This window comes from Pezoporus flaviventris, unplaced genomic scaffold (assembly GCF_033815535.1).
Source record: "Pezoporus flaviventris isolate CSIRO_AGI_PZ_B2104156 unplaced genomic scaffold, CSIRO_AGI_Pfla_v1 ptg000001l, whole genome shotgun sequence".
NCBI classification, from domain to species: Eukaryota; Metazoa; Chordata; class Aves; order Psittaciformes; family Psittacidae; genus Pezoporus; species Pezoporus flaviventris.
The window spans coordinates 28,032,928-28,153,771 of record NW_026892549.1 but is presented as its reverse complement, the minus strand read 5'-3'; the positions used below and the strand labels follow the sequence as shown (position 1 = coordinate 28,153,771).

General features: G+C 39.3%; 4 protein-coding genes and 1 long non-coding RNA gene across 21 annotated transcripts; 2 read left to right on the top strand and 3 right to left on the bottom strand.

Moving 5' to 3' along the window:
- Positions 1 to 402: 402 nt before the first annotated feature.
- Positions 403 to 31,503, bottom strand: LOC133267419 (GRIN2-like protein). Of its 4 annotated transcripts, XM_061449712.1 has the most exons (4): positions 31,398 to 31,503; positions 29,665 to 29,787; positions 28,167 to 28,314; positions 403 to 2,263 (listed from the first exon to the last, which is right to left on the bottom strand). In XM_061449712.1, exons 3-4 carry the CDS (start codon positions 28,271 to 28,273, stop codon positions 451 to 453), a joined length of 1,920 nt encoding a protein of 639 aa, XP_061305696.1. In that variant the 5' UTR covers positions 28,274 to 28,314; positions 29,665 to 29,787; positions 31,398 to 31,503; the 3' UTR covers positions 403 to 450. The 4 variants fall into 4 exon arrangements, with proteins under 4 accessions (XP_061305696.1, XP_061305697.1, XP_061305699.1 ...); XM_061449713.1 differs by lacking the exons at positions 28,167 to 28,314; positions 29,665 to 29,787; positions 31,398 to 31,503 and adding an exon at positions 25,346 to 25,480; XM_061449715.1 differs by lacking the exons at positions 28,167 to 28,314; positions 29,665 to 29,787; positions 31,398 to 31,503 and adding an exon at positions 14,243 to 14,674.
- Positions 28,063 to 38,939, top strand: LOC133267456 (synaptotagmin-15-like). Of its 3 annotated transcripts, none has more exons than XM_061449743.1 (9): positions 28,063 to 28,147; positions 28,562 to 28,688; positions 31,324 to 31,516; positions 32,179 to 32,321; positions 32,875 to 33,173; positions 33,989 to 34,159; positions 34,677 to 34,797; positions 36,192 to 36,371; positions 37,631 to 38,939. In XM_061449743.1, the coding sequence occupies exons 2-9, from the start codon at positions 28,682 to 28,684 to the stop codon at positions 37,765 to 37,767; spliced, it is 1,251 nt and encodes a 416-aa protein (XP_061305727.1). In that variant the 5' UTR covers positions 28,063 to 28,147; positions 28,562 to 28,681; the 3' UTR covers positions 37,768 to 38,939. The 3 variants fall into 3 exon arrangements, with proteins under 3 accessions (XP_061305727.1, XP_061305715.1, XP_061305719.1); XM_061449731.1 differs by having other exon boundaries at positions 32,134 to 32,321; XM_061449735.1 differs by having other exon boundaries at positions 28,126 to 28,252; positions 32,134 to 32,321.
- A 1,229-nt stretch (positions 38,940 to 40,168) lies between these two features.
- Positions 40,169 to 73,351, bottom strand: SHLD2 (shieldin complex subunit 2). 12 transcript variants are annotated; one of them, XM_061449669.1, is made up of 12 exons: positions 73,012 to 73,153; positions 59,598 to 59,663; positions 58,618 to 58,678; positions 58,004 to 58,137; positions 53,054 to 55,539; positions 51,878 to 51,985; positions 50,788 to 50,982; positions 48,767 to 48,901; positions 45,820 to 46,026; positions 44,595 to 44,829; positions 41,187 to 41,302; positions 40,169 to 40,588 (listed from the first exon to the last, which is right to left on the bottom strand). In XM_061449669.1, exons 5-12 carry the CDS (start codon positions 54,561 to 54,563, stop codon positions 40,416 to 40,418), a joined length of 2,679 nt encoding a protein of 892 aa, XP_061305653.1. In that variant the 5' UTR covers positions 54,564 to 55,539; positions 58,004 to 58,137; positions 58,618 to 58,678; positions 59,598 to 59,663; positions 73,012 to 73,153; the 3' UTR covers positions 40,169 to 40,415. The 12 variants fall into 12 exon arrangements, 11 of the variants coding, with proteins under 11 accessions (XP_061305653.1, XP_061305672.1, XP_061305643.1 ...); XM_061449688.1 differs by lacking the exon at positions 73,012 to 73,153 and adding an exon at positions 59,746 to 60,262; XM_061449659.1 differs by lacking the exons at positions 58,618 to 58,678; positions 73,012 to 73,153 and adding an exon at positions 73,327 to 73,351.
- Positions 46,402 to 48,682, bottom strand: LOC133267479 (uncharacterized). The gene is made up of 3 exons (XR_009742774.1): positions 48,073 to 48,682; positions 47,700 to 48,027; positions 46,402 to 47,013 (listed from the first exon to the last, which is right to left on the bottom strand). It is a non-coding gene; the product is annotated as an uncharacterized LOC133267479 (long non-coding RNA).
- A 339-nt stretch (positions 73,352 to 73,690) lies between the features above and the next one.
- Positions 73,691 to 105,595, top strand: GLUD1 (glutamate dehydrogenase 1). The gene is made up of 13 exons (XM_061449619.1): positions 73,691 to 74,165; positions 85,908 to 85,988; positions 86,818 to 86,873; positions 87,735 to 87,798; positions 89,499 to 89,593; positions 95,813 to 95,992; positions 97,600 to 97,737; positions 98,858 to 98,995; positions 99,108 to 99,188; positions 100,050 to 100,173; positions 101,436 to 101,527; positions 103,447 to 103,509; positions 104,158 to 105,595. The coding sequence occupies exons 1-13, from the start codon at positions 73,739 to 73,741 to the stop codon at positions 104,275 to 104,277; spliced, it is 1,659 nt and encodes a 552-aa protein (XP_061305603.1). The 5' UTR covers positions 73,691 to 73,738; the 3' UTR covers positions 104,278 to 105,595.
- The last annotated feature ends 15,249 nt before the right edge of the window (positions 105,596 to 120,844 follow it).

The following is a 120,844-nucleotide window of genomic DNA, read 5'->3' as shown; positions in this document are numbered from 1 at the left end:
GTTAAAGTGGGCTTATCCTCAGCACTATTATAAATTAACAACAAAGTAGCTCCTGAAACAAATTGAGGGAGTAGGATTGAAAGCAAAGAATGTTGATGAAAGCATAATTTTCTAACTTTGGTTTCTAACTCTAAATTATTAAAATACAGAAAAAAGTCATCATTATTTTAAAAAAGATGCATCCTTTAGAAAAGAAGTCTCATTCCTTACAAAATGATTTAAAATCAACATAGAAGAATAAAACATTGCTACAATACAGTTAAGATGGCATGATGTAGGTACGTACATCTGTATGTCCTCTGTTCCATGGCACAACCATGGGTTTTAACTTGCTTTGATGTGTATTTGACGGTCACTGAACTTATCTTGATATAGGCTGTCCGCATGTACTGTGCGGCATTTATTTACAGTTTAAAAGCAGCACAGCTGTCCCACATCCTACAGCTGTGCTCACTCCACTGTGGTACTGGAACGAGCACAACAGCTCGGGTATCTCAGGGAGTGTATCATTGTTCTGAATTGCCTTTTTTTCCCTGTTTTATCAGAAGGCAGCTCCTCATTGCTTTTCTCAGCCAGCTGTGCAGGCTCTGTTTGGAATTGTTCTATTTGAATCTCGAGATGTTTTTGAATGGCTAACCCAAGGACTTCGGGATCCACAGATGCCCCATATACTTCCCACGTCATTCCTTCATCATCCCATCTCACTTCACGCACTGGAGATTTGGGGGCCTCCATGTCTTGCTCTAGGTTCACCTCTGGGAACACATGTGAGTGGCCATCTGCTGCAGCTGCTGGGCTTGTTGCCACAGATTTGCATTCCATGATTGGAAGAGTTTGTACCTCGGCATCTCTACACTCAAGAGCTGCTTTCAGTCCTTTGGTTAAATCATTCATAGAGGTCATAGTCCACATGTCCTTAGTTGTCATTACCATGTTTACACCCTGCTGGCTACTAAGGGCAACACAGGCAGCATTTGTTTCTGGAGGAGCCTTCTCCTGCTGAGTACAGTGTTGAGCATGTTGCAGTTGTTCTCCAGGAATGCTACAGCACTTCAGGACTCTTTTGGCATCCAGGCCTGATTCACTTACTGAAGACACCAGCTTAGGATATGTCAGAATGTCTGAAGTAGAAAAGGAATGAAAATAGCCAGGTGCTGCTTGCTCTTTTCCTGACTCACTAACTGAGCATACCAACTGCGGAACAAGTTGTATAGATGGTATAGGCAAAGAATGGCAATAGGCAGGGACGGTGGCATCTACCTTCATACAAGGGTCCTTTCTTATATTACAGGGCCCTGCAGAATTGTTATGAATTGTCATCACCATGGGGGAGTATGCAGAGTTTGGAATATTACTGTAAATCAGACCACCATGAATAAGCCCAGTGGCTTGATTGAACATTGTCCTGTTTGAGAAACCATTTCCAGGCACATGGGGTCCTAGGACAGCGGTGTGAAATGTTCCAGGATCTGTGTAAACAGTAGTGTTACGTGGCATACCACTGCTGTCAAAGCTATTTGTGGGTACTTGCTGGTCTCTGGGTAGAACTGGAGTCACAAGGTTTTGATAGCGAGGTGCATTTTCATTTGTTTCTGATCCATATCTCTGTGCTTGGAAAGACATCCTAGCCACTGGTGGACCATGCCTGCAGCTAGAAGAACTTAGGCTGGAGTAAGTAGCACTGGTTTCTATGTGAGTGACACAAGTCTGGTGTTTGCAACTGCAGGTCAGGTCTGAGTGGCTTCTCTGAAGGGCAGTTCCCGGTTCTTCCATTTTACACGTGCTTTGCTGATGGACAACGCAGGCTGAGGAAATACTCTCAACAGTGCTGCTCTTTACGTACATTTTAGTGTCCCCCACTTCCCAGGATGCTGGGGACTGTTCAGTGATAAGAAAATGATTTGTAGTCTTAGTTTTGCTCTGTGAATTGTCATTGGCTAACTGGTCACTTCTGGTTTGGACCACTGATCCAAGTCCCACCATCCGAGGCTGTGAGGACCATCCAGGACTCTGCACACTCCTTGCATCACTCTTGTTTCCCAGCGTATGGCAGATGGTGCTGCTATGGCTTTTCTTCAGCTCCTGCTTGTTGCTTTGTCTTTCCTCTAAACTTGATTGCCCAGTACAGGCCAGACTCGAGGAGCTCTTTGACAGGGGGTGACTGTTGACATTCAGGAGACCATGACAAGTAGAACTCAGTGAGTCCTGGTAGGAATGAGTGTGGAGCTGGTGGCTGTCAGCTGACATGGCAAAGGAGAGAGATCTGCAAGAAATGGTGGAAAAGAAAAGAGAGAACTTCAGTAAAACATAAATGCACTGGAAACTGTAATCTCTACTGACCTCCTGCCTGGGCTTCTTGCTATTCACAGTTCACAAGTACTTCTAAAAAAGCAGTCTCTGTGTACTGCAGTTTCTGTGTACTCAGACCAGTCGGTTTCCATTTTCAGTTTCCACAATGGGTTTCCCCTGGATTAGATTCAGAATTATTGAAATTCTGGGGGTTTTTCATTTCATAAAACACAAAGTTGTTAACATTCATGTTAGCACTTCCACACCTAAGAGAAGCTGTAATTGAAGATTTTTAATCTAGTGATTAAAATTTAGATTTAGTGATCCATTTTTGTTGATCAAATCAGATCTTCCATTGTTTGACTACACACATTCCCTTGGTGTCACAGCGGTCATGCAACATTTGTTTAACTGAGTTATTTTAATATGCTCATATATCTGTATCTGTCAACACATACACATATAACTCTTTCGTAAAAGAGCCCATTCTGTTGAACAGAAAAATGTAGAGCATTTATTCATCGCTTCCAGCTCAAGTACTACTGGATATTTTGTTGTGCAGTACAGCGGAAGCCACAATCCCTCGTTTTAGAGAGCTTTCCCTCATGTGCATTCTGCCTTCCTAGCACGACTCCTACAGAAACCTTCACAATTTCCTGTGAACAGGATCGCTAAACTAAAAATGAATGTGCGGAACTGGAAAGGTGTGTACATGTGGTGGACAAAAGCACTCTGTAAACAGGAGCATTCACTCAGAACACCAAGAGACCAAGTGACTGCTAGGGCTCGCATCCAAACCTATGAGTGAGAAGCTTTTAATATGTGATACTTTTAATATGATGCTTACAGGCTCAAAGAGTCATCTACCCACGTAACCAATAAAGAGCATGCCTTGTACTCCATCCACAAACCAAGCAGCTCTACTGCTGAGCCTTACAGTTAGCAATGCTTACGCTTGTAATTCCATTTTTGTTGCTAACTTTGGCAAGCCAATAGTTCAGGTTGCAATTTTCCTATCACCTAAAATCCATTTGCGCTGTGTTCCATAATGAAACTAAATTGAGTAAGACGATGAAAAAATAACAATATTTGCAATCACTTCTTTGAGAAGCTTCTCACTGTGGGCTGTGTACTAGGGACTTGGTATTGGCAGAAATATCCTCTAGCATTAGAGTTTGCAGAAAAAGGCAGTTTCCCCCCTTTCATATGTGCTGGTTCAATTAGGAGTTAAACTCATTACAGACTCTTCACCAAGCCTGCTCTGTAAACCACACAGCCTCTCTGGCCCATAGGACTCCACTATGGTGGCATCTAAGGACAACACAAAAGCATCTTTTCTTCCAGGAATGGAATTTCAGATTCTGTGATTCCTAGGTGGGAGGCATTGCTGAGTGCAGCTGCAGTCAAAAGCAACCACTTTTTGCCATGTATTTTTGCATGTTTTTCAGAAGCCCTTATAAAATCTCACTCAACATTTTGAAGAGAAGCAAGAACTGGGAAAGTGACAGTTTTAAAACATTTCACTCATCTCCTCCAGTCTTATCTATCCTGCAGCCACTTACACATATGGGTATAGTCTGCCACATAGGAATCAGTAGGATTAGACACCAGAGTATAGCTGTCTGCAAGGTGAAGATCTTAAATTTAATCTCTTTAGAAGATAATACCTACAAAGGCTCTCACAGATTGGGATGAAACAACATTTACTAATGGAAATCCTCAGTCACAAATACTGAGTCTCAGCTGAAAGGAAGCTTCAAACAGATGGCATAAGGCTGCAAAAACTTCAAAGAGCTCTCTCACAAAGTTTACAAGATTCAAATATGTGTGTATACACAGACACCAATGCCTCTATTTGCTTTCTTTATGTAGCATTGCTGCAGAAACCTCTGTAACTGGAAGAAGTGATGCAATTTGAGATTGATCCATCACCTGAATGTGAAGAAACATATTCAGATAAACGACACAGTCCAAACATGATGACATAACAGAAAACAACTTTCACTGTAATGTTTGCAATGAAACCTTCAAAGATAATTTTGAAGAGATTTATTTTTGCCCCACTCACATAGACTCCAACTGCAGCTGAAATCAAGACCAAACATGGGCCAATGCCACATGTATATTACACATGTACAAATATATATATAACATTATAACCAGCAACTATGAACAGTATTTGAACATCTTTACTTGGATAGACCAGTATTCCATGCTAGCGTAATTCTAACAATTACCCTGTGACTTCTGGGCTTTAAAAACAATGGGAACAATTACCAGTTAAGTAAAACAGCATCTCACCTGACGCTTTAGGACATAGTTAAAGATGGGGGGAAGTAAGAAAAAAATCAACAAAGCCCCATTCAAACATGATGAATCAGCTTCCTTCAGAATAATGCACTTTCCTATTGTGTTGAAATCCAAAGTTACATTTTCCCAGACACCCTGAACATTTCCCCACGTACAGACCATGTGTCGCTTTCCCCTTCCATTCCCTGTTCCTTTTACCCACTCTGGAAAGACCTAAGAGCTCTTTCACCACCAGCCCATTATGCCCACGCGGCAGAGGCAGGATTCTGAGCTGGACTTGCGCACGTAGAGCTCTGCATGGAGAGACGCCTGCAGAACAAATCGATGTCTGGTAGACCTGACCTTTCCTCACCTCTCCTGCAGCCAAATGTCACCATGGCATTTCACAGTAGCGTAAGTGAGCACACAGGTCTGCCACGTACTGCATCAGCCTGTTGGTTGGTTGGCTGGTTGGTTGTTTTTAAACTGGTTCAGCTCCCACTCACTACATCAAATCATCAGTCCAGCCACACCAATCACCAATGTCAGCATAGGGAGGAAACAGAAGACCACTCCCCTCTGCAGAGCCACAAATTCAGTAGTGCGCATAAACTCAGAGCAAACCTGCACGCACAGGGCCTTTCTTCCTAAAACTTTGGAAACGGCATGTAATCCCATACTCACCTTCCCAGACTCTGCGTTTCACACATGCAATGTTGGCACTGATTCCCCAAGGTACACAAATAGACACCCCTACAGAAAAGACACGACACTGCATGAACACATGCTAGAGGTGCTGTACTTCCTACATGAGCTCATGCAGACTGCATCCAGCTGATGACTTCTGAGAAGGAGCAGAAAGCAGAAGTGTCTGGATGGTTATACCAATACATATATACCACAGAGGGGCTGGGGGCAGGTACTGAGAATGGTGTGACAAGCTTCTTAAGAAACAACCACAAAACCCTCAACCCAGCCACAAGACGCAGAACCTGCCTGATTTCACAGCTGTGCAATGCCATTGTAGTTTGTGAATCAGCTAATCAGAAATGGATTACCCATGTGAAACCTGGATACAATAAACACAGCTGACTCATTTGATACTTAGAGACCTGAAACAACTTTTTTTCTCATGTTGGGGGAGAAGACTACTTTGCTTAAACTTTGCTTTTTAAAAAGTAAAGACCTAACTTCTAGGAAAGTAGTTTGGGTATTTTATTAAAAAAAAAAAAAAATTAAAAATATTCTTTTTTTTTAAATATTCAAATGGATATTTTATTAAAAAATACCCATTGTAGATTTTGAGTTGATCTGAGAGATTTTCATTTGGAAATCCAAAGGAAACCTGCACCTAAATACATGAACAAGAAAACATGAACTTTGAGGCAGATACCCTGCTATGAATATATAGAAAATCGTTAGTCAAGCAGAGAAAGGATTAGGATAGAAATGGAATTAACATCCACTATTTTTGGCTTAGCTTCAGATAGCTTATGAGGGGATCTAGGCAGCTTTCACTAATTCCACTGAACTACTTTAAAGCAACAAATGTGTATTTTGCTATGACTTATGATTAAAGTTGCGACCTATTTAACGCAGTAGTGAATTTAGTCTCAAAATATTAAATGTCATGTGTGTTGTCCGCTGAAAGACATCCACTGGTAAATTAATGATGATTCCAAAGTTCTTCAGTATTTTTGTCTTCTATGCATGTACTTTTGATTACAATTTTGGCAACAAACACAAATGGATATCAAACGGAATAATTCCCTGCAATCATATCAATATACAGAGCATGTTTTCATGTAATATACCAATACCGCGTGATATTTCGGTATGATCGCACTTAGTTCCTCCTTTATGTATATGCTAGTGATTGCTTTCTTCCCTGCATAGCCAGGCTTCAAAAGAGTGGCATGATAAACATAATATTCACAAAAGAACTCATAGTTTTCGTAATGAGGATAGTAGTATGCGATATTAACATAAGACAATGTGTTAATAACAGAATACGTACAGCCAAGCTTGCATTTCCTCCAAGTAAAGAAAATACAAAATGCCATAAAAGTAACACAGCTGCTGCATCCTTTACCCCAGGAAAGAACTTTTTAAGTACTAACTCAAGCAAAAATCTGCACCATAACAGAGCAAGTCACACTACACCACATGTGCTCTTTTGTAAGCACTCTGTGCCTACAGTAACTAAACACATTATGATGCACTGTGAATTACCTAACACATTAAACGGTACAAATTAGTTGCAGAATTTGGGAAGAGACAAAGAGAAATTGCATTTAAAATTTAATACTATTTACTAGAAAAAATACACGCAAGGCCAGAGACTTACTTTTCTAAGTAAGTTTTACACAGTTTATTTTTGCTTCATATAACCATGATGGTCAGTCCATAAATCAACAAGACCTGCAACAGTGACTGCAGGCTGTTTCACCCTTCTTCACTTTGCTGATCATACAATATATATAAAATATTTTTTTCTTCATATATTTCATTTTATGCTTTCAAACCAGCATCTGGCTGCAAAATAAGTGACAGAATCAGAGCCAGTTTCAGAGGTGAGAGCATTGCTATGCACGTGTGAAATTTGGAAGTTAGGTGACTTGATCCATACCAAATTTTCAGATGATGACTGCTAATTTCAGGTACTGACCAGGACCCTTCATGGTGAGCACTAGTGCTTTTTGAGAAGACATGCAATATTAAGGGGTTTGCAAGGTCTTTGCCCAGAATTCACTCCTTCATTTGCAACATTCTGGCCCCCCTGTGTATCAGTACTTGGTAACCTGTGCAGTAATCAATCAGCTTCATAAAACATACACACAGTTTTGCCAATAGCACCAAACTCCACAACAAACTCATCCATGTTTTATTCAATAATGATGTGATGTTAATTAAGTTATTTAATTAATATATAAATAATATATAATCAAGTTATTTATTACAAGTTTTACTTGAATAGAAGGCTACTATATGTAGGTCCTTAACTTTATTTAATAAATATCTTACTACAAATGCAATGGTTATAAATTTGAACAGACAAGAGCAGTTTCTGATTAAAATGACAGAACTTTAATTACAACCCAAGGGGCAGCTGTCACTTACCATAAACACCGCTGACACCTGCCTGGGACACAAGATGGCACACACAGAAATAACTGAATTGCTGCCTATGCAGCCAAGTTGTCTTGCGTACCAGAAGCAGTGCAGCATATTCACACTGTGTTCTCTTCGGGCCTGGCTTTTTAAGCAACGTGTCTTCCTTACTGGCATCTACAACTGAACTTCTAAGATAGATGTTTACTGGGGTAAAGTGACATAAAAAGGTATATCAGCTAATATGGCATTCATTTCTTTTTACAGCTCTACTCATTTTAAAGAGGCTCATATCACCATAAGTAAATAAATAAAATAGAATACAGTCAAACTTTGTTCCTGCTTGCCCACACTAAGAATTACTGGTAACTTGCACAAAAAAGAAAGATCCATGTTGCGCTTACACAAAGATTGACATGCTAGTATTATGAGACCCTATGGCCCGTCCCTAACTACACCCCACTGAAAGAAATAGTCCACTAACAGTAATCACTAACATCTACTGTTGGGCGGGGGAGCCAAACCACTTGAAAGGCATTGGCAAAACAGGATTAGCCATGGTAAAAAGCTTAGAGATTCAAGTGTCTGGGATTAGGAGGGTTTTGGTGGTTTTAATTGTTATTTTATTTTGGTGAGCTATAAGGGAAAGGAAGAAATAGAGGAGTTACAGTAGGGGAAAAGGTATCACTCATCAGGGAACATCAAGGAATTTCTCTAAATTCTGTAAATACAACTATATCAATGCAACCAGATTAGTATGGAATCAGGTTGAGACCTCAGTTACTTAACCTTTAATCCATCATCTTCCTTTAGGCTTTCCATTTTGGAATAGCATTATAAATTGACTATGCCTTGGTTCAGTTCAATCTGCTAATGCCTTCTTGTAAATATTTTGGGTCATCTTGTACATCCAAGTATCAGACAGATCTACAGGGCAGACTGATCTGGGCATCTACAAACACCATCAGAAGCACACAGCAGACAAGAACATACTGTGTATGCAAATGAATGGAATTGATTTTCAGTTCTGCACCACTAGAAGCACTGGTGACAGTGGTGCATATCACTGGGATCATAATTCACTTGTAGGAAGAGAAGTATATTTGACGAGCCAGAAAACACGACAGAAGTTATGACACTCAGTGTGCAGCACAGCAAAAGCATAGATCGTGTGGTTTATGTCCGGATAAACTAACTTGTCACAGCTTTTCTTTCATTTCTGTTAATTATAACTTTGTCCATCAGGCTTTTCCCTATCCAAAGCTGAGCATTCTAGACAGGCATCTCCTTGCATTGATTGACAACAAAATGAAAAACAGCGAGTCCCCTTTTTATTGAGCATTAATGAACCTCAGCTATCTCCTTACTGAGGACCCAAGCAGAGACCTCTTCCCCCAAATACTGAAGTTACCATGGGTAGCCTGGTTACCAGTCACCTTACCAGGGGATAATATAATCGTAGCCATGTCAGAAAGTGAACAGATTCAAGCGTTTGCTGATACATTCACCTCAAGGCTAAATTATCCCAACAGTATAAAAAGAGTCATACAAAAAGGATGAGCATTCAGTTTTAAGAAACAGCAGGGGCAGCCCACAGCTGTGTTAGAGCCTGAGCCAGGAAAGAAGAGCTGGGAACTCTAAATTCTAAAATGAAAAAGGATAAAATGAGAGTCCCAGAAGAGAAGAGCCTGAGAAGGATGAACCAAAGGAGATTATTTTAATGACAACTCTAATTGAATTCCCAGAAAGGAGAATTCACATGGGGCTGTAAATAAATTGTTGAGAAGCCAGAGAGCTAAAAGATGAGATATTGCACAGTCACATTTGATGCTCACTGCTAGTATTTGACAGCTCACTTTAAAGCTCATCTCTTCAGTCAGAAGACTGGTCATTTAATCAGCTGTTTTCAGCAGCTGAGGGAACACTGACCTAGAATCATGCTTACAGTGAATAGTGTGTGCCTACAGAAGTGGTACATTAATATAATTGCCTTTCTGGTTTAAGCAGGGCAGAATTATGCAAAATGAAACTGTTAATTCAGCTGCCGGGTTTATGTCATTAAGAATTGTTGGCTACTGATATCCACTGGCAGCACAGAAGTCCTGTGAGAAAAACATTTTATAATTCTGTAGGAATTAAGCTTCAACACACGAAATTTCCAGTGATTTACATACATTTGGATTTATTTCAGAGAGCGAACCCTTTCCTCTTCAAAGCAGAGGATCAAATCCTATTTCATCACATGTACCAATCTGGAGAGGACAGGCTCAGTCATATACTGAACGACTCATCCCCTCAGAGCTCCCTTTCTGAGTCCACTCTTCAGTTCTGAACAGACTACTCCCAGAGCAAACCTATTGATGTGGAACTCCACAAAAACACATAGTCGTAGCTCACTCAGCAAGCCTCTACCCATCAGAGGCCAAAGCTTGCAAATGTATGAATCACAGAACTTAAAAATCATACAGAAAACCAAAAGCCCGCTTAGGGCTTGCTTCCCATCTCACAGCGAGAGCGTACAACTACATATTACTGCAATCTTCACAAGAGACCGACAGTTTGCACATCTAACAAACTCCACCAAAACCAGCTAAGTGATTAAAATATCCATGTGTAAATTCCTGTGGTCTCGTAGAAAATACTCAAATCATTGTTTTTGCTGTTTGCTTGAAAGCTTAATAAAAAGAGTTAGAGGGAAGATATGAACTCAGCTTGGCTTAGCCTCCATGCCCTATGGATATCCTAGCTTTAACTTCAGGATTCAGCGCTGTAGTTAGTTACTTTTGAATATGAGGGCAAGGAGACACTCCACGCAGACAAGTGAACATGTATCTGACACCTAAAGCTCTGTCACACTGGCTGTGTGAGTCTACGGACAGTTAGCATGCGTGCAGCCTGTGCTGACTGGAAGGAGGTGAACAAAAGAGCAGAGCTGAGCCTGATGCACCCAGCCTCTTCCCAGAAAGACTCACTCCCTTAGGCTAAATGTTGACACCAACTGGGAGCAAAGCTTTATAACCAGTTACAGTGGCAGACAAAGCTAAAACAAGATGTATCTTTTTCCTTGACAACATTTCAAGATGTACTTATCTACCCTGCTCAGTCAGAAACACTTTAGTTGCCAGCAGATTCTACGCAGAAAGAAATAATTTTAAAAGTCAACAAAAAACCCTATAAAATCCAGTTTTTAATAGTTAGGGTGGCTTTGTGCATTCATCAGCCCTCCAATTTCTAAGTCAGGTTTGCTTAGTTTGAACTGAAAAGGAAGTCGAATCTTTCAGTTCAGCTCAGATGAACTGGGTTCCGTCACTGTTACGCACTTTTTACAACAGTAAAGCTCTGCAGTCAAATGGAAGTCTTACAACAGCTCAATCTTCATTTGCACACTCAGGTGTGCCCTTGCTAAAGCTTAATTAGTAAATATTCTGCAGATGGAGAAATACTCCTGCTCCTTTCTCTATCTTGTACTGAATCCACGCTGCACAAGAGTTAAGCCATCATTGTGGGAGACATACTACTTTAAAGATGCACACAACAACAGGCCAGTTGAAAGGTGATCTTTCTTATGATGCTTCTCTGGTGCAGAATGACGCTTGGATGTAATTTGTGTGATTAATGCTTATACTCAACATCAGGCTAGCAAAGACCTGACTGATACCAATCTAATTTAGTTAGCTTGTTCCTATTCCTATGTTTTTAGTATCTCTATCTATGCAGCCCCAAAGTGACTTTTCTGTGGTTCCTTTTGCTAAAGACAATTTCTCTAGAGTGGAACTTTATTCTGAAGAACTTCAACAGCTTTTGTAAAGGAGACAAACCATCTTCCTCCCTACCATCCACTAATCAGAGAACACTCCTGAAGGACAGTTCTTAAAACACATACAAACTATCAGCTGTATAGCTTTAGATTCATTCAGCAGTTTTAAAGGCAGACATAAGAAATATCACATCAAATGGTGTTAACCAGAGAATGGCTCATTTAATACGTCTCACTGCACTGCCTTCTCTTTGTACCCCTTGTGCAAATATTCCCAACCACTGTTCTCCAACATTTACTTTCATTCCCCCTTTTTGCTTTCACAGAAAAGGTATCTCTCTCACCACTGAAACAGCCCCTGCCCTTCCCCAAGCAAAAAAATTACTTTTAAGAGTTTGGATGATTCAGACCTCCCAGAATTTAACAGCCCAAAGAGAAGAGTTTTCACATACGACACTGTACATGCATACAGCTTTACAGTTTACACCAGTTAAAAAAAATCATTACTGTATAATGAAACTGCAAGAATTAACGAAACGCCAGTGCCCATGAACCCTACAGTGCTGCTCACAGTCACTTAGACCAGAAGGGTTTGGGACCCTTCACAAGCAATAAAACGTCACATACATCTACCAAAGATACAAACTTGTGTTTCTTTTAGGAAATAAGAGAATTGCTCGATGACTTGAGGGTCCCTTGCAACACTATAGCTATGGCGTATGATAACAACAAAAGTTCTATTTTTTCTGATTCACTGAAAAAAATACTTATAGAACAAAGAAAATTAATAAAGACCATTAGCAACTCTCTGTCTAGCTCTTGAGCCTCTGAAAGCATCTTTCCTAGGCTGTATTCTCCTGCAAATTGTTTAACAGCCTGCAATATCCAAATACAAAGGACCAATCAAGTATACTCCATCCTCATTTTAAAACATTAACTATAGGAGAAAGGAATGGAGAATTCAGCCTCTTCACTACCCAGAGCTGCTGAAGAAGGAAGAGGATTTTGCAGCACTAAACAGCTGCAGACAGGTATAACATTACCTCACTGGTACAGCAAATACCTCTGCTCATCTGAAGTGTTTTAAAGCTACCAAGATACTCTTAGTCATTGCCCTTAAAAACTTGAGAAGTATAACGATCATCAATAACAATTTGTGCCTGTTCCATCCTCCTGAATACAGCCATATTTTTCAAGTGCATTTTGCATATGAATAGTTTACTATGGAAGGAAAAATGTGGATTTGGTATGGTTATCTAATTGGGAATTATCACATCTGGTATTATAAACCAGCTCAGATATCACAAAGCTATATGCAGTTTATTACCCTTCTTTTTTATGCAGCCCTAGTTAATTGTCAGTTAAACTAAACTGCAATTGCAGCTCTCTCTGGAGTACAGTCAAGATGTCTGGATGGTAAAAATCAGCAAAACCCCATAAGCAGAGAACAGTGTTCTACAGAGTAACTGAGCATGACTTGAAAACATGAAGTCCTCATCTAATCCACCCTCACAAATGAAACCTTCCCTAAACGTCATTCTTTTACACAAAGACTCCATGCAGAGGTCTTTGTACTCGGATCATATTGCAGTCTAGGCCCTGCAAACATTCAGACAAATGCTTAACCTTAAGCATGCAAATAACTATTTGCAAGGTTTACTCAATGTCTTGGTGCAAGCCACTGATGTTTTTGTATCAAATGATTACTTTGAAGCATGAGTCACTGGAAAAAGAAGTAGATTTTGATTTTCATATGGTCCATCTTATTTATGCACAAAATCAACAACTTACAAAATATATTCACCCAATGGCTATCTTTCCAGTCACCTTTCATGACTGGAATGCTCTAAACAGAAATAATTGCTTGCTCTCCCCCTCCTTTTTAAACCTCTTCCCCTAAAATCCAGGAGTGCAACAGCACGAATTCTTACTTTTGATCATAGGAGGTTATAAGCTACAATATATGCACAAAACACTCTTCTACTATGGTTTCTGAAAACATTTATTCTAATGACAATAAAAAGCCAAACCAAATCAAATAATTGACTTTGCAAAAGACATGTTTTTGTTCAACAGAAAATTTTATCAGTCATTCTAAATAGTGGTTGATCATTTATCTAGGAAAGAAGAGTGTAAAACTAAGCTGATATGCAGAGGGTACTGAAATAGTCCTAATTTTTCTCTAGTGTTGGATATTAACTTTTTAGGAATTTAAAAAACATGATACACATGGTATTAAAAACAAGGAAATCCATTCTGTGGCAGATAAGTACTAAAAGGTAACAATTTGAAGCGATACAATTTACTCTCTTTTTCTTCCAATATAAAAAATCCAACATACATACAAAAGATAATTGAAAAGCATCTTCATAAGCTTGCAGGTGTGCAGATAAATAAAGACAAATGGGATTATGGGGGTTTTTCTCCTCCGGAGAAACAATGACAAATATATTCTAGAAACACTTGCTAAAAGACAAATATACATTTAAGTGGAAGTCACCAGCATAAAACCACCACCTTCTGCAGAACTACATTAAATTCAATTAAAGCTCACAGCCATAGTTCCTATCATTTACTAAAAGAGAAAACTACAATTTCCTGGGCTTTTCAGCCCAGCTATCAACCCCCTGCTGCCAACACAGCACTTACAGAAGCCTGGGTCTGTCTCTGTGCAGCTCCTCTCCCTTTCCCTCATCTGCTTTGTTACTCTCAAAGACCTGCTGGCAAAATGGAGAGGATTCGGTGTCCTTACAGGAGACAAGAGAACGGGCAATACGTGCCTTCCGTGGTCCTTACCTCGCCCCTACTCAGAGGTTGCACATCCAGCTTCCCTGTCCAAGTTACTTGGAGGGTATTTAAAATAGATGCTCAGAAATCTGAGGAGAATGAAAGCCAAAAGAGTTCAGATTTCCTCTGGAGACTGGGCTTCCTGATCCGCCTGATGCTGTTGACACCAAGGTGAGCATATGATAAGGGGAAGGAGGAGGGATTGTTAGAAAGCATCGAAGGCAGGAAACCGGGAGATGGGTCTTTCTCTGCCTAGACGTGACGCCCCTTCCTGCCTCCTGCCTTGGCTGGAAAGGAAATAAAATGGAGCCTAGCAGGGAGGGAGAGAGATAATCCTGTGGCTTCATCTAATTAGAAAAACTGGGCCTGTGCAGAGCTGGCAATGCCGCCAGGGAGGCAGAGGGAGGGGAGGCAAAGAGGGGCAGGAAGAGGAGGAGCAGAGGGGGAGGAATAGAAATTATAAGGGAAAAGGGAAAATTATAAAAGGCATACAAAAGAACTGATGCCTGGGCCAAACCACCCTGGATGAGCTCAATTTCTAACCTCATGTAAACGTGAAATCAGTAAGAAACACCCATTGCTTCTGGCAATCTGGAGTAATCAGGAAAAATAAACAAACAATAACACCTCCCCTCCCACCTCCAAAACAAAACCAAACCAAAGCAGAATGCATCAGTTGTCTAGGGATGGACTGGGAACAAGGACATCCCAAAGGACTGAAAAGAGTGGGACTGTTCTAAGCAGGGAGCAATGAAATAAAACCCAGTACACTGCAGATAGCTGTCTAGTGTGTCATGGACAGGACACAATTTAGAACAAATTTTCTCTTGGCAAGTCATTTTCCAGAACCTGTTTCTGCTTACTGAAACACATCTTAGTTGAACCAAAGTGACATTAAATACGTATCAGCACACACATCAGCGTCTGCAGCTGTGGCCTTCGTTGCCCTCCCATGGGTCCTACACCTGGCCACAGTCCCACAGTCAGTCCCACCCTCCTAAAACCTGGCACAGGCACTCCTGGATGCGCTGCCCCCCCACCTAAGTGTGGCCACCTGCACCACTATGCTACTGTGCCCCATGGGGGATCCTCAATGTGCAGGAGGCTGCAGCCAGTCTGGCCCTCACTGCACACAAGTGTGAGGGCAGCTCCATGCCCTTGCCCTCAGCTTGACATAGGAGCTCACCCGAGTTGCACTGGCAGGGTCTCGAGGGTGCTGTTGTTGAGCATCCAGGTTCCTTTAAGCCACCTTGAGACCTACGGTGTATTGGGGACATTAAGGACAGATGTGGCCAACGGAATCTTGTCCCCATTCATGGCGGCCCATTTCTGTAAGAAATCTCCCCTTTCGCTCACCTTCATCACTTACTACACTAAGTCCTTTCCCAAGTACCACCTCTTGCCTCTGCATTTTGAGCTGCTTTTATGTCTGTCTGGCCTTCACACAAGGCAGGCTAGTTAGATCTCTGATGGGGCAAGCAGAAGGATGCTAAAGCATCTGAAATAAACACCTTCAAGTCCTCTTTCTTTCTGTTCAGGAAAGAATTCATTTTTTTCCAAGTAAAGCATTTAGAACACATTCTCACTTTGTTCCTAAGTCTTCCCTCCTGCCCTCTCATCACACCTAGGTCAGCTGGGAGATGGGCACCAAAGCCCCCTTCCTGGTGCTTTTAGGGACATGGTATTGTTCCCCAAGTCTTCAAAATGGGCTACAAACCCAGTTATGTTCTATGTGCTTTCAGGCTTTGCTCCTAAGAGGAGCATCCCCACACACTCACTGAGCAATTACTCCCTCAGGCTACAGGTCAAGAAGCATTTCAGGGGTTAACAACCATGCATGCATCAGCAGCATCTTTCCAGCTGCTTTATTTGACTTGCTATGTTCATTACAACAATGAAGCAGAGCAGGGACTTGAAATCAGCTGTTTGTGCTGACCTTGTGCATCCTTCCTGCGAGGCCAGAAACAGAAGTTCCTTGAACCATCCCTTCCAGAGCGTTCTTATCAGCATTTCTGGTGGACCAGGATCATATCCAAGGGGCTCTCTGCACAGTGGTATAGGACTACAATGGTGCTGCAGGTAAAAGACAACTCCACAGCATTTTGCCTCCTTTCTTATTCCAGCAAAAGACCTTTGGCTGTTGTGCTGAGACACAGCCCTGGCACTTGTGGCTATTACAGCATCGTTCTATGGGCGCCAGTGGCCACTTGTGACAACTCAGTGTACAACTCTTCCAGCCAAATGCATCTTCCAAATTTGTCCCAGTTTGCCAAAGAACATACAATAGATACAATGTAAGGATAATATTGCATTTCTCTTTTTCTTTAAACCCTCTACAGGAGGAAGTTCCATAGCTCTCTTGTTCTGGGTTCGGTATGTCCAACAAGGTTAACTATTTTCACTAGGAGCATCAAAATGCGCTTACACGCCATCCCTGGAAGTGTTCAAAAAACGTGTAGACGCCCTCAGTGACATGGCTTAGTGGTGGACTTGGCAGTCCTGAGGTAACGGTTGGACTTGATGATCTTAAAGGTCTTTTCCAACCTAGTTCATTCTATGATACTGGTGACCAACTCACACCTCAACAGGTGGTATAAGTACACCTCATCTGAGCATCCATAATAATGATTGCCATACAGCTTTTTCATTTTGCATTTAATGAGAAAAGGTGTAGAGATGTCTCAAATCCAAATTTGAAGAATTTATCGTGTATTTTTCTTTAACAAAGTTGACAGTTAAAGGAAACTGAAAAGTCAATAGCCTACAGATATATTAGGCTAAATCCAGACAATGTTGATGGATTTCTGTTGGGAAGAAGGGACACACTGTTTTTCGATGGCATTTTTGCAGAACAGTTCTGCCACTGTTACTCAGCCTGACTAGCATTCATGTTTCCCATGAACTCCACCCAGGGTTTAAACATGTGAGAATGTGTTTAGTTTAATGAAATTATAGTCCTATGTCCAGCCATGGAAACAAGAGTTCAAAATGACTATTTACTGATTTGGGTGCTTGAAGATCATAAGCAAGCCACCAGCCCCATGACTTTGAGTCACATCATGTGAGAAAGGGCAGTTGGCTCTGCCGAGGGGCATGGCTGCAGAGCTGCCAGACCCACAGGCCAGTTTTTGCCACCACAGCCTCCATCCAGGCAACCAGGGCTTCCACATTCAAGAGAAGAGAAACCCAGTCCTACCCCAGACACTCTTTGTCTAATCTAAAATTCACTGACCACATGTTGACCAGCTACCCCACTTCAGAAGAGGGTACGGGGTGGGAAAACCATCCTGATCTCTTCGTTTCTCCCTGTGAGACCTAAAAACTTGTACTGAAGCCCTCCTCTCACCCCTTCCCGTTTATAACCCTTTTCTTAGACTGCCTGAACTGCTGTCATTCACAGTAACATTTTCATTGCAGGTGAGGGGATTTGGACCTGCCCAGACTGTGCTTGCTGAACTCCTCCATCAGCCTCAAACCTCGCAAGCTCTTGGAGGAGGCAGGTTCAAGTGCCCCCAGTGAGAATGTGCTCTGCTGCAAGTGCACATTTCTTTCTGAGCTGACTCAATAAAACGCTGCTTGCAATTAGTTCATACGTTTCTCTCTGGGGGCTCTGTATGCAAACCCTGGAAGGCTGATATTTGCTGTCTGTTGATTCAAAGCCACTTAAGGCAGTGAAACTGCACCTGCAACCAGGCCGATTTTAACTTAATGCATTTCTGGAATAGGTTCTAGTCAACCACAATAATATAGCCCTCCAGGAACAATATGCTGTCTCCTGGGTAACACTGCTCACTTGCCTGAATGATATCTGCCATAGTCAATTTGGATCAGGTCTTGGATATCACCACTGAAAAGGACTTTTGAGTGTTTCTGAAGAGTAACAGCACTTTAGCGCAGTCTGAGAGAGCCTGTAAGATACCAACTAATGCACCATAGCCAAACTTAACTTCTGCTACTCCTATAACAAGTCAGAAGCTCTCCACCCTAGACACAGCTAGCTCCTCATTGAAATTGGCATCCTGTATGCAGTGGCAGGTTTGCAGTTTTTGCCTATGCTCAGATACCCAAAATAATTCCAGTCAGTCCAATATAGGAGCTAGTTTTCACACATGCTTCAGGCAAGTCAAATGCACCCAAGATTATTTGAAAACATAAAACTGACCATCACCTTCCATTTGACATAAAAATCATAGAATGGTTTGGGTAGGAAAGGACCTTAAGGTCATCTGGTTCCACCCCCCCTGCCATGGGCAGGGACACCTCACACTAAACCATGTCACCCAAGAGCCCGTCCAACCTGGCCTTAAACACTACCAGGGATGGAGCATTTACTGCTTTTTGGGCAACCCATTCCAGTGCCTCACCATCCTCACAGTAAAGAACTGCTTCCTTATTTCCAACCCGAACTTCCCCTGTTCACTACCATCTTTCCTGCCTTTTGATATATACACAGATATCATTCCCTTAGTTTATGGGCCATGCCTCTAAAATGTCTGTTGAACTCATTTGTTTATAAACACTCTGTAGAGGGGGTTTATATATAGCAAGTAGCATGACAACTTCTGCTTCTTCTGCCTGGGAGAAGATAACTGCTGGTTAGACAGCCCAATTATAGTAAGTACAGTCTATGAATAAGCCTCTATTCTGCAGTTTTGTTTTTCTGTGGAAAGGAAGATGATTTGTTTGGGTTTATCTCATCTGTTTGTTTCACAAATTTGTTATGAAATTTGCCAGGTCATCTACATTCACCTTTCCTGGGAATAATGCCGTAACACTACTGACATGACTTTTGTCAAGGAGCAACATAGATGTAGTACTCTTCTTTGTGGGATTAATCTTTTTGAAAGCTGTGAGGCTTTTTAGTACTGTGAAAGCCGGTGGTTTGGAGCTGTGTCATCTCCCTTCTTTTTCATCTTGGATTTAAGAGCAGCTTTCTCAACAAAGCAGGCCAGATCTTTTGCCTTTATTTTGCTGTGGCAGCTTGCAAGGCAGCACGCTGACATGAGCAATCTCATATATTTCAAAGACTTAGCAAATCTCTACACAGCACTATTTTTTTTGTTGTTCTATTCATTTGATAAGCAAACAACAGCTGATTATGAAGAAAGCAAACAAGATCCCTCTTATGAGCATTTTTTGTTATAAACCAAAGATTTCATGACATGAAACCTTAAATCCCATCTTAAATCAAGGGACTATCACATGTGCACTCTGCTCTCACTTCTGCTTTCCCAGATCTCACTTCCTCCCATGCACAATCACCAGAATGTCTCCCCTGTTCTCTACTGTTGCTCAATACCCAGTCGCAAGAGCAATAATTGCACTAAAAAAAAACCCAAAATCAATCTTTCAAGCCAGTTTTGGGGTAGCTTTAAGCTGCCTTTCATGGAATAAGGGCTTTGGCCCTTTAATCACATGTTTAGCTTCGCTCTGCATTTCATTGCTAGTGTTCCATTACTCTCAACTGGAAAGGATGCAAGCCGGCAGGACTCCCAGAAAACACACACAAAAAAAACCAACAAAAAAACCCCCAGCAAAACCAAGTAAACCAAAACCAGTACAAAAATGTTACACTTCAGGAAGTCTCCAGTAATTCTGTCCTGCGTGACTTACCCACCAAGACACTCTCGCAAATTTGGATCTGAACTCTTTTCAAAAACACATTCATGTATATACTAAACCTCCTTAGTTTATGCTTGCAAATGCTGGGATTCAAACAAGTGATTTGGTCTATGGATAACAAATGGAAACAAAAGTAGTGGAGTCTTCTCTAGACCATAGCTGGGGCCTAGGTTAGAGTGCTATGAACAAAGCCTGCTGTAGAGACAGCACCACTTAATGGGAGTCAAGCAGCTAAACAAAGACTTAAATTTTGTGCTGCCTCAATTCAAGGGTATAAAATGAGGAAAGGTTATCAGCGAGAAGTTGGGAGAAGAACAAGGAAAACACTGCACAAGAGGAAAGTACTGCAGCCTGATTTCTGACCCTGATGCACTTTCAAAAAGCGCAGCTCTGCAGTTCCAATAAGGTTTTTTGCTGTATGACCTGGAAAATTCCCAAGCAATTTAGATCACAAATGTCATAATATAATTGCCCACTGGCCCCATGGGCCTGTGGACTGACTCCAGCACACACAACATTCCTAATCCAGCCTCCCTTTCCCTGGACAAATGCTTCAGAAGTGTACCCATTCCCATTTCTGCCCCGTGCAGCGGGAGACTGCCTACACTGAACTCTCTGACTTCTCTCAGATGAGCTGGGTGCTCATCCAGGATATGCTGGGCAGAGAGTATGGTGGAAGAAAGAGACAAAGTTCAGAGGCTTCAGAAAAGTTGGGAGAATTTGCAGAGGATTTGGATTTAGTCCCCGTGGCTGACTATATCGGACCACTCTCATAAGAGGCATAACCCTTAGTTAAATGAAACAGAGACAAAATTATTATGCAACCAATATACCAGGGTGACATTCCAAATTAGACACAGGCTGAGAGCACCAGCACTATATATTAAATAAGGCTCGTACAAATAAGACCAAAAAAGTAGTACACAGATTTCAGAGCAGCCCCACAGCAAGGGAATAATGCTATTTCAAGTGTATCCACTGCCAGAGGCAGTCCAGTGAGATGGACTGTAAGCCCCAGGCTAGCTCTGCCTGCAATAATCTGCAGGGTTGACTCTGTGACAGATTGAAATGCACTAACAATGTTTATGCAACTAAATCTTGTTCTAATCTATTAGTTTATATAACCTTTGCTCATGGACATCCTGACTCATGGGTCTCAGGAATCTAAAGGAAATCTCCTTTTTTAACTCTCTCCCATCCTTAAACCCTGGTTGCCAAATAAACAAATAGATTGTCAGAGGTCCCATTCATCCTCTCTAAAGAAAAATTAAGTGAGTAGGCAAAAAAAAAAAAAAGTATCAACTAAAGTCCTAAAATCCAGCTCTTTGCACATACAACCAAAGTTATATGATCAGATAGCTAATAGCAGGCAGGTGTCCTTCAGGTTAGCATTTCCAACCACAGAATGCATCATTTGAGCCCCAGGCTTGGAAAAGGACAGAAATTGTTTAGCTAGTTCCTAGGATAAAAACACTGCTTTCTAGCATTAAGACACTACCTTCCTGAGTAAAGCAAGGCAACAACATCTGAGGGAGTTACACTGATGTTTCTTAGATCAAAATGTTTACTTTCATCCTTGTCACATTTCTTGCATTTCCTAGAGCATTTTCACACATATTTAAAGTGAGGAGCTAGCAGGAACAGGGTGCAACATTCTTCCTGCAACAGTTCTAGTGATTACTACATGCAGCATGTTCACATCAGCTTATTGTGGTCCTTCCTGGCTAGGCTTTAACCTAGGTTTGTGAGAAGATTTGAATTAAGATGAACCTTTTGGGGATTTTGGGGACTGTAGGGGTTTGTTTCATTTATTCTCCTGCCAACTGAATAGTTCACATAGCTGTTGCCCATGTAACACTTGTTATCTACCCTATACCTGATTTAATTTCTAACCTTTGGTATTGAGGATTCATGCACGGGCCAAAGCTGATCAGTATCACTTGGAATTAATGTACTTGGAGCCAAATCCCGTTGTATTATGTGTATTCAGGAAAGGTCATTATGCACTTCTGATGCACACTGCCACTGTCAGTACTAGACAGATATTCTATAAATGGATCAGATGTTCCTTATTAGTAATTTCAAAAGCAGCAGAAGAATAGGCATAGTGCCTGTTTCTGCTAAGTCCTTTTACACATTAGGATGGTCTCCTAGTGGATTCTGTGATCATATTGAACAGTTTACTCTGGCAGAGCCAGAAACTGGGCCTAGATAACACCAGTCATGTTTTAGCTTTGTCGTGTGTGGCAATTCACAAAGGAAAGCCTCCAGAGGGAGCCCAAGGATGGCACCTGCCCTGCCATCTCCTGGCTGCTTTGAAAAGAGAAAGGGATCACTTAGGGAGATGAAATAGGACTTAATTATATGGAAAGTTTATTGGTTTTCCCTACACTCAGGAATCAAATTTCTTTGCTTACATCCTTAACCCTCAAGATCTCACTACATTCTTGCCCAAAACCACTAAATCCTACAAAAATATATGGGGTGGCATCTGTAAACCTGTTGTTGCTACAGATGGAGCAGTTTTAGGTGTGTGTGCCTGCAGAAACAGCCATAAGTTAAAGCAAACAGATCTTCAGCTTTTAGTATCTCATTCCAGTTGTATATGCTCCCAAAAACAAACAAAATTTTGCTGTCAGTTAGAAGTTTGCATCCCTTATGGACTACAGATTTAGGGCTATATTACAGACAGGGTAATATATAAATTTTTGCGCTTTCCTGCACTTCATTCAAATCTTCAAATACATTTCTGTCTACAGAGTCATCTGCCTACTCAGCAATCCCTTCATGTTTGTCTTATAGTGCTCATACCTTACTTAACATTGTGTATGGATTAAATCCATTATCTGTTTCAGAGGGAGAGAAAGTTAGGAAATACTGCCTAAAATAGAAAGTAGTCTTGCCTTAGAGCAAAATTTGTTTTCCATGGCTACAGCTGTGTAAACAGCTCATTTTGCATGTGTACATAAGTAATCTTGCAAGGCCTTGGCAAACTAACAGAGTTTAGATTACCATTGCCAAGACTAGGTGATGTGCAAAGCCAGAACAGCTATTGCTCCTAAAACACTTTAAAGCCATGAAGGCCAGAGCTTCGCAAGTAATTTTCTCTGCAACAGTCTCTACAGTCCTTATGCAAATCATCGTAAACACTGAGCTTATTAATAAAAGTCATTTGAGAGGAACATTTTGTGCTGTTTTTTCTTGAAGCAGCACCAGCTGCTAACTTTCTTAATGCAATTTACATTAGCAAAAAAGCCCATGAGAACATTATCCTGTTAAAACAGACTTGGTATTTCTGAAATTCCTATTGTAAAACACAGGAAGAAAAAGTCAACTGAAAGGAATAAAAGTTCACATCCTCTGCATTCTGCTTCATAAAGAAAAAAAAATGTCACTTTTAAGAGAACTCAGTTTACTGTCGATTCTCAACAAAGCCCAACTTTGGACAGGAGGTGGTGCTATAGCTCACATAAATTTTATTATCCAGCAACACCAACAGTCACAGTGTACTAAAAGCAAAAGGAAAAAACAGAAACATTTTGAGCTCTGTAGAAATGCTGATATGCAGACTACCTATGTATACTTCCATAGCAGTAGATATACTATAACAGTGTTGAAAAGATTTGTAAGAAGGCCCTAAAGAGAAAGCAAATGCATCATGTGTTCAAGTCTGTCAGGGACTTCCAATACCCAGCAAAAGATGAGTACCAAAGCATGGAGGGGGAATCCATCTTGCTCTGTGCAAGCTGTCGCAGTTTTCTGTGTGCTCAGTGCTCAATTGACCAGTTCTGTGCCAGAAGGAAATTGATGGGACAGATATCCACAGGTGGAAGGTTTGCACAGGTCCAGAAAGCATTCTGCCTATCTTTCCTTGAGGAGTATCACAGACACAAACAGTGTCAGGGGTTTTACTGGCCTAAAATGAAAGTAGGAAACCAAACCCCTTAACTAAGTTAAAGTTATCTTCGCCTTCCCCCCTTTTCTTTTTTTTTTTCTTGCTGTCTTTCTCCCTAGGCCCTTTGAAGAGGCACCAAACATGGCAGCTTTTGAAGGTTTTTTTCCTGTTGTCCATGTTGGCTTTGTCTCTATTCCATTTCATACCTGTAATTTTAGCAGGATAATTGTTCTGGATTGTAGCCCTAGGCACTCAGGGTGGTTAAGGGCGACTATCATCAATAGTAAAGCTGAGAGAAAACAGTTCTGGCTGACTCATTCTCTTCTGGATGCACTTACTCTCCCATTCCCATCTCTTCTTTTGAAAGGAAACTAACAAACGACACCCAAAATGAATCCAAAGGATATTTCATGACAGAGTAGATCTTTGTTTCACATTTTCTTTTCTGAAACAGTCTATTTTCCATAACTTGCTCAAGCTAAGAACTGTATGTTAGTTCAAGGCCAACGGTAGATTGTGGGAGAAATTCTTATCTCAGTTACACAAGTGTGACTCTGGAGGAATTCCAGCTATTAAACAATCTATAAAATAAGGATAACAATAACTATTATTTCAAAAAGCTTTTGTGATGGTTAACTACCAGGAATTAATGCTGGTCCAGAAATCAGGAGTATGGGAATGAAAGGCTTTATAGAAATTCTAAGAACTCATTATTTCTGCCATTCACAATCATACTTCTTAATGTAATCTATTTGTTGTAGTTAGGGTGCCCATCAGTGCTCCCTGCAAACCCTAATCTGTTACGTCCCTGACAGATTCATCAGCCTCAATAAAGCTGGCCACATTTTAGTTGGGGAAAAAAAGAATCTACCTCTTTTTAAATGTCATTCTAGCTGAAGGTGCCGCCAGTGTGAAAATCAAAATTCACAACTACAAGGAAGTGGGTACAAAGGCAGAAGAACTTGAATACAGTTTACTTACAATACCTGAATTTAAAGATCATTCTAGGGCTGCTTAAAACAAAATAATTACAAAATCCTTTTATCAAAGGAGATCCATTGTATCTTCAAGATTATTAATAAATTACAGTAAGAATTAGTCTTTAGAGGGAAACTGTCAACTGAATAATACTAAGATTACTTAAGGATCTACTGATGCTTATAATTCTACAGCTGTATCTTAAGTATTTCCCTATCCTCTGTCATGGGGTGCTCCTATAAAGCATTACTAAATTACTGATTACTAAACAGCATTAAGTAATTACATGCTTTCAACTTGATTGTGAAACATTTGCTTGGCACCATTTATATCATTCTGTTTACAAAGATATCCAATTTAAAAAATACATACATTAAATTTCACCCATGCTAGTGGAAATTATGAGAATATCATATGATGAATGATTAAACATGTTACTTAACTTGGCGTCTCACAAGCAATGTGACAGCACTGTTTTTAGATTAACTGCTTTGTGACAGAATATTCTTTATCTTGAGTGTTCTGACTTTTAAGAACAAGAGACTATAATCCATTTCAAACTGTTTCTGTTTTTCAGAGATTTTAAAAGCAACATTACAGCATATTTTGAGGCTTACCTTTTCTACACATCTCTTCCAGAGACCACATCTGCCTTTTCAGCATCAGTTTCAGCTTTGCCAAAGCAAGAAGAAAGCCTGCCACTTGAGCAGCCATAAAAATGGTATCAACATTTCAGCATTCAAAATGGGATAACTACCACAAAAGCAAGGAAATGGCCTATAAGCAAAGAGGTGTCAGACATATACAGTAGAAACTATACTATTCTGTATCTCCCTGGATGATCAGCTATGCAATTCCATGAGAATGTATGTTTTCAAAAACATGATAGGAATGTGCTACCAGAATTATACAAACAGAACACTGAGAAAAGCATCATTAAGAAATATGCATTACTATTCGGGGCCCAACTCTTTACTTTCGTACTACAAAAATCATTGTGGTGAGAATCACAATGGTGATTCAAAGAATCACAATGGTGAATCAAAGTGGTGAGAATGCAGCATCCTTTAGCCTGTATTCTAAACTAGGATATCTTGGTGATTATCTTGAAGTATAGTAAATATAATTTTGTAGTTACAAGGGAATTTTTATGTGGTCTTTTAAAGGCCAAGGTTTTTACTGTAAGAAGCAAGACCTGGATATATGCACACTAAAAAAATGTACATGTTAACATTACAAAAAAAAATTAACCAGAAACTTCAAATACTCATAGTACAATATCTAGGTCCACAAAACATTAAACTCCCAGCTTGCTCTCAGATGAGAATTTACTAAATCCAGAGATTTAAGCTAGAAAGGAGGTTAGTAATCAGAAATAAAGGAGGGTAAAATTGAGTTCCTCACATCCTGTATTTTGACTTCCAACTGATGCAAGAACTCAGCACAGAAAGACTAAACAGCAGAAAGTTTGTGGATGCAGCACAGAATCAAAATTAAAGCTCCCTGCTTAGCAGCTTTGTCATTAATTCCTTTCATCCTTGGACAGGGTGAAATCTGCTCCTCCAAGCTCAGCCCATCTCATCTACCAACACACTGAAACAAGAGCTGAATCAGCAGATGGCTAGTGCTTCTCAGAGGTAAGTGCTTCACACCTGTCTACACACACAGTGCAGCTCGTATGGGAGAAGGTGCATCTGACTAGGATCATTTTAACTGTTCAGCAGCACTCTATAAATCTATCAGACATTTAAAGCAACGTTATCACTCCTCACACAGCCATAAAAGTGTGCTCAAGTGAAAACACTGTAATAGAAAGCAGGCAGTTGTTGGTCTTGCCACACAACTCAAAATTTCCAGTTGTCTCAAACAGACATTATCCTTGCAAGTGCAAAACTACCGAGCAAAAAAATCTATATTGCAATACTGATACTAATTCAATGCAGAAATAAGAATAACAAAAGTGCTGATTATGCAATATTTATGTAATAGGTACCTATGTTAAAAGTACAAAAGTGAAACATATGTAGCTTTTTATTTTTAGAGTAAAAATTAGCTCAATACTTTCTTTCTTATGGAGAACTCAAAAATAAATAGAAAAATAATAGAAAAAGCTAAACCATACCACATCAACATTTTAAATGAAATTAAAAGAATTCAAAGATTCCACGAAATTGGGGGATATTCCATTAGACTCCTACTAGTTTAATTCCTATGCACTTCTTCGGCTTTTAGATTAAATCACACCATGTAAAAAAAAACAATAGCTGTGAACAGAACAAGCATGTATAATACAAACAATTATCGAAGGTAAGGTGTATATTCTCATCATACTGGCTCAGAAACAAGCATTAGCAGACAAGAAGTGAAGATGAATAATTTCGTTTCTGAACTATATGTGAGTAATTTTGTTAGTCAAGATCTGTTTGGTTATATTTACTGCACGCACACGAGATTGAAAACCATTACATTAATACACACAAATAAGAAAAGCTGTAATTGCAGCTGTCTGAGTAAACTTTCTGTGTTCCTTTGTGCTTATGCATTTTGATTTGAAGCAAGCGTATGCTCATTTCTTGCTCACCTGAATTTCAAGAATTAAGCTACTACTATCAAAGTCGCTTTCTGAGCACAATCATAGTTTAAAAAAGTATCTCGCATAGCTGGTTAGAGTTGGAAGGGACCTTAAAGCTCATTCAGCTCCACTCCCCTGTCATGGGCAGGGGCACTTACTAGACCAGGTTGTTCAAAGCCCCTGAACACTGCCGGGATGGGGCATCCAAAGCTCCTATCAGCAACCTGTTCCGGTGCCTCACCATCCTCATAGTGAAGTACTTCTTTCTAACGTCTAATCTGAATCTACGCTCTGTCAGTTTAAAGCCATTCCCTCTTGTTCTATACGTTGCACAGGGCATTTTAGGGCTGACAGAAGGTTTACTCGGTACAGCGGCTACTTCTCTGCCTGTTTGCATACCTCACTCCCAGGCAGGACGGCTGATGAGCTGTCTGAAGCCCGGAGTGCCTGTCCCCCATCCCTAGCCCGCCAGTGCCGGCTGGCCCTGCACGAAGAGCCTAGGTAAGGCTGGAACTCCTTCCGAACGTGCCCCTCGCCCTTTCTGCTGGCCAGAACCAGAGACGCCTCTGCTCTAACTCGTGCTTGCAGCCTCGCCGTGTGCAGCCGGGGTGCCGGAGGGCCGGGCCGGGGAGGGGCTGGGCAGCCATCCGCGGGGTTGCCGGCAGCCCCAGACCGGCACGGGGAGCTACCGCCGGCCGCCGAGGGACCCGTGACCGCACGGAAGGGAGTCGGGCCCCCGCACCGCTGGCCCCGCGGTCCCTTGCCCTTGCCCTCCTCAGGCAACAGGGAACCGGCTCCCCGGTGCCCAGCCCGGCGCCCGCCGCTCCAGCGCTGCGGCGAAGTCAGGGTAAGGAAAGGACTCAAACCTGTCTCTGAGCTCCACGGGCTGTAGCGCCGCTCGACCTGCTGAGGGAGCCGGGGGAGGAAAGGCAGCCTGCAACCTGCGGCTCGGGTACGCACCGCCGATCTGCATTCCGTGCCCCGAGCACTGCGCTGTCGGAGGACAAGCCGGCTCTGCGAGACAGACACTGCAAGTGCCAAGAACTTAACCCCACCCCAGATAATTTGGTTTTTACTCTACCCGTACTGTAATTGCTAGTAAATCTGAGTATGTGTGGATGAAAGCTTTTGATGGGTAAGTGGCCGGTCACAACTCCCAAAGGCATGCTGCAAAGTTTAAGAAAAGCTTATTATCGTTGGACATTAAGCAAAGCGGGACCCAACACAAAAGATAATGACTGTCACCATTTCTCTGTGCTAGGATAAACGTGGTACCTATTAACAGAGGACACCTGGAGATTAAGTGATCCAACACGTCTCATCCACCTCCAGCTGCCATGATCCTGGATCACAGAACAATACAATACATCAATTCCTCACAATGACAGGTACTTATTTAAAAAAGATACATATTTTTTCTCCCTGCGGACTCAACTTATTTCAGTGATTGATTTTGAGACTAGTACTACGTCATACTCTAACCTACTGGTTCTGCTGCTTATCTAAGCAGGTGAGATGAAGTATGCAAAATTTTCCTGACCTCCTGAAATCATAGGGAGCTTTGCTGAAATGAGTAAAACTTTACCTTGTATATACCACTGTGTAAAAATAAATAAACAGAATTTGAGCCAATGGCAGTAGGTGGGTCATAAATAGCTAACAATTTCCAGTGGACAAATTCAATGCATTAAACTCATTTAATCGTGAGATTGGAAACTCATTCTCTTACTCCAAAAATCAATGCACAGCCGTTGTACTCTTTATTGCATTACAGAGCACCTCAGCTTACTGTTCTTAATGGGAAATGGTGACAAATTGGTTGGGGGGAGAGCAGAGGATTGCTGCTGAGAGCATTAAAGACTTTGGAATGGAAAGGACAAGTTAAATAGGCTGTTGAGCTTGCATGAAATGTTAACTTTTAAGATACTTATGTCAGTAAAACCACCGGCCATACAAACATTTGTATTGTTGATAGTGCACCTGCATGAAGTGAACCATTAATTTCTATTATGTTCATGGGCATTAAACTAAAGCATTTTTTCTGCATCTGGCCTTCTAAGCTGTAATAAAACAGCAATCTGACTGAAGACACACTCAAGCATGCCCTAAATAGTAAGAAGTTAAGTAAGACTAAGAGGAACAAACACACATTTTCCATGCTCAGGACTGCATCTGTTAATGCATTTCCTCATACTATGCATTCTTATAAAAGAAAACTAAATGACCAGTAATAGTACAGACTTTTCTTTGCATTAATATTAACCCATACCAAATAGGTACTCGTTTCATGTTCCTCAAGACAAGTCTTGTACTGATACTGTTGTACCAATAGCCTGATTAAATGCTGAAACCTATTCAGCCTACCTGCCAGTTGCAAGGACAGCAAAGTGCCTGTTGCTCAGGTATAGCCATGAGCAGGGTGGTTGCTCCACGGTGCTGGGAGACATGAGTGATTATATGACTCATGGGGAAGCAGCCAGCCAGTTCCTGCAGAGAGCAAAGGCAATACACCTGGAGCAAAGCTGCAAAAAATAAGTTGGCTCCTATGATTGTACCAAATGCAGGAAAATGAGAGAGGATCACGTAAAGGCCTTTGAGGCACTACGTCCAGGTTAATTTTCTAGAACAAGGTATTTACAGAGGTGTTCTGTAGCTGACGGACATTTCATATCACTTACAGGAACATGGCAACCATGAAAAAGATCAGTAATACACATAGTTACAGCTCACTTCCTATATATTTATAGATCTAATCAATAAGCTAAACTGTAGAAAATTACTTTTGAATTCTTAATCAAGACGATTACTAGTGTTGACTGATTGTTTTGTCCTTGTATTGATTTTACTTATACCATTATATAGAGGTGGTTAACTGCAAAGTATCTACCAAAGAGAGGCAGATAAAAAGGAAAAAAGAATAAAGCATAACCACCGTTACCTCTACCTAAAAGCAGAGAAGAAAAAGTCAGTAGCAACTGTGAGAGAACAGCAGGTCACTTTGCTGCTTCAGTTTCAGGGGAGATCCTGAGAAATGGCAGTACGTCAGAACCCAGCTGATGGTAAACTGCCTCACATGGCTGCAGTGAGTAGTAGTTCTGCAGTTTGGGCTCAGGCAGACGAATATTCTGGTAAAACCAGTTCTCAGTTGAGACCTAATCATGTCTCAATGCACCAGTACCAGTTTAGTGGTAGGCCAAGACAGGCTGCATATAAAGTACAGTGCAGAAGTGGCTTTTCCAGACTTTTACTCTAGCATATTCAGCAAACATGAGAAAACAACAAACTGAACCCACTATCAATCATTTTTCCTTGGTCTAGGGAGAAATTTTCACAACAGCATTCCTCATATTCATATTAAATGCATTTATTAAGTTTTATTAGTGTGAAAAAAATCCCAAACCCCAAATTATACAAGATTTGGTTTTATCTGAAGTAATCAAGATTCAGGAAACTGTGTTTAATGGATACTTAAGTTTGATGTTACAGATCAGGAAACACATGCATCCTTAGAAAACAACACAGAACTTGGCTTTGTTCCTTGTGACAGGATCTAGTTTCAATTCAACATAGATTAGTAGTTGAAAGAATAAAACAACAAAAATAATGGTGACTTTTGTGTTAGGTGCTCCTGTGTTTTCTTTTTCTTCTGTTATAAAAGCTCTAGCGCTTCTGCCACGATAAGGTAAACGCTTATGCTAATACAAAATAAGAGCCTAAACAGCTCTTCGGGTTTAGTCTCATGTTGTGTGTCGTGTGTGTCCCCCCCCCATCTAGAGCCTTCTACACTACAGCCATTGCCTGCAAATCAGAACAGTTTCTTACCTCTGTTGATGTCATACATCTTCAAGCGTTGCATCATGCTATAACCAAAGACAAATATGTGCACATGAACAGAATGTTTCACTTAAAAATCATTTTGGAATTTAAATCAAATAAATATTTCGGTTTTAATATTCCTGTCTATCCCCAAAACATACGTAACTTTGATCGTCCTATGCTTTATATACTTCTATGTTTGAACAGAACAAGCAGTTGCTGTTGCTGGAGGTATAATAGGAGGGATCCTCTTATTTGTTCTCATCGGAATAACTGCATACCTGCTCTGGAAGAAATTTTGCTGGTTCCATTCTTATGAAAAGCTCACCGGTGCTGTCAAAACGACAAATGCAAATGCTGTTTTTCAGGATCAGTCTGAAATTCAGCTAAAAAGCACAAGGTATATATTTTTGGTTTTTAAAGCATACACTAATGGTACTTTATTTAAACTTGTAAAATCTCAAATGAGGGGGTCATCTAAATATATTAATGTTCATAAGTAAATGAGACCCCCTAAATTGTATAAAAACATCAGTCATGTTCTGTTTTGTTCCTGAAGGAAAACAGTACTTTCTTTATCTACAAATGCAATTATTATTTCTGATTTATGTAAGAGAGAACAGATTCAAGTGTAACTGGTGCATGGATAACTTTATCTGTTACCTAGACAGATTCATCCTATGTTCCATTCTTTCCTGCTGGTCTCATAACGAAGCATCTGAGAGCTAAACAATAGCACTTTGGTTCAGAAAGGAGACTCTCCTAGAAAGTTAGTTAGTGCAGAGCTTTGGGGCTCTAAAGCAGGCAGCTGCATTTAATTCATCCTTTCCTTTGAAAGATCAATTCTAAAGAACTATTAAAGGAAAAAGTGAGGGATCTGTCTGAAGAATTAAGATCAGATGGACCTTTAGGCATTATACAATTATTTGCAAAACAATATCTTTTCTACCTGTACATCTCCATATAACTCTTACAAGATTATGAAATAAGAACAGGAAACTTATTTTTGTTACCAAGTTTGGTTTCCAAGCAGAAGTCAGTAGCTGTTGTTGTCTTGAGCAGATCCAGAAGCGTTCCATTTATCATTCCACCAACACTGCAAGAGCGAGACTGGATTAATCTGATGAACGAAGAACATGTTCAGGAAGACAGTGACCCCTACATGATTCCTCAGTCTGGGCCCCGGTCATCATTTCATTCTTTGGGTATGGCATTGCAAAACCAGGACTCTTTTTAGTGGTACTCTTTTAAAGAGTAACTTTATTACTGTGAAACATGCTTACTGGGTGCATACCAGACACCATTAGACAGTATAAGCCCTAAACACTTGTACGCATATATATTTTTTTATGCATGTAGAAATTGGGCCAGAGTAAAGCCATTCTGGCTACATCCCACAGCCATGTGCTGTGGGACCTTGTGCATATGACAGACAAAGCAATCTCTCCTGTGTTTTGTAAAGGCATGAGTGTAGCTCTCAGAAGGTGCCTAACTGTTGTCCCCAGAAATAGTAGTGACCAGTTGCAGACTGCAAAAAACTATCAAGGTACAGTCACACGAATAGAAAAAAGAAATGTGTCGCAGCCTACAATTATTCCTCCAGATTTGAGGGAAAAGGGATTAAAATACCAGGTTTATGGAAAATTTGGTTGTTAATATAGAGATTAATGTGATTTCCCCAAATACAGCAGTGGCTACAAAAACGCCTACTATGGTCTTGAGACTAATCTGAGTGTTCTTGGTTTTTATTTCTTGAAGCTGGAGCTTACGTTGTAGGGACCATTAACCCAGAGCTGTACAAATTTCCTGAAGACAAAAGTGAGACAGATTTTCCTGAAGGCAACATTGGCCGCCTCTGGTTCTCCATAGAATATGAGCAAGAGTCAGAAAGACTCCTCGTCTCCTTGATCAAAGTCAGAAAACTGCAGCCTCCTGCTGCTGATTCCTGTAGTCCATTTGTGAAAATCTACTTGCTGCCTGATGAAAGAAGCTACTTGCAATCCAAAATGAAACGCAAAACTCTTAACCCGCAGTTTGATGAAAACTTTGTTTTTCAGGTACTTTTCCTTTTGATGAAGCAGATTTTTGTTTGCAAATATTGACTTGTCTTAAGTACATGTTTTGTGAAAATTAAATTTCTACAAACTTCTACCAAGCTACCAGTCATTCCCACTGGAGATAAGAGTTATTACTGGGGCTTCTGGAGATTCTGGGCTACTGAAGCCTGTGGCTCCAGCAAAGATCTTGCTTGTTGAAGATTCCAGAACTTGCTCTGGGAATGATGAAAGCTCTAGTCTGAACTATGCCCAAGTAGTTCAGCTGAGCAGCTCTAAAAGTCCAGAACCAACCAATACTGAACTAATGATTCCATGGCTTTTAGTTTCTATGCTGTAGAAGTAGGCTAGAAACTAGAACTCATGAGCTATCTGGTATGCTATTTCTATGGCACTATAAAGCTAGGAGCTTGGCTCCCTAAGCTAAGAGGCTTTCACAGCAGGTGTCACAAGACAAAAGCTTTAAAACAAAAACAGTTTGTGTTTCAGACCAACTGAAAAATGAGTGTTTACAGATTTCTAGACATTTGCATCTGGAAGCAAATGCTTTGTATAACACTAGATATCCATAAGTTAAAAAAACACCAGTTAATTGCACATTTTTCAAGATAACTCATTCTATGTTAGCTTGTATCCTTAGACTTAGCATAGCTAAAACTTTAGGGAAATTAAGAAAGTTCAAATAATCAAAGGACTTCAAATAATCAAAGGAAATCTCCACCTACCTTTAACTCACTTTGAAAAATTCTTCCTCTGAAGTCATGCTAAAGTGTCGGATGTTTTATAATTATTAATATAGTCTTCCTTTTCCCATATAGGTTTCCAGTAAAATGTTGTTCTATCGAACTCTGAAGTTTTTGGTTTATCATGTTGATAAGCAGAAGAAACATCATCTCCTAGGCCAAGTTATCTTCCCACTGAAAAATGAACTATTAACCAATGACAACAAGCTAATCATATGGAGAGATCTGGAGAAAGAAAACTTGGAGGTATGTGATAGCAGGCTGCTTGGCACTGTGGAACTTCTGCCATCTTACAAGTACTAGAGAGGTACAGCTGAAGTACTTGATACAACATATATCTACATCAAATGCAGAAGTATTTGATAAACATTTGGAATCAAGATTCCAACCTGCAGATCCATAGCTGTTGCACAGGGATTATCCAACTGCCCAGAAACAGTCACAGAAGCTAGGAAATAGTTAAGAACACACTTCTTGTTATTTGCTTCTGTTCTGAATTTGTGAGAGCAGGAAAAAGGCAGCAAAGGCACAGAAACAAGCATCACCTGGAAGAGATAGTAGTTCAGAGGTTCCAGAAAGCTGATTAAGTGGTTCTATCCAATGTCACAACAGAATAAAGCCATTACAATTTATTACTCATGTGAATTGAGCCCTTAGTGTGGCAGAAACCGCTAGTAGAAAGGACAACTTCCCCCCTTCCCCATTTGTCTGTGTGAAGAGAAAGTTTGAGATATATTTGACAAGTGTTGTTCTGCTTCCAAAGCCTCCTTCAGAGTATGGTGATATCCAGTTCTCCCTCAGCTACAATGACTACCTAGGCCGTCTCACTGTAGTGGTTCTGAGGGCAAGGGGATTAAAGCTCCATGAGGAGAGCCATTCTATCAGTAAGTGCGATTTCCTCTCTGCTATCAGCTCCAGAATTCCTGTTTTAATTTGCTCCTTCCTCATCTGTCCACCCAGGCTTGCACTGAGTGATTCTGAAAACAAAAAATAAACATGAGTGATTTAATTTGTGTGGAAATAACCCATGCTTTATTACTGGGGTAATTACATTTTGATAGCTTGGTTCTGCTACATTTTGATTTTGTTTCATAATAAGTGGTTTGTCTCATGTCATCAGAAGCATTTTTTTTCTCCTGCTTTAATACAGTGAGCAACTACCCTACTACAGAGAAGGCAGCATTTCAGGGGATGCTGACTTTAACTGAGTTGCTTCAAGGCAAAAGCCCAGAGGTAACAGCTGCAGGACAACCACTTACACTGAACAGCTGTCCTGGGTAGAACTGAACTGGGAAAAAAAAATAAAATCCATTTTAGGACAGCCTGTCCATTGTCCAAAGGACCATAGCATGGACTCACAATTTTTCTTCTTCACTGCAGTGGGCATTTTCCTGGTATACCATGCTCACATGTCCCTGGCCTCAGAGTAATAATCACAGTAGCAGTATGGAATCTCTTACTGCTTCACTGGAAAAGAACAAATCTTTAGCAATCAATTAAAATTAATTTTCTACATGCTTGTCACTAAATTTTGTAGAAGGGCAGAGAAGAATAGAAGATTTCAGGCTGCTTTAGATCTCATTGCCAGAGACCCACTGAATAAGACCACAACGTAATACAGGTCCCCTTCAGGAAGCAAAGCATTTTTTTGTTGTTGGTCTTGCTCTTGTTCCCACACTCACGTACCAATTTTTGTAGTATTTCCTAGAAGAAAGAGCAGAGATCATTGATCTCTTCCTCATTTTCTTCCTCAAATTTTCTACCAAACCCCTTACCGCAGGGCTAGAAATTATTAGTAAAACCTTTTGTCTAAGGTTTCTTCTTTGACCAGGAGACTCTACTCCCCTGAAATTTATCCAGTCCAAACACAGTCTGGAGCTCTGTGATGTGGCTCCTCCCTCACAGCCTCCCTGTATGAATCAAACAATCATGGGATCAAATATATGAAATTGACTACTGACCAAACAAACTAAGCCTTCAGAAAAGTCCCCATCAGATGAAGGGAAGGACCAGGAATATTAAGGTCAAGGACGCAGGGTAAAAACACGACTGCTCCTTTCAACAGACCTTAAATTGGAAAATACACTGCAAAACTGGCCCCTAAGTACTTTGCGTACTCCTGCTTAATGTTCTGCATTGCCGTGCTGCCATATATGTTTTGCAAATCAGTCATGATCTAATTTTATACTTAATATTGACACCTGAAAGCAAGAAATTTCTTAAGCCTTCTCCCAGCTGCCTCTGATCTATGTTCCTCTTGAATATCTTTTTCTCCAAGGTGTGCATGTCAAAGTCTCGCTAATGAACCATAATAAATTCATCAAAAGTAAAAAGACAGCAGCTGTTCTGGGATCTCCCAATCCAGTGTATAATGAAACCTTCAGTTTCAAGGCAGATCAGACAGAGCTGGATACAGCAAGCCTAAATCTATCTGTGCTCCAGAGTATCAAGGGTGAAAGTAAGCAATATAAATTATTACAGTTAAGATAACATAAATCTCTTAAATACGGCAGAGATACTTAAACCTGGGAGGAATTCCTTTTCAGCAATAATCATAAAATGTACAAAGGTTTGGGGTATTACACAGGATATTTCTTCAAAGAGCAGAACAAAACTTATTATTTGCAGTAAGTGTACGCGTCTCTTTCAGAGGCTAAAGAAAAATTTAATGGAAGACAGGAATAAAATAACTGTAGGCTAGTCACTATCAATAGAAGGTGCTGTACTTTGGTTTCATTCTGGTATCCTATAAAAACAAGCTTTTGCAATTACGTTCTCTTTATGTGTATTTCCCAACCTTCAAAATTTTGAGGCTATTCACTGTTCCTAACCAAATTTGAAAGAAGAATAGGAATTTTAATTATCACAGCAGTTACTGTAGTAAGAAAGAAGAGAGATTACAAACATCCCCATTCCCTGAAAGAAAACCGGATGCTTGAAGTTGCCTCTTACTATGTCAGAGAATGCATGAAGAAGTTCTGCTTAGAGAAATGAATCATAATTTCCTATTTCCACTGTTCACAAGAAAGCATCTTCCCTGCAGTGCAGATATGATCTTAATAGTGAAGCATTAATACCCTCATTTGGATTCACGTACTTCTTAAAAAATTCCTTTAGGTGAATTTTTGGGCAGGTTCTTTGGCTTTGAGGATTGACAGAAGTAGTCTTCCACCATTTTCACTTGCAGACAGACTAACACTTCAGAAACATTCTCAAGTTCATGTAAAGGCAGGCTTTAATTATTTTTCTCCCTCCACAGCTGACAAGTTCAGGCATGAGGGGGGGCAGTGGCAACCCACATAATGCAACTCACAGCTGTCCCACTAAAACTATTCTTTCCCCAGCTCGAATATCATATGAGACCTGCTAAGGTTGCTAATGTCCAAAACAAACACTTCCACACTACACCTAAGGTAGAGGGGCTGGGCAGATACAGATCTGTGTGCTTTAAACTGATTCTAGTTTAGAGTGCAGGCAGTAGCGTAGGCCTGAATTGACCGAATACTCGCTTACTTGCAGTACTTTTTAATGCTGAATTTTGGCATGTAAAAACTACATAACTTGAAATCTAGAGTTAATTCCTTGACGAAAATTTTAGGTTAAAACGAACTTTCAGAACATGCATTAGAGAGATAAAAGTTAATTTTCTAATTCAGGTAAGGATTTTGAAGAAGCAACTACAGCTGTTAATCACAAACTGCTTTCTTTTTTTCCCAGAAACACATCTACTAGGACATGTAGTAGTTGGGCCTTTCATGTACACCCGTGGCAAAGAACTAGAACACTGGAATGAAATGATCAGCAAGCCCAAGGAGCTGGTTAAGCGATGGCATGCTCTTCGCCACAGCACGTAACAGCATGGATAATAAAACCCCCAACTAACCTTAACATGTAAAAGCTCTCACTGCTATCTTTCATAATCTAAAGGGAACAAAAATCTTTGACCATTTTACACTCTGAAGTAGACATGAATAAAATAAGTAAATTCCTTCCTTGCCCAAATGCAAATAGAAGACTTGGTCCCTAGTAAGCTGTAACTCTTATCTTTGCTCTCTCCAAAATATATTTCCAATTTAATTAATAAGTACCACAGTAAACAAATCAGACAAACATGATCTCACTGTATTAGTTATTTTGACTAATAAATTCTAATTCTTGATCATGAGTTCCATGGCCATCATCCATCATGTGGACAGACCTAAGAATTTTTAATGATGATAGCAGGCCTTACTGTTCACTGCATTGCACCACCAAGGACAGAGCAGCTTCACCAAAAGGGATGGAAGCCCAGTAAACATGCCAGAACACACAAAGCCCAAAAGATGTTGACTGATTACTAAGTGTACAATTTATTTAAAATAGCAGTATTATATTTAAAACATATCTTTGAATCTTTTGAATATAAGTGGTGGAAAGCACTGAATGTTTCTTCATCAAAAACTTAGATGCACCTGTTCACATTCCCCAGCACAGCATATTTTTTGCAGTAATTTGGTTTTCATGTTTTCAGCTGACCCCAGTGTATGACACTTTGTGTTGACTCTAAGGGAGAAGCATGAAAGAAGTTCTGAAGTCACAAATAACTGGAGGCTTGGAGGAGTATAGGAGCACCCTAAGAAAGTGACCTGACCTTATGTATTTCTCCCTAAACACATCTCTGCTGGAGACAGCACTGATTCCAAGAACCTTAGGTTTGACCTAGTATGACCACTCTAACTGAAAACTCAATTAGCTTAAGCCCCCAGGACACATCTGTTTTAGTGGTAGAGTTTTCTTTGTTAACTAAATTAGTGTTCTGCAAAATAATTCAGAGCAATTATTTTAATAAAGTAAGACATTCTTCTATTCTTGATTATTCTCTGGGGACCTGAACTCTGTACCTTTCACGCCATGCAGTCATAAACCAGATAGTCTATTGCAGCAAAGCATCTTGTACAGTTATGTTCCAAGGACGATAATCTCTGCAGCTGAAATAAAGCCAACTTGCTTTCAAACAGGATACAATAGTAATTCAATATATTTAAAATTCATGAGGCTTTTCTGGGGAGATGAGAACACTTTCCATTTTTATATTATTATCTAAAGGAAATATTATGAATGAGAATATATTTGAGAGGAATAATAAGATAACAGACTCCGTTTCACCTGATCCCTCGGTACTCACAGTCTGTCTGGTTAACTGCACCACTGAATAAGATGAGCCTAGACTCACTACATTTAATTGAATTTTGCAGAATGCTCAACTGTCATATGTGTCTTTCAAATGCGTAATGCCAGCAGCCCCAGCCCCAATGTGCCATTTTCTAATTTTCCTCCCACAAACTCACTGAAACCCCATCTTATAGGCTCAACACCATCCACATGTTCAACCTGGGAATGAAAACCACATACAAACTCTGTGATAATGCCACTACTATGATAAAGCATATTTACCAAATACATTATGTCCCTCTATTATTTAAATCTACTAATAAACATTGAAGATCTTAAAAGTACATTGTTAAAAATCTTTCACACAGGTTTACTAGTTTATGCAGGAGGATGTATGTAATTGTACAGTGTTTATTAATGTCAATACCTCTAAAGTGGGAAGTCATATGTCTATGTACACTACAGGCTGAGTAATAAAACAGTGCATTATACTAATGTGGTCTCTTTTCCTTGAGCTTCTTATATATTAAAGCACCAAAACTTCCAGCTTGTGCATTCGATAATTCCAGCTAAAATCATTAAGAAACATATTTAAATGCACTTACTAATGTGCTTGATTTTGCTTGAGGTCATTCAAGTGAAGTAAATGAGAAAGGTCCTTTTTGACTTTTCCTGAACACAAGAGTTACTCCAGTAAAGCAAGAAATGTTATTTAATAAGGGGTTATGTCACATAACAAAGCAACTTTTTCTATCTACTGCCTTTTAGAGATCACCCCCTTTATGTTGTCCTTGAGAGTTATATTGAGATGAAGGATGAAGAATGATACAAGACCTCTCAGTGCCAACAGTGCTTCTTTTCTTCTAAAATATTTTAATTTTTTACCCAGATATATAGCACAAATACCCCCATCCAAGAAACAGATACAAGATCATACAAAATGTGACACATTCCTCAATACTTCCCATTACTATTGACAAATACAGGAACTTCTAATCTTAAAATCAAATTATTACTGAATTATGATCAGAGAAAGGCATCCACATCTGAGAAAAATTCAGTCTCAATACTAGTGAATTTTACTGGAGAGGAAAGGAAACCAGATACTAAGTAAGAGTTTATTAAGATAAAAATATATTTATAAAATATACTTCATGACAATTTTAAGTATTACAGCAGCAGCATATGCATTTAGCAAATATTCCATACCAGTCCTTTTTTCTTTTTATAGGTTAAACCCCAAATCCTTTCTTGTATGTTTAAAGATATTTGCTTCCTTCAGTTAATTCAGTTTTCTTCTGTTTGCCATCTGTGTATTCTTATGGTCTCTGTTACTGCAGAGGTCAATCCTTCAAAGATCAGGATGAAAATTTAGCAGATGGAAATCTTTTTGCAAAGGATAGCTGTTTTCATCTAGTACAAAATGGCTCCTAATTTCCAACAAATAGGATGCTTCCGTATCTGCTAGCAGCAAATGGCACAGATCTGCTATTATTGTGCCATAGGTTATATCTGAAGAAGGCACTGCAAAAGACAGAAAAATCCAGCTTACTCTTTATTTTCACAATAGCACTTAACAGTCAAGTTCCACTTCCATGAAAGCTACACTGAATTACTGGAAGTGTCAATATTCAAACATAAAATTAGCTTTTGTTTTTAATAATATTTTAAAACCAATGTGCTAATACTGTTTCTCATTAACTAACACCTGTGAATCATGTAAAACACCTCTAAAGTCAAACAGGATGTATTAAGGGAAGTTTATCTGAAACATTGCTCAGCGATTTACATCATGAAAGCATGTCAGCTATTTCTCGAAACTGCTAAGAAAGTCTATTTTGCATATAAGGAATCCATGTAATTACTGAATACTTTGCTATATAAAGTACAATAAATGTTCATACCATCTGATACCTCAACTCTTAACTTCAGTAGCTGTCTGACAAACTCAAAAGTGTTCTGAGGTTTTGGTTGGTTTTTTTTTTTGTAAGTCTTCTACAGTATAAGCAAACATTATCCAGAACAATCTCATCCCACTCCTAAATTGTCAATAGTTAAAAATTTTACTTCCATTGTGAACTTTACTCCCTGTTTCTATCACAAATAATTTATGAAACAGTACCTACTAATCTCTTCAGCCAGTCTGCAGGAATATTCAGGAAAATTTTTTCCATCAACTCAGATACCACATGAACATAAATTTCATATCCTCCATCTTCTACTGTCATCAAAGCAGGTCTAAATCAGAAAACAAAAGACTTCAAAGTTAGCTGCTATGTTTTTTTTTTAAGCAAAGTTTCTGAAAGTAATACAAGGTAGTATTACCCTCCAACACAACATCAGGAACTAGAAAAACTAGAAAATCTCTACACACTCATGCCTGTCAAATCTGCAGAGCTGGAATGAGTTTGAGATTACACTGAACTTACTATTCAACGTTAAAATAACTTCAAAATCTATCAAGTAAGCCTTACTTTTAGACAACTGCAGAAAACAATGCTTTAGCAGTGGTCTTTTCCTGGAAGACAAGACAACTCCATTGTTATGAAATACGTGCTATGTCGTTTATGGCTTTGAACTTTATATAATTAAAGTATAAAATAAGTTATTCTATTGGGTTTTGCTGTGCTTCTGCAAGATGATGATACCTTAGCAGTCCTCTAGAGTGATGTTCAACAGGTAGTTTCTGCTTGCTTTCAAGCTTGAGCAATTTTACTAAGCCTAATCATTTCTAGAGCTGATGCTGCTTCTACCCAACATATGCTCTTTCAGTGCCCTGAGACTATTTAGAATTTGACCTGTAACATCTGCACCATCACAGCCCTCACACTTCAGAAAATCTGCACTGCTCTGACCAAAAGAGGATTCAATGCTTCTATCCTGACCATCTCACATAAGTAACTAAAATACTAAACATCAGGACATATCACAATAATATAAATCCTGGTTATAGCAACATTGGAACAGTACCAAAACAGTGTATGTTAAATAAACGAATAAAATAAGGCACAGTCATCTTCAATGCAGAACTTTTCAAAGGTAGATGTTCCCAAGAGGATATAAAATGTGCTCACTGCAGAGGTGGTAGAAATGAAGGAAGGACAGTCACTTCAAGAGACTAGCAGATCTGCACTGTCAAATATGGCAGTCAGTCAGTACTGCAGTACACTGACAACTAGAGAGTGTTATTAACAGACTAATTTAGGTATATTCTGCATCATGCTAACTAACAGCATTAACTGAAATGCCTGTGAGGCATGGAGGCAAATGACTGCAAATACACCACTTTCCCAGTAGGCAAAATCATTTGACTTGCCATACATTGATCTAAAAGCCACTGCTAAATTTCATAATTTCAGTGATTAAAAGAGGTAAGAGAACTCCATGTCTGATTATGTATGGGATTATTTCAAATCTGTTGGTCTAGACAGAAACCAAGGCCCAGACTACTGTAGTTATTAAAGACTGCTGGCTCCCTTCACGACAGAAAGCTTAAGAATACACTTACATGCTTATACACTACCCAAATAATTGTGGGCAATTGCTATTTTGTCTCTGAAGAAATGTATTTTGGTTTAGACAATTTATGCTGATGTACATGAAAATTACTGACTTCAAGAAATACTACACATTAACATTTTGGAAACAGTATAATTAACTTAAACATGTTTGCAGAGAAAGGTACTAACAGATGTTACAAAATGTAAAGCTTTCAAAACCATAGGCAAATGTGGTCTACAAATGTGATGTGTCACAAAACAAGTGATACAGTAGAAAAGATTAATTTTGCATTATTCCTGATTATTATATTCTGACTACCTGTTTCTCAGCTCATACTCTGTTCTCCAGGTCATCTAAGTCTTCTTTCAGATAATCTTATTTACTTCAACAGGAATTAACTGTCATGGTGAGAAAGAAATTTCAACAGTCTTCAAAACAGAGCCTAACACTTAGTTTTCTTTCACTAGTGCACAGAAAATGCCATTTTGTGATTAACTTTATTCCTTAAAAAACACTGTTTTTAACATGGTGAATTTAAATGATTGTAAACCAGTCAGAAACATATTTAAGCATATAGCTAAATTTCTCTAAAGGCATAAATAAACAATCTTTAGAGGCTACCAAGTAAATAGTCTTTAGTACCTTTATACTAAGCTGATCAAGCATGCCAGTGAAATGGGCTTTTCCACGAGTAGAGAAAGGTTAGACTAAATCCGTGCTTAGCACCAAGTACCTAGGAATCTCTCATCTCATCACTACCACTGTTAAAATGTTCAGCTTTTTAAAATACAAACACTTATTAGAATGGACTGAAAAAAATTATCTGAATGGAATGCCAATATCATACCAAATTCCTGGGAAAAGATGCCAGGAAGCAAAGTTTGGGCAAAAACAGATGTAAGAAACAAGGACCTATCTGTGATATCTGACATTTAAGAGGTGAGCTCTGAAATACACAGTATTTCTTCTTGTCTTAGTTTTCATGATTTTTTCTAGCTTAATATTCATACTGTCCTAGGAAAAACAAAAAGGAGAAGGAAATATTTACAACATTATATGACAACGCTTATGTAAAGTATATGTTTCTATTAACTTCTGCCTCATTATTACTGATACTGTTATTGTGTTCAACATTCTAGGTATCTAACTTTAAAAAAAAAAAAAGCTATGTAAGCATACACACATGCATCTATCTAAAGTTTGTGTCTCTGGCATCTGAAGGAAAAGATGAGTTTCAGTACAGTCACAGCTGATTAACGAAACTGTGCCCTTACATTTCAAAGGAAAAAGACAACAGGGGATGATTTCATTGACCTCCAGTATAGAAACCGGAGATATAAAGACTAAGTCTTCTAAATGCCCAGATCCTGTTGCAATACCTATTTTCCTATCACGGTGCCTATTTGTTAAGTGTTCACACTTTTAAAATAAGTGTTATAAGTTATTACATTCCCTGAATCACAAATAAGCAAATCAAATTATAGATTAATCTTTTGTTTCAAGAACTCTGCAGGGCTCAGTATTGTTCCTACATCAACTGATCTGTTTATTTACTCTAAGTAAATGCACATATTGTCAAACAGTGCCATCTGCTGACAATTTATATCTCTGCTTTGAGAATGTTGGTTGAAAACATGTTTATCTTATTTCTGCAAGGCTAGGGCTGATTAATCAGTTTAAAAATATAGATGTGCATTCATGTGATTTCAAAATTTGGCTGAAACAAGACTCTCAAGTAATCTTTCTTTGGTCCTCAAGCTTCTACTCCGTCTTAGCTTACTGACACAGTACAAGGTAAAACTTGTCACTCTGACATAGTATTCAAAGAAATAAAACTATTTAAACACAGAATATTACTTATAATATAATACAGTATAACATATTAAAGAACAGGTCTTTGAAAATCCATTAGAAAAATAGGAATTGCTAAGCATACATACCTTAAGCAGAATTTTATATGAGGGAACTTAAAATGGAGAAAGTTGTAGTTTACTTCCCTAATAGTGCACATTATTTTAATTTTGTTTACCTGTAGAATATTTTTACTTTGTTGTATGGCAAACATCTAATACACTGATTGTAGATCATGTTCTCATCTGCCTGTAGTTCCAAACCACATTTAGCACAACCTGAATACGTAATCATAGGCAGAGAAGCCAAAACACACTCCAGCGAAGTGTCAGCACGAAAGATGAGCTGCTTGTACTGACCAGTTGAAACAGTAAACTTCAGTTCTAAGATATGAGCTTTCACTTGAATCACTCCTACAAAAACAACAATTCCAGTCAAATCTGCATTCAGTTTTATTTATAACTGAAACCAAAAGCAAGGGTTACAGCTGATAAGATACCACTATAGAAGAGCCTGAACAAGAGATCAAGGTATTACAATTGTGCAAATAATTTCCACATTAATTCAGAGACACTGAAAATCACAGCTTTAACAATTTAGCTTTCCACTAATTAGACATAATAAACTCGAGTTAAACGTTGCAATACCAACTCCATTTAGTTACTTCTTAATGTTTAACATTAACCTTGGCAATCTTCTGCTTTACTGGTTTTGTAAAATGTGTTCTTTTGTAGTATGTTTTCAACAGCAGTAGCTATTTTACTCTCACTTTAGAGAATTCCAGTTTTGGAGAAATACTATTTGACAAACTTTCAGCTATTAATCACATCGTTGCTAGACTGATTAGCATGAACAACAAAAGGCAGCATTTCTTCCCATTCGCCAAAGCTATCTTTGTATGGTGCCACATACCACACCTATCTTGCCTCTGGGCTCACTGAATGAGGCTGCAATCACAGTCTGGCTGGGTACTGAGCAGCAGCAGCCTCCAGAATAAATTCAGACTCATAGAACTGTGCTAACTTTAAAAACAAACAAACAAATGAAAACACCAAACAAAAAAAAAAGCAGTATTTAACTTGATCAACAGAACATCTATTGGACAAGGAGTAATCAGTTCAAACTTAAACAGGTTCAGGTTAGACACAAGGAAGAAGTTCTTTCCTGTGAGGGTGGTGAGGCACTGGAACAGGTTGCCCAAAGAAGTGGTAAATGTTCCACTCCTGGCAGTGTTCAAGGCCAGGTTGGACAGAGCCTTGGGTGACATGGCCTAGTGTGAGGAGGGCAGGGCAGTTAGAACTAGATGATCTTAAAAGTCCTTTCCAACCCTAACCATTCTATGATTCTGCCATTAGTTATGCACTGCACAACAGACATTACAGAGCTATGGATAACAGCTTTACCTGAGCACTTTTCCTCCAAATGTGCCGAGAGCTTTGTCACCTGCATGAGGGATGTTTTGCTTTTCTGAAACTTTTCTTTAAATTCAATTGCCCTTTTGTCATCATCAAACAAGCACTCACATGATGACCATGGAGTTGTGTGCAGTTCAAAATCACCTGAGACAGAACTATGTTGCACCAGAAGGTATTTGAAGTCCCATATGTGATCTACAGAAAAAAAGAAAAAGAATAAGCATTCACAAAACAAACAAACCAAAACCAAATAAACAAAGAAACAAAAAAAAAAACAAATAAGCCCCAGAAGAGTTTACTTTTTATACCCTACTTAATTCTCAGAAAGCCAAGGTTAGTTATAAGACTGAGAAACAGATCAGCAAGACATTCTCATATGGTCAGCTCTGCCAACTTCATTTGAAGCCTGACAACATGTAGGGCTTTTCCTTTCCCTATAAACTTTACACAAGTCCTCCCATAACAGGACGATGCTTTTATTTCACCTGGACTGAATACAGCTTCCAAGAGAACTCAACTTTTGGAAAAAAAAAAACCAAACAGTTATGAAATTTCTTGTCAGCTCTAATAAGGAAAAGTTGTCAATGTTTAGAAGAAGCCATCTTTATGTTACTAATCAACTTCCACCTTTAACATGTCCCTGTTTTTTAATCTTCTATCTCCATAATGCTCTGATGCAAAAATAATTAATTTTCCATCTTCCAATCAACTCTAAAGAAAAACTGCTTAAAAATTGAGATCACAGAAGAGTAATATATTTTAGGTTGTCCTTTGCTTTGTTGTAAGATTCAAGTATTCACCTACTAATCAAATCTGATAACTATTTAGGCTGTTATTTTTTCCCATGTTTCCTCAAGGTGAAAACTGCAGCCAAAATAATTGGTTTTGGAAATACGGTCAGAAAAATACAGATTCATTACTTTTTGTTTAATGTATTGAAGTGTCTGTAAGTATTTTATTAGCATATATTAGTATTTTCATATTTTTGATTAGTCTGATTTTTGGTGGTAACTTGCTAGAAGTGCAAGCTCCTGAAAAATCTGCTGCCAAACACAGATTTACAGTAAAATACTCCAAAATATCTTCTCTGAGCAGCTTCATTCATCTTGTATCTGACTAAAGATCTTGCAGCCTCCCCAAACTGAGTATGTTCTGGTTCAAAGCAAGGTTCAGGCACTAACACTACAGCAACAAAAACCAAAATCTAAACAGGAGGAAACAAACATGCACTTGGCAAGCGGGGATACATGGAAGTGGAGGACAGTCTAAATGGGGTACAAGATTTGGTTGAGACCCAAATTTAGCATGTTATTCAGATCTTTGATATTCCTCTGTTGATTAGAAAACTGATCACAAAACATGAGTAAACTGTAAGTAATCAAGTTTAGAGAAATGTGTGATATGAAATAAATCTTTCCTTTTTGGTAATCTAAACCAGATAAGTGTAAAATTTGAACTGAATGTCTGATGACTGTATACTGGAAGATTGGACTGATTTTTAGCAAGAAATGAAAAATAAATATAAGTTATCAGGAAAAATTTTTAGATGCTCTAGAACTGCATCATCTTACGTACTTTAAGAATGTGGACAGTTTAAAAGTTATAAGTCAGTACACACATACACAACCAGTAAATACACAACACAGCTGTTCTGTTCATGGTTTGTCTGTGATTAAGAATTTGAACAGCTGAGAAATCACTCACCTTGAATTTCAGATAATCCTTTAATCGTTAAAATGCCTCCTAGATGCACAGTACACTAGTTGGAGAATAGGACACAAGTTTTGCATCAAGTACACTTATTACTACAGAGCTCTGTCTTATACTTTCCTGCTTTAAGCATTAGAGAATGTTGTCTGAGAAATTACCTTTGGTATCTTCTTTTTGCAGCTATAAAATTTTTTTAAATTCCATATCTTGAGAAGTCTAATATTCTAGCATGCTAAATTCTCTAAGATTTCTAAGCATCTAACAGGCAGTATACATCTGCTCATGCTGAAGTATGCACAAAAATAAGGTCCATGTAGGTATTCTGTATTAAAGTCAATTTGTTAATGCTTAAATTGAACCATCTCCTTCAAGTAGCTTAAGAGGTAGGTCTTGCAGTTAAATGATTACTTATAAATCAAAGCAGAACTAGTAGTATTCAGACTGCCTACATTTAATAGGAAAAGATTCACTATGAGATTGTTTAACCTTTCTGGGTTTTATTTTACAAGATTCACTACGAGATTGTTTAACCTTTCTGGGTTTTATTTTACACTATACAAAACCTGGCTTTTTAGGCAGGCACATTCAGCACTTCAACTAAAAAAGCATTTACTTCTTAAGTGTATCCACTGATCAGAAATACAAACTCTTTAGTTATTAATTTGACAAAAACCTAGGTTCATGTATTTTAAAAGAGCAATGCCAGGAATAAAATGAAATTCAGCAGTAGTCACTGCTAAAACACAGGCTATTACACATGTAATTCTTGCAAGAGATGCTTTTAGTCTGTTACAGCTAGACTTGATACCAAGACCATTAGGATATACAGCCTGACACTGTAGTAAAGTGGAAGACAGCAAATTAAAATAAGAAGCAGAAAAAACAGCAACTCATGCTAAACCAGACAACAATAGGGAAGACTCAGCAGAACTGGCAACACAGTTAACATTCAATGTTTTTTTATAGTTAAATAATTAGGCATCCTGTGTCTAGATTCAAGTTTTAAACACTCATGCTTTCTCAGTCTTCTGAAGTGAGTGCATTCAAATAATGTTGCTGATGGCACTACTTCTGAGCAGAGAAAACATGTTACAATCTGTATCAACTATGTGGTCCTTCCACAGAGAGTATTTACAGCTTGCATGGAAAAATGTTGCACATTCTGAAGGTATTAATAGCATCACAAAAATACTTGTACAGCTACCTATAGCTACAAGGACTTTACCTTTTTTCCTTTGAAGTTGAGGGTACCATGCAGCCCCTGCTCCCCAAAGCACCATTCTATAGTGTCGATCTCTGTTCTGTTCTACTGTTAGAATAATTTTCCTTTGGTTGCCACCTCTGTAGGTATACACTGATTCTGAAAAAGTTTGAAATTATATGACTTCTACAGTAAAAATCTTATAAAAACAGAAAATCCACACACCCCTATTAAAATAAATTCATGCTGCCATCTCATCTTGTACTACAAGGGAAAAAAATACACCTAAAATTTCTTCAGGCCAGAATGAAAGCAATCTGATTTCTTCAGTAAGATTAATCTAGTTTGAAGGAATGCATAAAGTATATTAATTTACCTTTATCCATCTAAATACTCAGCAACTGGACACCTCCCTTTGAAACAGGAGGTATGTGAGCATCTTTCAGCTCCCACTCATCCTCACCAGTATAAGTGGAAAGAAATAATCTCCCAGCAAGAGACTGTCATAATTGGAAGTTAAAGTTCCTGGAACTTCTGTGGAATACACTAAAACATTTCTCCAGAATTTTCACATGGAAGAAAAATACAGTCACATAGAAGCAGACCAAGAGGATTAGTAACAGTACACAACTTGAAACAATTAAGATCTCTACAGCATTCTTACACAGGATACTGCCTGAACGTTTCAGCTGCACACTAAACCTACAATATTTTCATAAACAAGTAAATTTTTGAACAATAATTCTTGCTTTAAGTATCTAACAGTTCTGGTGTTATGTACAATAATATGAAGATTTGTATTTTCAGAATTCTCCATTTATAATGAATAAACATGACATTGATAGTGTGGGTAACACATGATGCTAGTGCAGTATGATCAAATTTATGTGCAAAATTTATTATGCAACAGTGGTACTGTAAAGAAAAGGTGATCAAAACAGTTATGCAGGGAAAAGACAGGAAGACTCCTTTTCCATGCGGGAACAGTGGTCTTTAACTGGTAAAAAACATGGCAGGACACCACATGAAATACTGAGAATGGCTCAAGATTATTTGGCTTTGTTCACTTCAGAAGGTGGAGAAGATGCTAGGAAGCAGCTGTAGGACCTGATTATGAATGGAAACAAATTATCAATTTTAACATGGAAAATTGCTTCAGCAAGAGGAATCCTGAAATAACTGCATTCACTATTAGAAAGAAAGGAATGCATGACAGAAGGATAAACCAAAAAACCCATATAATAAAATCAGTACATGGACTATTGGCCTTGATTCTCTGGGGGAGAGGAGCCTTTACAATAAAAACATACAGGAAACATATTTCCAAACCAAATTATGTTAATGAATTAGTTGTCTGTTGTGCCTATGCAGAAGAAACAGGAGTATCACAGTAGGACACCTTAGTGTCACACTGCACATTTTCCAGCGTTGAAAATCAAAAAGAACTTGCACAAGAAGGGCACACAGTATGGAGTATTAAAGAAATATTGCATGTATTTAAGAAATCAGGAATACTTAGCTTTAATAAACTCATTCCAAATAGGAAAAAAAAGAAACAGATATTCTGAATAAAACATTATAAAAGATCACACTTTCATTATAAAATAAGAAAGGCAAGGACATCCTAAAAACATTAAAATAATAAAGAATTTATTTAATTCTGAAAAACACATAATTTCTAAGTGCCATCAAATGTTCATTTAATGACAGAATGTTTACATGGAAGGTGTCAGGTCAGCTTTGGCTGTCCCACATGACATTTTCATAAGCTAGCCCCATTTCTCGAGCAGTGGTCAACAGTACTAGTATGCATTAAACTCATTTCAGCAACTGACTACAACCATCATTCCCTTCCTCTTCCTAGCTCTATTTCTCTAACTGCTATGCCCCCATGAGTGGATCATGACAAAGGTTTTACTTTGTGACTCTCACGTCAAATACTTGTGTACTGAATGGGAAATAAACAGTAATTTTGCAGGGCGATTCTGATTATGTTTTACCTATTGTTGAAGTTTCAGAAGATGAAGTCCACTGGATGAACTTACCTGTTAATACGGCAATGTTGATAATTCTCAAGATTGAGTGAACCACTGTATTTGGCTGGAGCTGGTCCAGCTGCATATACTGAATACTATCCAGCCTCTGAACTGGTCTTCGTGGAATGTCTTTGAAGTGTGGAAATTCTGATGCTATGTATGCCAGCAAGCCAAGGAGAACATCACAACTGACTATGGGATAAACTGAGGAAAAAAAAACAACCCCAAAACCAAACCAAACAACAAACCAAACCCAAAGTTAGAGGAACACTTTTTTTTTTTTTTTTAAGCTTAGAAATATAAAATGTAATCGGTGCATATTTACACTGATGAAAACAAAACCATTTCACAGCAATTCTACTGCAAAAATTCTTGAAATGTGTAACAGTTCATCCAAAATTAAACTGCACTTCATCTGCCTCCTCTTGATAATATCCCAAAGTTAAGCTAAATACAGTATTTTTAGTTACACCAAAAATAGGAAAGAAATCTTGTATCATAGCTGGGTAAAAGTAACTGTTCTTGATCTTTTTAGCACAAAACCTGCCTTAAACAGCTGGCAATAATGGACAGAAGATGACAGTAAGAACAACACAAGTTCATGGTCATACTTCTACTGTATTTTCCCTTAGTTGCCAACCCTCCATGGCTCAGATATCTTTAAAGACTTTGTGCTTAACAGCCTGCAGTCAATGACTTTCCCTGAGTGGACCTCCTTATTCATTAAGCCTCTACAGTTCTTAGCAAAAAACCATTAATCCTCATGAAATCTCAGACATCTTATGGTTGAGTCCTGGGATAACTACTCACTCTTAGGTCAAAAAAATCAGTTTTCTCTGAATTCACAGTTTTGAATGGTAACCACCCAACGTTACCTTAAACTCCACATACCTATCTGCTGTCATCATGTCCACAGGTATTCCTGTCATATTTTCCTAGTGTTTTGTACCTCTCAGTTGCTCACATTTCCATTTTATCCTGTGCATGAGGCATTGCCAACAAAAAGGAGTACTATATATAAAATATAATATATAAACTAACTGTATAGTACAGCTATTTTACTGTGATTTTCATGGAAACTTATGCAGTATTATCTTACATTCTTCTGGATTGAGGGCTGAGCAGTTCCCCAGATTCAGTAACTGACTGGTAAATGTAGATTGCAGCATGATTTCTCCACACCAAAGATTCTCATACATTATTATATCTGCAAGAAAAAAGCAACCTTATCAACTCATGTACCAATAATATTGAAGTGTGTTATCCTTTTCTTGACTACAGAACTATCATACATACAGGTGTGAAAGACAGTTCAAAAGAGGGCACTTGGAAACAAAGCAATATTTTTTTTTTATCTACCAACACCATTTACAATGAGTTAGTAAGTTTTCTCAGTAGTTTGATGCAATTCTTCAATTCATATAAAATATTTGATCTGGTTTAGTGTGAGGTGTCCCTGCCCATGGCAGGGGGGGGTTGGAACTAGATGATCTTACGGTCCTTTCCAACCCTAACTATTCTATGATTCTATGATTCAATACCCTCATAGCAGGTCAAGTAGGTAACTGTATTGGGTAAATTATTATTGCTCTACATTTCAGAATGAGTAATAAAGTAGTAGGATTACCCAGAAACAGTTCTGATGTATTTTGAGGTAAGAATGTCTAAGCAGAAAAGAAAAATCCCAATTTATCTTCAATCTCTTTATCTACCTTTGTACCTACCTATAAGCACTTAAAGAACTCTTAACAAGGAGCAATAGGCATCTTAAACTGTAAAAGTATTCAAAAAATTTTATATTGTGGTGGGGGGATGGTATTTTTTGTTTGGTTTGGTTTCTGGGGTTTTGTGTTTGGGTTCTTTGCATTTTGCAAAACCTAAATAGCCAGATTGGTATCAAGTTCTGGCCAACTCCAACCCTAAATTAAGTACAATATCATTCTATAGTACTGAGCTGTCTTACACAAGATGTGTACTCTTCAAGGGAATTTTGGGTTAAATAGCACAAAGGACTTAATAGGAGGAATCTTCATCATTAGCAGACAACAGCATTTTATATTTCTCAGACCAAAGACTATACATAAGAGACGGGCAAACTTCTATGGGACAGTTGATGTTCCACTGGAAGGATGAGTGATAATTCAAAGTGCGGTTGAATGATGTAAGTAATGCAAGAAAGAGACCTACAAATGCTTAGCCACGGTTACATATTGCTCTACTTTAAACAGGCATTCTAAAGAGCCACATATTAAAAAATGCAAATGACAATTCTCACCTGTAAGCAATACAATATCCCCAGGAAACACAGTGAGCGACCAAAATGCAGCACCACGCCACAGCACCACTTTTCTCTCAGTTTCTGACTGGTCAATAACTACAACTGTTGCTACAGGAACTTTACATGAAGATTTTGGTCTAGTCTTCACCTGTATTTCTTTGATATGACAAGGATGTACAATTGTGACCAAAACATTGTACTTTTGATTTTTGTTGCAGCAATTCTTAAGTGCTGTTAATTTCTTTTGAAGTTTCTTGAACTCTGTCATCCTCTCTTGATCCACTCTCATCCCAGGACCAGCTGGACAAGAATTAAGTTTTGCTCTCTTAGATTTCAGGTGTCTTTTATACGCTGAGTGAAAATTGTGAAAGGAATCTTCACACTTGTGGGCTCTTTTAGAAGAACTCTCATGAGAACTGTCTACTTGAGAGCACAATATCCCGGAGCTCAATGGTTCAATACGGATTTCATTTACAAGTTCTTCAACAGGAACATTAAGTTTGTGAAGCTCCTCTCTATTTTCCTGAGCATTTCCTTCTTGTTTTGCAGCTTCCAAGCAAGTATTTTTTCCATCACCCTCAAAAATGAAAAGTTCAGGGAAACATGTACACACCTCCTTACATTCATTTTCAGCTACAGTGAGACATGTTCCAACATCAGAATCAAGTTTGAAGTGATCATACTGCCTTTTGTCAGGTTTTTTGCCTGCATCCATTTCCAGTAGTTTTACGACCCGCTTCTGCATCTCATTCTGAGCCTGTGCAAAAACAGCCATCTGACTTGAAGTCATTATACTACGAAATTCAGTATCTGTCGACACTGCAAAGCTTGGACAATCACTTGGTTCTTCTTTTGGTTTTGACTCTTGATTTTCAGGGAAGAACATATCCAAACATTGACTTAGATGTTCATGGTAATCATTTCTACGATCTGATTGAACACCTTGTCCCACAGACCTTAGATGTATGCTGATCTGCTTAGTACCGGCAACCAAATCAGAAATGTCAGAGCTGTTAACTTCTAAATGGCCACCTTTTCTTTCAGTGAGGTGTGAACAACAGCCATGTGATATCTTATCTTGTCTAGCTGATTCTGCAAATTTTTGTGGAAGGTGTGGATCCGCAGCCTGATTTGCATTTGCATCTGTGCATCTAAGCGTAGATATCTGACAATCAGAATAAATGCAACTTTCAATCCTTTTAGGTGTGCTGGTACAAGTTACTGCCACAGGTTTGAGAGATATCAAATATTCTTCTGTTACCATTAAACTCCCCTGTTCAGACTGCTGCGAGCTGTCAGGGTTTGTAGGAACTGCTTTTTCTGCCTGAAGCACTAAGCAGTCAGCACCTTTGACTTTTTCAAAAAAAAGACCATGTGTATCACACAAATAATGGAGTTCTCTCCATTTTTCAGCAGCAGGTGCTGATCTGCTTTGTTCTGACACTTCCGGTGGGCTTGGAATACTGGGTGCTCCCACAAATATATGAATCTGAGGTCTTTTTGACATTTTTGATTGCTGTGTAATTCTGACTTTAAACAATGTCCTGTACCCAGGACAATGCAATAGGCACAACACTAAACATTAGTAAATGCAAAAAAAATAGATTTGGCTTTTCTTAAAAATTTAAAAATACCCAACATTCAAGGGATCATTTCAAAATTTAACTAGTAAAAACACTACTACTTAAAGCCTATAAAACTGAACGTAAGGAAAAAAAAAAAGGGAAGCTATTTGTTGAGTCAAACTTGCATAAAAATATACATTTACAGTAGGGCTTAATTTCTGACTCTGACACTTGAAAACATAGCAGATGCAGAATTATAGGAAAGTTCAATTACAGTCTAATTATTGAGCAGACTTATCGTCACTTGCTATTGCTAATTAAACAGCCAAATGTGAACTCACTATTCAGTACTTAATTTTAATTCATGTGAAATAAATGTTTATTAGGAAATTTCACAGCATAGTTAAAAGCTGATTTTCTCTCTCAGAAAATTACGATTTCAACTAAATTATTAAAAATACTAGAGTTATTTAAAATTAGTTTAAAATTTGTTAGAAATTAAATATTTTACATGCTGGTTTAGCATGCAAATACTCTATTAAGTGATTATTTCATGATATGGAAGGTTTCAGGATACTGCTGATGAACTATAATTATTTAATAAGCACTAGGAGGTCAGTGAAACCTGAGAGGATGATTTAGAACTTGCTTTAATTCATTTATGTAGTATCATAATACCTAAGAAACCACTAGCTTTCCTAGCTAATTAAAAATAAGACCACCTTACATAGCACAAAAGGCCATTTGTGTTTTATGTAGTATGATTTTAAAATACTCAGCTACAGTTACAAGTGTTCATTAAAATGCAGACACCTAGCTACATGTTCTGGCAGTGGTGTTAATAGAAGTTGCTGCAATAGGCTGTTCCACAGAGGTAGCAAACAGAGCTGCAGAAATTAAATTCAAGAGCTCAGCCAGCTGCAAACAGAAGGAAAAGGGCATTGAAATAAATACAGCATTGAAAAAAGATTAATAAATTTTTAATTTAGCCCTTATCAAATTAACAAGAATTTTCTATCAACCCACTAGATGTCGGTAAATCTGCACATTCATAAAGCTCATAGTAACGTGGAAAAACTATAAACATCCTGGAACACTGACCAAGAGGTCTATTACAGGTGTAACAGGAAAAGCAACATACAAACACCAAAATTAAACATATCATGTCATAATACAAAGAAACTACAAAACACAGTATCTTATCACTCAGTTTTACGCTCACTGCAAAACAAATAATACGTAGAAGACTGCTATATCCAAACATCTGCAATTGTATGTTTAAATAAATTTAGGCTCACACGAATGCAACTTCCGAAAGACAATTCCCATACTTGTGAAAGGCTTAGTTATATAACTAAAGAATGGTAACACACAAATAACCAAAAGACAATGTCACCACTACTTTAAATGAACGTTAGAAATGAAATTGGAAATGAAACCTTATGGATGAGACTAAGTAATTTCTCCCATTTCAAAACATGTAAGTCTAGTTGTAGCTTTTTCATTTGTTATTACCATGGTTACAGCCAGTACAGATGGGTAGCTTTCTTAATTAGATAGTCTATAGTATAACAATATAAATGTCTCTTTATTAAGAGATTCAAGTGAATAAAAGGCTCAAATGAATTAAAAAAAAAACTTTTCTTCCACATGTGTGCTATAGTACAAAAGTCACTGAACAGCCAAATTCTGACCATGCCACTTCTAAAGAACTTGCATACCATGCCACTTTAAAGAACTTGCATACCATGCAGAGATTAATGAAATAATCAGTCATTTCCAAACTGGGCTTTGGTACAGTGAGCAGCTCTTTCATTTCAATCTTCAACTTTTCTACAAGGGATGAATACTAACCTGTCACAGGTATAAGGTACCATCTTATTCCAGTCTTACTAGAATAAATACACATGAAGATCTGTAACTAATATTAAGGAGTACTTTGAACATACTCAGGTGCTTGTCCTAAAAAGTATTTTATAAGCACACCTGATACCCATATAGCGTTGACACAATAAAGATGTATTAATAACAAAAAGTGACTTACCACAGTACTAAAAACCCACCAATGCCAGTGAAAAAAATCTGAGCTACTCATATTAGCTAAATGCCACTGCAACAGAACAAATCTATTTTTGTGGTGCAGTTATGTATGGATAGACAGGGGGTTATCTACACCAAAGATAACAGCAGCTAAAGCTCATAAAGATATAACTGAAACCTGAGTGCACATATCCATTATGCCTGTTAATTATTACACCATTTCTTCATTTGTGGAAATGTGCTCTATTCATAATAGCCAATGAAAGCCTAGCTTTTTATCTCACAAATGGTCAGAGTCTGAGCTATTAAAAACCAGTAACTACATCAGCAGGTTTTACATTTGCAAGACACTGCAACTGAAGTTTAATATACTTATTTACAAGAAATTCATTATGTACGGTACACAGTGTACTTCCCCTGACCTAAAGAGTAAGACAGGAATTCTAAATTTAAAGGTTTTCAAAATGAACAACTATGTCATTAGCAGTTTGTTAATGTCTAGTCATTTGCTACGCACAGGACAAAACTAAAAACAGCTTTACAAATCCTCCTCCAGTAGTTAAATACTCTATGAACATTGTGTTATGCTATATACATGGCCTTAAATTACCCCTAAAATACCTTAAAAGTATTCATTATTTTCATTCTATATTTCACTATTCACTCACCATGATAATCAGTTAAGCATTAGGCCAAAGTAATTTAAAAAGGGCGATATGGCTTCAGCTTCCTATCACTCCTGAATTTAATAGCAGCCAGATGCCTAAATCCCTGGTTTAAAAAAAAAAAATTCACATACAAATATAGTTTCATCAAGTCTTTACTTAAGCCCTCTAACACTGAAAGAAACCACACTAATTCTACCTCTGGGCAAGTTTCTTTATGCCTGTAAAACTATAGCTTCAAGCTACAAATAAAATAACAGAAGTAACAAACAACAGAAGACAAAGGATAAGAACAATATAATGCAAAACTGCAACTCCTTTTCCTCTCAAGAATACTCATACACCCCCTACCCTGAAGTTTTTGGGGATAAAACCAGTATATTCTTCTAATTTGCAGCTTTGATTTAACACGGCTTGGTGATGAACATCCTAAGCAGTAAGTAGTTACTAACTTGATTCCTACAGTATGCAAAAGCAATTCTATTGTCTTTTACCTGCTGAAAAGCTGGCCCTGTAGATAACAAATACATAAATCAGGTTATCCTTTAAACTCTGAATTTTAACTTCTACTGTGAGCTTTCCTCTCCCTCATTTGCACACTTAATTTTGTACTTCTAATACAAAAAAATCCCCAACAAAACAAACAAACAAACAAAACTAAGCACTGTTTCACTGACCTTACAACAGAAGAAAATGAGTTAATAGCCAGGTTCAGAGTATTTACTTTCAGTTCAATCCAAGCTGTAGGGCTGTTTGGTTGAGGTTTTCAATTCTTCACATATATTGGTAGAGTAGCACATCTATTCAGACACTTGCCAAACAACAACAACAACAAAAACAAATAAAAAAGGGAAAAGAAATAATCCTTTCTCTTTACATCCCAGGAAACTCTTCTGGCACTTTTACCATGCTACTTCAAAATTCAACTGTGTCTTTTTAAAAGCCAGGTACTGCAGCTGTACAATAACCTTGAAAAATTGAAGAAACAGCAAGCAGTGTACAAACAGTTTCATATACTTAGAATCTGAAACAGCTCTGGGATGAACACACTACATGTTTGCTTGCAACTTTTGCCAGAAAAGAGAAGGATGATCTTTATGCCAACAGCTCATGCTGGCACCAGCAATATCACCTATCCACCAAATCAGTAAGAAAAATATAAGTATTAAGAGGAACCCAATGGAAAATAAAAACTGCTAGAAATCAAGCTAAGCAACTTGTAGCTAAACCAGTCTTAGATTCTACATAAGACAGAGGGATGTATCATATCATCAGGCTTAAAAGATTATACCTGTAAGTGGATGGCAGCTCACTGAGACTTATGTGAACTGCTTTACACTAGGCTAATGGACCTAACAAGAAATTAAGAGAACTTACATGTGGAAGAAAGTACATGTACATATGGGCAAATGGACAGGACAGGTAGCAACAAGACTTATTTTTTTAAGCTTCTGTTTGCTGATGGCAACAATCACCAAATACCTTTTATCTAAATTTTAATACAAGCTTTCATGCAAAGACTAATCCTATCTCTAACTGACCTGTTTAACCAAAGATAATTTTTCTTCAAGATTGTTACTTGGCTCAAATAATAATGTTTTTGGAATACTGTCTACAGAAGCAGTCACTAGCCATGCACAGTGATATAGCAAGAATCCCACTAATCAGTATCTAAATTTATGAAAATCACAAGCTTTCACTTGCCTACAAAAGTACCTGTAATCATTAGTATAAAGTTATCTCTAAATGCTATCTGAATGTAGATCATTATTGACCATAAAGTAATTTCTATTAGTACTTATTCTGTATATTAAATAGCAGCAATACTAATCCATTCAGTATTTAGTTCTTGTCAATCACTATTACCAGGGGACTACAATACCTGTTGCCCTCAGGACAGGTACAGGTGGTTTACAAATACACAAAAGCTAATATTCAGCAATAATTAGCCATGAAATAACACGTATCCAAATTTTTTTTTTCTTTATCTGCAGGGCTTTCAGTAACAAAGCATTTTTGAATATGAAACACCTATGATTTAGGCATTGCAACAGAAATCTTCCTAAATATTCCTGCAGCATAAGCAGCGAGATCAACAATTTAAACCAAAATCAGTGTTTTGAGAAGTTTCATACAGCCTGACACTTCTCAGAAGTTATATCAAAATACTGAATGAAAGGCTAGAAACACTAAGTTGTTCTTCATAACTATTAAAATAAACTACTAAGGCTAGCAATCAAATAGCACTGTTAACATTTAATGTGTACCTACTTTCCTGCGGGATCGAGGCCTGTGGTTTCTGAAGTTGTGCTCTAACTGGAAATTTTTTTCCTTGATCTGAAATAAAGATATTTCTTCTGTAAAACCAAGCTTGGATCATATGGAAGCATCCACTCAGCAGCTGCATCAGCAATTCTACTTCAAAAGGATTATTTTATGGAACCAAATGATGCAAAAATATGAATACAGATGATACATTTTCAATTCAGCCACTGAGATGGTCTTCATTGTGTTTGAAAACTGAAGCAAAGGTAGTAGGCTTTTGTGATTAACTTCATAATCCTTTTCTTACTGCCTTTGTGCCCTGTGACATCTCCTTTTAAGTAAATTCTATTTATTGATTTTTGTTTTGCAATATATAAAACTACAATTGAAAAGATCTGAACATACAGTGGCTGCTACAAACTAAAAGTTTAAAGTTCTGAGGAACAGTGACCTTTTGAGTAGGAAAGAAAAATAAAGGTAAAAGGTCAAAGATAGACAAAAGTGCTGTGCATGGGTTTTTTTGAAAAACACTCATTCTCCAAACCCTTATTTTTGAGAACTTTTTAAACAACTGAACTGCTATATCTTCTGGCAAGAAAGATATGCTTCCAGATATTTCAGTGTATTCAAAATACTCAATATTAGAATGACTTCATCATGGCTTTTTTATGAAAAATGGTTAAGCCTGCAGAAAATTAACCAAAGGTAACATTTACAAAATCTATTTTAGGACGTAAATCTGATAAAATGAGGTTGATGAAACAATACAGGACCCAAGATGAAAGTGAGGCAACTAGTCAAAGAAACATGATCATAATAGCCCTATTTCCATTGAAAAGCCTGCAGATTTGATTTATTAGGATCAGAAGACAAAAAAAGGCCAAGTTATCAGGTTAGTATCAACTTTTATTTTCTTCTAGCAAAAGTCTTCTCTTAAACTGGTTGGTTGGGTTTTGTGGTGGGTTTTTTTTTTTTTTGGTTTGTTGTTTTTTTTTTTTTGACCAATCACAAAAATAAAACTTTCTAAAACAAGCAATAATTCACTGGGCTTTGATTGGATTTCTGTAAAATCTGTTTCCAGCACAGCAAATACCTTTCAGCTTTGACTTAGTAACACAAATGCCAGAACATCACTGTATGGTACAGCTCAACAGGTACTATAATACTGATCAAGCACATCTTCCTGCACAAATCCAATGTATTTTTCACGGTGAAAAAAATAATTTATTAATTAAATAAACTGGGGGGGGTGGGGGGGGTGTGTATTATTTAGGATGAAATCATTATGAAAGTTATCAGAATCCATCTTCCACAACAATTGCATACACCACTGGGATTAACTCATTATAGCACACAAGACAGCCGTAAACAAAGGCTGCTCTCTCAGTTGCAGTTGCTTGACTGGCTTAGGAAAGAGGATTTACTCTGCCATATTGTACGTGGTTTCCGCAGAAAAAATATTTAACATACAAAGCCATCACTATTACTTTCTCACCTTTACAAAAGCCTCACTCAAAAAAGGTGAAGTTTTATAACAGAAAGTAAATGCTGACTGCACATGACAAAAAAAGGGGTATCATTAATGTTCTGGACAACAGCGGTAGGCGAGACTGTGCTTGTATTTTTGTACTGTGGGAGACAGGGTGTTGAAAAGGTATCATTGTGGGATACAAACTTACTTGTGTGGGATAAATCAGTAACACTAAATAGTAGTGTTAGCAAAATGTCTTTCACTCTCCCTAAGGGTATATGTTAGCAGTACACTTAAACAGAAACCACACTTCCTGTTACAATTAAGGCACGTGGGGTACTGTTTCATTAACAGCCACCCACTCACGGAAGTCATACTAGCAGCACAGAAGTTACTACTAAACCAAAAGGTGCTCCAAGGCTGTGCAAAACTGGCAAATACACAGGCAGCTCCAGAAGCAGCCAGATGGCCTACAAGTCCACAAGACTTCTTTAGATTCAATCAGGTATTCATTTACCTCCTCAGTCTTTATGCAGTATCTCCCCAGAAAAGCAAGGATTTTTTGATAGAATTGGCACAAGTATGGCACAAAACCTTTTCTATTCTCCACCCTGAGTCCCATTCTGCACATTTTATCCATTTATGCAGTATACAACTATGTACCCTGTGTGGTATCATTAGCATATTTTTGTGAGGTTTGAAGTAGCTGGTGACCTGATACACTAAATATGACAGGCATTAACTACATGACAGTACTGAGTTTTATATCCAAATCTCTCGTATTTCTGTTCTTGAAAATGCAAAGAATTTGAGGTTATTTTAAGATCTTCCTATTGCACAAACTGGACACCCCCACCTTCAGCCTTAACAACTGCAAATGATACGCAATTCTGTCTAGAAGATGAGAGGTTTATGGTTTTTTTCAGAGATAAAGCCCCCTTAAGGAAATATAACCTTCAGACTTGGGCCAAGCTGGCTCTGTGTAACAGTGAATAGCACTACAAAGATCACAGATGGTTCACTGCACACACTTGCTTTTTATTGTGGCTACAGAAGCAACATACCTACAAACTTCTTTATAAAACTGTATGAATGTCAGCCAAGTAAACGTTCTTTCACAAGTACTATGTCTAAGCAGTAAAGTTGTTAATTTACCAGATCACCACAGAAAAACCAAGATAAAATTTCAGAGTATTTTAAGTTATTAAAAACTACAGCAAAACTTGTGGAAACAAACTTTAGTACTTACCTAGCAAAAAAGCAAGATATGATACACAAAGGAAATTAGCATTAGCTTTTTAATATATAAGACTTTACATTTTAATGGTTTAGATGGATGCTAGTTTAGCAAATTGGTTAAGCTTTAACAGAGAACAGGTGACACTGAGTAACTATCAACACAGCTGACTGAGTCAAATGTGCCTTTTAGATGCAAATTTCCCTATGTCAGAGAACTAACTTTTCTCTCAGACTTTAAGACAGCAATGCACTTAGACTACTCAAAAATATATACTTCAAAATGTGTAGATCGATTTCTACCCATAAAAATGAAATCATCATAATTTAATAAAATCTGTGAGTAAAATACTTGAAACACTGGTTTATATGGCCTGCACATATATCTACCCTTTTCCATTGTAAGCCAGCTGCCTGAAAACACCTCAAGCAGAACAAAAAATAAGCATGGTGCTACAAGCCATCTTGGGTCTCCTTGTACTGTTGTAAGTCACAGTGCATAGCAGCATAACCACTTACAAAATTTTCTTGTACATGTGTTCTCACTAAAGATTAGTAATTTTCTTCATTGTTTTTATGTTAGAGGCAATACCTCAATTATTTTCTGTACCATGCTAGTAGGATTACTGCTGTGTACCTTCACTCAGTTGTCTTTAATTCACAACCTTTACAAATGATTTTATTACTCGTGGTACGACACAGTACTCATTTTTGAAGTGTATTACACTAATGGGTTGAGACCAGCCCTATGTGTGCGACTCACAGCTAATCTGAAAAGACTTCAAGATAAATTATTTCCCCCTCACTCATTTTAATACCGAGGAATATTCTGCTCACTCTAACTCTTCCATCATGTGCTCTGAAAGTCCAGCAAAGTATGTGCATATTTAAGATGTTCACATACACCATGAACCCACTTAGAAGAAAGTCCCTTTCTTCAGGGAGATACTGGTACTCTACAAACCATGCTGACAAAACCAACAATACACAATCGTGAAGGAACCATGAAATTTTAAGGTGTGTAACTTTCAAAGCTCCTGAAGTGTGAAGAATTAAGGATGGAAACGGAAGAGGTTTAACTATTTATCTACTTGTCTTCATGGAGAAGCTGATCCAAGCTTTAGTAAAACTATAAATTGCTTCCAAGTCAATATATCCTTAATATAATGAAGAAAAACTAAAGATTTAAGAAATGCTCACCTCATAGTGTACTTAATACTGATTCTCCTACTGTGAGAATGAAATTCTCATGACTGAAGTCAGAGCTCTGTCCACTGGGGTTACATTGCTATACACAGGAAGACAGGGGAATAACTAAACTGCAATATCTGTACTCCCAAAAGATCAATTACAGTTAGCAGTCCATGCAGTTACAGATCTGATAAAAGTCACCTTGGCCCACGTAATCTCCAGATTTTATATTCTTTTATGATCTGGGATGGGAAAACAAAACAGAAAAAAACAAGTATGAACAAAGTTCAAGAAATTACACTGTGTTAAAGAAGCTGATCCGATATTCTCAGCAAAAAAGCACAATCATATCTACACTGGCACATTCCCAAAGAACTCATGCCAATCTAAGCATCCAATTCCTTTGCTGAGTAATTTCACCTTACTTTGCATTTCAGAAATTTTTATAACCAATATAGTCATAGGTCAATTTCTATTACTTTCCCTTCACCTGTCATCATCAAATTTGCTGGATGAAGACTTGCTGAAAGATGATTTTTCTTTTCCAGACATATTAAGGACATAGTGGGGAAATAATTTAAATAACCTCTGCTTGAAAAACACCCATATATAATGTATCTGACAATCACTCCTCTTATCCAAACTGGTGCATTGAAGCAGCATATGGATGCAGATACAAATATCTGTTATTTCAAGAGAACTTCTGTTGATTTCTCTAACACTTATTTTTAATTTCTATGGATTCTTTTAATCCAACAGAACCTAGAAAATACTATATAACTTTATTTTTCATTATCTTCAACATAAAATGAATTAACTGCAGTTCCATTAGAGCTTGCTGTTTCTTTTCCTAAGAAGGAAAAAGCTGAGTAAATTTAGTATTATCTGATAAAAGATGAACATTCAAAACATGAAATATTTTACTTACAACTTAGATTACAATCTAATACTATTTCTCTAGTTCTCTATTTCTTGAGAAATTCCTTGACTATCTCATTAAGAAGAAATACTGTAATTTCTGACATTCAGAAATTCCATTCAGATATGAGGACCATAAAAGTCTGTATAACCACCTCAGTTCCAAATGATAATGTATTTTGTTGACTTTTATAGAAGTAGGGAATAAATTATCATCTGTTTTCCTTATGGGAACTGAAGCTAGGAAAGTTTAAGTCACTTTGGCATACACAGTAAGCTGAAACAAGCGGAGAACTCTGTGTGAATCTTTCATACTCATACCTTAAAACTGCACTATCATTCCCCAGTGTGTAATACTTTGTGTTAAGTCACAAAACTATCCTTTTTATCTCAACTTTTCTTCCTGCAATATAATATTTATTGTCCTCCATCAAAAGCTTTTACTCCTTACTTGAGGTCTCAGGTGCTTGCTTATGCCGGCATAAAATAATCAAATGATTCAAAGTTGGTATTTACACAGGGCACCCAGTATTACTTTTTCATTTAGTTCTTAAGCATCATACACTATTTGAAAGAGGTTTTCTCTTACCTTATGTATCATGCAGAACCTACCCACCAGCTAAGCGTTAATTTTCAAAACACTGAGAATTACATTAAGTTCTTTAAAATTTAAGTGCTATATTCTGACGTAACTTTAATACTCATACGCTCTGGGAGAAAAAAAGTGCTGAAAATACAAAGTTTTGCCAAATAAGATACCTTTCTTCTTTTTGTTAACAAGACATAGCAAACCTAGAACTAAATCACACTAATGGACTTGCACTACAGGTATGGGTTGTAGTAGGTAGGTAAGGCATAAAGTATACAGTGGGAACAGAACAATGAAGAAGACCGCCTTCTTTTTCCTTTCTTCTCCCTTATTACCTTCACGAGACATTTGTTACATAAGGAGGGATCTAAATTTCTGCTTATATAGCCCAGTGTAACATTTATTTCTATAACTACCATAATACTCACGCAGACTATAAACCTGAGATGAACACATGGCATACACTCTCTGTTCAAGAAAACTGATCTGTAATGGTAATGGTACAATCTAAAAGCATACATTATTTAAACAGCCAGTGAGTTTCCCTTTACTAAATTAAACACAAACACCAGCTTATCTGAAAAGCTGGTAAGACAAAACAAAAGAAATCAAGATAAGCTTTTACACATTCCAGGACTATTTTAACTCACTCAGATGACAGCAATATAATGCTCCTCCTGAAATCTGAAAATCTGTTAATGATGTGTAGAGACTCTACCTTAACAGGATTTCAAAATAAGTCAACTTACTGACTTTCAAAGGAAAAAAAAAGAAGCAATAATGTTTTATTTACCTGTTCTGCTTTATCTTGTCAGCGTTGACAAGATTAGACAATAAATAATAATCAATAAAACTTTAAACAGCACAGTATCTTCAGCTTGTTCATCAAAAGAAATGTTTAACTAAGGCAAATTCTATGGTAGTGCTGCAGGTTTACGGCAGCAACTGTGAACTGTTTTCATGTCAACTGACATGCGCATCCCTTGGATGCTCATCATGTCTCTGGACACCACTAGGACCATCCCACCCTTGCTCCTTAAGGCATCTACTGCTCCCACACCAGCACCAAGTAACAACGACAGCAACAATGCCTCCAGAAAACATTCCAAGATAGATTTTGTGCACACAAGTTTTGCCAAAACTCCATAAGGGGTCACTTATGTGACTTATGTGACACTTATGTGTCGCTTATAGGCATCACTGCATGCCTATACATTAAACATGGCTGCCATATAGGCACTTAAACACCACATATGACATGATCAATCTCCATAGAAGGACAGTATTAATAAACCAACCTGTTTAACTGGAAAACTGACCAAAGAGTGCAAAAATCTATCTTCTTTTTTTTTTTTTAATACAGTGTTTTCAAAAATTGTTCAAATGCGCTCAAGATGGGCAGTTTAATTAAAACAAGTATTTTTCATTCTGACCTAATTATAGCTCATCCCAGATTTCTCTGGGTTGAGCTGTAATAGTGTTTTTTTTTCACTGGTTACCTACACCCAGCGGGCACCATGAACAATCTTGATGTTTATTGAAGATGACTAAGTCAATATACTCCTGGACTTTTCTGATGAACACCACCTATTTTTTCTACCAATAAACATGAGAGGCAATTCTTAATTCTTCACCATCTTTCACAAAGGATTAAGCATTCAAACATATTTTAACAATATGGATTTCCATAACCAGTCTGCCAAAGTGAAAAAGGATAAAGTTGAATCTCTTAACAGAAAAGCAAACAAGACCACTGCTGAAGACTAGTATTCCCTGGTTCCTAAGAGCTTTAATGTTTGTTATTTAAACAATACACACTGTGTTTATGCTAACAGCTCTTGATTGCCAGTTAAGTATTAAAGCAAGAAAAAACTGGTTTACAGTCCCTGATGCTGTGATCCCAGGCTGTTAAGACCTCGGTATAATTTTCAGCCAAGGCCACCAAGAGTTGCAAAAAAACATCTATTTCAATTATAAATATTACTTTCAAACAATACTCAGTACACTCCTGGCAAATCATACTTTCTACTCCCTCGTTTGTTGTGTTGACTAAAATAGATAGCAATTCTTTAAAAAAGTGGTATAATAGCTACAAAATAAACTGACTAAAGAACTTTTGTTCATAACCTATTTAAAGCAACAAAGCTCACAGTGAAGGTTTTTATGCCTGTATACCTGTCAGACTTTCCATTAGCTTTTTCATCAGCTCATTTCAATACATTTAGCAGTTAGATAGGAATCTCAAATATACTGGCTTTGGTAACTGTATAATTCCCTCTTTTGTCTTTTAAAGTAGAAATGAGTTTAAAACAAGTAAAAGCTAAAGATCATTCCACAAAGACACGAAATAGCTGCTTTAACAGATTCTCACTGATAAAGGAAATGAGAAAGGAACAGCCCTCACAATGACCAGCAAAAGCCATGTTGACTGAAAGGTCACTGAAATCAGATTAATTTGTTACTGAGTTCAGTAAGTTTCAGACCAGACCTGCAGACTCCAGAGAAAGTTACCTTTTGTCCTAGCCATCTGAAAACCAGAAGTAGCATTACGGGAAATAAGTGTTATAAAAAGCATATTTTATATTTCTTAGTCATATTATCTGACAATGCCTATTAGCAATATATTAGATTAACAGTACCAATATGTGACACACAAAACTTTTGCATATTTATAGACTGTCTGAATAAGAAATAAGGACATTATCTCCTGTATACATGAAGAGCTTTTTGTATCTGTTCTGTCACAGACCTGAAGTAATCAATCAGTTGGCAACATCAGTCATCATTCACAGCAGCAATATAAACAGATGGAGACAGAAGGTCTTTAAAGCTGATAAACACAAGCACCAACACTTTTCATGGCAATGAAAACTATATTTACTTATGAGGCAATTATCAGAATTTATTCAATGTTTTCTGATTTCTCAGGTTGAATTATTAACATTTTAAGACCTTAGGAAACTGCCCTCTGACACTTGCTGAGTCCACTTCCTGAAGTTTTTTCAAGTACTTTTCACTGAAACTTTGAGGAACCCCTGTCAAATTTACATTCTGGAAAACAGCCCAAGAATTCTATTGCAACAATTATGAAAAAAGAATCACATCTTGTTGCAGAAGTTCTGGAAAGGTAAAAAAAGATGATTGTTTAAATAATAAATATAAATATTAATTTGCTCAGCTACTGATTTTTGTTTTGTAGGTATGCCTCAAGTAAAAAAACAAATCTCTCACTTTAGACTAGCATTTCCTAAAGAAAATCATTTCTAGGTTAAACCTACCAACTTCCTACTTCATTTGTACACTTACGAGTTTCACTCCCTGCTTTTGCAGTGCTATAGACAAGCAAAAAAGTTACTCTTTGCATATGAATAAGATGTTAGCAGCTTATACTTATATTTAGCAACCATGAAAACACCTAAATTTAATACAAAATAATACATAATGCTAAATAATCAGAGCACAGGTACCTAAGCATCTCACTAACAACAAAGTCTTTATCTCAACAGAAAATTATCTAAATACCTCTCCTCCAACTCTGCAGTATTACAGAAAACACATCTCAGATTTACAACATATGCAAATCTACCTTCTGCAGCCTGCCTGGAAAAACACCAAATTCAGATTCTTCTGTATTAAGGCAAAGGGAGGAAATAAAGAGAACCTGCCAGTCTGCTCTCCAGCTTTGGAATGGCTGAACACAGCTGAAGCTACTTATAAAGGAAAGAAATGTTAATTAAGGGATTCATAGTTCTTTACCACAATTTTTAGCTGGCTCCCCTTAGTCTCCAAACCAATCAATCTAAGTATTGATACCTTATGCCAGTGAAACAGCTTTTCATCAGGTTTCATCTCTAACTGTTTTTAAAGAGATGACTGAAATGAAGATTTCTAGGTAAATGTTGACTTTGTAAAAGTGCTTACATAGATAGACATGTCACAAATAAAAGAAAACTTCTGGGATTCACCTAACTCATGTGTTACATGTAATAGCATCTTATAGAGCCAGCCCTCTAGTGACACTGAAGCTTAACAACTGTGCCACACTTTTCATTTCATTCCTGTTATATCATGTACTGTCTTGGCATAAACAGGGAAGGATATAAACAAAAAATGTGACATTCTGAGTATACTAACTTATTCACAAATTTGGAATTAAAATTAAGCTCAAATCATGTTAATAATTCCTTAGATTCTTTATGTTATGGTATATTTATTTTTTAAAAATATACCTATTTAAAAGAACACATGCTTTATCAACACTACCTCCTATTATTGTGAGAACAGAATACTGGTACAATATCTTCATGCAGATACAGAAACAGCCATCTCTACTTTCATATCCCCTGCTAAAAATAATATACGATACATGAATATTTACTTTAAACCATTGTGAAGTCTGAAAATATGATCCATAAAACTTGAGAATCTCTCAAACTAATGATCAGCAGATGGCTATTTTGTAGTAGGCAGCTCCAATGCATGAGGATTATTGTGAAGTCCTACATATTTGCTGCACACCCTCTATTTAACAGAAACACATATGGGGTTTCTATGGCTAGAGCTACAGTTAGCATTCCCAACAGAATCATACCCACCGATTCTTCCAGTAACAATTATTCAACCATTCACAGATCTGTTAACTCAGAGGCTGAGTAGTTCTTCAACAGTTTGGGATAAAACAATAGCCTCAGCTCTCACCTACTTAGTCACTACCTAGATACATCAAGCTGTACAGCATACCACTTAAGTCCAAGAAAAAGAAGCATTTTCTTGCAACTTCTGGTGAAATGAGGAAGAGAAACATAATTGCTCATATTGGCAATTCAAAGGGGAACACGAATTTGTTTCAACTTGTACAATATTCAAAATTCTCACATCCAGCTAGAACCTCAGTTTTACAACTTTCCACATTACTTCTGGAATCACTACAAAAAACATCTTCATATGCAAGTGTTACTGACATTTGGACGTTATCTCAAACAATGCTTTAAGCAAGGGGTAACAACTGACAAATGCTTCATGTAACATGGCTGACGGCTTAAATTGAAGGTGCTGAAACAAGTGTAATTCCATTTGCAGAGTATTTCAAAATCCATTTCTGTTCCCAGAAGAAAGCCTGTTTACCACAGAAAAGAATTAGTTCTCTGTCCACTGAATGGATCAATTTTCCTCCTGAACGTGTTGTCTAATGGATATTCAGACTCTGAAGTCTCTGAACTGGAGACAGTCTCAGAGTTAACCTGTACTTGAAGGGGTTTAGCCAGACAAAGGGCAGAGTTATTCAAAGTCCTGTGGAGACCCCTAATTTCCTACTGGGATAACTAGCCTAGGTTCTGAGACAATCCAGTACTAGTACATCCTAGGAACATTTTAGCAAAACTGACAGATTTTGATAGAGAACACTAAACCGAACCTGACATTTTAACTTTAATACAGAAATATTTATCATTTATAGCACCACTATTAATAATGTTAGGCACAGGAAAAAGATTACCCTGGTCATCTACATATTCTCAAATAGCTAATACTCCGAATAATATAATGGATTAAAGCACAGTACTGGATTCCTGCCTTAGATCACTTTTTTTCAATAAAACTTTAAATTCAACACATAATAAATTTGACTCTACTTGCTATGAAATTGGTAATTTCAAAAAACATAGATTGTTTCAGGAAGGCACAATACAGTGTTTATTACTGTTCTTATATACCCTAAAAATAATGTTAAAATTATGTATAAAGATGATTTAGAAGAAGCTTAGAAAATTAACCAACTTGTTTGTTGTCTCCCTCACCCATACTTCACAGATTTTAAATAAAAACTTGCACCTATCATGTATACACACTTGAATATGACCTTGTTGCAAAGTCCATGAATCACACATTTCCTACCACACAGGTATTAAGTTTTCTCTATGTATCTCTCTTCAGATGCAAGTCTACAACCAACATTTAATATGAAACTTTCAATATGAAACTAGCAAAGTTAGTGAAATTTCTGGTTGTGAAGATGACAAAAAGTTACCTTTGAATCCATCCAAAACTTTTTTTTTTTTACTGATGTTACTCAAATATGACTCTTCTGATGGCACCCCATCTGCTATGCAAGAACAAACAAGACAGTTAACCTTTTATTACTGTAATTGCCACTTTCATATCTGCTAGAACTCTCTCATTCTAAAGCATGCAAATTTTTATTTCCTGCGACAAACAGATTTTGCTTCAACTGCTCACCATTTACCTATATGAGAATACTGGAATAGGGTATGTGACTCTTGTTCTTACTCTTCTTGAACACCCTCAGGCAGCATGGTTATTCTTGCCTCCAGAAGGGATTTGAAGCAAAGAAAAATCTTGTAGAGAACTGCTGAAGCTGGTAAAGTGTCTGTAAACAGTACAAATGATTTCATTCATTAGAAAGTGCAAACAAAAATGCCCAGTTTTCTTTCATAATATTTAAAGACTAAGAAATTAAGCATACTGATTTAGTTATTTATAGCATTTTGCTGACATATTGTTGGATAGTTTCCTGAAATCCAGCCTTGTTTAGGAAAGAGGCCAGCTATGGTGCTACTCCAAAGACATCTGTGTGACTGAACCCATGGAATGACCCACTTTGGTCTCACACTGTCATGTCCCATAGTTGGTATCAAATACATTCCAAATATATACTGCAAGCAGTTGGTAATTGAGTAAAGGGAAGGCAGGATAGGAGCTAATTGCATTTACCTTATTTTGATCTAAGTCTACACACTTGAGCAAACTGGTTACTTGTATTTTTCATTCAACTTTTGTCAGTGAAATAGTGTTCTAGCCTACAGAACAATGTGAAAATAATTAGCTGACAAGGACTATTTACCACAATACCTTTCACCACCTCCTTTCCTACACATTTAAAAAAGTTAAGAACTTGTACACAAGCTTTAGATATTCAAAAAAGTTAAGAACTTGTACACAAGTTTTAGATAAGGGAAACCTGCACATGACAAATCAAAAAGCCGCGCAAAGCTGACACAACCACTGAAAACACTGCAATTCTGTGAACTGAAAATTAACGCAATAGAAGTTACTTATGAACCACCTCTAATAAGGGCAGAAAAACAAGTCAGTAAGGTTGCTTCTAAAGCTCAGTGGAAACACCCAAATAACAAACAGTCCTAAGAACAAGTTCCTTTCTTGCTTTTGTTTCCACATCATTTACTATCAAGGATCTTTGTTCTCTAGGCTACAAACCATCCTCATTACAGATAAAAGGCAACCTTATTAGTGGTCCTTATGACAACTTTTTAGGATAGGAACAAAGCTAAATCAAGACAAAATTTGAGTATCTGGTTGCCCCTAACAAACCTAAACACACATACACACAAAAACAACCCCCAAACAACAACAAAAAAACCCAACCCAAACAACAAAACGAAGCAAAACTAAATCAAACCTGTATTTTCCAATTAGCAGCTCAATCCTACAGAAAGGGAAAGTTTATTTCTTCGGAAATGAAAATCGTAAAAATACTGCCACACACCATCTCCCATGTTCTGAATGCAGATCTTGTATAGCTTAAAGCTGCAAGATACACTCAGAAGTCTAAGCTACATAAACCCCAACCACCTTCAGTGGCCCAAGACCCAGCAAAAGGCAACATTCTACCAATACAACCCGAGTAGACAAACCAGCAGTGTTAGCAGTTTGGCTTGAAGCTTCCACTTTCTTTCTTGACAGGGCAGACACTTAAACACGTGTGGATAAACTGGGTTTTCCTAACGGGCTCTCCTCAAAAGGGGTCTTCACGCAAACCACACTAATAATTTTGTACACTGCAACTGTCTGGAAGTACTCGTATTTGTACCTGCCCGAAGAGAAACCATATGTTTTACTCAAATAAGGGCGGCAATCCCGCCAGACTTCCCTCGCCCAGGGCACTGCCATGCCCCTGTTTGGAGCGGAGGGGAGCAGAGCAGGGCGCAAGGCGCTGGAAGGTAGCCAGAATCTCACAGTGGTGCCTTAGTGAAGACTACTTGCCCCACGCTCTTCACCAGCAACGGCTCCTTCCCAGCACAGCACAACGGAGCTCAAGAGGAGCAGCACCTCGCCAGCGAGGGACGGCGGAGCCCCCTACACCCCACCCCTCCGCCCGGAGAGACGGACCGCAGCCACACGCGTGAGGCGCGAAGCGCGAGCACCCAACACACCGCGGCCGGGCTCTGTGACAGGAAGAGAAAAGGATCCAGGCGGGAAGCGGCGGGGAGGAGAGGAGAGGAGAGGAGAGAAGAGGCGGGGAAGAGAGGAGAGAAGAGGCGGGGAGAAGCCACCCCCCTTCGCCGCCGACCTACCGAGGCCTATGGGAAAACAGCCAGGGCGCACCCGCGCCCTCTTCCGTTCACGCCCCGCGAGTACAGCCACACACGCCGCGCTCCGCGAGCCGCAGCGGCTCTCCAGGCGGGGGCCAAGCGCGCATGCTCACCACACCCCCTCCACCCCGCCCGTAGCGAGACTCCCGCTCGCCGCACCCTCTCCCCCTCCGCGAATCCCGCCGGGGGCGGGGCTGGGCGGGGCTTCGCGCAGGCGCAGTGGGGAAGGGCGCCGTGTTCCGTTCTCCCCCTGCCCTGCGCCCCGCTGCCCACCCCCACCCCGAGGCCGTTTAAAGGCGGTGGCGCTTTGCGCCCGTTGTGGCAGCAGCGCCGCACCAGGGCTTGCCGCCGCTTCATCTCTGCGCGCGTAGCGGAAGCGCTGGTGGCTGCCGCCATGTACCGCTACTTGGGGGAGCTGCTGGCGTCCCGCCTGGCCGCCGGCGCGGTGCTGGCGGGCGCGGAGCCGGGCGGGACGGCGGCGGCTGCTGGGGGGGCAGCGGCGGCATGGAGTGGGGGCAGGTGCCCGAGGCGGCACTACTGCGAGGCGGCGAAAAAGGAAGACAACCCGAACTTCTTCAAGATGGTGGAGGGGTTCTTCGACCGCGGCGCCAGCATCGTGGAAGACAAACTGGTGGAGGGGCTGCGCACCCGAGAGAGTATGGAGGATCGGCGCCACCGCGTCCGCGGCATTCTCCGCATCATCAAGCCCTGCAACCATGTGCTCAGTGTCTCCTTCCCCATCAAGCGTGACAACGGCGAGTGGGAGGTGATCGAGGGCTACCGGGCGCAGCACAGCCAACACCGCACCCCCTGCAAGGGAGGTGAGACCCGCCGTCCCCTTGTCCCTTCATCCCCCCCCTGGTGTCCGTGGAGGCCCGCAGAGCCTCTGCCCGGCAATTGCTTCCCTCGCCCTGGAATACTGGGGAGGTGACGCTTGATTCCTCTGTGCCCGGCCGGCCAGCGGCCGTTAGCAGCCGTTCCGGCGATGACAGCCAGCAGCGTCCCTCTATCACCTGCAGTATCTGGTATCTGAATGGAAGGCAGGAGCAGGGGCAGAGTGGTTCCTACGCAGCCCTTCAGCGATCTATTGCCCGGGTTGTTATCCGAGGTGTGAGGTCTCACAGCGGCTGGTCGTGTGGTCTTTGCAGTAGACACCGTTGGCCTGGCCTTAGGCAAGGTGAAGGGTGCGAGGGCAGCCTGGGCAGTTAGCGTGACTCAAACCTCACTAGTGTTTGTTGAAAAACGTGGAAACTCCGCGCTTAAAGTGTCTACTCTTGAGGCGGGAGCTGAAGAAGCCATCGTTTAACACACTGCTTGCTGTGTTCACTAAAGACCAATGCTCGCTCACGAAACGTCGGTAGAGAAAAACAAGTTTTCCCAGCTAGCGGCTGGATACACAGGAAGAGTCAAAAGTAATTTTTCTAGGGAAAGCTGACTTGGCATAGGTGAGGCCAACACCATGCCTGTTGTACAAGGGGACTGGGAGGGTCAGTCCCGCCAGAGCTGAATTCATGTGGCACCAGCCCTGATCTCAGAGGAATCGAACTTCCTTTTAGTGCAGCATAGATGTCACTTCCTTGAAAAACAAATACAGATGTCCTTTGCCATAACTTACTGAGGAGTTCTGATCTTTGTGGACAGTTAAGTATTGGAGGCTGTTTCAGGGCTGTGTCTCAAACTAGGGCTTCTATGATCTGCAAATACATTTCTTTTTTCTTCAGCATAGACCAGCTTTGTGGTGAATAATGGTGGTTGCTGAAAGAAAAGATTTATTTGTAAATTCTGATCAGTGACTGACTTTGAGACTAGAGTAGGAAAGATGTTCCTAGGTTAATGTGTTCTTGATAACCCGTTTGGTGTATATGACATGGGACGTTTTCTCTTTGCAGCACTATTAGTCTGTCCTGCTAATGTTTCCTAGCTTTAAAAAATAAAATATATAGTGAGTGTCCCGTGACATGCTTAATTCTTAGCCAAAAGGGACTAACTCAACTTCTGGTGCTTCCTTGCAACAAGAGTTACCAGCATCAGACTTAGTTGTGACTGAAGTCAGGAATGGTTGATGCTTACTGTGTGTGGACCTACTGTTTCTCTGCCATTGCTGTAATCTCGTTTAAAATAGTGATGAGTTGTTAGACTGCTGTTTTGTCACTGCTTAGGTTGTTACTTTTTGCTGCTGTTTACAGAAAGTCATTTTCTGTACAGCCCGTGTTTCTTGTAAGATCCCCTCTTGTATACCAAAATACAGTTCAGTGGTAATTGAAGTAACAAGATAGTGGTTTATGTATGATAATGTCTAATATTTCACATTAGTATTGCTCAAAATGGAAGGAATTAATGTTTTCACAACAAAGAAGTGGAAAAGACTTTGTATATGAACAAAAAGCACCAATTGGGTGCTGGATACCATCTGTTCTGATACCTGTATTTCTAAATGCTCCACAGAATTTCTTGATTTTTCAGTAGTATTTCTTAGGTCTGTGTGCACTGGAGCATTTCTGGAAAGTTACAACTGTAAATTTCAAGGCAATCTGAAGTGACAGCTAAAGAAGATATAAAGTCTCAATAGTATGTAATTTTCTTCCTGTGCTGCTCTCTACTCCAAGTGGGTTTAGGGAAGGAATTGCAAATGTTATTTCCTTTCCAGTCTCTTCAGTGTAGTGATCATTAATGGTTTTCACCTTCTAATGCTCTATAGGGATTTGCTCACTGTCAGATGACACATCTGGCTTTGCAGTAAATTTAAATGGGACGTGAGATAAGTGTAGATGGACTGCTTGAAACCTGCTATGCAAAAAAGGTGGGAGGAATTAGAACACTTCAATTTAAATTGGAAAGAACAGGAATGTTAAAGATATTTCTGCATTTATGATATATTAGACCCACCCAGAATACACAAACAACTTGACCTTTTGTCTAGAAGTGATGTTTAAACGAGAATCCTAGTAGATTCCAAAGGGAAAAAAACAAGAACACCTACCTCACTCCCCCCAAAAAACCATCAAAAACCTCCAAATGAAACAAACAGTTTTCCCTCTCAGCAAAGCCTAGATAAATAAATTCAGGCTCCATAGGGTTATGAAGTGGAAAAACTTGGTGAGGTGGGTGTCCCGGGCACTGTGGAGCTCAGAGTCTGATGAAGATAATTCACACCAGCAAGAAACAGCAAGGGACATAGGGCACCTTTTAAAAGAAGGTATGAGTTGGCATCTGGAAGGCTTGCAGAGTAGTAGGAGAAGCACAACTTCCAGATCTTTTCAGATGCAGAACTTTAAATCTGCACTTACTGAAAAAGAAAGCTTGTTAAAATTAAGGCTCCCCATACTGTATGTTTTATATATTTTATTTTTTTTATTTTTAAGGATGTGTATTTGGTACTAAGAAACAACATTTATTTTCTGCTAGCAGGTATGGATGCATTGTCATCTCTGTCATTTTCTTAACCATTGTGCTTTAAAAGCTCATCTCGTAGTTTTTGAGTTTTACATAAGATGAAGAATAAAAGATCCTGTTTAGAGGATGTTAAATACTGTTCTTTATGCAAATTAGACAAATGATCAAGGTGTACTTTAAGATTCAGGTGTGGAATGCAGGAAAACAAATGTTTTTAGCCTTAAATTTAGTTCCTCATTTCTTTTGTACATCCATACCAAAATACCTCATTAGCAACTGTAAGTTACTTCTGCATACCTTTTTCTTTGTAAGATCATCTACAGATTTAACTGTGAACTAATGAAGAATTTGTACTGTAAATCTAATTTAAAAAAAAAAGTAAATGCTCTAAACCTGTAGACAGCCGAATTTCTTGAGGAAAGAGAGACTAAAAACATTTGAATTATCTCCACTTAAGGAGCCTTAAATGGCTGTAGGTTAATATTATAGTAGCTAGATTATGTGCCTTCTGTCACAGATGTCAGCCTCAGTTTCTTTGCCTGCTCATTCTCTTCTGGATGAAACCTCAACTCCTGCTCAGTAGTCCAGCCCAAATCTGGAAAGTGCCAAACTACTTAATGCAAGATTGATCTTTATGAAGCGAGTTTAACACTTGCATGTGCATGTCATGATACCTGCCAGTATCTGCCTCCTCTGCTAGTAGTCCTGTACCTCCTTCTCTGCTGGCTTCTCTCTTGCCTGAAAGTAGAAATAAGTCAGCAGTGAATGCCAGAAGGGGTCTGCTTTGAAAATAAGACTTCTGAGTGGATGGACGACTGTGACATATTGCAGAAATGGAGTGGCAGACCACATGGATTGGGCTGGGTGAGGGCAAATTTAAGATCAGTATTACGTGTTCTGTGTAGGTAAACTACATCTTGGTTGGGAACATGACTATCTTATTTCTATTCAAAAAGCTAAATGCTCTTAATACCCTAGTTCTAGTCATCTAAGGCACAGTTAATAAAAATAGGAAGTTATTTAATGGCTTATCCTACTCTCCTCTCTCAAAACAGGTGTAGAAACACAAGTCAACTTGATTTTGTTGGACACAGTTGTCACTACACGGTAGTGCAGGTGATTCTTCATTGAGTCAAGAGAAGTGCTTTTCAGGAGAACTGGCACTAGGTACTGAAACATGCTTTCTTTCCAGTTTATAACTTGTGGGTTTTTTTCCACCTCATTGAGAGAATTCAGAAATAATATTTCTTGTTGTATTTTGTGGTGCTTACCTATTTCATTGCTGTAGAAATTAATCCTCAATTCCTACTTTGGGGGTTGCAAAATTTTGCCATTCAAGAAGGTGGTGATTTTTTTCTTTTGGTGTGCTTCTCTTCTGTGCTTTAGGAATCTTTGCAGAATGGTCATGAATATACCCATTGAAGTGGTAGCACTCACAGTATGTCCAGCACACAAGTCCAAGTTTTTAAGACTGTTTTCTGCAATTTCCTTGCTGGAAAGGAAAATTTTTAGATGCTTCCTCATCCCATTGAGAACATAGGAGATAAGCAGTTTTCTTTGTGTGTTGGAACTCAAGTTGCTTATGATCCAAACTTAGTATTCATACAACTGGGCTGATGCTGCATGGTAGCTGAAGTAATGCTGGAGGGTCAGATCACTCCTTCTTTTGCTTATGTGATGACTTGCATGCTAGTGGCCAGCACTAACAGGAAACCACAGCTGCTGTTGTCACTGCACTGACAGCTGCCTGAAGAACTAAAACGTACCAAATAGGGTACAGGAAATGAGATGGCTGAATACGGATGACTGTTGAAAAGAACTGACAGTCCCTACTTAAAATTATTTACAAAGATTCATTATTTTATCAGGTTCTGTGAAAGGTGTAAAACTGGTTAAGCTGCTTTTTCATGTGGCTGCTGACAGCTGTTTTCATTAGTAGGACAGTTTCGGAAAATAGAATAAGCTTATTGAGCTATTACCTACTTAGTAGTATGGAAATCATTCCATGTTTATTAGGCAGCATCTACTGTGGGGATAAAGCTATTAAGCGGGTTTAAAATTATTTTAAAGCCTTTTCATGTTAACAAACTGTCCAACAGGTCTGTTATCAATGAAAGCAAATGAAGCAGAGCTGGGAAACAACCTAACCTTTTGTTTATGGTCACCCAAACTGCCTTAATCAAGTCTCAGCTGCTTCCTTAGTTCAGCAAGGCTTTTTAAAACTATCTTTAGTTCCAGACTAGTTTTAGTCTAACTTTCACTTAAATAGGAATTTTGCAAAACTTTGCTATATGTTACTTTGAAGTTGCAAAGTTTTGTATGCAGACAAATGATTCTTAACTTTATTTATTAGTTGATTTGGAGGTGAATTAATCTTATTTCCTGTGTGGTGCTGCCTTGGCTGGTTAGTGGAAGAAGCTATTCTATGTGACAAAATTTTTGTCCTGGTTTTGGCTACTTTCCTTCTGCCTGTAAGGATCTATCCTCATTTGACTTACGGGTTTATGTTAATGAGTTTCTTACTGCATAAGGTGACATTTATTCATGTTAACTTTGCTGTGGTTTTTCCAATTGCAGAGATCTAAGGCTGATGCTAATCTTGGTGCCCAGCCATCAGATAGTTTCTGTTATACACATTGTCTTGTCTAAAACAGTATACACATACGTGCAAGAGTTGGACCAGTACAACCCCATGTACTGCCTTGGCTATTGTGACATTGTTTATTCCCTTTTGTAAGTGAGGAAAGTAAGAAGTAATGCTGTAAGATATCTTGACTTCATCAAACTCTGTTTATCCTGGGGTTGTATTGGTGGCTTAGCTTGTTTAAGTCATGCACTGATAAAAGCTCTGAGGTCATGTCTTTGGCCTAGGGGTCTTCAAGGATAATACATGGAAATGTACCTAGGGACCCTGCAACAGGTGGAACTATAACACAGACCATCTGTAACCTGAAATAAACCATGGAAACTGATCAAACTTCAAAGGAATAAGTTTTACAGAAAAGAAAAAGGGGGTTAGTTAGCTTAACTGTGATAACACTTGCTAGCTAAAGCTTATACAAATGCCTTATTTTATACCTCTCTGTCCTCTTCCTGTAGCTTACTTTACTTTACAACTAGTTCAACAGTGGTTATGTGTTTAAATTGCAAACTGAAAAATAAAGAAGGACAAGGAATGTGGTGTCCTGTGTTTTGCTGTTGCAGTTCTCAGTGAACTCTATCAGTTTTGTAGTTTTACCTCTGGTACTCTTGTAGGAGGCTATTCCTTGCTCTTCTAGCTATGAATCTTTTCAGTCTCAGCTTTCTCATATAAATCAGCTCATACTGTTTGTGCAGTAGCCAGCTTTGTCCTTGATCTTCTATAGTTGTTTTCCCTTGCTACTGTTGGCTCCTTGTCTATTTATAGAGATATCATACCACTCTCAGCATTGGGCTTTCTGGATAAACACGTGTTGGAGGGGGTGAGAAGGGGAATCTCTTGTGTGATAATCTCCCTCCTGTTCCCTGGGTCATCCTAGCAGGTATTCTTTGCATGAATTGCAACAGCTTCATCTCGTTAGGAAATAAACTCTTAGGAAGAGCATGGAATTTGCCTGCTTCGTGTCAGCACTGTGGTGGCTTTAGCTTATTGTTTTATGGCTTCTGTGGTATTTGGACTGGCCACGGCCAGCTCATGTGTTATTTCCGCCCTCTGCACACACCCATGCACTTGGTATTAATATCTACATGGAAGTAGTGTTACTGCATCTCTCTGTATCAGTCCTTGTTACTACAGTGTTGAGTGCATCTTAATGAGGAACCTAATCCTTTAGGTAGGGTTGAGGTAGTTCTGTAAGTGAGACTCTGTAGGCATAATCTAAGTGCATACATTCAGGTAATATGCCTAGTGGTAATACTGAATATCTCATATTTGCATTTAAAACACAAGGTCTTACTAATGCACTGTACTTTATTTTTTAATAGGTAATATTACTGTTTTTTCTCTGTATGGAATGAAATAGATGTGTATATGTTTAAGTATATTTCAAGTGTAAGTATAGCTTATTAAAAATAGTCAGGAAGTGCTATACTGAAGTATTCTGTCTGGTTGACTGCCTTATGGTCACTGAATAGATACTTTTGGTTAAATCAGAATGGGGTGTATGTTCATAGGGGAATCTTCCCTGCCCCAGGTTATAGCTGCCTAATGCTGTGAGGGAAAAGATAAATATTTTTATCTCCTCTCATGTCAGCTAGTTAACTGAATTTAGGATTGAGTAGTTCTTGTTGCCAGTTGGTATACAGTAATCATCATTTCCAGCACTGAATTACTCATCTGGCTTTGTTAGGTTTGTCTGGAATTTCTTTGTCATCAATAATTACAAACTTGTTATTGTGCTGTTTACCACAATTTCCAAATGGTTAAATAAGGCTAAGCACTTTTCTTCTAGGGAAAGCTGGATTTTATTTTTTTTTCTGGATTTAGAAAAATGTGCTGAAAGCCTAAGGATTGTTTTGAAGATCTGTTCCTGCTGTTTTAGGTATCAGAGATTACTTAAGAGTTTTATAATAGTATAATCGCAGTCTCACTTGTTTACTTCCTAAATTTCATGTAAATGAAAATTTTATACATAATCCAGAGTTAAAACATTAAGAAACTAAGGCATTGCAATAATGCTTATTTATGGGGTTTGGGGATTTTGATGAAGAGTTTGAACAAGATGTGCATCTTTACTGAAGCTCCTGACTCTGGATGTCATGTCAGCCTTTGGACAGGGTCAGGCGAGCTGTTACCCCTCAGAGCCACTGCAGAATCCAGTGTTGCTGATTGGGAGATTAGTATAGCTGTAGTCACTTGTAAAACCTTTTGAAAGAGATAAGGAAATATGTTTTGCTGACTACTGTATGGATGTGTAGGTTAGCTGCTGCTTTGGAACGCTTGTTTGATGAGCAAGCAATTTGCAAATAGAGGTGAGCAGAACAAATGCATCATCTTAACAGGAATTGTCATCTGTAAAGGACCCAAATTAGTTTCAAAGTTCAAAAGATCTTCACAACTAGAATAAAACACTGAAGTCTAAGCAGGATGAAAGCTTTAGTTAGACATTAACAATTCAGGTTGAGGTGCAAAACTGTTCCAGGTTCTGGGGAACTTGAGAAACTTGCAAGATAGTTAGCTCAGGAGGAGTAGTGCACAGAGTATTTTGTCCTGAACTGTTACTATGGCTACTGTTTAGTTTTGAGACTTGGCTTTGAATACTTCATGCTCATTAATGTTGAGAACATACATAGATATTACTATTTAAGATAACTGCACTTAGAAAATCAGGTAATGATGACAGCAACTTCTTTAAGTGTAGATTTTTAGGTGTACTAAAAAGGCAATAATCTTCCTTGAAGAGCCGGTGGTTCTCAACATCATAGACCACTGAAATCTTGTAAAAAAAAAAAAAAAAACTCGTAAAATTGTATACCCAGTTTTCTTTGAAATAAAGATACTTGTTGCATGCCTGTTAGTACACTCTATATTACAAACAGGCTGAATTAAAGGATAACTGCTCTTCTTACAGAATCCAAAATGCAACCTTACTGATAATTACTACTTTGGTATTTATTTGAAAAGTGTTTCAAGTGTTTTGCTATCTTCATTTGGAAAAGTGAAAATTAATCCATAAGAATCCAAGAACCTAAGCTTAAATCATGAGCAAATTTTACTCTGGCTAAAACAAGTATTGAGCTTGGTGCAAGAGGTAACTGAGTGAAGTATAATGTATCCAAAATACAGATTGCAAAACCAGAAAATTTAAAAAATATAGGTACTGCAATGTGATGATAAAGCCTTCTCTTTATACTGCACAATAGTGAAACAAAATTAAAATGAAAACATTTCCTCATCTAAAAGGTCTTGTGCATAGAAAACAAAGTCGCTTAGCATACTGTTTAACTTCTTGGGGTGTGGCAAGGAAAGAGAATTCTCAACTAAAACAAGAATTTATGTTTCCCAATGAAAAGTATTTTCCATGGTAGTGAGTCATACTGTAACTTGAGGCTTTCTTCAAACTATTTTTTTGTAGCTAGTTTGCTGTAAAAGTCACCAGTTTCCAGAAACTTACTGTGTGGTACTTGCCAGGGTTTAGAAAAATTAAAATCTTTCTGCATAGCAGTGACTTTCATTTGCTTCTGTATTAAAAAAATGAAAAAAAAAAACTTGAGTATTTTATCTGTGTTTATGGTCCATTTTTAGACTCAGGCTATTGAATGCATAGTAGCACTGCCAAAAGAGCCACACAAATGCATGGCAATACTCTCCTGCCAAATTAGGAAGCTGTCAAACTAAATTTCAGTGATGTACAAATAGAATAGAAATTAAGTCTTTTATCTTTGTGCATCCCCTTGCAGATGGAATGTACAGCATTCTCAGATGCCTGCTTCTCATCAGTCCTAACAGCTTAGCACAAATAACTTCCCTGTCAAGAGATGGGCCTCCTATAGAGTGATTTCAATTCCTGAAAATGGTAATTGGCTGAATTGTGAAAAAGAATGAAATGTTAGCACATCTTAAATGTTATCTACGCCTGCCATAGAAAGTAAAAAACATCACACCTGTGAGGAAACCTGGAATCCACACTCTGAATTTTGCCTTACACTGTAATGGAAGTTTTTAGCAGATAAACTGAAAGTGGCTAGTGAGGTCAGCACAGCTCTTGGAATTGACGAGTCTCCCACTCCAGTAGATAAAGCCTGCAAACAAGCCATTTTGATTAGAACTGTTAAAAAAGGCTAGAAAAGAAGCTAAGTCTTGCTCAGAAATATGAAGTTGTCCAGAAAAAGACAGTTACAGCCTCAAGTCTGAAAGTTTTCCCTATTTGGGTACATGTACATGGGTGACAAAAAGGCAACTTGGCTGAAAGCCTTACAGTGTTTGGTTAGTCTTTGGGCTTTTTCTGTATTTTCCTTGGAATGAAAGTTTAATATTTATTACAATAAAGTTTGTAGTAAGCCATGACTGTAATACAAGGACACTGGAGATAGAACTGTTTAGCATGTGTTTGAGTGTGCTAGTTAAACTGCTCCTTGTTCACCTTTTCAGATCCCATCTTCCATATGATGTGCAGAAGAGGCTGCTTGCTCCTTTCATATTTTTCTTCCCTGTCAAAAAGTATAAAGTGACTATTCCCAACTATTTAATCCCCCTGCTGCTTTCCATATATCAATAAGTAACATTTGGTGTGCCTGCAGGAGTATAGTTACAGCAAAATTACTTTGTATATGCAACTTTACATTTTAATAAATGTATAGCTTGAATAAATACACAGTGGCCTAGTTCAGCTGGAGTGGAGGGGCAGAGTACATTTTTGTCCAGCATAGATTGTGGCTTCAACGTTGGCTGGCCTGAGCAGTGCTCAAATGAGACCTGTCCCCAGAGTACCCACTCAACCAACAGAGAGCTGCCCCCCGGCAGGACAGTCAGTGCCATAGGTGCTGCTTTTTTCTTGCTCAGGGCCTGGCAAGAAGGATAACTGCTCCTCTGAAGGATCAGAGTAAGGCATGTTAAAAAAACCCATGTATGTTGCAACTGTGACTGGTCTGTTGGGCTTTGATAGATTCCACTTACATTTTGAATATTACTTCCTGTGAGAAGGTTCTTGAAATCCCAGATATGAATACCTTACAGCTATTTAAGTCAGGAACTAGTTAGTTTGCTTTTGGAGACCACTCTTCCCCCATATACACACTAAATTTAAATTCTGTTGTGCAGAGGCACGATACTTTCTTTTACCAATTGAACTTGCATAAAGCAGCACTTGGCCCTCAGCTTTATTTGAGCAGCACTCAGTTCCTCTGAATCTGGGATTGTTTCCAGAGCATTCAGGAATGGCTTCCATAGCAGCAGAGTACTTTAGTTTGGATAATGTATGCTGGCATTTTTTCACTCCTAAGGACCTGAATATGGTCTTCTCTGTACATAATAGGAAATTTGTGGTGCTTTGTCCTGACATCTGAAGGACACTCTGTGCCTGCTACAAACTACCGTGCAACTTGGCACACCCTACAGACAAGGATTTGGGGAGCAGAGGTGGGAATGATAAATTCTTCATGGCTCTGTTAAATGCTTAGTGATGTAGGAGAATGTTGGATAGAAGATAATATATAGCTGTAGGGTTTGTTTTTATTATCAGTGGCCACATGATTTTGAGCACTGTGTTGATCTTAAACATCATGTTTAGGGTTCTGTGTATGTGTGCTGTCAGTTTGGTTGAATGTTTTCTGCTCTGCAGCTGCCTCCAGAATACGTGAATTTTAATTTTGAATGCAGTCAAATTATTGCACAGCTACACCCTATTTCTTTAGAAGGCTGGTAAGAGTCAGGCAGGTGACACATCTCCCTATCTTTATGTAATCATTTTCCACTCAGTTTTGAGCTGCTGTGAAAACTGGGATAACCCAATGCATCCAAGCTGTTACCAGACCACAGCTACTACAATTTGCATCTGTACCACCTGTCAGCATGCACTTGCAGTTCTGCTGAATGGCTCAGAGAAGAGAATGCAGGCTTGGGCTGGCTTCCATGTGGGTGCAGGCTGGGTGGCCCTGGTCACGCAAGCTTGCTACTGGGATAGAGTTACTCCATTAAAATGTTTTGAACAAGTTTGAATTAATGGAGTGGATTGATGCTTTTTGTTATGTGACTGTGCTTAGTAGCTAGAGCCTTGAAGCTACATATGGCTCATAACAGGAGATTGCATTACTATAGCGAAAATATCTTGATTATAACCTGTACTGATAAGTTATGTGAAGGAACAAAGTTCATCTTGTATGTACAGTGAATGAAGTCCAGAGCTAAAAATCTTACAGAATGCAGATGAGCTTTATCAGTCTCTCGAAAACTGTACTTCTAGTTACCTATCAGCTTGTCTCATCTTCATCACAAGTAATACTCACTTTTCTTCCAAGGTTGAGTACTGCTGTTAAACTACTTAATTGAGAACTACTGAAGTCTTGAATTTCTGCTAAGTAAAAGATATTTAAGTAGGAGAATGGGTAATTGTTCTTCAACTCTTAAAACAAGTAAGTTGATAAATTACATAATCGTATCTTACAGGTGGCTGGTATAGAAGTAACCTTCCCAATTTATAAATACCTAAGAAGTTGTTCAGTGAATTCCTTTTTTTCTCATGTGTCTCTTACAGGTATTCGTTACAGTTTGGATGTTAGTGTGGATGAAGTGAAAGCCTTAGCATCTCTAATGACATACAAATGTGCTGTGGTTGGTAAGTGATAATTTTTCAAGCAAGGATACAATCTTTAATTTCACTTAGTACTGATGTAATTTACATAAAAGCCATTTAAAGGTGCTAGATTAGACACTGATCTGACTAAAGGCTGTCACAAGATGGGAAAAATACATAGTGACCAAAATAATAATACATATTCCCTCTGCTGTTACTGTAGATGCTTGAATAAAGTTGCATTTTCATTTGAAAAGTCAGAATTCTGCTAGCTACCACCTCCTTTAAAATGCTGCATCTTGAACTCAAATCAAAGTATGACAAACTTGGATTAGGAGGGGGCTAATTTTAGGGGGAACAGATGGAGGCTGAAAAGGACTCAGGGAGGTAAACTGTGGGGAGAGAAGGGTAAAGTTCCTTTATGGGTTATAAAGAAGTATATTTCATACATGACTACTAAACTTTAGGGGAGTTTGGAGAGAATTTGCATATTATGTATAAGAAAACAAAATACATTTTGTTTATAAAGACACTTCACTTATGAATTCCAAAGTAAAATTTTTTGAGCTAAATCAGTAAAATCTAAACTGTAGAACTCACTGTTTCTACAAATGCCAAGTACAAGAGCTTGAAGTGTAGGAAATTTAAATCATGAACATCTAAGTTTTGAAGACCATTTTCAAGCTGCCCTTGAAAGATTTCCCATTTCTGTAGGAATACCTAAATGATATAGCTTAAACTTGTGAAGCCCTGAATATGGCAAAACCAAATTCACTACTAAAATCAAAGATACAGGTATTCACACATATTACTGATGTGTTCTGCCTTTGTTGTTGAAAAAGTAAAATAATTTTCCTTTGCATTCTTGTAGATGTGCCATTTGGTGGGGCAAAGGCTGGTGTCAAGATCAATCCCAAGAACTACACAGTAAGCTTAATAATAGATAAAATTTCAGTTTTCTGCAGTGCTGAAGCCAGCCAGTTAAAAAAACTCTCCTAAGGGCGTTATTGACCACTTAAAACTTCCTGCCTCTTCTGCCTCTGTAAAGGCTTGTGCATGCCATAGGTAGGAAAAGAATTCCTTAAAAGTCTGTGTTTCAGAGGTGGAATATTCAATATTCAACTTACCACTTTTTGTCCTTGAAGTCAGGAAAATACAAATAATTTAGAACCTGAACTTTTAGCACGTTGATACTCTTAATAAAGGCTTAAATTAAATTACTCTTAGAAAAATAGTAAATATTTTTGTCTATTTTGACAAGTAGTTTTATGCTTTATTAAACTTTTCTATGCAGTTCCATATCAATAATAACTAACTAGGCTTATAAAAGGTTTATTGCAGGCTTGTCACCTTGCCCTAATTAAAATAACTTATACAGAAAGGAATACTAGAATATGTAGCAGATATTCTAAGCTCAAAACTGCTGTGAGGATTTGCGTGAAGTTGTTCAACTGTGGTGGTTACACAGCTGGCAGCCCAGCTATTGCTGGTTATAAATCTCTGTCATAGGATATCAGATTTGTTTACTGGAAATCTCTGCTACAAGCACAGGTTCTTCCCGTACCATACTCCCAACTTCTTGTGGATCAGAATGTGTAGAAAGAAAGCTGAATCAGTCCTTGTGCTGCCTGAATACTAAGGGTCTGTCAGGGAGTGGCATATGAATTATGTTAATATATGAATCATCCTTTCTTCTAAAAGAAAAGGGCATCTCTTTATACGTGGGCATAAGTTCTAGCCAATATTCATAAACACTTTCTTGTGATATTTATTGCATTTTCTCTATAGGACAATGAATTGGAAAAGATCACAAGAAGGTTTACCATGGAGCTTGCAAAAAAGGGCTTTATAGGTATGTTGTGCAATTTTACTATTAAAAATGAGGAATCTGATCTACTGTGCATTGACAGCACCCACTAGATAGTGTCCTTAAATAACCATGTTTTTGAGAGCTGTAAATAATTTGGGTACAGTACTTTCAGCAAAGAGCCACAAAGAATTGAGTCATTGCATCTTAGTGGATTTTAAAGGGAGCTGTCTTAACCTTTTTCTTGTGGCTGTTCTGTTATGAAAAGCCACAAAAGCTGAGCTCACAGGATCTGAAATGAATCACATTTCTCTTAGAGATAGGTTATAAAATAGTGACAGTCTGTTGCAATTTTAATCTCCAATATCACTCTTCACTGTTACTGTTTCCTGTAGTCTCATTTGAGGCTTTTGGCAGGTATCTGAGGAAACACAGGAAGGAAATAGAAGGTCCACCCCAGAGAAAGTTGATTGCTTCATCCATGGCAACCACAGACTGCAAGGATAGGCAAAAAGCATAGATGCCTGTTCTAACAACCTCAGGTTCTGTAATGTTACTAGGTGTTTGATTCAGACTCTCAACCCACAGTTGTTTTGATAGCTTGCTGTCTGGCATTGCTATCTGGAAGTCTCCTCTGGATAAAGCTGAACGTTAGTAGCTCAAGTTGTAATTAAATGGAGGATTTTACCTAAAGGAGATTCTTATTCAAGGGAATAAGAAGGCATGTAACTAGTTAAAGGTCTGTCATGTATTCCTGATGTCTGGGAACGTATATCCATTTATCTGCATTTTCTTGCTCTTCAGCCAGAGTGTTTGTCATATGCTCTTCCGGCCAGAGTGTTTCTCATCTAAATTAAGCTTCTGTATAAACACACTTATTGATGTGACATGTGACTAGGGTAATACTGTACACTATGCCAGCTATGGTGATTGTTAGTTCAGTGACAATTAAAATGGTTTGACTAAATCTGTCTTCACTTTTGATTCTATGGTAGGCCAAAGCTTTCATAAACTGTTTAAAAACACTTAAGAAAAAAAATTGGTAGAGGCAGAGTTGCACTTAAAATCTTGCTGAGCAAGTCCCTCTCATCTTAAATAGGTTGGGCCAATGCTATTTTTAGTTATCTAATAAAAACAGGCAGAATTTGTTCCTTCAAGGGTTTATTTAATCAAGAAAGATGTAGCATCTCTTTCTTGAAGTGGGTGGTAAAATCAAATGCATATGCTAGAGTACAATGACTAGGAATAGCCTATCTTCAATTTTTAAACATAGGAACAAAAAGGAAATTCTAATTAAAAAGAACAAAACAAACAAAAAAAAAACCCCAGCAAACCAAAACCACACAACACCAAACAAGCAATTGGATGAAAAAACGCAATTAACATCAGATTTATAGAAATCATTACCTAGGTAGTGCCCTTCCTGTTGTTACAGCAATGATCATCAAAAAACCCATAAATGCTTTTGATGCAATACCTTACTCTTACTCTGACTTTTTATTGACAAACTGACCTTCATTTTACTGAATGGCTTTTGTGAAAAGTTGGAGGTTTTGACAGGATTGTACAAATACATGGTACGGCATCTAAGACTGAATCTGTCTGTATCTGCTGCTTGCGTAATAAACTGGGGATAAAACAGGAAGTTATTCTCTGCCAAGGTCTGCACAGTTCCCAAGGGAATAATAGTTGAAGATAACTATTCATGTTTGATCCTTAAAAGCCGTTTTCACCTTTGCTAACAGGACCTGGTGTTGATGTGCCTGCTCCTGATATGAGTACAGGGGAGAGGGAGATGTCCTGGATTGCTGACACCTATGCCAGTACCATAGGACACTATGTAAGTTTTGAGCAGAGGCTTTGAAGTAAAAGAGCTTTCTTGGTCTTTGCAGAAATCCTTTTATCTAGAAATTTATTACTGTGCTGCTTAACCATACAATTTTATTTCATTATGTGGATCTAAAGGTATTCTTTCAAGTTGTAACCGCTGAATTGGTACAAGGTAAGGAAACCTTAGCTTACACGGATAAGGAAAAATAGCTTTAAGGTTAATGCGTTTACAGTAGGCTTAAGTTTGTCTGGTACAGGACTGATTAGAACTGTTCAGCAAAAAGAAAATACACTGTTTTTAAACATCTCATACATAGTCTAAAGTTGGTTTCTATTTCTATATAATATATAATGAAAAAGTAGTATAATAATAATGAAAAATACTAGTTCGACATTATTAAACAATTAGCTCATAATACTTGGTATAGTCTTAAAATATGGAAATCTTTCAATTTCAGACTTTGAATTAACTAATGTTATTACATAAATGCTTTATGCATTCAAGAGACCATGTAAAGTAATTAAACACTATTAGTAAAACCTGTAAAAATATTAAAGTTCTCTGGGGTCCCCTGAAAGTAACAAGTAATTAGTGTGTACTTCAGCAAATTCTCAAAAATGTATAGCAAACAGACATTCATATAATTTATTGCCCAAAAGGCAATAGAAAAATTAAAGTTTGGTGGTTTTTTAGTATTTTTTAATTATAGCCTTTAATTGGGCCTTTGTCTTATATTGCTGGGGTTATTTGCCAAGCCACTCTCCATAATGTTTGAGAAGTCCTGTCAGTCAGGTGAGGTCTCTGGTAACTGGAAATAGGGCAATATCACACTAATTTTTAAAAGAGGAAGAAAGGAGGACCCTGAGAACTACTAGCCTCTCCGCCTCACCTCTGCCTGAGAAGATCATGGAACAGATCCTTCTAGGACCTCTGATAAGGCACATAGAGGACAGGGAGGTGATACGAGACAGCCAGCCTGACTTCACCAAGGACAGGTCCTGCCTGACCGACCTTGTGGCTTTCTATGATGGAATTACTACATCACTGGATAAAGGAAGGCTATGGATGTTGTTTATCTGGACTTCTGGAGATCCTTAGACACAGTCCCCCACAGCATCCTTCTGTCTAAATTGGAGAGAGATGGATTTGATGAGTGGTCTGTTTTGATGAGGAATTGGCTGCATGGTTGCATCCAGAGGGTAGTGGTCAACGGTCCAATGTCTGGGTGGAGATCAGTGACAGGTGGCATCCTTCAGGGGTCTGTACTGGGACCAGTACTGTTTAATATCTTCATCAGTGACATAGACAGTGGATTGAGTGTGCTGTCAGCAAGTTTGCAGACGACACCAAGCTGAGTGGCGCAGTTGATACACCACAGGGCTGGGAAGCTGTCCAGAGGGACTTGGACTTGAGAGGTGGGCCTTTGCAAATCTCATGAGGTTCAACAATTCAAGTGCAGAGCCCTCACCTTGGTCGGGGCAACCCCTCCTATCAATACAGGCTGGGGTATGAAGAGCTCAAGAGTATCTGTCTCCAAGGAGAAGAACTTGGAGGAATTGGTGGATGAAAGATTGGACATGAGCCAGCAATGTGTGCTTTCAGCCCAGAAGTCCAATTGTATCTTGGGCTGCATCAAAAGGAGCATGGCCAGCAGGTCAAGGAAAATGGTTCTGGCCCTCTGCTCAACTCTGGAGCTCTGGAATCCTCAGTACAAAAAAGACATGGACTTGTTGGAGAAGGTCCAGATGAGGGCCACAGAAATGATCAAAGGGATGGAACACCTCTCCTGTGAGGAGAGGCTGCAAGAGTTGGGGGTTTTCAGCCTGGAGAAGAGAAGGCTCTAGGGAAACGTTACTGCAGCCTTTCAGTTCTTAAAAGGGGCCTATAAGACAGATAGGGAGAGACTTTTTAGCAGGGCCCGTTGTGGTGGGACAAGGGGTGATGGTCTTAAACTGAAAGAGGGGAGATACGGGCTGGATGTGAGGAAGAAATCTTTTACAATGAGGGTGGTGAAACACTGGAACAGCTTGTTGTCCTGGGTTCAGCAGTAGCATTGTGATGAGTGACTATTAATCCAAAACAATAAATGCTTATCACAAATACGATTAGACGCACTCCGGTCAGATCTGTTGTTATCTCAAATCTTTGTGCCCCATGTTGGCCACCAAAAAGAACTGTCGTGGTTTAAGCCCAGCCAGCAACCCAGAACCATGCAGCTGCTCACTCACTCCCCACTCTTCCTCCCCCTGCTCCTGGAGGGATGGGGAGGAGAATCAAAAGAATGCAACTCCCACAGGTTGAGATAAGAGCAGTCCAGTAACTAAGGTATAACACAAATCACTACTGCTACCACCAATAATAATAATGATAAGGGAAATAACAAGGGAAGAGAATACAACCGCTCACCACCGGCCAACTGATACCCCACCCAACTGAGCAGTGATCTAGCCCTTCTGGGTAACTGCCCCCAGTTCTACATCCTGGGCATGACGTGCTGTGGTATGGAATACCTCTTTGGCTAATTTGGGTCAGGTGTCCTGTCTCTGCTTCCTCCCGGCTTCCCCTCCTCCCTGGCAGAGCACGAGAGTCAGAAAGTCCTTGGTCAGAGTAAACATTACTGAGCACCAATTAAAAACATCGGTGTTATCAGTGTTGTTCCTAGGCTGAAAGTCAAAAACACAGCAATGCACCAGCTACTAAGAAGGAGAAAAATGACTGCTACTGCTGAACCCAGGACACTTGTCCAGAGAGGTGATGTATGCATTGTCCCTGGAGACATTCAAGGATGTTGTTCTGGGCAACCTGATCTAGTTCAGGATGTCTCTGCTCATTGTGAGGGTGTTGGACCAGATGAGCTTTGAAGGTCCCTTCCCACCCAAACTATTTATGATATTTATACCTGTTTTGACTGCGCCAAAAACATGACTTTTGACCAAATACTTTTGTTGTGTGCTTTTGACAGGTTGCATGAAAGCAAAATGTATTATGGACAACTTATTTCTTAAGGTCTGCTGCCTATGCTACCCAAACTTTCTAGTTTCTCTTTCAGAGATGTTGTGAGCTTTTTTTTTACTTTCTGCAATCCTTTCCAACAGTTGCTTAGGAAAAACAGCGGGGGGGTGTACAGTACAGCCACCCAACATGTGGCTTTAAACTTGATAAAAAGCCAAAATGATGACTTCAACACACAGAATGGCAACTTACTCCTTCAGTCATAACTTAAAATTCCAGTGTTTAAGAAAACTACTGCCTCAAAGCATTTTAAGTTTTAACATTTAACTCAACTGCACTAAAATGCATGTTTCAGTGTGATACAACTGCAGTGTTGTACTACAGCTGATGGAGAGGGCTCACAACACATGACCTGCTTTAACGTTTGCTATATTTGTTAATAGTTCACATACGGTTTTATACAGAAGCTTCAGAGTTTTTAATAGGTGGAAAACTAAACACTGGTACAGGGGAAGATTTTTAAATTATTAATTTCTTATTCTTTCCGCTTCCCATCTCCTCTTGTTGTGTAGTCCCACATACTCACATACTTCAGTGACAAAAGAAAACAAACCAACAACTACTGAGGATAAAAATGCAATATGAGTTATGCCACAATAGTTTCTTATAATCCTAGACTCTCTTTGCATGGCAGTACCCTATTCCTGAAGACTAAAAAAAACCAGCTAACCCCCCCCCCCCCCCAAAAAAAAAAGATCAGCACCCCAAGAGGATTTAGGTACGTTTCTGAAAAGTTGATTAAAGAATTGAAATAAGGAAAAAAATCACTTTACTTAATTTTGTTGGATTGTTTGTTTGTACATGGAGGAGAGAATAGTAGCCATAGTGGAACTTTTGAACTACTGTGGCACAGAGAAGGAAGGTGAGAACTCTGGACAAGGGGAGTAATCTATCAAAACCAATTTGTAGAGCAAGATGTTCCAGATAACTTTCTTGTTGAGAAACCAAGAACAAAACTAAAGGTGATTAAGGAATACTAAATACACAAAAGTAACCAAGGGGAAAGGAGGGAAGGGAATGAAGAGCAGAAAATGACCATGGAACAAAAGTGAAACTAATTCAGAAAAACAAGTGGAAGCTGTGCAAGGGACTACATTCAGTTTAATGGAAAGATAGCTCATCAGTGAAAGCAATCTGTCTGAGAAATCTACAGACCTGGTGAGTCAGTGTGGTTGAGCACAGATGTGTTCAGGGAGGTTGAAGTGGAAAGGATAAGTCAAATAACAGATATAAACAAATAGGGGAGGTCTGCTTGAAACCTAACATACAGATCCAGGAAGCTGGAGAGACAAGGAGAGTATTAGTGCAGCGTAGAAAGAAGTTAACAAACAAGCAAAAGTTCAGTGTTACAATTTTGCCAACTAAGTTCTAATATAGAAGTCTTTAATGCTAGCCATGAGCCATTTTACAAGCTTCTTATTAAAAGTGATGGTCTTTCTTTTTCGCCCAAGATGTGTTAAACGTCTTTTGATTGACTTAATACCAACGTTTTAGGACTTCAACATTGACTGTGGTTCGTATATGTGACTTTTAAGAGGACCCAGACCTGCCCTCACCTCATGGTCTGTTTCCTTACCAAATCATTCAAGTGTTTAATAACTACCATGTTAACTGTTCCAGAAAATCCACCTTAAGTTGCTGGATCACTGAGTTATATATAGCTGAAGTTTTTGATTAAATTCATGCTTTCCACTCTATTGTACTTCCTGACACATCCAACTGACTTCTGGGACATGTGAAGGAACTTTAATAAATACAAATTATATATGGTGGGAAGCTGTATTTCTTCAAGTATTTATAAAAGATACTTCCTCCTTTGTGAATGCATGAAGGCTAAAATGCAGTTTAAGTCTGAAACAGAATGAAAACCTAAAAATAACATCAAAACACCAGGCCAAATTGTTCCTAGCAGAACACCACCACAGATGTTGTTTATAGTTGATACACCACCAGAGGGAGCATACAGCTTAATGAAAGCAATGCAGCCATATTTTGGGAAACAGAATTAGGAATTTTGTGGCAAGCCCAGCATCATTTTTATTGTTTTTAAAGAGGGGTTATCTTTGGCTTTATATGTGAACTCACTATCATTTTCAAACAGTAAATAGTTTTCATTTCCATTAAGGCTCTAAGTATCTCCTGTCATTCTGCCTCCACTTACTTTTGTCTGCTCGTTTCCTTCCTCTCACCAAGCGTCTTGCACTCACGCCACAGGCATGCAAATGCATTTGGCATAAGTAATGGAGAGGAGGGAGGCTCCCAGTGAACATGCGGTTGGTGGAACAGAAACCCATCCGGCTGCTGGCAGACTCATTTCAGTGGATTCTCTTTCATCCCTAAACTTTTATTTGTATTGGTGGCCAAGCCAACTGTGTGACTGTGCTCCCAGGGTGTGGGAGCATGGGAACCAGTGGTGACAGAAGAGGGAGACCCAAACAGTGTCTAGTTTGGAAGTAGTTTTTCAAGTTATTAATTTCAATTTGAAAAATTAGCGCTGGTTTTAAACAGTTTGTTTTATCTTGGCTAGCTGTCTAGCATATGGAAAGTTTAATTTCATTACCACCAAATTAAGGATACAGGCTTGATTATATGTCGCTTTTCTGAATAAACATACTAAATACTTCTCTAACTTTTCCATATGACCTTTGTATTGCAGATTTTTGTCTGACATCAAACATCCCTGTATTCTGACAACAGGATGGTTGGCTAGTATTGTTATTTCAAAAAAACTGAATTTAGTATAAAGGAACACTAAGCATTTTAATGATTAAAAACCAGTCCAAGATATGTCTGAGCACTTTTCAAGATTAAAATATCAAGAAAAATGACGAAAATCATGCCTGTAATAGGAGCTAACTTTGAGAAACATACCCAAAAAGCTTTTTCATTTATCAAGTCTGCTTATTGCTAACAGTACAACATAGATATCACCATAATTAACTAAGTACAGGCTGAAGTGACCATATACACTTTAATACAATGAAAAATTACAGACCCTATCCAATACTGCATTACTCAAATTTCCTGACAGCTACTAGAGTACTCCTGAGGTGTTCACACAAAGTGAGGAAGGAAATAATCTGTACAAACTAAATGTATATAGACTATAACATGTTCTGACTCATGATTCCTGTTTTTCCTTATCTCTAAAGTGTACAAAACTTCTAGTTGTTCTTTGATAATTCCACAGCTCACAAGTCCTTCACTGTTTTACAGGATATTAATGCACATGCATGTGTAACTGGTAAACCCATCAGCCAGGGTGGGATCCATGGACGTATATCTGCAACTGGTCGTGGTCTCTTCCATGGAATTGAAAATTTCATCAATGAAGCATCATATATGAGTATACTAGGAATGACTCCTGGATTTGGAGATAAAACATTTGCTGTTCAGGTAACTTTTTTCCTCAGCTGTTGGGAAAAAGTAGTGAACAAACTTCTAGTAGAGCTGCTTTTAAAAAGGGCTATAGCAGTAAATCCTGTTAAGGTTTTACAACTTCCAAGTTAACCTTTACTCTCAGCTTTAAAAGCACTTTTCAAGCAACACAGGTACCCTTTATTTTGGACTATTTTAAAAAAATTGAACTTCCAATTGCTCTCTATAGGCACGAAGCCCAAGTCTCCAGTCTTTATAAATATAGGCTGCAAGAACAAAGTGAAATACTATTACAGGAGCTCTTTAGACTAAGGCATTGCATGCATTTTAGTGAGCTGTGACACTGTTTCTGCCTACACACAATTCGTTGCACTGTTTTGTAATAAAACATTTTAGGGAGAGAAGGAATTGAGGGTTATGTTTTTGTTCCATTTTGCGATGAGCAGTTGGAAAAGTAGAAACCAGTACCTTATCCTAAGAAGTAAGTCTTTGGTTCGTAAGACCTCAGGATTTATGTAGTTGAATTTTGGAGGGGTTTGGTGTTCTGTAATATGCATTATTATTCTTAAAATTTCAAAGGAATAACTTTTTCTGTCCAGCTTCAAACAGCATGTTAAATGGCGGATCTGAGAAATTGCTTTGTTGTTTTCAATGCACTGTTGATTAAATATAGTAAATTTTCTTCTAGTTACCCAGTGGGCTGAGACATCTCTGCTCTTCACAGACCCATCTCCCTGCACTTTGGCATTTTCATGCCTGGCAGAGGGCTGCCAACAGGCGCTTAGGCATAACTTAGACTGAAGACAAGGCCATAAGAACATCTAAACATAATTGGAGCTTTGTTATACAGGAAGTTAATATTCAGCTTTTTTTCCAGCATAGAATCTTACTACAAACTTTTGACATGGATCGTATGACCTTTTGGTCTGCACCTGTGTTCCTTTACTTTCAGAATATTGAATAATGGTCAGGAATTCGGTTTTCTACACCTGTCAAGATGTAAAACATGCTAATGGAATGTGAGATTATCTGAATTTAAATTTGGGAAATATGTTTTGTACAGGACCATTTCAGAAATGTATTAGAAATTATGTAGCTTCTTACTAGTTTATATGATTTAATGTGAAGAATTAATGATATTCTTGTTTAATGCTTTGCATTGTGGGATGGTTTTACACTTATAAGCCCTCATTACCCAAATTAAATTAGTATTTCGTTTATTTCTTGGCCTGAAAAACATTAGTCCAACCTTTGAATCATCATACAAAAATCTGTGAATCCCTCTAGAACAGTGCTTGTTATGAAATACACATAATTTTCTTATGTCAATAAATATCGTAGTTTTGGCACTTTCATAGTAGCATTAGTGCTTCCTTTCTGTATTTCCAGTATAGAAAACAGCACAACTGTACATTGCTGGCTACAACGCAGAATTTCTACAATGATATTCAGACTGGAATAGAATGTGTGTAGATTTCTTCCGTCTTTCTTATACACATCATCTGATACCAAGACATGCCACTAGATTAACTATTTAAAACTATTCAAAGCTATATAAGCCTTAGCGGTAATCATCATTTTAGCTGAAGGGTTAACTACTTTTCCCTTTCTCTTTCCACCTATAGGGATTTGGTAACGTCGGCTTGCATTCTATGAGATACTTGCATCGTTTTGGAGCGAAATGCGTTGCTGTTGGAGAGTTTAATGGTTCTATCTGGAATCCTGATGGGATTGACCCAAAGGAGCTAGAAGATTACAAATTGGTATGAAACTAGCTGAGCATTTTTGTCGGCTTTGTAAGTACATAGGATGAGTGTAGACAGGTGTTAATTTGTGATATTTAAGTCATGCTGCAATTAGTACTTATAAAATGGCTTAGGAATGCTGATTCTGTTGGCTTTCTCCTTATACCCAATAGAAATGCCTGTGTTACTTTTCTTTACCCTTTGACTTGACTCTCAGAAAAATGGCAAAGGCTTGCATATGTGCAGGCTAATTACTTTGGTTTCAGAATTGCAGTTCATGGTTATTTTGCCTTTCTTATTACTAAAATAGGGAGGATGTCTGAAGGAACCAGAGCAGAAAGGTTCCTGAAGGATTCCTGACTGAGAATCACAAGCATATGAACATTAAAGACTTCAAAGTGCACTTCTACTGCTTCTTACCTATTGATTGTTTCTGTAAAAAATGGAAGTCTGTCTGTCAGTGTGAATTCTAGCTTATAATGAAAACTGGATATAGTCTTTTTATTTCAGTTTCAAAGTGAAGCAGACTTGAGGGGACAGTTCACAGGCACTAAAATGTGATCTACTTAGTTTCTAAGGGGTTTATTTGATGCATCTTCTTTCACACAGGGAGAATTTGATGTCTTTATCAACTCCTTTCTCAAAAGAATGAAAAAGATTCTGTTGCTAAACAAAGGTTATCATTGTAGTATTGAATTTTAAAATGGTACTTTTGAATTTTATACGATGCAACTTAACTTAGCCTGTGTGTAGCAGACTGGTGAGTCATTTCAGTTGTTTGAAAACTATTATATTAGCTATGTATTTTAAGAGTTGAGGGACTTTTTGTTTGTTTGTTTGTTTGCTTGATTTGTTGGGGATTTTTGTTTTGTTTAAATAATCCAGAGCCCAAATAGTTACCAGTGTCTTTGGCCAGAGAGAGTTACGCCTCAGTCATGGGAACTTTGACTGTTATCCAAGCTTTGTAGCTTGCTTTTTTATGTCTAATCTAAGTAAGGATAGGAATTACTTTATATGCTGTCTTTCTAGTACTGTTGTTTCTCACTTCTTTCAAAAAAGAAAGTTAAAAGAAGGGAAAGAAGGCAAACAAGTACACACACACACACTAAAAACACTCTGGTTTGTTCTCTTCAAACAGCAACACGGGACAATCATGGGCTTCCCTAAAGCACAGACACTTGAGGGCAGTATTCTGGAAATAGACTGTGACATTCTTATCCCTGCTGCCAGCGAGAAGCAGTTGACTAAGGCCAATGCTCACAAAGTTAAAGCAAAAGTAAGTTGGAGAGTTCAAATGCAAATGAAAAATAGAGAAGGCCTGTTTAAATGCTACTATTAAATAATTAGCATGGTCAGAAATAGAGTTACTCTGCTGTGATTCCTTTCAGATTATTGCTGAAGGTGCCAATGGGCCTACAACTCCTGAAGCTGACAAAATCTTCTTGGAGAGGAATATCATGGTTATCCCTGTAAGCTTCTATTCTGACCTTTGATTTTCATTACAAGGGTAATATTTTTGTGAATTGTAGCAAGATGGTGTTTATTGAAGGCTTTTATTAATAGCCATTCTTTCTCTTAGAGTGGTTTTTAACAACTGATGTCTACGAAACAAGTATCAGTGTTGCTTAAGATTGCTGCTGCTACTTAAAGTTCTTACTGCGCCTGTAAATGACCAAAGATAGCTATTACATGAAGTCTACACATTCAGAAGAGAGAATAACCCACAAGTAGTTCTTAATTCTGTCTTCTTGCATTTTGGAGTATTAGCTGACATTTGATCAATTAGTCCACCAAACAAAGGGAGAAGGCAGAGTAAAAACACTGGCCAGTTTGTCTGTAAACACTGTGTCTCTGGGTGATACTCTGACAGAAGTATGTATTGTAGATTGTGAGAGTAAATGTTACCTATAGTGATAATTTGGAAGATTAAGACCTATTCAGGTATAATGATATTATTTTCCCAGAGAAAGAGTGTCCTGATCAAGTGATACTACTAGGAAGAGTAGCTGATCTTCAGCCTTTACTCACTGAGATGGCCTAAGGATGCCCAAATTTTCTTGATTAAAAACTTGTGTTAAAATAAAAGAAAGCAATCAAGCACACCTGAACTTTGTGTTATAAAGTCAAGTTCTCTATTAAATAAGTAGAAGTAATCCCTGGACTGCAGAAGAAAGAAAGTGTAGTAATGTAAAAGCAGCAACTGGATCATCTTCTGTATTGCCGTTTAAACCAATACTTTGTACATAATACTTCTGTTTGTTTTTGCTTAACACAATAAAGCTGTCTTTGTCACATGGTCGCAATTCAAGATATTTACTGTTTGTGTGCAGGATCTTTATCTGAATGCTGGGGGTGTAACAGTATCCTATTTTGAATGGCTGAAAAACTTGAACCATGTCAGTTATGGCCGCTTGACTTTTAAATATGAAAGGGATTCAAACTACCACTTGCTCAGTAAGTCCTCAGTTTCGCTTTAACTCACCATTTAATTAATAGATTGGACTAGCAAACACCAAATGTGGGAGAAAGAAATACATAACTATTTTGAATTCACTGCAGTTTCTCACAAATTTCTTGTTGCTGCATACTGAAGAGTAAGGTTTCACAGGTTAACTGACAACTCTAATGACTTAAGCTAAATGCATAATTTTTTCAGTTACCTTTTAGTTAATAAAAGTGATGCTTTCCTCAGTTTTGTGAAAATATTGAACTCAAGCCACTTATGTGAAATATTTATTACTTCTTATGGGGTGCCTTTGAGCTGTATACTTGGTATTTGAGACGTATTTGAAGTTTGAGTGGGTAATGTTGTTCTGCATGTATAACAATAGAGGGTTTCTATAAGTGGCAATAATATAATCGGTATGCAGCGTAAAAATCTGCTTGTGGCCTACAGCTCCACTTAAGGTCATTTTGTGCTTCCCAGTTTCTGGTCCAGAATACCAATTACATGGCTAGAGGAAGCTTAATGGAGAAGAACTGCAGGATATAGCTCTCTTTTAAACAATATTCTGTAGAAAATACGTAAGAATCTTGGGATATTGGACATGACAAAACATACATCTGAATATTCTTTTAATATAACCTTTTCTTATAAATGATACCTTTCAAGGTGTTTCTAAAGCAGTTAAGGGTTACGGTAATTCTCATTTAAACCGCTTTCTTAACTTCAGGATTGTTTCATCTGAAGTACTCTGATGTTGTTTAGGAAACCATACTGATTAAATTTTATGAATTGAAATAAATACCAATTCAAAATATCAAAGCATGTCCCAAGGGAAAAAACTAAAATTGCGCATCGGCTTTTTTCTTAGCAAGTAGTGTGTATATGCAAAGTGCAATAGGAGATAATTGATGGATCTATTACTTCAAGAAATATTTTGTCTAGTGCTATCTATCAAATTAGAAAAGTTAATCCAGAGTGCTCTATCAGCTTTGTAACATTAGCGTAGTGGGATCAGTAAATCCATAGTTGTTTGCCATGTGACTATACTGTAGCTCTGATACTTCTACTATTGGAGACATTCAGCTACATAAAGAAAAATCATCTTTCCTTTTTCTTAGAAAACAAAAATAAGATTACTCCCTTTGCCCCTAGTACCTGTGGTCTGCATTTCATATCATTGAATGCTGAAAGTTCTGGGGTCAGCTTCTTTATTAGGAAGCACATTCCTTTCTTTGTCAGTTAACTTGCCTCTGCTTTTTTTTCTTTCTAGTGTCGGTTCAGGAAAGCTTGGAAAGAAAATTCGGGAAACATGGTGGAACTATTCCAGTTGTGCCTACAGCAGAATTTCAAGATAGGATATCGGTAATTAATAGCTGCTTGGCTTTTTTTGTTATTGCATATGTATTCTGATATTATAATTGTAATCTAAATTTTACCATTACTTTTATTACCATTTATCTCCATTTACCTTAGCCATCATGGAGGTTTTTTCCTCAAGCAAGGCATTAGTACATAGTTAGCCTGATGACAAAACAAATAAGCAGCAAACAATCTGAAGTGCTTAGGAATACTGGAAGTAGGCTATTTTTTCTTTCTTTTACTTGAGGTCATGGAAAGTAGTCAGAAATGCTGCCTCAAACATTACCAGAATTTGTTTGGAGTTCTTGTTGATGTAGTTTGGCTAGATTTCCAAACAACTTTCAATAGGATCTCACACTACAGACAGTTTTATACACTGTTTCTGTAACTCCAGGAATACAGATTAGAGCTGGGTGAAAAATTGTAAAATGTTCCTTTAAGACTGAGTTAATGGAAAAAGAAATGTCAGATGAAATTCATTGTTATGTGTAGCAATACATGGTGAGGAAATTTTCATATAAAATGTTGGGGTTTGAGTTCATCTGGAGGTAATGACAAAATACAAGCTTAGAAATCCATAGCAATCAAAAAGCAAATCCAGCCTTAGGAATGGTTCTGAAGGGAAAAGAATATGACTAACTAATGATGCCACAATATAAATACAGAGCGTATCTGCCTTTTGAATACTGCATGCAGATTAAGTCTCTGTATATTCTAATATTGTAGATGTGGAAGAAGTTCAGAGCAAGATCACAGAATGATCAAAGATAACAGAAGCTGCTCATACATGGAACAATGTTCTAACCTAGGCCCTGTTGGCCGGAAGTAGTCCCAGGGTGAAGACAGTAATCTATAGAATGAGTGATGTGAAAATAGATGGGTACAGGTAGATTCTTCATTGTAAGGAATGATGAACAAGAATGAGATGTGTTAAAACAAAGCCAGCAGAGTGAGGTGCAGAATGACGGATGGGATGGTTTCTATCGCAGCAGACAGTTAAGATGCGTAATACTCTGTCAAGGGATATATGGCAACTAAAAGGATCTGTAGGTTTGGTTCTTTAAACACAAGTTCAGGAGATGGGACAGATGATTGGGGGAACAACTCCAGTGAGCTGTGAAAAACATTAACCCATGTTCCCTCAGGAAGAAATCAGGGGAAATGCATGTAAACTCGAACCACTGTTAGATGATAGAAATAGACTTTAGGCTGACCCAGTATGATGTTTTCATAAATGTTAGGATAAACAAATAGCGTGGTAAATAGGTTCTGTGGCTTAAAGTGGTTGCTGTGATCTCTTAAGCACAAGCCATAAAAACTGGCCAGGTAATTTCTATATCCAGTCCAAACTGGTATTTGAGGGAAAGCATGTATTTTTTGAAGCCAGGTCTCAAATTATGATAAATTACAGCAATTGCCATGATGGAACATTTAGACTGATAGTCAGCCTAATACAGGTTATCATCAATTATTTATTGTTCTGTGTTTTTACATTTTAATGAGAACAAAGTTATTCTGGAGTTGCTCGGGGCTAATACAATATTGAGTATATGAATTGGGGATATGTGCACTTCTTAAAATATGACTGGCTTCAAAACAATTGCAAGTAGCCTCTATAGATTATTGACTCTTGGGAGCTTCTTTGTTTAATTCTTACTGTGTGTTCTGAAGGCTGAAAACATCAGTAAAAAATGCTAGCAGTGTGGATCTAGAAGCTAGGTATACAAGTCTTCAGTGCTTACTTGTGAGGTTTTACGATTGAATTGACCATAATTAGCTCTTCAAGTAACACAGTAAAGGCAATTCTTACACCAGTCATTAGAAGAATAATGGCAAGCAAGCTTCAGTAATTGTCCCTAATACACAGCTAGTGCCTTTTTGTGTTTTAGATTAAACCCTGATTTTCTTCTCTGTTGTTGAAGGGTGCATCTGAGAAAGACATTGTCCACTCTGGTTTGGCTTATACAATGGAGCGTTCTGCCCGGGTAAATATTGCATTAGTAAACATGCTTATAGGAAAAAGAACTTACTTACATTATTTTGCATAAGTTTTCGAATGGATTGTACAGATTTTTTTTTGCAATTAAAGGAGTAAACAGTTCATGGTAATGGAAGGCACTCTGAGTATCAGGTAGAGGTATTTCTGCTCTGTGCTCGGATGATCAACTTTATCTAGATACATTAAATATTAGAGACTAATACATGAAATCATGAAATATTTTCTAGTAGGAACTGTAGTAATTAGATACTTTTTCACTGTTCTCTTGTATCTGCCTAAGCGTACCTAAGACTGCTTTACTTTACCATCAGCAGTTTTAGATTAATCCTTCATGCAGTATTTTTAATTAGCGAGGCAAAGACTGCTTGAAACACCTTGTTCTCCCTGTATCTGAGGTACACATGGATCCAAGACATGAAAAGGTGCAATGCAGTAATCTGGAAAATATTTTCTTCCCCTTCATATCTCAGTCGTAAGGGTAATCAAGAAATTTTAAAATTGATCCGCAAAGGATCAGAGCTCTGATACCACTCTAGCAGCTCCTTATAGTCATAACTTGGATCCTCCAAGCAAAGTCTAGTTTAGTTCTGATGGAGAAACTTGCAGAAATCACAATTAACCTTTTCTGTTTCAGCAAATCATGCGTACTGCCATGAAGTACAACCTGGGTCTGGACCTGAGAACAGCTGCCTATGTCAATGCAATTGAGAAAGTCTTCAAAGTGTACAATGAAGCTGGCCTGACCTTTACATAAATAAGCCATTACCGCTCATTGTTGTATCCCATCCCTCATGCTGTTAATGTACCCTCTTCTTGAGAAAGCTTATCACAAGTTTACATGTAACCACAAAATTTTCTTTCCTTCTGACATTATAGTGGATTCTATTCTCAATTAGTTTCAGTCCAAACTAGTCTTTTTTACAATAAAAATCCATGGATTAGGAAATTGTATACAAGTATGTATCTGAAGATAACAACTCATCTGCACTTGTGGGGGCCATTCTGGGTATTTCACCTACAAAACAAAATGGTACATTTCATATATGAAAGAACGGTCTTGCCACCTGAGCCACTTGTCAGACTTCAGATCAGATACTGTACTAGATGAGCACTTAGCTCATTATTACTTCATGCACTTTTGTTTAAAGATGTAATTTTGGCTTCGGCACTTTCAGTAAGGCCTTGTATGATCAATGCTGTTGCATTGTCAAGTCAAAAATGGGCCTCTAGCAGGGATTAACTTTGATAGGAGTCTAATTTTTATTTGTAGTAAAGCTTCAGGCCTGATTCTCTTTAGGCAATGTATTTTCTTTAACTGTGCTGCTGTTATAGGACTGCCTTTTATTGCTTGTTCAAACTGGCTTGACTATCACCATGAAGTACATAGAGGTGACAGACTAATATTTTTATAAGCTGAAACTATTGAGCAACTTTAGTTACATTTTTAATCAAGTATCTACGTAACTGTTCTGACTGTAGGTTTTGGTTTCTTTGTTTTTTTGTTGTTGTTGTTGGCTTTTTTTTTTTATTTTTTTATTTTTAAGAAAAGGGATAGTCTGAATTTGGTAAGCAATCATACTTAGGGTTTTGGGAATTCTTTTGGAGTTTTCAGGGCTTTCTGAAAATTAGATACTGCCTCAGTGAACAACTAAAGTGAAACTGAACCCAGAAATCATTGGCCAAACTACAGAGGAACTAGAATGCTGCTATAAACTTCATCACTGTCTTAACACACACAGCCTGTTTTGTGGTTTTGGATTGTTGGGTTTGTTGGTGTGTTTTGGGGTTTTTTTTGTCATCAGGAGGTCTTGAAAGTATTGACCGTATTAGAGTACAACAAAATGGACCTCAACACAATATTGGATCAAGCACAGTTTTTAAAGTGTAAGGCTTTTGTCCTGTGGAGTCCCCTTGAAGTGCCAGATGTTATTTATGTAATGAATATGAATGTTTTTTTAAAAGACAACTAGTCCCTCCCAGAAACTCATGATTTTTTTCTAACTACTTTGTAACTGCATGACTTAACCTGGAGAGAAGAGCAGTTATTAAAAAAAGTTGACCTTTCCAAACCTCCTATGCTGGTGTATTACTGTTTTCTATTTCATGCAATAGCTTTCTTTAGTTACAATCAATCTTCACAGCACACTTGTTTATTCATTACATGCCTACTGATAAGATACCTTTTCTGAGTTATCCTGAAGGGCTCACTAATACAGATCTCTGTCTCTTAAACTTGCCTGTCAGAAAAACTTCTGAAGTTGGATATGTTTGATAAATCATTCCCAGTCTTTACTGTGTCCTCTCAAATTTGTGTGAAGAGCTGTTCTAGTAGCTAGCATGGAGCAATAAACCTGTGTGATGCATTTAATTAGTGGCTTACTCCATCATGTATGCTGATAGCCAGGGTTATAAAAGTTCTGCAGATTAAGTGCAATGTGTATATATGCTGGCATTTATTTAAAACAAACAAAAAAAAAAAACAAAACCCCCACATTTTCAGAATGAAAGAATTACACTGATCAAGGTGTGTAGCTCTAAACATGAGATCTGTATCTTGGAACATATTTTTCAGGGCAGTTTTTATGCAAACCTTTATTAGATAGTAAAATGAAACTAAGATTTTAACAATTACACTGTGACAATTTGTAACCTACTTCCACCAAACCTTGGAGACTAAAACCTAATAAATAAGTACTTGTATTATTGAAAAGAGAAATAATCTTAAAAGCTGGGCTACATTATCTGTCAGCAAAGTTGTCAAAAGCAAAGTGCAGTAGCAGTAAAGAGACTTGGCTAATTTACTGTTCTTCCTCTCTCTAGCTAGTAAAGCACCTCTGTTATGCCTGTGTAGACCGTAAAAATGGGACCTCTTTGGTGTCAGATCATATGGAAAGCCGGCATAGATAGCTAACTAGGATATTTTCTACCTCCTACCCACTTTGAAAGGGAAAAAACCCACAAGAGCTGCACAATGCCTGAGTTCCCCAATTCATTAACATCTTACATTCTTGTACACCCACAAGCTAGCACTTCTTTTCCCAGGATGTTAGAAAGAAAGCAGACCTGCCACCTGACATGATTTTACCTAATCCAGAGATGAGCCCTTAAGGTTGACTGAATTTCTCCTCAACCAACTTGACTGCAATGGTTAGACTACTTGCGGAACGCTCTCTTTCTGTAGACATACCCCTCCACAAGTGGTGTCTTCCACCTGAGAACACAGTCACTACTTGTATTCACTTACATGCCACTAGATGCTCACCAAGCTTGGGTGCTTGTCAATGAGCCAGTCTGTACCGGGTGTTAGATTTGAACAGAGATTTGAAACTGCTCTGAACCTGCTCTACTACCTAGAGCAAAATCCATCCTTATCATAGCAGGTGTTTGTAATCTCTCATGCTGATTATGTACACAGTTTGTGTTGAACAGGATCTCCACAGGTACTCCACAGCTGCAACTGAATTTCATAAAGATGGTGACTACAATGCTCAGGGTTACATGCTGCCTGCAAACTACTAAATGCAAAATATCTCTATTATACAGAAGAACAAGTAGAACAATCACTTTTTTTATCCCAGCAAAGAACTCAGTACTATGCCTGTATTCATTGATGACAACTGAAAAGAAACACATCAGAAAGAAGTGTTGGAGCAACAGTAATTCTTGCTGATGCCAAGTAAGTGACCTTTAAATTCTTCTGTTAGGAACTGGTAAGTCTGAAGTATGATTCTAAGATCTCATTCAAAGCTAATGTGCACACAGGGTGTTTCTGGTACCTGAGCTTTTTTGTTCAGTTGGGGTGGGGTTTTTTATTGTTGTTTTGTGTGGCTTGAGTTTTTGTTTGGGTTGGGTTTTGTGTGTGTGCTTTGGTGGTTGGTTAGCTTTTTAACAGCTCAGACTTGCTCAGTTCTCATTCTTTCAGTTTCTGCTTGATTCAGTGCATCTGTGCCATCTGTGTGTTTAACAGAAGCCTTGCAAATGCCATAAATGACTCCACTGCTATACTGTGTGCTTCATTACTCATCAGTACCTTGCTGTGCTGTTGAAGCTGTACCAGTGATGCAGCTCAGGCAGTGTTAAGCAGTTAGTGGTAAGCTAAGTGCTCTGCTGGCAGTAATGCATCACTGCTGTTAGCATCAGTTTGAGTATCTCAGTGCTAGTGTTCAGCAGTTATGTATCCCTTAAACACACTTGAGTCTTCATCAGCACAGTAGCTAATTGCAACTTTACAGATAAGACCAGAGGTACAAAGCACAGTCACAGAAGTACACAGGTACTTACCTTGTCTTGAAATGGGTTGGGTGCTCAGCTTGAGAGACTTACACTCAATGAAAAGATGAGAAATACCAGCTGTGAAGTCCTTGACTTTACACTGTGCTTACTCCGAGCCACCCCCAGAAAGGGTTTGTGTTAATAGCATAGTACAGCTTTAGCTCTCTGCTCTCTGATGTAATACAGTCTTTCTAGGCCAGTGATTCTGAGTGTTTAATACATGTAGCCAAAGATTCCCAAGGAATACATGCAATCCAGGTAGAGTGGAAGTATTTTCTTTTTATTAAGAGTACATGTAGTAGAAACTTGTTTACAAAAATTTCAGTAGTGTTACATTTTAATCTTCATTGCCCAAAGCTTTTGCCCCACGAAGTTGCTTGATTCGCTACGTTTTTAACAGCTTTTTCACTGGTTTCAGCAACTTTGTAGACTTCATCAAGAGCTTTTAAAACAGAAAAACAAAGGTAACTGTAGCATCACTGCAATACCTTCCCCTTTCCCGCTAGGTGTGGAACAAGGAGCAAGGCAGGGTTGGGGGACATAGCTGAGATTTCACTGATATGACATTGTTGAAATAAACAGAAATATACCTTTCTGACCAGCATCCTTAGCCTGTTCCACTGCTTGCTGCACAGTCTGGCCCACAGCGTTTACTGGAATTATTAGAAAAAGTGTCAATTAAGCAGTCTTTACCCTTGCCCTAAATTTCATAATCACACATTAGAAGGATTCTCTAAATGTTTCAGGGCTAGAAGGTGAAAATTTATTCCACAAGGATGGGCACCCTGATCTAGCGGAAGAGATTCTGTTAGGACTCTGGCTGTAGTTCCCCACGCTATCCATGTGTCTTGGTACATATGAAGACTGTGTGTTACAATGTGTGTCACCTACAGTGTGAAGCAGCATGCTGGAAAAGCAGCACATCAAAATCTAGTTATTAGTCTAATACTTTCTCTTGTAGCTAGAGAAAGTTTTATTCTATAAGAGACCCATCTAGTTTTAAAGTAATGGAAGTGTTCAACAGAAGAGACTTACTGAGACATGAAGAACAAGAGAAGATATTTTCTCAAAGTGGAGGAACTGCAGCCTAGAAAATAGTGATAGCTATTTGGATGATCAGTGTCTAATATCTGTGATCAGAGAAGTCTTGCTCACAAACATCAAAGTTTGAGGCAAATAGCCTTCAGTTGAGCCTGTATTTGTTTCATTCCCTCCTGGCTCCAAATACTACCTTTTAAAACAACCATATATTCTGCAGAACAGACACTGAAGAGGATTGATTTAGCAAGCCAGATTGCTCATGGACATTGCATGAGGGAGAAGTGCTGAGGTGAGGAAGGATATTTGAGTGGACTGGGAGTGTCTTAAACTTCAAAGATCTCCAGGCTTTGTACTGAAGGGCTCTTCAACAGTAGTTGTTTCATTAAGTGCCTTGTAAAAAAAGTGACCCTTTTCACCTTGGGCTTGTAGGACACTTTCTGTTGCTCAAAAGACATTATCTTCATACACCATCTTTTGCTGTATTTTCCAAACATGAATGATGTTCACTGCCCATAGGGTGCAGCTAGGGAAAATGCTTCCCATAGCAATCTTATGTCACAGCAAAGTTCATGGTTCCTTTTGAGAGCCATGGAGTAGTAGCTAATTTTAGATACTTCCAAAGCCCAGTTGTGCCACTCCACACTTAGCAACAGCTCATGGGACTGAGCCTTTTGGGCGCATGCGGGCACAATGTAAGTGATTCAGAGACTAGGTAATTAGTAGTTGCAGAACCACCAGCAGGACAGTCTTGTTTTAGTTAAACTAGTGTAAAATCCACCTTTATTTTCATTGAGATGGGGAATTAGAAGGTATCTCTATAATGCTTCCAAAAGCTGGTAGTACTGGCAGTGGTGTGACACAAGTTTGGCATCACATGCTGTGTATTTACTGCCTGTCATCAAGGTACATGCTGATGGCACAGAAGTAAGTGGCCAAAATCAGGCCAGTGCCTGGGATCTCTCATCGTTGCCCCAGGATCCAACACCAGCTAGAAGAGCCATGCTGCAGCACAGAACTTGCTGGGAAGATGTGTGCAGGGTTCAGGCAAAGGGCTTCAGACTGGTTCAGCTTCAAGTGCTTGGGACAGAAGGGGAAGGACTGCTACTACTACTACTTAAAAGACTTTGCTCTTAGAGTTTGTTGACTGCTAAACAGTTCAAACAGCTGAATATAGAGATGACCACTCAGATCCTTCAAGATGGCAAATACCCCTTCTAAAGCACCCGTATCAGTCTTCCAGCATAAGAAACAGTAGATGTTTCCCCAATGTTTAAAAAAAAAGTTAAGAACATGAAAAAGCCTCCACAAAATATGTATTTCTAGGGCTGCAGAACTCTCCACCTGAAAAGAAAGATGGATGGTTACCCTCCAATTGCCCACATTCTGGTGTTTTTTTCATGTTTCACCATAAAAATAGTTTGTTTAGACCTAAGCCCTAATTCCCTGGAAGAGGGGACAGTGTTGTGGTGTTACTCATCTTTCACCCTCCAGCAAACTGAACCAAAGGTACTTGGTAAATAAGTAGCAGTCTTTCCACTTGCTTCATTGGGCACGTAACTTGCAAGTAATATTTCTACTGCATTTGAAGTCACAGACAAAATGTCTGGTTTCAAGAGTTTAGATAAATGTCATGTGAAGAAAATGAAAGTTCCCACTTCCATGTCTATACTACGCACAAACGTTTCAGGCATTGCACCAGTGCAGATCTCTGTGTTCAAGCTTCACTAAGAAAGGCTCAAAGTGGCAGGCACATTATTTAAATTCAGGGCTGATCCAGCAAGCTTCTCTGCAGGAGTAAACTTGACCATGGTCCTCTGAGCCCCTGCAAGCGCAATTGTGCTTTCGGTGGGGTGAGTGGCTGGAGCACTGACAGCAGAGCAGAGCTGGCTTAACTGCATGTATTTGTGCAACACCAAGCCGACCAAAGACCTTAGACCTTCAGGAAATTAATCCATTACACTACTACAAAGTTTGTATTTGTCATGGCTGTTCTTGTTAGGAAACAAAGTTCTGAATAAGCGACCTCACCTCCCCTCTCAGCTTTCTGCTGTCCAGAGTGGAGAAGTTGTGGGAGACAGGTGGTTAATGTTGGTCCTTCATTTACTGTAGTGTTAGAGGTTACAGGACATGCTGACCTACACCCTTGAGGACAGAATCTGTAAGATTTTGTGCCCAAGAGGCAGATTTGATCCCAGCTGCAGGGGTGCGAACAGGCACATATATAACATCTAAGGCACAGGAGGAGGGAAAGAAGCAGTTTGTATTTACCTGTCACCTGTGCAGCGCTTTCAGCTTGTTGCACAGCTTCCTCAGCAAGCTTCTTCCCAATCCCGAACATGGCTGTACTCAGTCCTCTCTCTCCGCAGCGGATGGGTGAGTGAATCCCTAAATTCAGTTCTGTTACAGTGTTTGGCAAAGTGCAGTTTTTTATAGACAAAGCAGGACTCCTCCCAGTAGTTGCAGGGCAAATGCAAAATGGAACAGGGGAAAAGCCATGAGCCCTTGTCAGGTGATTAATACACAAGGCATAAAAGGGTAAAGAGACATTAGTGTTTATTATGTTTTCCTCCCCAGAGAGAGGGTGTGGATTAATTGGCAGAGGTTTTCCATAGCCCAGGAATGAGAGCTTTGTTTTTCCATATTGAGGAGTTGGTAAACAGCATGCATGCCACAGCTGTCCCGACCAAAGGCTCCGAGCCTGTGCCGCGGGGGGAGATACACGCAGTGCACAGCCTGCCCTGAACTGGTCAGAAAAACATTGCATCGTGAAACACTCAGCTGAAGAATTGCTTAAATCAACTCTGGCATTTCAAAACCTTACATAGAAAAGTATCCAGTTTCAGACGAGTCTTGCTGACATTTTTTCTCCTCCCCAGAGGGACTTAAACTTCATGGTTATAAAAAGAAGTGGGAGGAGCTAACCCTGCTTTTTAAAGGATCTGATGAAGCCTTTATTGTGTTAGATGAAGCCAATAATTTTGTGCTGTGTCATTATTAATATTTTAACCCCTTGTTTCCACTGCCTGGCACAGAAGAGTGAAGAGAGGAGGTTTGTGTCCTTCTCTGTCCCCAGAGAGAACATTTGCGGGACCCAGCACAGCTTCGAAGGCCGGTGGAGTGCAGCCCCCTCAACCTCTTCCTGCCCTTATCAGGGGCAGGAAGTGCTGAGCTGCAGCTCCAGGCCCACAGTGACAAGGAGCTGAGCAGGCACCTTGCTCCCTGTGTTGGAGCCGATGGGGTGGGATGCAGCACGGGGCCAGCCCGCATGCAGTGCTGCAGGATGGTGGGAAGCAGGCTACCCAGCACAAGGTCCCTATGCCATCCAGGTTCCTCTCACAGGACATCTGCAGTGCCAGCCAGCCTGGAGCTGCTCTCACTCCAAACAAATAGGCTTTTTTTTTTTTAATCTGGGATCACCTGCTTTCTGGCAGAACCATTTCTGTACTCTTTCACACTGTGGGCAGGAGCTTTCACTCTGTTGATCAAACAGTTGTTGCTGGAAAGGCAGGGCGGGGGGGCGGAATGTAACCCAAGGACAAGGGGTTTATTCATCAAACTTAATTTGCCCACAGTTACTGCCACAGCAGCTCTAGGAATGCTTCTTTTGATCCCAGGCATGTCACTTCATAAACAACAGTTACCTTCCAGCATTACAGCTAAAGTTCCATTTTCTTCCAACTACCACAGTTTTTTAATGACCACAAAGCCCTACTTTATGTCAATTAAACATGATGTGGAGGGTTTTCTAGGGGTGGGGAAGGGCTTTGCTGCATCATTTTATCTTCTGACAGCAGGGAAGGGATTACTCAACCATATCAGAAAGCAAATTCTACCAGGATGTGCTAATTCTACCAGAACACAGAAGGAAAGTAACAATTGGTTCTAAACTGATGTCAAGTCAAGGGCATTGATGAAGTTCAGAACTGACTTACAATGCAGGAAAAAGCCCTGAAATATTTCAGTAACTCAGAGGAGCATCTGAGCCGTGGAAATCAACATTGCACAGCAGTGGAGCAGTAAAACACACCCATTGTTCCCTGTGACATCCTCAATTACCCATGGCTGGCCTTGCTCACAGGAAACAGGAGTTTCCTAGTCCTGCTCTGCTGCTGCTGCTGCAGTAACGGACAGGGAGAAATGCGTGAAGACACCAAGACTTGGAGTCAGCAACGCAATTGTGTATTTGGCGAGGTGACTGTTTACATTATCATGAGATACTAGAAATACCTCTCTTCATCCTATTTTGATCGCAAAGTGAAGGACGGGTCATCTCCCCCATGCTCCAGTACTGCAAATACAGCTCTTTATTTAATAGCCACATCATCACCAGCTCATGAGCAATTTCCACAGGAGCAGATCAGTACAGCGTTAGCACTGTGCTTTGACTTCCCAATGAAGATGAGAAGTGTGGAAATAGAATTACTGAAACAATCCCAATTATATTACACCGACGCACTGTAGCTACATATTAAATCGTAACATTAGACAGAGTACGTGCCATTGCAACATTCCCTACAAACAGGTGAAGGTGAGGTTTGCCTCACAGGGGTAAAAGCACACAACATTAAAACACACAAACATAAAGACAACCTATTTCTTTGTTACTATGTATAGTCTAAATCCATAGAAGACCAGTGAAGACATGTAATTCTCCATAGACACCAGTATTTTCACATATGCATTTAAACTGATGTTACATTGCACTCAATGCTGTAATTGTTGCCATCTGTCATTACAGCAGTGCACCTCAGTAAGTGCATTCCTAACCTCACATAAGCACAGGCAATGCAGATGCATAACACTGTGTCTTTCTGTGACAGGAGCTGCCCCTCTGCACCATTGTCACTACTTCTCCGCTCCCTCTGCCATGACCAGTGCAGTGGCACGTCCCACTGAACCTTCCTTGAGCAGGGCCTCAGCTCCTGCTGTCTCCACAGGGCTCATCTCCATGCACAGACACATTCCTCCCCATGCCTCACTCCCCTCTCTGTGCCCAGCTATCGGCCAGCAAAGCCCAGGGCTCCACTCAGAGCAAGCAATGCCAGGGCAGATTGCTGACAGCACCAATTAAAGCTGCCAAGTCACAAGCACATACAGCCCCTAAGCTCAACCACCAGGCGCAAGCACACAGAGTTCAAGTGCAGAGACAAAACCTGGCACTCTTTGCCGCACACTCATACCCCAGTCTGGCTGAGCACCACCACCTGCCAGCACTGACCACCATGACCTATCTCAGCCTCTCCCATGGGTCACACCCCACCACCATGCAGGTATCACAGCACTGCGGGCAAAGCCACAGTAACCACAGGACAACAACCCCACCACCAACATGACATGCCACTGGCCCCCCTCCTCCCTCAAAGCACACAGCCACCTCACACACTCCACTCCTACCTGACCACCATGTCTGCAGCTATGAGTCCACCCAGCTCCCTTCCCTCCTGCTGCCCCTTTATAGCCTCCCCATTCCCTGCCTGGGCACAGCTGGGAGCCCCAGCTCAGGTGCAGGCAGGTTTTGGGCGGACCCCCCCACCCCAGCTCAGCCCTGCAGAGTTTCAAGGGAAGGGGCAATGTTTGCAATCGGTAGGAGATGGATTTAAAACATGAAAGGAAGCTCATTTTTGTTCCATGGGCAGCAAACCCCAGTGAACCCTCTGCTGCCATGGGCTCTGGGAGCAGACAGTGCTGGCAGCTCCAAAAAGGAGCTGGACACCGCAGACAATAGGTCCATTTATAACTGGAGGCTCCAGGAACGGCTGGGATGTACCCTCCAACGTTGTTAATCCAGCAGCCGTGGTTGCTTGGAAGTCTGAGGGAACTGGTGCAGAGAGGGGCCTGACTTGCTGAGGCTCCCCAGGTCACCAGTCCTCTTGCTGCCCTTTGCTGCTGCTGCTCTTTGGGAAGGAGAGAGGCTGAGTGGGCTCATCTGAGGTTTCGTCAGGTCATGGATAAAGGGCCTAACACAGGCAAAGCACGCAGCCTTCGCAGCAGCTTCACCCCCAGCACCGGTATCATATCATATCATACCATATCATACCATATCATATCATATCAATCATATCATATCATATCATATCATATCATACCGGTGGCGTGTGGAGAACAGCATCCAACCCAGCGACAGTTTGTTCAGCATTGGGTTTCCCGATCTTACCTTTAGGAAGGAGAGATTCATTCCACAGATGTGCTGCCCCGTCTCACGGCAGGCGGTTTCTCCACAGCTTGTTCAGGAAGTAGCTGGCCTGTTCCTGCACTCACACACCGTGAGCCCCAGCACCACTCACCTGTGGCTCCTTCCTGGCATCCGCCAGCCTCCCATGGCAGCCACCCATGTCCTGTACATGTCCCATCCATGTCCTACTGCTCCACCCCAGCTATACGAGGAAAGCCACTGCAGCAGTCCCTCAGCCCCACCAGCCCCCCAGGGGCTGCCCTGGAGGACAAAGGAGATCTGAGGGGGTCTGTGATGGGGACATGGGATGGTGCCGCAGGGGGAAGTGAGAACCTCATGCACTGCAGAAGGGGTGATTAGGAGAAAGAAGTAAAATCTGGAAGGTTACTCCTAAAGGACAAAGGTGACCATAATTGTCACTGCTGCCTGAGTAGACACGGAACAAAATGGCAGCTGAAGCAACAAGGGATGAGAGGGGAGCCCAGGGGGAAACTGAGGTGGGTGAGCTGACACTGGCACAAGCTGCTCATGCCAAGGCCAGCCAGAGAGCAGTAAGAATGGCTTTCTTTACTAAGGGCTCTGTTAATATTTACCTCTGCACAAGCAGCAGGTCAACCTGCTGTGCTCAACAGCTGTGCACCCTGCCATCCAGCTTCTACATGGGCTCTGCCTGCTTTACACCTTTTAAAAGTAATCACAAGGGCTAGAAATGCTCAAAGGGTGCTCACAGGTGCCTGGGCCAGTCTGGGAGCTGTAAAGAAAGAAAGAAAGAAAACGCTACTAAACAGAAAGAAGGACCCTTGTATAAAAGGGATTTCTTTGCGTGGAATTCCTCCTAATTTCCTACCTGTAGGCGAAAGAGAAACTAGCATCTGTTGTGCATGTACGTGTGCATGTGTGTGTACCACCGTGGTACCAGCAGTGGCTGAGGGGCTGACGCAAAGCTGGAGAAACATGTATTAAGGCAAGGCTTATGAGCAAAGTGAAAATGGCTCACGCAAATCCCTTTTGAGGCTGTCGGCCCCAGTAGCATGGGGCTGTAGAGCCCAGCCCACTGGCTCTGTGCATTGGCAGGCACTAGGCTGGAGCTAGAAACCATGTGGGAACCTGGTAAAGGGCACTGAGGTAGGAGGGGGTGCAGTGGGGATTTATGGAAAAAGTCACCTTTGCATTTTGGCCCATGATGGGGAAACCATGGCCGCAAAGACGGGTTGTACAAGGCACGGGTTCTCGGTAGCTGTTAATGACAGCACTCACCTGAGGTGAGGATTCACGTTTTCTTGGGCAGAGCAGGGAGCTGAAGGTGGATTTTGAGCAGTCCAGAGAAATCTGTGCCCCCACCCTGCTGAGCTGTGAAGGGGACAGGGGGTGGGTCCTTGTCTTCCCAGCCACCCTGTGAAGGTCTCTGGGGCATTGGAGTGGGGCAGGAAGCAGGTGATGCTGATGCTGGGCAGCACAGCCAGGCTGGCACATGAATCCCCTTTGGTCAGCATTTCACGGCTCAGGAAGCTGACACACCCAGAAACAAATGTTAGGAACCCTGGGAACTCAGGTGCTGGATAACTTCACATATCCAGGGCTGACGGCACATGAGCTGCTACGGGCTTTAAGGATGTCTGGTTTGCTTTTACGCAACATCTGGAGCCTTCAGGTAGGCATGGTCCTGGGTTGGGACACAGCTCCCTATGTGATGTGCAAGGGAGAGAGAGCCCCAAGTATCTTAAGGCCAAAGAGCACTGTGACAAAGGCAGTGTCCTTATTTGTGGAGCAAAGCACTGAAGTTGAGCCCTAGAAACACTTGCCAGCAAGTGACTCAGACTCATGGGTGCCTGTGGCACAGCATCCACCCTCAGGACGAAAGAGATGTGAAATATTCCCTCTGATCAGGCTCCTGGTGCTGAAGCAGCAGGGACATTCCTGCGCTGAAGACCAGGAGTCAAGCACTGCCTCTGGCTGTTCCTTGGCCAGATGGGGAAAGGTGCTTCTCCTCTCTTGTCCCAGTGGAGGACCTCCAGCAGTCCCTCCAGCCAGGCAGTCCAGTCCCTGTTGTGCCAGTGCTGCTGCCAGCACTGAGACAGAGCAGCAGGCAGTGACAGCTCATGTGGTTACACTTGAGGACATTGCCTGTGATTGGAATGATAAAATCAGCACACCTGCACACCAGGAGTCAGTGCTGTGTTCCCCATGCACAAAGCAGCAGGAATAGCATCAGCCATTTAAGGTGATAACAGGTGTTGCTGATGAAATCCCCACGACCGTTCAGTACTTTCTGTAATGTGAACTAAGAAGTGGTTTGCAGAAATAAAAAGTTGTGATGGCAAGTGGTGTCTGCACCACTGTCACCCACAAACACAGCACTGGTGTTTGAAATGCTGAGCCTAAAGAGCTCATTCTCTGACTATTTCACCATCAGGGAGGTAACCATGGAAAGTACTAAATAATTAAGTACTATTGAGGGTTGCCCAGTAACTGAGAGTGCAATAGTCTATTGCTTTTTCTGTGAGCTTGTATTTGGGTAAATATTTAGGCTTTTAAAGCTTTAAATAACAGTGGACATTGCACAGGGACACTCTGTGCAAAGCCCTGGACTATGTTTACTCACAGATGGTCTATTACTTACAGGGTCCGCTAAAGGCATTTCAGTCTGCAGTCCTTGTGCAGGTTGCAGACAAGGGTGGTCTTTGGGTTCGGTGATGAATCAGTCTCTCCTAGGACTGTGTTTGCAAAGACTGGCTTCTAAAAAACCCCTGGTCAACCACTGCTCTTGTCCAACAGGTGTGAGGCAGTGGTATCTCAGACTGGCTTGGATTGCTTTGTTTCATCACAGCGAGATGCTTTTGCTCATGCTTTGGTTTTCAGTCTTTTGTGGGGCCCAGATTAGACTTTTACTGAAATCAGGATGGTGATGCTTCAAACCGGAAGGGGGGAAAAAAAAGAAAGAAAAGGAAGGAAACATTGCCTAGCAATGAGAAACACCCAGAGGCCAAGGTAAGAGCACTCACTGTGAATAAGTGGGTATTAGTGCCTCGTGTTGACAGAGCAGCACTAAGTGGGCACCCCGTCTTGCTTCGGCAGCCGCTGATTGCCCAGCAAGCAGCAATCTAAACCAAATATTTCAATCTCCGAGGCAGAGAGATTGCCACTCGTGCCTCCTCCTCCAGCTCCATCCCTGAGCACCACTGCCCCTGTGAGCGGGTAGCTGCTGTGCAGAGTGTCCGGGGCTGCCCCGAGGCACTGCGCAGATCCTGCAGCCAGGGCATCATTAAAGGGATGAGCCGACCACCCCGTGGGGCCGTCTCTCCCGTCAGCGCTACCAGTTGGTTTTAGTGGTAGTGCTGCGATGTGCATTGGGATACAGTGTCTGATTTTTGCCCCTGGGAGATTTAACAGGAGATATGCTGTGGACAATGGGAACAAAAAATTTAGATGGGCAATAGACATGTAAGAGAAAGGATGACGGGGTAGGCACCAGAACTGCTGTTCACCTGCAGACACCACGGGGCTCCGTTGTGGTACAGGGCTATTTGTGTCCGTTTGTCTGCCCCCAAACTGCAAAACGATTCGGTAATCACCTGCCTGACAGAAGGGCCACTTACCTCACAGAGCTTTGAATCAATGAGCAAAAGAGATTTGCAAGACATTGTGTGATCCTTCACTGAGAGCCCCAATAAGACAGCGCAAACACGTAAGGTGATACATTTCTGGCTGGTGGATACACCACCTTTTATTTATCTGTATCTGAAAACACAGCAGATTGGAATAAACAAAAAGCTGAAAAGAAATATAACCCCATCTTAACTTCTGATTATTGGAAGGAAACTCAGTTTCATCATACAAATGTTCTAGTGTCCTGGAGTATGAACAATGTCGTTGGATTTGTAAATACACTCAGAAAATGTGGCAATAATAATTGTGCTGTCGTAAGAGAAGGGCAACAGTGTTGCTATGAGCTACGTTGAAGATTGTTAGCAGATGTGCTAGAAGATGTATTATTCCCATATAAAAGATGAGGAGGGCCTTCTGCCTTAAATTGTTGTATTCAAAGAGAGAGAAATTATCCAGATACCAAACACAAAGGAGTAAAGAATTGCAGACCAAAGAGATATTTTTATATGCAATACTGTTTGCTTAAATTAGCATCATTTCTCAAATCCACATTTTTTCCCAAAGCCAGATATTGCTTCTGCAGCGTGTCCGGTTGCTTTTTCTACACCATCTTGTGCCGCCTTGGAAGCTTTGTCAATAACTGAAAGAGAGGGAAAAAGCTGAAAGCTGGGAAAAAGCAGCATGGTTTCACATTTGTGCTGGAAGGGGGAGGTGTAGAAATGATTAGACTGTAAATATTAAGAGATGTATCTTTTGAAAAGATTTTGGCAATTTTGCTGCCTCAGCATGTAATGTCAAAAAGTGCCCAGGCCTGACCTCCTCATCATGTCCATGGAGCTGTAGAGAGTGTCTGCTCTAAGGAGATACTGTCAATGTAATTTAGCTTTCACTAAACATTTTAGACCTCAAAGTTGCAAGTTGTCCCCTCATTCTTAAGGAATTACTAAAATTAAGTGAGAATTTAGCTTAGTTTTTAGTTTAACTTGTTCCCAGTCTCCAGAACTGAGATACCAACACTTTCCTGATGGCACCTTTCCAGCTGCAGGATCACTGATGTTTGACCCCAGCTGCTGCCTCAGCAAGTTCTGGGAGCCAGCAAGGGGCTGGACCTGGACAGACCCCTGCCCTCCGGGCTGAGAGTGCAAGATGAATCACAGGGTTACTTCATTCGCAAGAAAAGGAGCAAAGTTTTGTCCATGCTTTTCACAGGAGTTGTGTAAAAGAAAGCCAGAAGGTGAACACCATGCATGAGACACGGTGGCCAGGAGAGTGTCAGCTTTTGTCTGCTAGTATATGTATGGAGTTACTAAGCAATAGATCCTGGAATACTTTCCTATTAGATTTACAGAAGGCCAAAAATTGTCACTGAAACCAGGGAGCTTGAGGCTAAGAATGCCCTGAGAGAGAAGGGAATGAGCACTGCCTGCTACTGGCTTGCTTGCTCCATCGCTTCTTGATTTGAACACCATTGCTCTTACCTTTCTGGCTTGCACCTGTTATCTGGTTGACTGCATCCTCAGTAGCCCGTCCCAATGTGTTTGCTGTAAGTAAAGACAAAAAACCCAAGTTAATTTCCAGCTGATCACGTTTCTGCTTATTGGAATTCCCTTTGCCAATTGGCTTTTCTGTGTGTCTGCAGAAGGTCATGCCCCTGGAAAGAGATAAGGCTGGTATGGAGCAGACTGAGGCTGTGTGCTTTGCTCCTGAGCTCCCTGGGAACTATGTGTGTTACCACAGCAACTTGCTATGAGATTAGCATTCACCTAGCACCTATGGTCAGCTGAGCAAATCAATGACAGATAAGAAGATAAAATAAAAAAAGAGAAAGAAGCAAATGTTAGCAGTGAGTCGGAATTATGACATTTAGCTGCAAGTTGCTTATTTTACACTACACCTGCTTTTATTGATTTTTCTAGCTTATTGTGCTTGGCCATCTAGCATGCATCTTCTTTGCAGGCCATTTGGGAGTAGTGCCTTTTCCAAAATAGAAGCAAACAAATTAAACAAAGCAGGACGGGAAAAGGAAGATTTTACAAACAAGATATAAATAGAAGAAAAAGAGGAGCAGAAGCTAGAAACCTAACAGATCAAATTCAGAATATAAAGCATTTAAAAGGGGAGAGGCCATGTAATTTTAAGATGTCTGATCAGTTATGAAAGAGCAAAAGCCATCTATTTATCACTTTTGCCAGAAGAAGTAGTAACCCCTTAATGGCGTGAATATATTCAG

Excerpts from the sequence above, each read along its gene's own strand:
- LOC133267419 (XM_061449712.1), bottom strand. The coding sequence starts at position 28,273 with ATGCAGATCGGCGGTGCGTACCCGAGCCGCAGGTTGCAGGCTGCCTTT. Across the intron at positions 2,264-28,166 it reads CCCGTGGAGCTCAGAGACAG|ATCTCTCTCCTTTGCCATGT; the intron begins GTTTGAGTCCTT and ends CATTTCTTGCAG.
- LOC133267456 (XM_061449731.1), top strand. Across the intron at positions 31,517-32,133 it reads ATTCAGCTAAAAAGCACAAG|TTTGGTTTCCAAGCAGAAGT; the intron begins GTATATATTTTT and ends TTTGTTACCAAG. Across the intron at positions 36,372-37,630 it reads CCAGAGTATCAAGGGTGAAA|AAACACATCTACTAGGACAT; the intron begins GTAAGCAATATA and ends TTTTTTTCCCAG.
- SHLD2 (XM_061449659.1), bottom strand. The coding sequence starts at position 54,563 with ATGTCAAAAAGACCTCAGATTCATATATTTGTGGGAGCACCCAGTATT. Across the intron at positions 50,983-51,877 it reads AGCCCTCAATCCAGAAGAAT|TTTATCCCATAGTCAGTTGT; the intron begins GTAAGATAATAC and ends TTTTTTCCTCAG. Across the intron at positions 44,830-45,819 it reads TTTGGAGGAAAAGTGCTCAG|GAGTGATTCAAGTGAAAGCT; the intron begins GTAAAGCTGTTA and ends TTGTTTTTGTAG.
- GLUD1 (XM_061449619.1), top strand. The coding sequence starts at position 73,739 with ATGTACCGCTACTTGGGGGAGCTGCTGGCGTCCCGCCTGGCCGCCGGC. Across the intron at positions 97,738-98,857 it reads AGCTAGAAGATTACAAATTG|CAACACGGGACAATCATGGG; the intron begins GTATGAAACTAG and ends CTCTTCAAACAG. Across the intron at positions 101,528-103,446 it reads AATTTCAAGATAGGATATCG|GGTGCATCTGAGAAAGACAT; the intron begins GTAATTAATAGC and ends CTGTTGTTGAAG.